This window comes from Martes martes, assembly GCF_963455335.1.
Source record: "Martes martes genome assembly, chromosome: 6".
NCBI lineage: Eukaryota > Metazoa > Chordata > Mammalia > Carnivora > Mustelidae > Martes > Martes martes.
Window position 1 is genome coordinate 99,837,413 of NC_137893.1, and position 144,179 is coordinate 99,981,591.

General features: G+C 37.3%; 1 protein-coding gene and 1 pseudogene across 2 annotated transcripts; one reads left to right on the forward strand and one right to left on the reverse strand.

The window, feature by feature from the left end:
* Positions 1-28,525: 28,525 nt before the first annotated feature.
* Positions 28,526-108,496, forward strand: FAM83B (family with sequence similarity 83 member B). Its single transcript, XM_080806395.1, has 5 exons — positions 28,526-28,596; positions 45,183-45,694; positions 93,830-93,994; positions 94,751-94,875; positions 102,162-108,496. The coding sequence occupies exons 2-5, from the start codon at positions 45,251-45,253 to the stop codon at positions 104,461-104,463; spliced, it is 3,036 nt and encodes a 1,011-aa protein (XP_080662521.1). The 5' UTR covers positions 28,526-28,596; positions 45,183-45,250; the 3' UTR covers positions 104,464-108,496.
* An 18,450-nt stretch (positions 108,497-126,946) lies between these two features.
* LOC308344360 (H/ACA ribonucleoprotein complex subunit 3-like) lies at positions 126,947-127,146 on the reverse strand (annotated as a pseudogene). The gene has a single exon. The product of its transcript is annotated as an H/ACA ribonucleoprotein complex subunit 3-like (transcript).
* Positions 127,147-144,179: the final 17,033 nt, after the last annotated feature.

Here is a 144,179-nt window from a genome sequence, read left to right on the forward strand (position 1 = left end):
ATAATAGGCCTTCAGAAAAGTCTCACCTGAAGTGATAGTCATATCTGGTTTAATTCCCTTTCCCAGATGTCTCTTAGAATTCTTGCTTTATGCCACTTGGTCTTTTCAAAGTATGTCACTTTTTTCCAGACCTGTACATCTATAATTTTAAATGGATTTATTCAAAGTATCAGTGCTCATTAGCAAGTTTCTTCAGAAATCTTTCCATCTCTCCAAAGTGATCTGACATATACTGGGTGTGGTGGTAGGTTCTGTGGCTCTCTGTATCTTTGAGAAGAGGGCTCTTGAGTTGTATTCCACAAAGAAGAGGAAGGGGTAGCAATATTTAAAAAATAAATAAATAAATAAATAAAAAGTTTAATCCCTTTGCCTGAGAAATTTGCTTCATGATAGAAGTGATATCTGAAAATAAGTGTGCCATTATACAATACCAGGAAGCCACACACACTTTATAGGACTATTAGGGTATAGTGATTTATGAAGAATTTTATAGCAAGTTCATGTAATAAACCACCAAAAAAAAGCTTGATTTTGCCTTTCATTGCTATGGGCCCCTTAAGAAGAATAATAGTTATTCTGGTTTAACTTCTAATGAGGGCAGCCGGTTTTATTTGTGTAGATATTCCTTCACATGAAAATGTCAGGGGAGAAAAAGAATAAAGAGACTTTGTGTTCCACAATTGGAAATTGAAATCCTGATGGTAATTCTTTATGACCTTTGGAACAAGTATCCAGAAGGAGAAAGTTATGGCAGCTTTGTATTTAGAGATAAGGTATGTATATAAGGACAGGCCTAAGAAGGGACACCTGCCTAGGGACAGGAAAGAGTGCCAGGACTAAAAGTTCTGTAAGGGATACAGTGACCAGAGACAGTTTATTTTCAGTCTCTTTCTTAGGTATCAAGCGCTCAATTAAAAAAAACCCATAGCTTTTGGAATATCTGTGAGCCCTGTGGGGGTGGGGGGTGGAGGGAGTTAAAGAAGCAGCTGAGAGCCCAAGTGAGGGGCCCCCATGGTACAGTTTAGACCTGGACGGTAAGAGTCACAGGTGGAGCTGTCCAACTGAATGGGTTCCACTAGTTTGGGCAGGAAGCTGGGAAAGAACCCACATTAGATACAACTTCAGCATTGAACAAAGGTAACAGACTCACCAAGATATTCTGCACTCACTAGGAATAGAGGTTGCTATGGAAACCATGAAACTCTTTTCTGAACTAAAAAAAACCACTTGAAACTGCATGGTTGTACCAACTCAGGGATGAGAAGGAGCTCCTGAAAAAATATTGATAGAGGTAGTGCCTGCTGCATTAAACTTGAATTTGGGCAAACAAGAAACATGTGACACCACTTTTATTATTATTGTTACTGTTATTGTTATTATTATTTGTGGTAAGAGATCTTAACATAAGATCTACCCTTTTAACAAACTTCCAAGTGTACAATACAGTATTATTAACTATAGATGTAATTTTGTACAGAAGATCTCTAGAACTTTTTTTGCTCTTTTAGTGTTATTAGTGTTTTTATCCATCAGATTGGCAAGAACAATAAAGACATAATATTTAATACTGATAATGATGAGAAGAAATTAGTATTATTACACACTTTTGGTGAAAGTGGTATTTTTTGAAACGTAATTTTAAGTTCTAGGCTGCTAAGGTGGAACTATCACAGTAACTCTAATTAGGGCCCCCTCATTTTTCACAGCTGGCCTTGGACCTCTCCTATGAATATTTTTAAATCTTGGAAACAGGAATTATTCACATAGATTACTCCTTGACAGAGACTCAGTGTTTTAGAGAGCATGGTTTCAAAAAATGTATATCACTGGCTCTTTTTCCTCCAGACTCATACTCCTCATGTGTCTATAAGAAATGTGGTAAGAGCTGGTGGGGATATCAGCTCTATCTTATTTAATGTGGTGCTCTTATAATGTCATTTTTTAAATTTTCTTTACATTTTTCCATTTACCTAAAATTATACTCATAGAAATGAAACTGGATTGACACTGATTTTACCTTCTCTGAATTCAATAGGTTATTTTTTCTATTAATTTGTCTTTATATATTAAGCAAGAGCTAAAGCACGAGAGTCCACATTACCCATATCCCCACTGATCCAACCCAACTAAGGCTCTCTAAGAGTCAATTGACTCTAAGAGTCAATTTAACTTTCCACATTCTTTGAATTTCCACTATTACCAATACATCCAATTATAGTATGGTTTATTAATATTAGAGGAGATGTTAACAATCTGATGGTAATATGAAAAATCAGCATATTCTTGTATGGTTTATAAAATTTAATTTTATCTAAAAATATACCAGGCACAGTGCAAAGTGTTATATAAACATCATAATATTCAAACCTCTCTTTATTAGTTACTATTTGCATGGGATAGTTTTTTCCTATCCTTTCACTTTCAGCCTATTTGTACCTTTTTGTCTAAGGTTAATCTTTTGGAGGCAGCATAAAAATGAATCATGAGAGTTTTTTGTTTTGTTTTGTTTGTTTGCATTTTTTTGTAAACCATTCTTCCAATCTGTACCTTTTTATTGAGGTGTTTAATCCATTTATATTTAAAGTAAACATTGATAAGGAAGGATTTACATTTGTAAGAAAATACTTTAGTTGGGCTTTATTTACATATTCATTTTCAATCTTTGAAGTTTGCCTAGTTAATGTCAACATTTTCTGATGAGATGACTTACTCTTTCTTTTTAAAAATATTTGTGTTTACTTTTGACAAATATTAAAGATTTCTAAAGGGTAATTACCGTATGGAATGGAAACATACTTATTGAATAGCAATTCCCCATTTTCCCCTCTCATCCACCCTTGGTAACCACTACTTTACTCTGTTTCTATGTTTTTTGATTATTTTGTATATCTCATAAAAGTGGTATCATGCAGTATTTGTCCTTCTGTGACTGGTTTATTTCACTTAGCATAATGTCCTCAGGGGTCAGCCATTTTGTCACATATGGCAGGATTATCTTCCTTTTTAAGGCTAGATGATGTTCCATTGTATATCTATGCCACATTTTCTTTATCCATTCATCTGTTGATGGAAATTTGGATTGCTTCCACATTATTGCTATTATAAATAATGCTGCAATGAATATGGAAGTATAAATATCTTTTCAAAATCCTTATTATAACTCTTCTGTATTAATGCCCAGAAGTGGGATTGCTGGATCATATTTTTTATTTTTTTGAGGAACCTCTATATTGTTTTCCATAGTGACTGTACCATTTTACATTTGCAAAAATAGTATACAAGAAAAAAAAAGTATACAAGAGCTCCAATTCCTCCACATCCTCATCAACACTGTCACCTTTTGCTTTTTCGACAATAACTATACTAACAAATGTGAGGTGATCTCTCATTATAATTTTAACTTGCATTTCCCTGATGATTAGTGATGTTTGTATGTTTTGTATATAGTGATGTTTGGTATGTTTTCATATATGTGCTGGCCATTTGTGTGTGTGTATGTGTGTGTATATATGTATATATATGTACCTATGTGTATATATATATATACACACACACACATACACACACAAATGTATATATTTGTGTGTGTGTGTGTATATATATATACACACATATATATACACACACATACATACACATACACACACACAAATGGCCAGCACATATTTTTTTTTTGGCAGAAATGTCTATTTAAGTCCTGTGCCTCTGTGTGTGTGTGTGTGTGTGCGCGCGCGTGTGCACTATTGCATTGAAGAAATTTCTTTGGATATTAACCCTTTGTATGGTTAATATACTAAGTAATATACCATATATACCTTATTTATGGTTTGCAAATGTTTTATCCCATTCCTTAAGTTGTCTTTTTACTTTGTTGTTTCCTTTGCTATAGAGAAGTTTTTAGTTTGATGTAATCCCAATTACCTATCTTTGTTTTTATTTCCTGTTTTTGATGTTAGATCTAATAAATCATTGTCAAGACCAATGTCATGAAGGTTTTCCCATCTGTTTCTCTAGAAATTTTACAATTTCAAGTATTATGTTTAAGTCTTTAATCCTCTTTGAGTTGATTTTTGTGTGCCAGTTAAGATAAAGATTCAAGTAATTCTTTTGCATGTGAATATTCAGTTTTCCTAACACCATTTTTTGAAGAGGTTGTTCTTTCTCCATTGTCTATTATTGGTACCTATGTCAAAAATTAAGTCTTTCCATATGATGTTAAATAAAGGCTTGGATCTCTAAAATATTTTCCATTAGTTTTATGGCTTATGATATAATAGATTTTATTGATAATGCCTAGTGGTATAAAATAAAGATCAAATACTGGTAAGCAGATAGAAGCACAGCATCTACAACCCTAACAATCTACTACCACCAGTGGGTAATTTATGACATTTTCTGATCTAGTTAATCCTTCTGCCTTTTTTCCCCTCAGATAATTGAGATAAGACTCACTAACACTTATAGACTGTGCTTTGGGATATCCAGATAAAAGATGTTATTAGATGTATAGAATATTTTACAGATATAGTCTAATTAACTATCACTTCACTCCTTGGGTTAAGTGTCTCTATTTTTTTGTAAATTTGTAATCTAGAAATGATCAGTTTAAGTGATGTGCTAAAAGTAATACGGTAAATTAGGCACAGTGTTAGAAATACAGCCTAATGGTTGTAAAACTTACTGGTATAAATCTGAATTTTAGGGGCGCCTGGGTGGCTCAGTGGGTTAAGCCTCTGCCTTCGGCTCAGGGTCCTGGGATTGAGCCCCGCATCTGGCTCTCTGTTCAGCAGGGAGCCTGCTTCCCTCTCTCTCTCTGCCTGCTTCTCTGCCTCCTTGTGATCTGTCAAATAAATAAATAAAATCTTTACAAAAAAATCTGAATTTTATAATTTATAAAAAATTCCTTGACTGTTTTAGATTTTTCTGACTGGTTTGGGTTGAAAAGAATGCCATTCTAATGTATTAAACAAGAGTATTTTAAGACATTTTTTCTTTTAAGGTTCTTATATTTGATATTTACTGCTTTTGTAGTTGTGCCAAATCTGTAAAAATTCTACAGACAGAATGAGATAGTAATCCAGGAATAGAGTTAAAATGAAAATGCTTATGGGGAACCTAGACGTCTCAGTTGGAAGACTATGCAACTCTTGATCTAGGGGTCATGAGTTCAACCCCCCTGCTGGGTGTAGAGATTACATAAATGAATAAATAAATAAAATGAAAATGCTCTAGGTGCTCATTTGAATAGTGAGTTTAACATCTAACTTTGATTCCTTTGGTCAAAGACATCATGGATTTTATAAATCTTGAATTTAAACATTTGTTCTTCATCCTTTTTATCTGTTGAACTATTAAACTACTCTGTACAAGTTTTGGTATGTCTCTTATATAATCTATTAGTTTCCTATTGATGCTGTAACAAATTACTGCAAATTTACTCACTTAAAACACAGATTTATCATCTTACAGCTCTGGAGTTCAGGAGTCCAAAATGGGTTTCACTGGACTAAAAGCAAAGTGTTGACAGGGCTGTACTCCCTCTGGAGTCTCTAGGGGGGAATCTGTTTTCTTACCTTTTCCAGCTTCTAGAGGCTGCCCATATTTCTTGGCTTATTGTCTACTTCCGTCTTCAAGTCCAACAATGGCTAGTTTAATCTTTTCCATATTGCTATCTTTCTGGTTATCCCCCTTTTGTTTTCCTCTCATTACCTATAGTATGATTACATAGCAACCCCCACCCAAATAACTTGCATAATTTCCCCACCTCAAGGCGAAGTGATTAGCAACTTTAATTCTATCTAATACCTTCATACTTCTTTGCTGTGTAAGGGAACATATTCCCAAATTTGGGGACTAGAACATAGACATCTTTGGAGGGCCATTATTCTGCTCACCACAGATACAAAAAAATAAAGACCCTCAAATGAGTAGTAGGTATAGGAAATTGTTGCCATAACTAACCTTATTAATCTCAAAAGTTCTAACTTCCTTTTAGTATGCCTAAATATAATTTTAATCACTTAGAAAATATTTCTTAAATATCAAAGCTTTTGTATCTTAAATATTTTTTATCATTAAAGAAGATGAAAATATTTCTAGCTGCAAATTATCTAAAAACATGCAACAAATTAAATCATGTAATTATATGTGACTGGTAACAATATCACATAGTCAGCATATATGCATAGAATCTCCATGGTAATAAGAATAAAATTTTAATCCAGGAGAAAAGTGTTTGGGAATTTTAAAACAGAAAACATAGCCTTATAATAATGGCGAATAGTTCCTTTCTTACAAGATTGTGTTTGAAAGTGATCACACACACTTTATACACCTTGAGGACTTTGTTCTTTTTTTTCTAATCAATAAAAATCTTCACTGAAGCTAGGGAGAAATTTTGTTACAGGCAATTATAGAATTATTTTAAATTGTAAATATTACATATTATATGGTCATCAAAAAGTATTGATCGAAATAAATACATTTCTAAAGAAGTTTGCCAAATTCCCCTTTTAAAAATGTGGGTTCAGGCATCCTGGCCTGGCTCAGTCCATTGAGCATGTGACTCTTGATCTGAGGGTTGTGAGTTCAAGCCCCATACTGGGTGTACACCTTATTTTTAAAAATAAATAAATAAAATAAAATAACACATGTTAAGCTGTAAAGCATTTGACATTAAAAAAAATTAAAAATGTGGGTTTTTTCCAAACTTCCTCATTGTTTGTTGAGGACACCACTCTTCTAGTCACTCAACATCATCATGCACACTTCTCTTTCCTTTATCCAGATATCAAATTGTTATTGTTTTTTTTTAAATGATGATGCCACCGGTACCCTCTACAAACCCTAATCAATCTATACCAAGATTACTGTTAGAACACATCTAATGGATTAGTCTACATTGAAATTTTTATTTGAAGGTTAAGGGGAAAAATAAATTGATTAAACATTTTACCATGTCCTAGGCAGCATTCCAAATGCATTAAAATGTAAAACTCATTTAATTCTCACCTTGGGCCTATGAGTTAAGTATTGTTTTAACCTCGTTTCACAGATGAGAAAACCAAGACATAGGGAAGTTAAATAATTTGCCCAAATTTGGGCAAATATAAGTAGTAAAACCAAAGTTCAAAATCAGATAGTCTGGGCTGTTTCCACCAATCTGCTCACTATGCTGTCTGGAAAGTTCTATGAGAGGCAAGTAAACTCTGTTTGTGTCTTGGGGCCTGGGGGGTTTGTGTTCATACTAATTCTAATATGTTCTCACTCCAACAGATTCCACAGGGAACTGGAAGGCATATTTAATACAGACAAGGACCCATTGGTTGAGAGGGCCTCCATTATCAAAGGAGGAAAGAGGAGGAACAAGTCTTACCACCATTAGACACAAACCAGCAGAGTCCTGTTTTCTTTGTCCCGCCTCATCATCCTTCTTCCAGCCTAGCTAGATAATGCTGCCAGGTGCTCTCATAGCACCTCTTACATCATGTTACTCTCCTACCCAGTAATCCAAACTGACTTCGTAATGCTTACAGGAGCAAGTCCAAACTACTCATCTGGCACTAAAGATTCTTATTATTCGTCTTCATTGTATTTATCTAATCTTCCATTTCTTCCAAACACAGATTTTGTAATTCCAAAACCTGAGTCGTCCTTGACTCCTCTCTTTCTCTTATACCTTATAGCATCTATCAGCAAAACCCACTGACTCTAACTTAAAAACATATCCCAAATCCAATCATTTTTCAACACCCTCACTGCCACCACCCTAGACCATGAAACTATCATATCTTATTTGAACCATTGACATAGCTGCCTAACTGGTCCAGCTGCTTCTGCCCTTACTTTTCTACAGCATCTTCTGAAGACTACAGTGGAAAGATTGTTTTAAATTACTCCTCTGTTAGATTTCCTCTGGTATCTCCCTATGTCAACTGTATAAAAATCTGAAGGCCTTATCAGAGACTGCAAGGCCTTGCATAATCCGGCCCCAGTAATCTTTCTGACTTGGCCTTTTTCCACTCTTGGGCTTGATCACTTTGTACTAGTCATATTAGTAAATAGTATTGTTAGTAGATTTGTATTTAGGAGCAATTCCTGAAAATTTATAGTATAACTCCCTTATACTAGTGTTAAGAGAAAATAAGATGGAAACCTTGGGTTTTTATATAAAAATACTGGTTGAAATTGCTGGGGGTAAAAACAATCATCATTATAGCTGAAGATGTAGTTTTTGAAGAAATATGGTCTTTTATATGCTTCTATATTTGAAAAAAATGGACTAAGGTCATCCTTAAATTCTCATCAAATTTTGAAAAAGAATATTTTAGCTAGATATAATGTATTAAGAAAGAATATAACACAATAAATATTAATAAGTTGACATTTTCTGAAGGGAGAGAAACTTATAAGAAGAAAAACCTTACCTTAACATATTTTTTTAAGACTTTATTTATTTATTTGAGAGAGAGAGAGAGAGAGAGAGCATGAGTGGGGGAAGGGATTGGGGAGGGGCAGAAGCAGACTCCCCACCAAGCAGGGAACCTGATGAGGGGCTTGATCCCAGGATGCCAAGATCATGACCTGAGGCAAAGGCAGATACTTAACTGACTGAGCTACCCAGACACTCCAATCTTGAATTATCTTTTAACATGATTATCCACTTTGATTTTTGGTAATACCTAAGTATTACAAAATAATACAAAGTGAGCCTTAGGGGTAGCCTCTTCTTTTCCCTTTCTCAAATAAAACCACTATTAAAACTAAAAAAAGGTGATTTTGCTTTATCTTCTATTAAAATACACATTTCAGAAAAGTCCCCATAGTGGGTTCTTTTTGAACATTCAAAAAATAAATTCCATTTTAATACTAAATTAGCAAGTATAAAACTGAATAAATAAGTGTCGTTCTATAAACTTTTCTTACTTAAATTGGCCTGCCTTATGCAACTGAACAATGGATCCAATTTGAAATCTACAAAATGAAACTGCAAAAAGTATTAAATGACATAATGGAGTAACTCTTCTTTTTTAATTGTGGTAAAATATACATAATATAAATTTTACCATTTTAATCATTTTAAGTGTATAAGTCAGTGGAATTAAGAGCATTCATATAGTTGTGCAACCAATGCCACTATCCATTTTCAGAACTTTTTAATTTTTTTTTTTTTAAGAGAAAGAAAGAGAATCCCAAGCAGGCTTCACACCCAGTGCATGAGCCTGACATGGAGCTTGACCTCAAAACTCTGAAATCACGACCTAAGCTGAAATCAAGAGTTGGACGCTCAACAGAAGTGAACTTGCTGAATTACATGGTAATTCTCTGCTTAATTTTTTGAGGAACTAACATACTGTTTTCTATAGTAGTTGTACCACTTTACATTCCCATGTGCAAATGCATAGTGGTTCCAGTTATTCCATATCATCTCCAACACTTACTGTCTTCTATTTTTTTTAATATCATCTTAAGTGGTGTGTGGATAATTCTTTCTTATCCAGTTTTATTGAGAAATAATTGACATATATTACTATAAGGTGTACAATATTATGGTTTGATTTACATATATTGTGAAATGATTATCACAGTAGGTCCAGCTAACATCCATCTTTTCATAAAGATAGAGTCAAAAAACAAACAAAACAGAAAAGGTATTCTTGCTTTGAAAGCTCAAAATTAACTCTCTTAATGCTATGAATCATACAGCAGCATCACTTGTAGGCATTATGTTGTACAGTACATCTCTACTACTTATTTATCTTATACCTGGAAGTTAATACCTTTTGGACACCTTCTTCCAACTCCCCCCGTCCTCCATCTCTATCTCTATCTCTAGTAGCCACAAGTCTGATCTCTTTTTCTATCATTTTGTTCGTCCTTCTTTTTCTTTTTTTAGATTCCACATCTAAATGAGGGCATAAAGAATTTGTCTTTCTCTGTCTCACTTATTTCACTCAATGCTTACTTCATCCAAGTCCTTAAGGTCCAACCATGTTGTCACAAATGGTAGGATTTCCTCATTGTTTAGTGCTTAAATAATATTCAATTGTGTGTGTGTGTGTATATATATATATATATATATATACAACTTCTTTATCTGTTTATGCATTGAGGGACACTTAGGTTGTTTCCTAGTCTTGACTATCGTAGACAATGCTACTATGGACATGGGGGTGCAAATATCTTTTTGAGTTAGTGTTTTCATTTCCTTTGGATATATTCCCAGAAGTTGAATTGCTGGATCATATGGTAGTTCTATTTTTAATTTTTTGAGGACACCTCATACTGTTTTCCATAGTGGCTGTAGCAGTTTTAATCCCACCAGCAGTGCACAGGGTTCTCTTTTTCCACATCCATGCCAGCATTTGTTATCTCCTGTCTTTTTGTTTATGGCCATTCTAACAGGTGTGGGGTGATATCTCATTGTGGTTTCAGGATAATTCTTTTTTAATCTCAGAATGTAGAAGATTTTTCCAAATATAATACAAAAAAATCCATGAAATAACATATTGATGAATTTTGTTAATTGAAAATAAAATTTAAGTAATGACTACATGGCTAAAATCTTCATAAGAAAAATCATTATAAAGACAAACTAAAAATATTGTAACTTTTAGAGAAAGAGTTAATTTCCCTAATTTACAAAAAAAAAAAGAAAAATCAACTCCTCCAAACAATTAAGTAAATAATCATCAGCTAATTGAAAAGTGGACAATGTTAGCAATACAAAGTTAACAGAATAGAAAATTCAAATAGATCTTAAATATATGAAAAGATAGTATGTGTGTAAGGTGACCTAGTTTAAGGTGGGCTAATGATATTATATACATTAGGCTAATATATAGATTCAATGGTAAGACTCAATTAATAAATTTCATACATTTTAATTAACAGTCTAGAGTCTGCAGGAAACAGAGCAACACAATCTACTTAGGAGTAGGACACAAGAAAAAAAAATAGCTCTTAACTTGACACTCAGCTAAAAAAAATTTAATTTCTTCAGAAGCAAGGTAAGAGACAACCAACAAACAGGATGATGGAATTCAATGAGGTCAAATTAGTTTCAGTATAGTCATTAATTACAGAACAGAAAGACGATAGGGAAACTTTTCAACCAAACATCTATTTCTAGAAAAAATCTTGAACCTTTTTCATATTAATAATATTAAATTATTGGAAGAAGAACTATAAAAATTTCATTCAAAACTCTCTTCATCAGAGGTTGAAATACCTAATCCCATCATTCATATAAACGAAGATCTCTAGAAGTCTTTGATCACGTTAAAATGTGGCTTTAGGGAGTCTTTGACTGTTTAAGTGTAATTCTAAGAGGCCTCATTAACTTTGAGAATAATTTCACATTGAGCAAAACTTCTTGGTGAGGAAAATCTATTTAAATTTCATAAACATTTGAAATGGGAGGAGGTATGTGTTTAATTGTCATGTTCCACACCAGGGGATCAGAATGATCAAAAACATTCACATAGCAACACTTCTAATCTCACCCATGAAGCCATTATTAAATGAGTAATTAATATTCTTCTTGATGTATACAGAAAAGCAAAGTTAATGAACTCAAAAAATTATTTTCTATAATAGGTACTAACTTTTTCCACCTCCCATTAATAAATTTAATTACTACTTCATTATATCCTGAATGCCTTCTATGTGTCAAGTGCTATTCATCACAAATGTGGTGAAATCCCTGCCCTTGAAAAGACTACATGGTAATAGGAAGAGATCATAAAAATCATAAAACAGCAAGAAAAAAGTCATATAAGTATAAATTTATAGAGAAAAATAAAGAAGGGTAAAAGGACTAGTAAATGACTGGGGATGGTTCTCTTATGTAGAGTGGTTGGGAAAGACCTCACAAATGAAGTCATCCTTAGGAAGCCATGTGAATATTTGAGGGCAACGTATTCTGGCCAGAAGGAATGGTGAGTGCAAAGGCACTGCGGTGAGACTCTGTTGTGGGATATATGAGTATAACCAAGGAGGACAATGCATACATAGAAGAGTGAGTACGGGGGTGGGGAGGGGGGTAGTTAATGGCAATGAAAACAGAGAGGTATCCAGAGGAAAATTTGTGTATGACCTTTTAGGCTATTGTGAGAACATTGGCTGTTACTCTGAGTGTGAAGAGATGCCATTAGAGAGTCTTATAAAGAAGAATGAAATGACCAGATGTATTTTTAAAATGTCACTCTGGCTGCTCTGTGAGAATAGCCCTGATGGGGCAAGAGTAGGGAGATGGGCTAAGAAGCTTTTCCAGTAATTAAGGTGATAGTCTCTTTCCAGTCATATAGTGATGAGGTATCTAGATATTTGTTGTTGCCTAAAATAGCTACAAGCTCTGAAGAATACACTATAGGAAAGTGTGGCAGAAAGTGCTAGATGCCTCTCAATATTTACTTTCCCCTTATTATTTGGTAATAGTTCATTAGCTCAACACACTGACTGGAGAATTCACATACTCCCCCACATCTCTAATAGTAGGCATGGCCAAGTAAAAAAGTTCTGGCAAATAATAAGTGAAATTTTATGTAAAGACTCCTTAGCAGTGGGAGTAGCCTCTTTTTTGTGCTTTCCTCCCTCCTGGCTCCTCAGAATACAGACAGGTGCTCAGGCTGGAGCAGATGTCTTAGATTCGGGGGCTATTTTCTTAATACAGTAGAACAGTGTAATAGAGGTCCCTGATGACTATGGCACTCCTGGAAGTTTCTATCTTGTTCATACCACTACTTGTGTACTCCCATTAAATATAGCAGAATCTAAGCTTAACGATCATAGGAGCAAAAGTAAATGCAGGTTGACAAATGTGGAATCTTCTACAATAGCCCAGGTAAAGATGACCAGAAGTTAAGAGGCAGTGGAATAATAATAAGTGACGAGATTCAAGACACATTTCAAAGAACAATTCAATTTTTGTTGGTGGATTGAATGCAGATTATATTGTAAAAGGAGCAATCATCATGCATCCATATTTTTAGCTGAAATGAAAAGAAATGGAGTTACTATTTACTGTTTCAGGGAAGATTACAAGTAGGGCAGAATTTTGTTTTGTTTTATTTTTGAAGTCTTAAAATAAGCAAGACTTTATTTTGGATATGTTAGTTTTAGGATGCTATTATATTTCCAAATTGAAATATGATAGGGGCATCTGATAAATAATTCCACAGTTCAAGGGAGAACACTGGGCTAGAGATAAAATTATGGACTCATCAGAAATCACTAGGCAATAAGTATAAAGAAATGATCAAAGGATGGACTGAGGAGAAATATCCATGTATATAAATTCAAAAGATGAAGACGAATTAAGGGATTGTGTTCCAAGAATAGAGTGACCAACTGTGACAAATGCTGTTGATAGTTGGAGTTAAATGTAAACCAAGAATTGACCATTGGAACTGGCAACATGAATGACATGGACACGGATGATTTTGTCAAGAGCTGTTTTTATTAAGTTGACTAGGTAGATGGGGGGTCAGAGGGTTGTTCATTGGTATGAATTCCAGAAAGAAGACAGACATTAGAGACTCCTGTATAGATAACTCTTTTTAGAACCTTTGTTGTAAAGAGAAACAGAAGGATGAGAAAGTAACTTTTAAGTTTTTTTCATTATCTTTTAGGTGGGAAATACTATATGTGTTTGTATGTTCACAGAAAAGATTCAGTAGAAAGAATCAGTAGAAAGAATGAAGCAGGAGAGAGAGGAAGCATGTTCTGCCTTTGAGAGGGTGCCAGGAGTTGGACATCTAGTGTACATGTGGTAGAATTGGCTTTTCTCAGGAGTCAAAAATAGTTCATCCAAAGGTCAGAGCAGGATTTTATTTTCAAGTTTTTATATTTGGTTGCTGGAATGTTGGGATATTTTCTTCCGATTTCTTCAGTTTTCTCAGTAAAGTAAGAGACAAAGTCATTAGCCAAGAGTGGAAAGGTGAAGATATTTGAGATTCGGGGACAGAAGAGAAGTTAGGAAATAGGAAGTACAGTGTGGAGTGAATTAAACAAGAGTAACGGGGGGTACGGGAGGGGGAGTTATTCTAAGTGTTGCTGGAAGTTAGTAATCATAATTGTAGACTGGGACCAGTCAGCATGGTGATGGTATTTTCTCCAGCTGTCGTCTCTCCTTGGGTGTAAGTGTAGATGGAGGGTTATAAGCACTCAGGATCAGGCCAGGATAATACAACAGAGGGAAAAAGGGAAAAGGAGTTAAGAGTATGTATAAGGAATGACTGTAATGATGGACTGTGGAATCTAAGCCAAGGAGGAGAAATGTAAGGGATGAGGAGGGGAAAAAAAAAAAAGGAAAGGTGTTTGGAGTTGAGGAACTGAAGGTCTATGAAGAGTTAGAGGCTTAGATATCAGAGGTGTAGTGGGAACAAACAGAAGAATGTAGATAAAGGTCAGAGTGTATAATGTTTGACACCAGTTTTATGGAGGGGGCACTACTGAGGGTAATGGTAAAGTCCAAGTTATGACCATGAAAATGTTATTTGAGGTAAATTGAAGGCTAAAATTGTGGGAGAAGAGATTAAAAACTTAAGTCACCCGCATGTATTAGAAAGATGATCTCTGTGGATCCTTATTCACCAAGAATAAGACACCAAACCAGGTTCTAGAGTCTTCAAGGAAGTAGAGAGGGTGATTAAGAAATCTGTAGATGGCAGAGATGGAAGTAACAAAAAGAGGACAGGTAGCCAAACAACTCCTGTACTCCTCAAGTTAAGCTGTCCGAGGTATATGAATACACTGGAACTGTGAGATAATCTTGTGTTTGATATAGTAATGATTCATTTTACCTGTTTTTATCAAGTGTTCACAGTGCACTAGGCACCACAGAAAGAAAGGCAACTAAGGGTGGCACAGTTTGTGATATTAAGGAAATCATTCTGATAGGGGAAATTAACACGAAAATACACTGTAAGACAGTGAAAATACCACCCAGCAGTCTGTGGAACATTAACAGGATATTGTGATCATGGTGAATTGCTGAAATGAAAGCCTTCTGGATCATATACAAGTCATCCCTGGATGCAGTTCAAATTTGGATCTACCTTACATTGATTTTCTCAAAAATATCTAGTAAGTACTACATAAAAGCACACAAAGTGTGGTAGAAGATACAATGACATATTAGATTCAAATTCTGTCTTTATATTGAATTATTTTATGATGAGTCATGTCAGAGTTAAGGCTTCCCATTGTTAACTTTTTTCCAGATAATTTTATTTAGGCAGTCACGTGACTTCTGTTCAGCAAGGGCAAAATTGTCTTTTCATGTTACATCAAATTGTCTGAGTCATGTTTAAAATTTAAAACCAGAACTTCAGCTAAGAAAAATTTCAGGGGAAAACAAAATTGGATACTGAAGACAGAATGCACTAAGTGCTATCTTTCTGAACAGATTCCCAAGATTTTTACTGAGAACTTAAAAGAGTAGGATATCATTTTGTTGTGTTTTGTTTTGTTTTGTTTTGTTTTGGGGGATTTTTTTTAGCTCAAATAATAGTATCTGTCAAAGTGAGTCATAATGCTACCTGATGGCTGATATTTACCTCTTAGTGATTATCATACCATGCCAGTGAATAATAAATACAAAGAAAGAACCTGTTCTCTTCCTGCGATAATTCCTTACATCTTCTGTAGGAAGTCCATATCATAGTTTATTTAAAGAAATTCAATAGTTATTGATTCTTTAATTTGTAATAACAACTTTCTTGAATAGTTTTTCAATTAAACATATAACAATATATGTTAACATTCATTTCATCGTTAAATTGGGGATAATAACATCTATCTCATGAGGTTATAGTGAAGAATAAATGTTACATGTGAAGTTATGAAAAAGGCTGAATAAATTTTAGTTAGCATTATAATTATCATTACCATCAAAATTATTATTAAAACTCCACAACCATTTTATTTTGAAACATCCAGTTACAAGAGAACCCATCTAGGAGTAGGGCAAGAACACAATGACGCTGAATGGAATTTGCAGAGATCAAAGAGTGACATAAGGGTGGGACTGGCATTGAGCCTCAGAAGACAATAGGATTAGGCCCAGGAGAGCCATCAAAATTCTCCCTCCATCTCTGTAGCATTTCATCTCTGCATAATGGCTTTCCTGCTTTTCTCTGAAAAAGGAGTTTACGTGTTACTACAACATGTGAACTCAGAGGCATTGCCATAGCCTCTGAGTTCACATGTTGTAGTTCAAATCGCACGCAGGGACTAACTACCTAGCTCTCAAAGCCATTTCCCTCCAAAAATAGGAGAGAAAATGAGATCAGTCCAACTGGATTCACTAATCTCCTCCTGACTCTGTTAGGATCAAAGAGATGGTATAATTGAAGGATTATTGTTAGCACTGCCAAAAAAGACCTACTATGTCCTGCTCTTGATTTCTTAGCTCATATATATCTTTCTTTCCATCTATCCAAAAGATATTCTATCCACGCTTCAACTGCTTGAAGCATAACAACAAACACCCTGTAACTGTGTAACAAACAACTCTGTAACTGGAGGAAACCTGAAGTAAAATCCGTTACTGAATCCATAGACATATCCAGGGCATGTATCAGGACCTTTTAGGAGAGAAACAACTCAGTTTAACTTAAAACTAAAATAGAAATTTATTAATTTTGGTCAGAGGCCCATCCTGGATCATTGTTCTATTTAAGAAAATGGAGTTCTTTCTATGGCCAGGACTGCATCATGTGTGTACTTCTGAAGCTGAATATATATTTGGGGTTTAGGGACACACCGTATGAAAGTCCCACAGGACCTCGTGATTGGGGAAAGAATGGATCCACGAAGATAGAAGTACTGATAAAATACTTCCCAGACCATTCATATATTCCAACCATGGTTGTCCATCACTGGCATTATAACCACTTATTAAATGTCTTCACCTAACATGCTATACTAATTATAAATGTCACCAAATATATACTCAGTCCCTCTCCAAAGAGAAACAAATCAATATCACCTTGAGATAGCATGGCCACTGATGTGTACTCCTCCTGGATCAGGCCCAGATGTGGGTCTCTAGCGTTAACCACGCTAACACTTACAATCCAGAATGGGGGTGAATGGGGGAAAAAATAACTCTAGTAAGCCTCCTATTTGTGAAAAGGGGGAGAAAAAATAATAGATAGCTGTCATTGAACCTTAGCATAAATTATATTCCATAGGAAGGGAGAGTCAGAAATCGCTCTTTGCCCATAGAGTGAATTGTATGTCTGGAGTAAATTCTGATCTGCCTCCCTTTGTTCTCACTGTGGCGAGTATTGTGAGGGACCATTTTCCTCAGTGGCCATGTCTGAAAGGAGCATATGAAAGGATTCCTTCAGTAGGACTGTAATTGCTTAATCCACCCACTGTAGACACAGTTATAATGACCTGAGTGTTGAATCAGTGGTTGAGCAATAGAGTAGATCCCTGTTTTCCAGGCTTGAGGATTCTCTGAAAAATTACATTTTCTGAAGTGCCCACTCTTCCGCTTGTTCATTTATTTCTGAAATTTCCGCAGGATGGTAATTAGCAGTATAAATCCTGGATAAGGGGCACCTGGGTGGTTCAGTCAGTCAAGCATCTGCCTTCAGCTCAGGTAATGATCCCAGGGTCTTGGGATGGAGCACTGGCAATGGGATCCCTGATCAGAGGGGAGTCTGCTTCTCCCTCTCCTGCTGCCCCCGCCCCCCATGCTCATGCTATCTCTATAGCTTGCTCTCTCTCTTAAGTGAATAAATAAAATCTTAAAAAAAAAAAAAAAATCCCGGATCAAGAGCATTGAATCTTCAACCCACAGCTTTTCTCCCAATAATTGTTACTGCAATAAGTGCTGATCTCTCAAAGTCACTGATACAGGACTTCCACCTGGCCCAAGCTAATAGTAGGATGTGGGAGCCCACCTCTGCCCTGTTCTGCTTCATTCCAGAAGATAGTGCTTTCCATTATTTATCTCCTAGAGAAAAAGTATTAACTGTTAGTTTAGATACAAACATTAGGAGATGTTTGGAAGATGATCTATGACTTAAACCACTCCGAGGACCTGGCTTTCTGACTCTTAGCTGTCTCAGATTCCTGTGTTGTGCTATATAAACAAATCTAAATGTTGCTCTTCTCTTTGTGCTTGCAGATTTCTGACTTGGGAATCTAAGTGTGTCCCATTTTTGCCAGATCTCACTGGAGGCTGCTAAAAAAGACCAACATTTGGTAACATTTTCATATATTTGCTAGGTCCCCAAAGGGGAAGGCATGGAGCCTGAATTCTAGGATACATCAGAGACATATCAAATACTTCCAACTTTTTGTGCAGAGACAGAGACCATTTCTGCTCACAATGACATGTGGTCTCAGACAATTTCCCGTTTCAGGGTTTTGTTACCTGCAGTATTCCTTTTCAAGATACCACTTTATATATGAGAATTCTTTGAGGTTCAAGTGTCAAAACACAACTCAGATTAAATCTGAAACAGAACTGCATTGATGGTTTTATACTTGACTGTATCTGGGACTCAATCATCATGTAAACCTTCTCCCCCCACCCCCTCCTGTTTATGGTTTATTTTTCCTTCACAAATTGGCTTACTTTCCTTCTCCAACATTCCTTCATGCAGCTAGGAAAGAAGGAAGCCGGTTCTCCAGGCTCCTTTACTTTGGCGTAACAATCTCAGCAGAAAGCTTCTAATTTTCTAATTGCATTGTGATGTGTTGATATTGTTTTAAACTTTACAGCATAATCCTATATGTCACTTAAGGATGCAAACATATGTGAAGAAAACAAGTGTTAGGGTAGAAATCAGAGTCATAAACACCAAACTGGGGAGTGTGATTACTTCTGTGAGATCAGAAGGGAATGAATTGTGGTGAGGTATTTTAGGGACTTTAGCTGTCTGTATTGGTTTACATGAGTCCTTGTTACATTATTCCTTATACATTTTAGTATGTCCAAGATATTTTATAATTTAAAAAAGAAAATATTATTAATGTTGGGAGTTTGATTTCAGAGACAATCTCAGACTGGCCTTATCTGGATGATTTGAGCAGCCTGTCCCCTCATTTTTTTTTTCTTTTTTCCCCCATAAAATGTGGAAGCCAAGTCATATGCTGACATGGTGGCTATGGATAGAATGAAGAGGTACTGAGGTTTTCAGCCCATCAGATACAGATGGAATAGGGAAAATATGGTTTTCCAAAAGAGGGGGTTATTGGTTAGACAAAAGCAATTCAGGGACTTTTTAATGGGTTAGTTTTCCCTAAGTGAAACTCACTCCTTCTCTAGTTCATTTGAAATCTGTCCAGGTATGGATTCTTAGCACCTTATATACCATGACCCAAAAGTATAACATTAACTATGGTCAACATACCTGATAAACAATGATGGGAGTAAAAAAAAAAAAAAAAAAAAAAGAGGAGTCTTCAATGTAGTAAATCTTAATCTTTTCCTTGTGCAGTGCCCTTCAGAACCACCCCCATGAGGAGCATGAGGAAGGCTCCCCTGTGTGTGGGTGTGTGTGTAAGTGCACACACATAGGTATGCAAATACCTCGTACTTCCTGGCGGTGCTGGATCCGGATCTGAGGGTGACCCAAGTGGATATTGCTCCCCACACTATTTGTGGGTCAAACTCTGTTCCTCAGAGTTTCATACTGCCTTGAAACTTCTTGGACTGTCTTTTGACTTCAATTTGGGGAACTGTATCTGTTTAAAAAACATTTCCTCAAGATACTCTTTGTCAGGACACTCTCCAAACCCTATTTCACCATAAAAGCTCTCTGCCTGTGCTCATGAGCTGTCCTCAATGCTCAACCATCCCCATTATCCTCTGCTCATGGACCTCAGCCACAGACCACAGGTGGGTAACAATGACATAAGCAAGAAGCCTTTTTTACCAGGGCCCCATCCTGGTGCTTTTTCCTAACCACGTAGTGATAGACTGAGCTTTATGATGAAATGCAGACATCTTTACTATCAGGAACAAATGTTGGACGACTGCTTTAAAGACTTAAGAAAGGGAGAGGGTGGTCAGGTTTGATATATGTACACCTAATGCTTCGATTCTGGAGTTTCTTAATCCATACTAGTACCTTGAAAATCTACCTACTGCAGTTCATGTGATTCGCAATTGTTTTTTTTTTTTTTTTTTTTTTTGTCTAAACCTCTAGTGTTTTAAATAAGTAACCCAGGTTTTTGTTATATGTTTGCTGCTGAAGGCAGAACTGTAGCATATCTTGGACTAAAACTAAAAATTTCAAGGTGCAAACAACACACTCACACTCCTACATATTGGGTTATCTGCTACTATTTCCCCTGATGTTCATCATTGGTGAGTACTCAGACTAAGTCTCAAGAGCCAACAGATAATAACACAATCAAATTTTTCATTGTGGTATGGTATGGACTATCAGTTTCTTCTTCTGGGGTGAGAAAACCCTCCCTGGACCTGACCTTTTATTGACTTAGCCATTTTCACATTCTCTGAAGGTCTATTATACTCAGCCTTTCACCTCATACTGAAATGAGTCATTAGATAGAATTTTTAGATCACAAGCAACAGAAACCAGCTTGTATTTACTAATACAGGAATGGAAAGTATGTTATGAGGCTGGATGCCTACTCCCCCGAGTCTCAGGGCAGGATTGCATTCAAGCCCACAACAGAATCTGGATTTAGGAAGTGGAAAACAATTAGGACTCAGTGTTATCTTTTGTCTCTACTTTGCCCTATACCTTTGCGTGTCCCCATTCTCTTTGCAAACCAGTTTTACTTATTTTTTTGTCTACGTAGCTAAATATGGTTACTCCACAGACTGATTTGATAGTTCCAGATACATCCTCAAGTTATTTCTAAATTCCAGGAGGAAATCTGATTGGCTTAATTTAGGACAAATACCTTCCCCTATTCCATAGGTTGTGCAAGATGAAAATTTCATTTTGGGGAGTTGTTTTGAAACATCAGGTAATCTCTTTAGAACATGATCATTGTAGATAAAGCATCAGAATGGAATTCTATCACATAGAGACTAAGACTGTGTTTCTGTTCTAATTCATCCTAGAGCTCACCTTGGCTTTGATGTTTGTTGTTGGTGGGGATTGTCTGTAATGATAACCATAGTAATATTGGACTTTTGTATGATAATTGCAGGTTTTCCAAGCAATGCAACATCAATTTGAGGTATGTCAGTATTATTATAATTACATCAGATCTGGGGATATGGAGACACAGGAATTTAAGATGACACGGGAATTTAAGATGCCATGTTAAAGAGTCATGACTCAGCCAAGATTTGAATGAAAATCAAGTTGCTCTAAAACTTGGGCTCAGTAAATTTAGGTAATGGTATTGGATTTCAATCTCTGGTCCATCTGAATTTCTGTTTTCTTCTTAAGCAATTTTTTTTTTCATTCCAGTTGCTCTAAAATCCCATATGCTTTTCACAATAGATTTTTTAAAAAATAAAGAACTATATTCTTCATATAATAACAAATAGCAGTGTAGTCTATGACAATAGTATTTTGTTTTATTTTATTTTTTTAAAGATTTTATTTATTTATTTGAGAGAGAGAAGCAGACTCCATGCTGAGCAGAAAGCCCAATGCCGGGCTCCATCACAGGATTGGGATATCATGACCTGAGCCAAAGGCTGACTCTTAACTGACTGAGCCATCCAGGCACCACAACCATAGTATTTTATGTTTTGGCAATTTTTTTTTCCTTTGGTTAAACATTCTCTGTCAATTCCTTTTTTCCAACCAGCAATCACAATAATGGTGGATTTTATTTTGCCAATGTGTGTAAAGCAGAATTGGAGCCTTAGGGAACATCTGGTTAAATGAAGTTTGGTGTATTTAAATTAAATTCTAGTTTAATCTCCACTAGGGAAATATACTTTTGGTTGTTAAATAGGGAGTGGTGAAAGCAGAAAAGGGCACTGTTCAAAAGTGTGTCTGCTTGTGTTTACACATGAATAACCTCACTCTAATGCTTATAGCAATGATGAAGAGATTAATTTTTATATTGGAAGTTTGATATTGAAGAATTTGGAAGTCAAATCCTTGAAGCTCACCATCTCTTCCATTTATCCTTTTCACCCCATACCAGTTTTCAATTCTCAGAAGGAAAGAGGAAATATGAGCTACAAGATTTGTTAAGAGATAAAAGAGAGAGTATGCCAGCATTATTTGGAAGAGTTAAAGCCAAGCCGTACTGTTATAATACTTTATGAATTCATTTACTTCATTCATTACCCATTCATTCTTCATATATGTGTTGAGCCCCTACTAAGCACTAGAGGTACAATGATGGACAGAAACAAATGGACACTTGTTCTCTGCAAACTAGCGGGACTTCTCTGGGAATGAGAAGAATTGGGTTTCGCATAAATAAATGGTTTTGAAGAAAAAGCACATGACATTTTATAAACCTAGAATTCATCTGGTCTGAGAAGCTAGGAAGGCTTTCCTGAGAACGGAAACATTGCATTTAACTCTGAAGGAACAGTTCATAGATTTTTTTAAAAAAACACAAGGATAATGCAACATTGTAAATAGTAGAAAAAAAACATCAACATAGAATTCTAATGAATAGGGGAATGCCACATATATAATAGATACCCTCACAAAAGGATATTATGCACTTATTAAAAATTAATTTTAAAAAATTAGAGCTTTACTTTTTGAAATAGAGAGATTTCCATGAAGTAGTACTACATAAGAAAGGGAACATGTATAGGGGCGCCTGGGTGGCTTAGTAGGTTAGGCGTCTCCCTTCTACTCAGGTCATGATCCCAGGGTCTTGGGATCGAGTCTCACATTGGGCTCCTTACTCAAGTGGGGAGCCTGCTTCTCTCTCTGCCTGCCACTTCCCTGGTTGTGCTCTCTTTCTCTGTTAAAAATAAATAAAGTTTAAAAGAAGAGAAAAGCAACATTTATTAAAACAAACAAAACAAGCAGGAATAACTCTACAGAGTAGTTTCCTCAAGGGAAAAATAGGGGAAGCAGGGTGAAGGCAGCTTTCCAAACAAAAGGAAGAGCATTTGCAAATGCCCCGATGAAGAAGAGAATCTGCAGAAAGAGAAGCAGATTAACTGAAGGGGGGATGATAGGGCTAGAGCTCAAAAATGATGGGGGCTGTAGGCAGGGAGATGTGAGGGAAAGAGGAGATGCCAGGTGACACAGAGAAGCCAGCCCATACAAGAATAACCCATATGAAGGACTTTGCTGTTATAATTCAGTGAATGCTTTATACTTTTGAACTATTTATTCTTTCATCACTTAGCAGTGGCCTGCCATCACTGTGCTGGTCCTACAGAGTATGGACTATATATTAGAATCTAAGGCACTATGCCTGATACAAAAGGACCACTCAAAAAATCCTAGTTTTCAACTTTGCTTACCCCTCCTTTCAGTCCTGCTTCTCCCATGAAAGGGTATAGTGTGACTCTGTAGTTCTCACCACTCAGACACAATGGTCCTCTATGTTTCTGAACAAATGAGGTTAATAAGGTTAAAATCCCTGTATTATAGTAAAATAAAATGAAATTTCTTGAAAAAATGACCTATTCACATATTTTTAAAAAGTAACATCATGGCTAACAATAAGTATATGCAATTTACAAAGAATGCTATTTGTGTATAAATAATCAACTCTGTAGACCAGAAAATACGAAGTTGTCAGATGCTTGACCTATATATATTTAAGGAGGCTCATGAGTTTTATTGGTAACTCTGATGTAGTTCTGTTAGTGCTATGACTTAAAAATAAGGAACGGGGGTGTCTAGTCAGTTGAATGTCCAACTCTTAGTTTCTGCTTGGGTAATGATCTCAAGGTTGTGAGATCTAGCTCCACATTGGGCTCTGCAGGGACTCAGTGGGCAGTCTGCTTGAGATTCGCTCTCTCCATCTCCCTCTGCCCTTTCCCTGGTCTCTCTCTCTAAAAGAAAAAAATAAACCTTAAAAAATAAAATAAAAAATATAATGAATAATTCTTAACAGATGTCTAAATTAAAAAAAAATGTTGTAATTGGATTCCTGGAATTTGGTATATATTCAGACTGTGCAAAAACATTCCTCTGTTGTGTGTAAAACAGAGAAATTCTAGACTTAGGTAATTGTTAATGGCCTTTTCACCTTCACTATATCTGGCAAACTGTTGTTACTTGTACAAGACAGGGGGTAATTTTCTATTGTGAAGGACATATTATAGGACATATATCATTCTGGATCCTCGCCCACTAAGTTCCTGTAGAGCCCTCAGTCATTATAGCATCTTCCACAAGTACCCTATGGGTTGGGAGCCCTTGTACTGAGAATTACTGATCTGAATGGAAGATGAGACAAGACACCGAGGAGATTAAATTATACCTAAAGACTTCAACCACAGCCCAGGAGAAAAAACAAACAGGCAAAACAAACAAAAAACAAAATCCACACAGATACAAACAATAATGGGGGTGTTATAAAGTCACATATCTTTGGTAGAGAAGTAGAAAGGGGATTAAGGCTTATGCATTTTTAAGAAGCCCATGCAAGCCAAAGCTAAAATTAGACAATGAAGGAATAGAGTTGAGTCTTGAAGGATGGCGATCCTATGGAGAGGCAGGAAGAAGCAAGAAAGGCATCACAGGCTGGACATCTACTGAGCAGAGATGGGCAAAGGCATGAAGTGTAAATAAACATTCTACGTCTGGGAGACAGTGATACAGAATGGCTGACATCTGAAAACCAGATCTTCCAGAAAAGGCCCATGGAGTTGGCAGTTTATCAATTTTTCCTCTCCTCTCTCTCTCTCGCTCCCTCTTTCTTTTTTCCTTTTAACTACAGAACTATAATTTATATCGCAGACCTCAGTTGACCTCTGTGAAATCTGGTCCAGGTAATGATTGCCTCTGAGGGCACCTAGAAAGATCACAACTGATGTATTTCTACATAATTTATACAACATAGGATAGCAATGGATGTCTGTGATTGTGTTAATAATGTTGGTGATGACGACTGTTACATATTGCCATGATAAAATACCTTGGAAGATGGCACTCATATTCATCCATAACGATGACAAAGAGCTCACGACTTTTCAGGAGAAGTAATTTAAAAGATATTTAACTTGGACAATTTTCATATCTCTTAGCAAATATTGGCAACAAAAGACTAATAATGAATATTTAAGACATTGAATCATTACAATAATCAGTACTTTATATCAAATATCTTCTATTAGCATCACTTCATGTTCTGTCCATCCACTTAATTACATGATTATTCATCTTACCAGTAAATACTGACAAGGGTTTAAAAATTACTTATGTGTGTTATGAAAAATGTGAACGACCTTATATTTTCATGTATTTGATCTGCTGAAAAGAAACAGAAGAGGGAATGTATTCATGAGAGGGTACGATCTAATGAGTTTAGCTATTTAAAAAGAAAGGACCATGGTTTTCTCTTGTTTTGTCATTTTATTTCTCTAGCTCATTCCCTGAAATAATATTAAAATTATCTAAACTTTTAGATACTTACAGATTAAAAAAAAAACTTCAGAGTACTACATAATAATTTTGAAAATGAAGCAATCACGAAGTATAATTATTTTTCATTCCTTCTAAAGGAATTTTGTGATGGAAAATAAAATAATTATTAATCTATGTATCTATCTGATTTTATTTAATTATATTTGTTTCTACACATCTTCTTCACAAATACTCTAACATTGTTGCAGACTTTAAATTGTGTTTAAGTTGTTCCATCTTGGCACACATATAAACACACACATAAGCACACACAGACAAGTCAAGAATTCAGATAAACATGGATGATTCCTAGCTGTATCTACTATGCTTTATTCATCTTTCCATCCTCTGCCCAGGTCCTGGCACAATTCCTTTCCTATAGAAAACTCTAAATACCTATGTGTTGAACCAGTGACACTTACATAATATTTTATGTAACAATTTAAATGTGGCAGATATATGAAATGATTATGAAGCTTATTTCAATAATTTTCACAGTAGTCTTAACATGAAATGTCTTAAGACTATTAAACTAATGTTCTGATTCAGCCAGTAGTAGGTTTTGCCAACACTATGAGTAGTTTTGTTTCTTAACTTCCCTCAGCATACTGGGGAAAAAAGTTTTAGATAAACATGTCTAGTTTTTTATTGTTACACGTGACATTCTTTCTGTATCAATGCGTTTATCTGCCTGGACGCTATTGTCTTAAACTGCGTTAAAATATGTATATTTTAGAGCTCTTAAAGGGACACAAACTTAGTCTACTAATGACTTCTGTCATTATTCAATTCAAATTCCTACAGTTCCATCAGCATCCCTTAATGATTTAAGCAGTTAATCATTTCTTATTCTTACCTTTTAAAGACCTGTGTGCTTTCCATTTCTAGTTCCTCATACTGGCTTGTACTATTAGCTTCCTTTCCTTGTTCATGTGTCCTCTGTCTTCACCTGAGTTATTATATGTGCTGCCGAAGCAAGCAGTGTCTTCACCTGAGTTATAAGCTTCTTAAGGGGTCACATCAGTTTTACATATTTCCCATCCTACTGAGGACAGAAGGCCTTTAGCATAGCATGTTTTTTTTTTTTTTTTTTAATTTTATTTATTTATTTGACAGACAGAGATCACAAGTAGGCAGAGAGGCAGGCAGAGGGAGAGGGAGGGAAGCAGGCTCCCTGCTGAGCAGAGAGCCTGAAGCTGGCTGGATCCCAGGACCCTGGGATCATGACCTGAGCTGAAGGCAGAGGCTTTAGCCCACTGAGCCACCTGGACGCCCCTAGCATAGCACCTTTAATGGATTCTCTCTCTCTCTCTACCTACATTTTCCTCTCTTTCATTTGCTTTTAATAATTAACACTCTAGTAAATATCCTTCTTTCTTTGAAATTTCACTTGAGTTATGTATAAATGAATATCTTAACAAAATCAGACTTTCTATGGGCCCATTTTAACTTGCTTAGTTTAAACATTTTTGCTATTTTTAAGTAAGTGTATATTTATGAGTGCAGTCTGAAATGTTCATAAGAAACATCCAGAATTATTTTTGAACATTGTAAAAGCAAATGAATAAATGAGGTATCACACAGATAATACGAATTGAGTGAGTCAGATGTCAAAATGAAGACCTGGATTACAAAAATATTAAAAGGTTAGACATGGAAATTACAGGGACAGAAGAAAAAACGTTATATATATAAAAGAAGATAATTCTCCATATACTGGTGAAGAAAAGAAACTGTAAATCACAGACACCACAATCTGGGAAGCCTACCTTTGTTCTCTCTTGGAACTTGCTTTTACTGACATAGTCCTTTGCTCTGTTTCAGTATCTAGAATATGTAAATCTCATCCTCCTGTCTAAATTTACTCATCAGTCAAGACCTAACTGAAATCCCTATGGCTTAACATTTTCCCCAAGCATTTTATTCAGAGCGAAATATCCATAAAAGTCATTTTTAAGGTCAATTCCATTTATGATAATTTACATATCATGCCAAAAGCTTAAAATATGCTTATTATTACCCTAAGTTTCCCTATTTCCCGTAGTAGGCTGCATTTTTAACGTTTGCTGCAAGTGGCTATATTTTGAAGACTATATGATTATACAATTAGAAACATCCCTAAGAGATTTATTGAGATGTAGACACATTTTTAAAATAAATTTTATTAATTGCTGTAATTATTTTATGTTAAAACCAAATGATAATGCCGGTATTCCCCTTTTAGTTTGTTATACAGTATCCCACCTAGAATGACCTGCTTTTCACGCAGGTATTCCTAGTGTAAACAGTAGTATCTTTCATCTCAAGTCAGCAACCAGGGTCATCCAAAGTCGATACCAAATCTTTGATGATGTTTAGAATTTCTCTTTCACATAAAAAGGTACGTGCACAAGCACTGTTTCTACCACCTTTCCGAAACCCCCTGCTCTTTCCCAAGCCTGGAAACACGCAGGCGGTTGGGTAGGGGTCTGCATTGCTGGCTGCTGAGTGGAATTATCTCCTGCACGCTGAATCCGCCCCACTCTCCCGAGGGTGGTACCACCCCCTCCCCCATGTCCCCCCTCTAACCCCGAGGCCCCTTCTCCCCCCGCCCCACGCATTCCAGAGCCCAGGAAGGACGCCGGTGAGAGCACAGCCCGGTTTCTCAGAGGTCCACCCCCTTCCCAGGTGTGCGCTGTGGTCCTCCTGGATTTCTGCTCGCCCTGGCCCAGGTGTCGGGACTTGTAATCGCCCCGGAGCCTCGAGGGCGGACGGGGAAGGAAGGCTTTATACTTTGCTGGGAGAGGGCTGGGTTGCGAGAGGGTTGGGTTTCTGAGTTCAGACAGGTAGCGAGCTCTTTCTGGTTGCGCGGGGTTTGGTGTGGCACCACTTGGGACTTGTTGCAACTCGTCCCCACACTCGCCCTCACTGGGCTCTGCACCCAGGCCCGGGGAGGCGCGGTCGGGGCGGGAGTCAGCTTCCCTCCGCGACCTGACGCTATGCAGGTAACTCCCCTCCCCTCCCTCCGCCTCGCGGCTTCCTGGGCGGCAAACGTTCGGTGGCGGGCGCGGCGGCGCGCGGCTCGGGGGCGCTCCTGGCCGTAAGTGGGGCTCCGGGCTGCCTTCCCCAGCCTCGGTGGGCGGGAGACTGGCGGGCGCGCGAGCGGGGCGCGATGGGGTCCCGAGGCTGCACCCACCTTGGGTCGGCCGGGTGGTGGGAGGGAGGGATGGGGATCACCTCTGGGGAGCCGGCGCGGGGTCGGCAGTTCGCCAGGGTGCAGAGGTCGGGTTCCTCTGGTCAACTTTCTTTCATTGTCGCGTGGCTGAGAGCGCGTATAGAAGTTTGAAAAGTTAGGTCTCGGGAGGGGGGGTTCGGGCTCCCCCAGGAACGGGCGCCGCCCAGCCTGGACGTGGGATTTGTTTTCTCTGTCCCCAAGGAGTCCGTCGCGCACCCCTGTGGAGGGAGCGGTGGGAAGGGTCTGGGAAGAGCCGTGTGGGAGGAAGTAAAGGCAGCGGGTACTGTGGTCGGGCGGGGGGTGGGGGCCCAAGTAGCGAAGTGGGGGGGGGGCGGGCAGCGAGCCTGCAGAAGGGCACATGTGTTCTTTAGATTTTGAGTGGGGAGTCGAACTGGGAAAGGAAGGCAAAGTTATTCTTAACAAAATCTCTTCTGTTTGTATCCAATGGGCTTCTGTCCACAGATGAGTTGAAACCTGTGCTTTCAAAACTCCAGTTGGCCAGGGTCTGTGTCCTCGGTTCGGTTGCTTGGTGATTCTGGTACATTCCAGATTTTGAGAGCCACTGCTCTAAAGGGACCGTGTGCCTAGAGCAGATAGCTTCTGGAAAGGTACTTGGAGACTTCTTTGTAACACGCTGGGAGACATATTACCTCTAGAAGGTGTGTGAGGAGGCAGAGAATGTCCATGTGTTAGTTGCATTCATGACTATGTAAAGAGACAATGGTGCTTTATAGGGAGGAGGCTGTGGGAACATAAGATACCGTCCTGACTGTGCATGCAGTGATGAGATTCTAGGTTCTAGGGTTTCTGACCCAGAAGTGGAGAACTCCGAGAACTCCGAGAACACAAAGAAAAAGCCATGCTGGCCGCTAACAGTCAAGGGTGTAGACCAAGATGGCCCAGCAACTCATTTCCAGATTCCCACTTGCTACATATTTTGCCGGTTTACTTACTGGCAGGTACCTCCCCTCTTTCCCTTTCTCATCCCCAGCCAGCGCAAGAGCCCCAGGGAAATCCATGACTGAGGCTGAATCAGTCCTGACAAGAAAGAGGACAAGGGAGCAGTGATGAAAGAGCCTTAGAAGAGAAAGCTGGTTTTTTGTTTGTTTGTTTGTCAGGTTGGCTTTTCAAAATAACTAAAGAATGAGAAGGGTGTGAAACAGCATGAAGTGGGGGTTGGGGGTCCGTCTTTGTTTTGTTTGTTTCTCAGGATGATGGCGGTCCCCACACCTTCCAGTTTCAAATTCCACCCCCTGGCTTTTGGGTTTAGGGCACATGTGGTTGTACACACCTATTAAAGAGTGCTGGCTTCACCTTGCAGAGCCTGCCTGAGGGGCTGGGTGGATCCTGCTTTTAAAGCTTGCACATTCTAGACCACAGATGCTCAGAACTTATTGTGGGAAGCTTTACCTATTGAACAGTTGCTGAAAGGGATTGCATAGACGGAGACAAACCACACCTCTGGTGCTGACTCAGTGATGTCTTTGTGATTACTCTCTGGAGATTATTGCTTTAACCATAACTAACCTCTTTTGGGATGGGTTAATTAATTTTATAATTCTTGCTATTAAATCTTCTCCTGCTACCATATCCCCTTATAGTTTACGACGTAGGTTCATACATTGAGTATTTTGTTGACTATGACTTATCCCGCAGCCACTCATCTACCTGTTTCCTGTTCGATTACATTATACAATAATGAGTTTCCAAGATGTAACATTATAGTTTAAGTCTTGAGAATCTTGTGTGTGAAAGTGTGATCCCAGTAAAACAGGCCTCTTCTGTAACATTATCTGGTTGGCGGAGAGCTTTTGAAAAGGTCCCACTTAGCTTAATTTAACTAATTATTTGTAAAATTACAAGCTGTCCTTGTTTAGCTAGTTGGGTAAGTTTGCATATCTGTCCTTCTGTAACTTGTAAAATATGAGTGTTCTAAGGATGTTTCACAATTCAGAGTCTGTTAAACACAATGTTACTGGTAATTTTGAAATATATTTTTGTTTAATTATTTCTAATCTGGAAGTGGAATGTATTTTAGAGTTTTGTTGGTGAGTTTATCATTTAAAAGTCAGAATACAGTCTCCCCACCACCCCAGAAATGTTGTTCGGACTGATGACTATAGATTTTAAGATACTGTGGACTAAAGTTTATGCACATAGCGCCTAAGCTCCACCAAAAATTAAATCCATCAACATTTCTCTGAGAAAATGTGCTGAAGCCTTCAGCTGGTGCTTCCTTCTTACTGAGGCAGACCGTTGGGCATTAGCATTGTTTTGTGGTGTCTATCCAAGCCCCCAAGGGTGAAGTAGGGTTCAGGGGGTTGGGGGGTTAGTACTACTAATCCTTGGAAACTTAAGTACTGTGGGCTGCTGACACAGGAACTGGGGAAGTGGTGGGCTCCAGACGAAAGGGCTCATGTGGAGGTGAAATGGAGTGGGAGCAAGTTGGCTCCAGAATTGGGAAGGAGGGTTTATTCAGGAGTCGGGAGGCTCACATATACAGGAGGTCAGGGTGGGGCCTCAGGGAGACAGATGATGTTTTCAGCAGCTATGGTGCTGTGAGGAAGATGAGACTGGGTTGGAGAGACGATCCAAGCACAAGGAGTATTCACCCATTGGGCACATCTGTCTTGGGAAGTGTTTTAATCATGTGATCATAGCTGATAGGAGGAACCTTTTCCTCTGGGGACATCTAATTATTCCTCAGTTTGTAATTTTGTTTTATTTTCATACTGTCCTTAGGAGTTAGGCCAGATGTCCCCTAAAGGCACATGACTTTTATCTTTTGGGCTTTGTAGCAAGTAGTTTGCAGACTGCACCCATCTCTGGGGAAGGTAAGGTAGTGATGGTTAGCCTCTTGAGAACTGGCATGGACCAGGTATAATCTCCATGATGCTGGCAGTGGCAGATTTTGAAGAGTTTACACAGAAGTTACGCAGTACTGATATCTAAAAGTTATGACTCTTTGCTCTTACACTCTATCCATTCATTAAACCTGCATGTGTTGACTGTTCTGTGCTGAGCAATGTGTTCCACTCTGGGTAGGAAGATAGCAAGCAAGATACTGTTCCTGGATTTCAGGAAGCTTACAGTTAGGGACCTAATGACATTTCTAAGTGCAGACAGAAATTAATGAATCTGGTCCACTTACTTAATATTTCCTTCATATTCTCTGGAAGTCCCAGCAGATATTGTATATGTCCATTGATCATTTGTGAAATTGAACATTAGCAGACCTGACTCAGTCGGGATTTGCGACAAAGTACCTAAACTCTGTTGGCCTTTCTGGTTTTTCAGTGGCATGTCCCATCCTTCTCTGAGATCCTCTGTGATCACTTTGTATGGAGAGTACGGTAAAATAATGTTAACTGATGTCTCCCCGTAGTATCACTGGGCAGTTCATTATTTTCACTTGTTTTGTCAAAGTTTCATTTCAAAGGGTTTTAGTTCTCTATTGATTGCCAAGTTGTCTCTCTGATTGTATAAACATGACTCACTTGGGGAAGAAAAGGCAGTTTCCAGAGCACTAAAAAGTGGCATCTTCCACCTCAGTGGCTGCGGTTAGAGTCACCCAGCGGAGCGTTTGTCCGGACGGTCCTTTTTTCCACACGCAGGCAGCAATGGCTTCGTTCTTAACAGTACATTGCTCCAACTACTTAGTCTCCTCTGACTCATTCAGCAGCTGTTTCCTGATGTTTTAAAAGAATTGTCTTTTTCTCGAATAAATGTGATTTCTGATTATTTGTTAGAGAAGGGCAAAATCAAGCTGAGTTGTTCTTGAGTAAGGAACTGGTGACCACGTCCCCCCCGTGACTCCCTGCTTGCTGCAGGTTCATGCCTGCCTTTCCTCTACCTCTTCTTCTGTCATCTCTTACTGTCCCTCTGATCTTTTGTAGTATCTTGTGGTTTCTGGCTTCTTTGTTCGTTCCCTGTGCTTCTCTTCCTTTTCTTTTCCTGTTTTCCCTTCCCTCCTTTCCATGTCCCTTTTCCTCCTTAGGCTCATCTTCATTTTCTGGCCCACCTCTCATCTTTTTTTTTTTTCCTCCTTTTCGCCCATTCCCTACTTCTGTTTATTTGGCTATTTCTCCATCTGTTCACCTATTTGCCTTTATTTCGATCTGTCATCTCTCAATATCAGTACAGTTTTCTATTTTGGTACATTTTAGGTTTCTAAAAGTCTATACAATTCAAATAATATGAAAATCAACATTGCAGAGGTAATTTTGTTCTGTAAGAGTTAAAATATAAATAAAATTGCCAGTTACACTTTAAATATTAGATACACTATTCAACAATACACTTCTGACATTTTACATGTTTTAAAAAATGTTCTTTAGGGCATCTGAGTGGCACAGGGTTAAGCATCTGCTTTCAGCTCCTGTCATGGTCCTGGAGTCCTGGGATGGAGCCCTATGTTGGTCTCCCTGCTCAGTGGGGAGCCTGCTTCTCTCTCTCTCTACCTCTGCTGCCCTCCTGCTTGTCCTCTCGCTCTTTCTCTCACTCTCCGTCTCTCTGCCAAATAAATAAATAAATAAAATATTTTATAAAACATATTCTTTACCTTCACAATAGAACATGTGTACAGTGATCTTCTGATTAAAACTCAAGATTTGCCTTCTTTGGCATGTTCAATAATTTCTATCTTTACCTCTATTATACTCAACTTATTAGATAATCATTTAACTAACATCAAGATTTTCATTTTTCTGTTTTCCTAAAACTTATAAAATAGATTGAAGTTTCAAGAAGATATTCAAATAAGGGTGCAAATAAGGTAGTAAAAAAGAAGGAGATAATGGTATTATTCAAACTGGATATTGACATGCCCACAGCCTCTGTGCAATAAGTTGAAATATTTTTTGGTGTCAGTGTCTAATGTAGAAAAGTTCAAAGGTCAAAAAAAAACTAAGTAGGGTACTACTAATACATATAATTGAAACTTTGTTTAAAAAAAATCTCAGTAAGAAAATGACACTAAAGAAAATTAAAATCTCTCTAAGACCATTGGACCCAAAATACAGTTATGCAAAAGTTGGGACAGGAGCCTATGAACATCATAATTAAGTGTGTGTTCACATATTATACATAGAATAAATGACTTGATAAAATCATGAATTACTTGAGTTAAAGAAACTAATTATTATGTTTAATTTTCATATCTTAGCATAGTGGTATCCTTATTTGGGGTATCGTCTCCCTTCTCTGTCCCAGTTATACTGACGTGGGCCTTACAAACAAATGGGAATGAAATGGAAGAGCTGCCAGGTGCAGTTTCTGGCCCAGGTCTGGTTTAGGGAACCGTGACTAAAACTTCGGAAGCCTGAGCCTTCACTCAAGTCATTCCAGTTTCCCATGGTAGAACCACTGTCACAGGAATGTAGCACAGGAGTGAGGGAACACTGTTCACGCATGATCCACAAGACCTAGAAATCCATCTTTACAAACCACCAGCATTTTACACATTTAAAAAAAATGTATTTATATCTTTTTGGTTAACTTCTGTGTGTGCAAGTGTTCTATAACCAAGTGAGAGGAGCCAATGAAGAAAACCATACGAGGTCTAAACTAGGATGGGCTAGTTTTCCAATCAGATTTTTGGGGGGAATTTCTGAGGGAAAATAAAAAAGAAGTACTTCATTTCATCTGTGATAGAGCTATCTAAGCAGACTTAATTAAAAGTGAATCCTGAGAGAAATAGACATTGGCATTGCTTTACATGTTCTGTTTACTTATATGGCTCTTTATACAAATCAAATTATACAAATTAAAATCTTTCTGGGCTAGGTATATTGTTAATACTTAATATTTTTGGCATGTTAACTAAATAAACTTGTGTCTCCTTGCACAGTTTCTACAATATTATTTGTTTTAAACCTCTATTTTAATTTTTTTTAAAACGATTTTTGTTTATTTTAGAGAGCTCACACACAAGCGGGAGTGAGGGGAGGAGCAGAGGGAAAGGGTCAGGCAGAATTGGAGCACAGCACAGGGCTCGGTCTCAGGACCCTGAGATCATGATCTGAGCTGAAATCAAGAGTCGGATGCTTAGGTGAGCCACCCAGATGCCCCACTCTTCTACTTTTTAATAGTCCCAAGATTTTTTTTATTGCCTCTAAATACAACACTGACTTTTGATTGACGTTCCCAAGGTACATAAGGAAAACACATTTTCTTCAGACCTTTTGTTTGTAAACTTTCACTTTTTCATAGATGAAGCACACTGTTTTTGTTACCAGTAGTTGGAAAGCCACTTTCATTGTTCATCTGGAGCACGTATTTATGATGTTTTCCTACAGCACCTGTTCCATAAATGTCAGTGTGTGCCCAGATTGGCTTTCTGTTGTCTTAAGTAGACTCAGAAGTTGGGACAAGAGGACATATGAGACACATTCAACATTTTGCTCAGTGGGGCCCTTGTGCTCTCATCTAAATATATCAAGTCCTTGTTTTATATTCTACAGAGGTTTAGAAGCTGAGGTCGAAAGATCCTGAACCCACTTCCTGTGGTAATCAGGGAATCATGGATAGGTGTTATGACTCGGAGAGGGTTGGTCAGGCAAACAAGTAAGGAAATAAGGAGACCCCTAGTTATTTCCCCTTTGTGATGACAAGTGAGGAAGAGTGGAACATAGATCCCAGCATACTTAAGATGTAAGACAATAGGCCTTATCTAAGACAGCAGTGATACTCAAGGAATACCCGATATGACAGTGGCACAGATAAATTAGAATAAACAGCTTGGTGGCCTTTGATCAACTTCTGTTTTAGTGAGGAGGACACAGCCAATGGCAAGTAAGTGTCTTGATTATTGTTACATAATTATAAGTGCTAGAAGTTAAATAAAACCAGGTAATAGAATTAAGCATAGCAGAGAGGGTAGGTTCTTGACCTCCCTACGGAGGTGCCACATAAGTAAGATAGGAATGAACAGAAAGATAATTCCAGGCTTTTGGAATGACTAGTGCAAAGATCCTAAAATGGGAGTTAACTCAGCATGTTCAGTGTAAAGAAAGTAAACCAGGGAAGGTGTTCAGAAACCAGGCCGATAGATCAATCTGGAGCCGAGGGGAGCAGTCGCATCTGAAGATGTTCAAATCATCCGCAGATATAGAGTATTTCCTGTTGTAAGACTGGATGATGTTATCCTGGGAGGAATACTGACAGAGAAGAGTAAAAGTACAGCCGAGTCAAGTTCCCAAGTCCAAGCCCAGATGGCAGAAAAATAAGTAGCTTTGATGGCATTTGAAGGAAATTCTTAGCCTTTTGACCTACAACCCAGTATCCCAAGCAGTGATTTTCAGATACCATTAGCAGTAATAGTAGTCTGTCTTCAAAATCATTTCTCCTAGGACTGTAGGACTCTCAAGGGGTGGGGGAAAAAAAAAAGATTCTGATCTTGTTGCAAGTTTTCCTACCTTTAGGGTAGAGAGATCTCCATACTTCTTGAAACTAGAATCTGTCTGGATTTGCATCTGGATGACGTGATAGATAAACTAAAGCTTCACACTGCTCAGTTATACCACATTGGAAAATATAGACTTTGAAATTTCTCAGTACTCCTCTGGAATATATAGTTTACTCTAATTTCACCTTAATGGCATAGTAAATATCTATAATTATAATCCATTTAAACACCCAGTGAATCCTTTCTTCCTGGTGAAATGAATTCATATAATGACAGAACAAATATCAAAAACAGAGGATAACTAAGTCCTACTTTACAGCTAATTTGTATCACTGTGTTAAAAAATAAGACTTAGAACTTTGTTTCGTGAAGATTAATTTAAATACACAGAAACGATTTTCAGACTGATTTGGACATAATTAAACATTTCAAAATACAATTCTTAGAGAGAATTCCCAAAGGACACTTGATAACAAGTCTATCCTTTTCATAAAGTGCACATTTGAAATTGGTATTTATGTTTATTTTTGATAGAGATCTATGGATTTATCTAATTACTTTTGCAGTGCTCAGTGGTTTTGTAATTAGTCTTTTAAGGCCCTTTTCAATGGGTAATAGTTTGTATTATCAAAAAACTAACCTCCATTTAATAGAAATAGCTATGTGCTTCAGTCTTAAAAAGTTCTGCATGGATATTACCATTTTAAAAAATTTATACTTTAGGATTTGTTGGGCCTATCATATTTAATCAGCTCTCATTCTATTACGCTGTTATTAAACAGTATATTATTAGCTTGTTATGTAACAATTATGTACTAAGCATTAATAATTGTGCTAAACAAAGATAACCTCCACCATCACAGAGTTTATAGTGAAGAAGGTGGGGAATAATGCATTTAAATAGTGCATGGAAACTGATAATATGTGCAGAAATTGCTATGGGCGCTCCTTGCAATGCCTCTGTTCCTAGCCCCGGGGAGTTAGGGAAGGTACTGCACCATCAGTGAACTACTTACTCAGACCTCATTAAGTGTATACAGTTACTTTTATTTTACTTTTTTCCTTCTTGGTCCCTGAATCCATATAGCTTTAGTTTCTCATATTCTGCACTTGTTCATATGTTGCTCTGTTAGAATTATTAAACTCTTTTATATGCAGCGCTTTGAATTATCTGTCAACTTAGTACGTGAATGGAAGAAGAAGAGGATATTCGAAAGTAAAAAATAACTATTGGAATAATTCTCTTAAAAATTCCTTTTTTCCCAAAGCAAAATAGAACATGTGTATTGGTAAACATTTGGTAAACACAGAAAAGTGTAAAGTAGTTTTAAGAAATCACCCATAAAACCACCTCTCCAAGGCAGCCACTTTCATTTTTATGTATATGTTTTTACTTTTGTTTTTGGATGAATTTTCTTTATTATAATTCTGCTGTTATATAGTTTGGTAGCCTGCTTGCTATCCATAGAGTATCATAATATAAGCATTTTTGGGGTACCTGGGTGGCTCAGTGGGATAAAGCCTCTGCCTTCTGCTCAGGTCATGATCCCAGGGTCCTGGGATTGAGCCCCACATCGGGCCCTCTGCTCAGCAGGGATCCTCCTTCCCCCTCTCTCTCTGCCTGCCTCTCTGCCTACTTGTGATCTCTGTCAAATGAATAAATAAAATATTTAAAAAAAAAAAAAAGCATTTTTGCATGCTATCAAAACTACTGGAGGCAGCTTTTGGCTTCTTGGCTTTTTGTTTGTTTTGCATTTGAGAATGAGTGTGTAGAATATTCTTTATGTCACCTCAAAACAATGAAGCTGAGGGACTGGGTCTGAGTGGCTCAGTTGACTGGTTGAGTGTCTGACTCTTAATTTCAGCTCAGGTCATGATCTCAGAGTGGTGAGATCCATGCAGCCTGCTTAAGGTTCCTCTCTCCCTTTCCCTCTGCACCCCCACCTTTAGCTATGCCTGCTTGTGTGCGTGCTCTCTCTCTCTCTCTCTCTCTCACTCAAAAAAAAAAAAAAAAAAAGAAACTTACCATAGGGGAAGGGAGGGAAAACCAATGGGGGCGGGAATCAGAGAAACAGAGGAACCATGAGACTATGGACTCTGGGAGACAAACTGAGGGTTTGAGAGGGGAGGTGCGTGGGATGGGGTAACCTGGTGGTGGGTATTAAGGAGGGCCCGTATTGTGTGGAGCACTGGGTGTTACACGTAAACAACACTACATCAAAAACTAATGATGTACCTTATAGTGGCTAACTGAACATAATAAAAAAAAAAAAATGAAGCTGAATTGTGAAGGCTGACTTAGAAACTGAGAAGGATATGAGGCAGTTCCTTGTCAGATGATAAACATTTTTTTTAACCACCTCCCTCTCTCCAGACAATGTTAGCAAGTTTGTGGGCATCATAGATCTTTTCAGCAGGCAAAATGAATATCACATTAGAATTTTGGCAAGGGTGCCCTGGAGCCCAGCTTATTACACATTATAAGATTCTTTCAGAAATATGCCCTCTGCTTGATTACATACAGAAAGAGGATACTCATTAAGAAAGTAAGAAAAAAATAGAACCATATTATTATCACTATCATTATTTTTAAAGATTTTACTTATTTATTTGACAGAGACAGAGAGAGGGAGGGAACAAAAGCAGGGGGAGTGGGAGACAGAGAAACAGGCTTCCTGCTGAGCAGGGAGCCCAATGCAGGGCTCAGTTCCAGAACCCTGGGATCATGACCTGAGCTGAAGCCAGACGCTTAAGGACTGAGCCCCCTGGTGCTCCAACCATATTATTAAGTAAAATTCTTTTCTATATTACTATAACCAGGGTGTGGGGTGCAAGAGTGCCTGGCTCCGGGGTCCCAAACAGACCAGGCTCAGCCACTCGCTGCTGACAAAATCCAAAGGCAGAGACAGTTGTGGTAGGGAAATGAGAAAGGAGTTTATTTATTTCAGTGAGGCCACCACCAGGGAGACAGTGGACTAGCTCCTCAAGGACTGTCTCCAAAGTGCTGAAAATACCTCCAGGTTTATATAAGGAAAATGTGGGACAAAGGTCAGTGGGTACCTGCAGGTGGGTAGGAAAGGTCAGGCCCATAATTGTCTTGGGGTCAATCATGAGGGGTGTCACTGGCTCAGGGCAGTCTTCACTGCTTGAGGGGTAATTTCAGTTACCATCACGGGATGCTTTGCCTGAAGGGTCTTTTGCTTGAGTTAAAAGATAAGCTGGGAAGAAGAATTTAATCAATTACAAAGTACACACTGAGGTCAGAATGGAAGTATTTGAAGTCATCTTTCATTACTACCTATTTTAGCAGTCTTTATGGCTGATACAGAGTTGAGGGCTTTTATCTCATTTAGTCCCTTTGCAGTCAGTACTGTTATTTTACCCATTTTCCTAGTGAGGGACATGCAGCTTAGAGCCCTGAAATTTTGTGACCAAAATCTGAACACCAGTATGTGGCAGAGCGAAAGGCATAACTTGAGCCATCTCACCCCCTCTGTGTCCCTGAGCTAACCAGCGATTTGTCACTCAACCCTACTTTCTTCCTTCTTGCAGTTAAAAGACTGCTTTTCTGGGGCGCCTGGGTGGCTCAGTGGGTTAAGCCTCTGCCTTCGGCTCAGGTCGTGATCTCAGGGTCCTGGGATCGAGCCCCGCATCAGCCTCTCTGCTCAGCAGGGAGCCTGTTTTCCCCTCTCTCTCTGCCTGCCTCTCTGCCTACTTGTGATCTTTCCCTGTCAAATAAATAAATAAAATCTTAAAAAAAAAAAAAAAAACTGCTCTTCTGTGTCTGTTAGTGTTCCCTTTGGATTAAACCCTCTAATTTTTCAGCTCTTCTTTGTGACATAATCTACCTCCAACTCTGCTCAATCCTGTACTTGTATGGTTAATTTTTAAATATTTATTATTTATTTATTTGAGAGAGAGAATGAGAGCGAGCACAGGCAGGTTGAAGAGCAGAGGGAGAGGGAGAAGCAGGCTCCCCGCTGAGCAGAGAGTCTGATGGGGGCTCAATCCAAGGACCCCAGGACCCTGGGATCATGACCTAAGCTGAAGGCAAACTCTTAACCAACTGAGCCACCCGGGTATCCCTGTATGTTTAATTTTTAATGTAAATTAAAACTTTTACATTTATTGTATTGGATTTAGTTTCATTCATGTTGATATATTATTTCACCAGTTTAAGATCATGTTGCATATTAATTCTGGCACCTAATGCATATGCTGTTTATTTCTGCCAACTGTATCAATGTGTTTCTATTGATTCATCCGGATGATTGTTACGTATATTGATCAGGATCAGGACAAGATGAAACAGTTTACAGCACAAGATTCAACCCCATTAGGATGACCTTATCTCATCCATTGGAGTTTCTGGAATGCTTGCGTCATGATAGAATGCAATTCGGGAGTAGTTTAGGTGTTGGTAAAACAGTAATTTGTTTTAATTCCACTTGCATTTTAAGTCATGCGTAGAGTAGTCCTCTAAAGTTTGACTATCGAGTATATGCTCTCCAAGAAAAGGGTTTATTGTTTTATTTTTCCCTATGAATTTCTCTGCAGGAATTACTCCATGATTCCAAATGACAGTAAATGAGTATGTTTTAATATTGTTAATATATATTGGGGGCCTTTATATTCTTATGTCTAGACTATAATTTACACTGAGGATGGAAAATATATTGGGTAACAGCTAATACAAATAAATCCTGGAATTAAGTACTTTGATAATATGAAATCAGTAATGTCATACCACTGCCCAATTAAAAGAAATTAAAGATTAAAAAATGTTTAGGTATTGAGCAAGTGGAATTTTTATTTGGGATTTATAAAGTGACTTAGAGGCATTTAGTTTCCTTTTCATGACTTGGATGAGATGGGTGATTCTATCTGTGATCTACAAATGGAGATATTTGCTTTCAGAACCCTGTGACTGTGTGTGCTGTGTGTTCATGTATTCCTGGACCTGTAGAAAATCAGACCCTGTGGAAGACTATAATTGGTATTGTTGGGCTGTCTTGTTGTAAGTATTATTATAAAGCCAGCTGAGAATTTTTTTTTTAAAGTTTGGATGACAAAATTTGATATCAAATTGCACTTGGCAGCTTGACAATTATAGTAAAATTTTTAATGTAATATCTTTAATGTTTTAATTGCCATCTTAAATTTTTGGCAATCAAATTCAAAGTCAAACACAATCTTCGTAGCTAAAAATTCAAGGGCAAAAGAGATACATAATTTTCAACTGTTGTGGACCACGGATTAAATATGATCTCATCCTAACCGGATTACATCTGCAAAGAAGACCCTGTTTCTAAATGAGATCACATTCACAGGTACTGAGGGCTTGTACTTGAACATACCTTGTTACAAGACGTTATTTAACCCATAAGAGCATTTAGGAGTAGAATAGAAACAGCCTAAGACAGAGGCTGGAAAAGGTACCCCAGAGATACCAGCAGCTGTGATCCTTTTTGTGTTTCTTTCAGAATCTTGACCTTGGGTCATCTACTTGTACATTTAAGGAAGTTGTAATTTCTCTTTGGAGCATTTTTTTCTGTTGACCTGTTCTTTCAGGAGTCTTTTCAATGAAGCTTCTCAGATCAGAAACCATAAACAAGTATGTCATTTGCATATTTTGTTTTATAATGAAACTGCCAAAATGTTTTTCAGAGTAGCCCATGAGTTGAAATCTAATGTTTAATACCTTTGGAATTTATACTTCCCACAAATGACACCAAAGATTCAATATCAAATAAATTTGTAATGCTTTTGAGGCATGGATTTGAATCCCGTATTTTATAAGCCTATTTTCTTGGAATGAGTCACTTTACAGGCAGATGAGACCAGTGGTCGGTTTAACTTTCATATCAATTAAAATTAAAATTTTATTTTTCTCTACGCATTAACTCTGTTATGTATGCTTGTATACTTTCTAGGAGTTTTTAATGGTTATTAATAAAATAATGCACCTTTACATGTTTAAAGGCATACCCAATTAATTTTGTCCTCAAATTAAGCCCTTCCAATGTTCAGGGATTGAACTCCTGAGAGTGCTATATTAAATCTGTAACTAAATACAAGTGCTGTTTTATTGCAATACGCATTTATGCAAGTGCCGTTACCTTACCGGTCTCCCTTAAAATTTGTAAATGGTTCTTTCACGTTTATCCCTTGTAAACAGCTCTTGTAATAAATGCGTATCTCTAGACAGTGGTTAGAGGGTGTAGCTTCTCTAGCAGGACAGCGTCAAGCTTGTTTATTTTTTGTCTTAGCTCTTTTACATAATATCTCAACTTCCATGCTCATAGCTGTTGCATTTTTTTCCGTGATGTAATTTTCTGCATTGTATCTGGCATTGAGATTTGATGAGTGCTGTGGTGTTTTACTTTTTTTCATCTTCAGTTGTTTTTTTTTCCATTCATAATTAACTATGTGTCTTTGTCTTCATGACTTTATTTTACGTTCATGGTCCTTTTTGATGTCTGTGGTTTCCCAGTTTACGCATAGCTCGAGTGAATTTTTTTATAGTTGCAGTGTACATATTTACCTAGATAAAGCTTGGGAATCAATACAGTTTTTTAAAGCACTTCATGCATTTTAGCTTCTACGTAGATAATAGGTATTTAGCTTCACATGTTACAGGAGTTCAAAAGTTACCTTTTAAAATTTAGGAAATAACTGCTAAGAAAATTAAAGATTTTTGTAAACAACCAGTAATTAACTACTGTCTTAGCAATTACAAATAATAGATGTGATTTTTCATGGGATCACTGGATGCTGTCCCTACATGAACTGGAATTATCAAATGAACACCCCACCTCAGTAAACTTTAGGGAACTATACTATAATCCAATGGATTGATTCTGTCAAGTAAATAAAAACCTTATTTCTTTGTTAAAAATGAGTCCAGTGTAGGTACAAAAAGAACTTTAATGTACATCGAAAAGGTCATTAATTAGTAGTATGATACCATGCATATTAAGTGAACAACTTGATGAAGATTTCTCAACCATGGCACCATAGACATTTTGGGTCAGATAATTTCTTAATGCAGGTGGCTGTCCTGTGTATGGAAGTAGGTTTAACAACATCCCTGGCTTCTACCCAGTACATGCCAGTAGCATAAACATGTGTTGTTTTGTTTTCTTGTATCAATTTAATCGTTAGGTTCTCTATACTTTTGGACTTTGTTGGTAAAAATTTTGAGCCTATGGATGGGGACAGGATTGTCTCCACTAAAAGAGCTAAGGGGTTTCCTTTTATCTTCCTTGTTTGTTAGCTCTGCCTTAGTATGTGTGCTGGACCTTTTCTGCTCTCCCACCCTTTCAACAAAACTTGTGGCCCTGTTTCCCATTTCTTGACAATGTCTCTGTATGATTAGTGACTGGTTACATCTTTTGAGCTGAGGAGTTAATACTGGATAATGGCTTTGTGGGTTACTCTCTCAAATCAGGTTTGAGTTTCGATAGTCCTGAGTCTGAAAAAGCTGGGTTAAGTGGAAAATTTTAAATTAGGGCAGGGCCCTTGCCCTTTAAATTTGGCAGGCCCCCAAATTAGTCTTTTAGTGCTTGTAGCACATCATGGAGCTGAATTTTGTTTGAATCTATACAACGGAGAACATGACTGCAAAAGATTGGAAAGTCCCTTATTTGATCGAGATAAAGTCTGGTGTGGTATCTTACACAGTGAAGGATTGAATGAATGACAGTTTGTGGGCATCTTGAGGGTTGGGGTATGAGCTTGGTTAGGCAGATTTGAATTCCTAAGAGAAATCCCTGAATTATCTTGGCTATGATAAATTTCTTTATCACCTAAATGCTGTCAAACCATCAAATCTCAGGAGTTCTTACTTTGAATCAGCTCTTGAATATTCTTGTCACTACTTGACTGGGTGTTTGAACACTGGAAGATTCAGCTACTTGTCTCCCCTCCATTCCCCTGATACTGCCAGACTAATTGTTTTAAAGACTGGTTTTGTTGAATCACAAAAGTCTCCTGTGTCCCTCCACACCTGGCTCCATTGTGTCTGTTCAAATTTGTGCCCTGTTTGTTCCTAGTGAAAGGAGCCTGCTTTCCAGCAGTTTTGTTTTTGTTTTTGTTTTTTGGTTGTCCTGTAAAATCTGGATTTTTTTTTTTTTCAGCGTCACAGAATTCATTCTTTATGCACCACACCCAGTGCTCCATGCAATACGTGCCCTCCATAATACCCACCACCTGGCTCCCCCAACCTCCCACCCCCCCGCCCCTTCAAAATTCATGAATATATCAAGCTCATACCTGTTCTGTGCTTTTTCTATGTTTTTCACTCTTGTGTGGGGTTAAAACATTCCTTCTTGCTGCCTGATCGCATTCTTACTTATCACCCTAGGTTCAGCTGAAGCCTATGTCCTGCACAGGGATATATGTAAAGAGTTTATTCTGTATTGATTTCTACTTGCTTTAATCTGAAAGCATTGACTAGGCAGTACTCATTTTGGCCCTTAGCAATATATGGCTTTGTTCAAAGTGTTAACAGTTTTATGTGTATGTTTCGGCTCTTCAGCTAATTAATACATTTCTGGAAGGCAACTATTTCATGCTTTCTATATTCCATTAGTGTGTGAGTATATGCATAACAGGTACCTAGTAAAAACTTACATTCATGGATGGCCAGGTACTGATTGTATTCTATTTTAAAATATTGTAAAACCTAAATTAAGAAAATGTATAGAAACTGATAGAACCATGTGTAGTCCCAGATTAAAATGAAGAAAGGTGACCTTTCTGGATGTCAGAGAAAGGAAAGTGTTTTTTCTTAGGTGAGAAACTGTAAGTAGAGGTACCTTGGAAAAGGAAAACCAACGAGTGGCTTGTAAAAGGAAATCTGTTTAGCTTATTTGTAATATGTATGTGAATTATGGTGCAGTTAATGACACTTTGGATGTGAAGTGTATGTCATATTGAGTTACTGCCAGTCGTGGAAATGAATAAATGCAAAACTGTTGGTTGATGTGGATCACAAAAAATATCATTGTAGAATTCTAACTGATCTTCATTTCCTTCCTTTCAGATACCCAGATATCTCTCATCACTGCACAAATGGACATTTGAAAGTGCTGTTGTCAGACACTTGGAATCATGGAAACCTCATCGATGCTGTCCTCATTGAATGATGAGTGTAAATCAGACAATTACATTGAGCCTCACTACAAGGAATGGTATCGAGTAGCCATTGATGCACTCATTGAACATGGGTTAGAAGCATACCAAGAATTTCTTGCCAAGGAACGAGTATCAGACTTTCTAGCTGAGTCAGAAATTAATTATATTCTGAAAAATGTCCAGAAAGTTGCACAAACTACGGCACACGGTACTGATAACTCCTACGATGATACCTCATCTTCAGGGACTTACTGGCCCATTGAGTCTGACGTGGAAGCTCCAAATCTTGACTTGGGCTGGCCGTATGTGATGCCGGGACTCTTAGGGGGCACCCATATAGACCTCCTCTTTCATCCACCGAGAGCACAATTACTTACAATTAAGGAAACTATTCGGAAGATGATCAAAGAAGCAAGAAAGGTAATATTTTTCATTTCTAAATGAAATTTTTCTTTTAAGTGAATTTCTTTTCATCAAAGTAGAGTTGACACACAATGTGACACTAGTTTCAATGTGTATAACGTAGTGATTGAACAAGTCTGCCTTATCTGGTGCTCACCACAAGTGTACTATTTACCACCATACAACCCTCCTATATACTCATACGTGTATTTTCTGAGAATAATAGGCATGGTCCACACATGCAGAGATTCTTTTAACATACCTGCTATATTACTCTGGTGCATTTTCCACATACTTCATGTTTTTCGTTTAGAGTGGAATGAATAAGTCACATTATGATACCATTGACTATATTCCCTATGTTGTACTTTTCATCCCTGTAACTTATTCAGAAAATACACATATGAGTACATAGGAGGGTTGTACTTCCCATATCTTGTGTATATTTAACAGAGTGGTTAGGTCCCTGCTACAGGAGATTTCTGTCTTTTAATGTACCTCCTTCTGCCTGTGAAGGCGAGGGTATATGAACTGGCAACAAGCTGATGTGATACATTCATTGAGTTAAAAGCACTCACATTTTCCTTAATCTCTGAAAGGAAATATGTTATCGGGAAATCTGGTGAAATTTTTTTTGTACTCAAAAGGACTGAACCCTGATTCTTGCTCTGGACATAGTTTACACTATGTAAGCCCTTTTTTAGGGCTTGAATAAAACTGTAGACATTTTCTTTAAATCAATCAAGTAAAAGTTATTGAGTGTTTGCTAGGTAATCAGTACTGTGATAGACAATTTTGAGATGACAACAAAATTCACTAAGCTGTTTATTGAACCCAACCTAGAGTTTTAAAATGAATGGTTAAGGAGTTATGATTTTTCACTATAAAGTGTCTGTTTCTTTCTTTTTTTTCTTTTTTTAAAGATTTTATTTTTTATTTGACAGAGAGAGAAACAGCGAGAGAAGGAACACAAGCAGGGGGGGTTGGGGTCGGGGTGGGGGAAGCAGGCTTCCCGCTGAGCAGGGAGCAGAGCCCAAAGCAGGGCTTAGTCCCAGGACCCTGGGATCATGCCCTGAGCAAACACTTAACAACTGAGCCACCCAGGCATCCCTAAGGTGTCTGTTTCTTACAGATGCCATGCAATATAGAAATGTAGATCTAAAAGGGACCTGAAGATCCACACATACATGACATTGCTTTGTTTCATGTCACTAAGACCCGGAAATGCTCTAAAAGCTTGCTTTTATGAAGTACAGAAGTATAAGACTCTTGAAATTCTCAGTGACATTATCATTTGCAAGATAGGCAACTAAAAGCCTCCCAATCATGTCAGGGAAACGCAGTGTTCTGAGGCTAATGTCAAATGTGGGCTTTGCAAAAGTAAGGTGACTTTTTCCCCCCATGCCTTTTCAACTCAAATAACCTGGCTTTTAGCCATAAATTAGCAGTATTACAAGAAAGAAAGTACTAATCTAGTCCATTTGTTAAAAATTACCTGTAAAATCAGGCACATGGTAGGTGTCCAAACTTACTGAATGAATTAAACTGTTAGTTCAAATTTTCTGAATTGAACCATGAGTATTTTTATCTTTTTTTTTATGTTTATTTATTTTTAAAAATTCTATTTTATTTATTTGACAGAGAGAGAGCAAGAGAGGAAACACAAGTATGGGGAGTGGGAGCGGGAGAAGCAGGCCCCAGGACCCTGGGATCCAGGCCCTTAAGCATCCCAGACAGATGCTTAAGGACTGAGCCACCCAGGCGCCCCACACTTTAGTATTTTATTTTATTTTATTTTTTTAATTTTTTTATTTTAATAAACATATAATGTATTTTTATCCCCAGGGGGCCAGGTTTATACATTTCACAGCATTCATCATAGCACATACCCTCCCCAATGTCCATTTCCCCACCACCCTCTCCCGTCCCCCCTCCCCCCAGCAACCCTCAGTCTGTTTTTGAGATTGAGTCTTTTATGGTTTGTCTCCCTCCCAATCCCATCTTTTCATTTCTTCTTTTCCTACCTCCCCCCAACCCCCCCCGCCTTGCATCTCCACTTCCTCATATCAAAGAGATCATATGATAGTTGTCTTTCTCCAATTGACTTATTTCGCTAAGCATGATACCCTCTAGTTCCATCCACGTCATCGCAAATGGCAAGATTTCATGTCTTTTGATGGCTATCTTTTTTTTTTTATTTAATTAATTTATTTATTTAATTTTATTTATTTACTTAAGAGAGAGAGAGAGCACAAGCAGGGTGAGCAGCAGAGGGAGAGAGAAACAGCAGGGAGCCCAATGTAGGACTCAATCCCAGGACTCTGGGATCATGACTTGAGCCCAAGGCAGACACTTAACCATTTGAGCCACCCAGGCACCCTGAGTATTTTTAACACTACCATCCTATGCTCTGTGGACACATTATATAACTGTATTTTGTAAAACAATAGAACAAAAGTCAAGAATATATATGAATTCTTGTAAAGGTAGAATAATAGATATCAAGTACTGTAACATTTGCTAATTTCTGTTTCAAGAGACAGTATGTTTTTGGACTATAATAAAAACTGAAAATTTGAAACATCACTGAAGACTAAGATTATTATTATGGTAAACTTAGTTATGAATTCATGAGCCTACACCACAGCTAGTTTTCTTTGGAGCATTGTATTTCTATGGTAGAAAATGAAATTCAGGAGATATCCTAAGTTCGTGGGCTAGCACTCACTAGAAACTGAACATCAGTCATGACCGTTTGATGTGTTTTTCTTTCTTTCTAATGTGGCAGCTATTTACTTAGTGAGCCTCTAAAAGTAATATCCTCTGCCTGGTCATTGTCTGCTGGGAGCTCCCACTTGCATTGGCAAGATGAGAAACGTGAAGTCCATACTGTAAAACAGTGATCTCATGTTCTGCTTCTCTTCCACAAAATCGAAGCAGCATGAAATTAGAAGGAGAATTTTACCTTTATTGGATTTTATGTGAATTCCAAGAAAGAATTATTTGAACCCTATGCATTTGAATATAAATCACACTAGATAACATAGTGTTTTGTTTTGTTTTCCGAAAGTGTTGGAGAACATTTTGATTTCTGCCAAGATGCATTAATATTGAGGTCAAGTGGTCTATATATGTATGTAACATGTATTTCTCCAGTCTTTTGGAAATATCTTTGTGTGTCACTATGTCTATTTAATGATTTTTGAAGGATCCAATACTCCAGAAAAGAAAAAGTTATTGAACTAATTTTTACAAAATGTTACACTATTTAGCCCATAACTGGACAAAGTCTTGTGAAAAAAATTTAAAATAAGAAGAGCAAATATTATTTTGAAGTAAAATTTCATCAGAACACATTGCTTTGTAGATTAAGTGTGGTTTTCATGACTGTTATTTACTTAGCAGATAAGTCAGGTTCTTATAATCTTTGGAATCAAAGAAGGCTTATTATCAGTGTCAACTTTCTGTTTTCAAATTATTTTCAGAAGGCAAATTCTCTTTATTGGATAACTCTCAGTGAATTGTCATGGCATTATGAAGAAGATGGTATTTTTTCCACAAAGTGTTTGAGTAATATATATTTTAATGAATAGAACAAATTTTCTTGCCTTTAGATTTCTTAGGGAGATTCTTTAATCAACATTATGAAACTATTGAGATATGAAGCCAAACAAGTAGGGCAAGGAACCGGCAAAGCAGAACCCAAGGAAAGTGACCTCAGAGAATAATTTAAGTGCATTTTCACTGTCCTGTTTGCAATTGACAGAAAGTACTTACCAAAAAAAATTTTTTTTAAATAAATAAATAAATAAATAAATCATGGAAAAATCTTAAAATAATGAAAAGAATCCAAAAAGCACTTCTCTTAGAGGTCCAAGCATTGGAAGTCTGACTACCAAATTAACCTTCTAGTCCCTTGAAAAAGGAAATAAAAATGAAACTATATCATATCTATCTTTATTGGAAATACTTTGTTTTTAAATTTCACTGATTTATATGCTATTGTTTCTATCTCAAGTGAGACAGTCTCTGAATCACTCTTTTACAAGCAAAATATAATCTTTATAGTATTTCAAAGATCCATAGATTTTCTTTTAATTTACTCATTTTATTTTTGCCAGTTGTCACTCAGAAATTTTATAAAGGTGGGCACTTGGGTGGTTCAGTCAGTTAAGGGTCTGCCTTCAGCTCAGGTCATGGTCCCTGAGTCCTGGGATCGAGTCCCACATTGGGCTCCTTACTCAGTGGGGAGTCTGCTTCTCTCTCTCCCTCTGCTGCTCTTTCTCTCTCTGTCAAATTAAAAAAAAAAATAAATAAATCTTGAAAAAAAGTTGTATAGAGGTTTTTTGTTTTATTTTCTTGCTTTTTCCTTTTGTATGCTTTTTCTTTGTATGTCTGCTTATTTTGTCATTAGAGAATTTTCCTTTGGGAAAATCCAATTAGGAATAACTTCTTACTTGTGCCCTAAATGCGCCATATTTTTATTGACTGGCTCTTTTTTCTAACTCCTTCCTATTTTTCTCTATGTGGTTGCCATAATTATATTCAGGTCAACTTTATATCATCTGATAGCATCTAGCAAGACTTTTCCCAGGTAATTACTGTCTCTCAAGAGGTGTTCCCAAGATGATACATGCATGTATTCCTAATTACTGTGAATACCTCTTATGAAAGTATCCTCTCTAATTACTTTAAAAAGTAATCTTTCATTAAAGTAATTTTTCTTCTAGTCTCTCTGTGGATATCCCAAAAGTTACGATTTCTGATAGTCTTCAATATGGGAATGCTTAATCAGAATGCTCTTTTCATCTGGTTCCTTATTCTAGGCTAGCTATCTTCTGTGAGGTATGAATCTTTCTCTTGTGAAACAGGGACTCAAGACACATAAGCATGAATCTAGTGAGAATTAGGGCAGAGTAGATCCTGAGGTGTTCAGTACTGTCTCTCCTGAGTCACTGCTGTTGGGTGTGGCTGTTATGGCCTGGGGAGCTATTAGTAATACAGAGAAACATTAACCAACAATTGGCCCATGGCCACAAATGGGAAGGTGAACAGTCCATGGGGCTTTTCCTGGGATTTGCCTAGCATTATAAAGGTAGTGCTAGACTAGAAGCTCTGTTGTCAGGAGTCTACCACTAACTAGTCAGAGACTGAACAGGTCATGGTACCTCCCCAGGTACCATTTCATTTATGTAGTGAAACATATGAAGCAGAGCCTTTCGGTGTTTTTTAAAATCTAGTGTTTCTGTCCAGATCTCTAACAGTGCTTACCAATTCAAGATTATTTCAATATATATGTTTTACTCTTTGCTGAATTAGTCCATTATTTGAATATTTTTTTTGTGTCCTAGTGTGTCACTTCCATCTGCATGACTTTGTGGTCATATCCTGCCTGCTAAGTGATATTAATATTTTTATCAGGGCTTTTATTAGGCTAGGATCATCACTGCCCTGATGCTCCCGATTTTTATTAAGAATTTCCTCTCTGCCCTCCCTATTGCAGCTCTCACTGTGAATCTTTTCATTCTTTGAACTTGAGTCAAAATTTGTTTTCTGTTTTTTTGTTTTTTTTTTTCCCCCAGGAAGTATTTGTGTTGTCAGATTTAATGACATTTTTTATCCTGTGACATTTGTGTGTATGATTGGGAGAGGGCGAGATCTTGTTACAAGTGCACTGGCTTTGCTGTGCGAACTGTTGCTGTGTCTGTTTGGGAGTCTGCTCTCTGCCCTGAGCTCCTGTGCTATACAGGGAGAGAACACTTTCCACATTCTCCCCAGTTCATTTACCTACTCCCTTCCTATACTATTAGCAGTAAGTCTGATGATACAGTATACAATTTTTAACACAATTGCTTAAGGGAGGGGAGAGGTGAGAAGACACCATCTAGGGACTCTGACCTTATTGCAAGATCAAGTTTTGGGCTTCCTTAGTTGACTTGAAAACTTATATGGACAAAACACTGTAGCTTCTTTGCTCTTTCTTTTTCTTTTTAGATTACCCAAATTTCGAATAATGCTTTTTTTTTTTTTTTTTTTTAAGAGGCTTCAGGGTATGAAGGTTCTGAATCTTGGGGTCAGTTAGAGCTGGGTTAATCCCAGCTCAAACAGCTGTTTGTATTAGCTATTATACTACAACCTCTCTGAGCTTTATTTTTCCCACCTGTAAAATGGAGTTGCTAATATTCCATAGGCTCCCTGTGAGGACGGAGTTGAGGTAGTTGACATGTCAAACATGACACAGAACACATTCATCCATTTGTTCATTCATTCATTCATTTTAAAGATTTTATTTACTTATTTGTCAGAGCACAAGGAGGGGGAGCAGCAGGCAGAGGGAGAAGCAGGCTTCCCCGCTGAGCCAGAGGCCAGATGTGAGACTCCATCCCAGGACCCTGGGATTGTGACCAGAATGGAAGACAGACATTTAACAGACTGAGCCACCCAGGCGCCCAAACGCAGATTCGCACCCAACCTAGAAAAATAACTGCAGAGGAGAAGAAGGCATGTGGTATTCCATTCCAGCAGGGGGTGAAAAGAACATGGGCAGAGGGAAGATAACTTGACTTTGTAGGCATTCTTGTTTAAAATGTAATAAATGAAACATACCTTGAGGCTAAATGAGATAAGGTTAAGACCTCAAGTGCACATTGAGGCCTCTTATCAAAAGTTCACTTTCATGAGAATAAGAGGATATAACCGTCTTTTACTTATCTGTCCCTCTAATGAGATGTAAAATGTAATGGCGGTTTGCTGTGGGAGCCTTTTTGAGATGATGATGGCTGTAACACCAGACTGACATTTTGTATTTAAAGGATTCTGCCTGCCCTTCTATAGTTGCCACAGATTCATCCTGTGGTGTATACTTTTATATTAATTATTCTTTTTTAAACTAGTCACTCTTGAAATTATCTTGAAAAAAATTGTTGGTTTTTATCATCAGGACTAAAGGTGGAATCTGGTTTTGAGTAATGGATTTCTGTTATGTAATCTAGTAACAGTATCTGGTAATATATACCGAGCATCTATGTGTCAGGCACTGTGCTAAGCACTTTATCTGCATTACCTTAAAGTGACCTTCACAACCACCCTGTCAATTATATACTTTTATCATCCATATTTTACTGGTGGATAATCTGCTTTTTTGTGATAGGTATGACTCCAAAATGATCGTAGTTGGAAAGCAGTGATGACATCCTATTCCTAAATGGAGGTATTAGAAGATATGGTGGAGAGGCTCTAGGATTAACACTAGATGGTGGAGATGTAGAAGCACTGGTTTCTAAGTGAACCACATGCAAAGCCATTATGGGCTTGCTATTAGAAGTCACAGTAACGTGGGACGCTTGGGTGGCTCAGCTGGTTAAGCATCTGCCTTCAGCTCAGGTCATGATCCCAGGGTCCTGGGATGGAGTCCTGCATTGGGCTCCTTGCACAATAGGGAGCCTACTTCTCCTTCTGCCTATTCTGCCTGCAGCTCTCCATGTTTCTACTCTCTCTCTCTCTCTGACAAATAAATAAAAAATCTTAAAAAAAAAAAAAAAAAGTCACAGTAATGTGCCAGCCACTGACAGAAGGTTATGATTAAGTTGATGAGATGTAGGATCTAGGATGCAGACTACATCAGGAGGCACTAAAAAGAAATGGGTTCTCTTGAGTTTAAATGCAGGGGAAATTTGAAGAAGTAAGAGAAGGGACAGTCACATAATGATGTTGTCCTTTGGCCTCTTCAGGCTTCAGCTGTGAGGGGGATCAGTCAGTCTTTGCCCAACCTTATAGGTAAAAAAAATATGACAGTGAGTTCATTCATTCAAGCAAATATTTAATGCCTACTGTATGTCAAGTACTGTTCTAAATTCTATGGATACAGAAGAGGATAAAGTATATAAGAAACATTGCCTATGAATGGAGCTTACATACAAATGAGGTAGATAATGAGCATAATAAATGCTTATGGAGAAAAAGAAATGAGCACATATGAGCACAAATATGGTTGGGTCAGGAGGACTAAGAGTGGTAATGGTGTTAGTCTGCATTTTAAATAGAGTGCTCAAGGGGGTACCTCAAGAAAGCAGCAGTTGAAGAAAGAGGAAATGAGCCCTGCATATCTCTGCAGCAGAGCTGGCTAGACATAGGGTAAGCTATAGGGCAGGGACAGGGCTTCCTGTTTGTTAAAGGATGCCATTAAGGATGCCAGTTGGTGGACTCAGGAAAACGGGGACATGAGTAGGTGGGTTCAGAGAAGTAACCGGGAGGCCCGCATGAACTGTTACACTCTATGTAAAATTGGGAGCCACTGGAGAATTTTGAGCAGCAAAAGAAAGACACAATCAATTTCAAATATGCTATATTAAAGGATTCATCTGGCTTCAATATTGAAAATGACTGTTGGCCTCAAGAGTAAGCACATCAGAGGCTCTGCAAATAATTCAAATGTGAGATGATGATATGTTAGATGGTCAGGATGGTAGCAGTGATGGTTAGTTTTTGGATATATTTTGAAGACAGTAAATGTAAGTGTGAAATAAGTTACAGAATATCAAATTACTCCACAGTTTTTGGCCTGAGCAATTGGAATGATGGCATTGTCATTTGAAGGTGGCGTCAGTCATCAGAGATTTGGAATCAGGAAGCACAGAGACCAGGTTACAGAGGCCTGGAAGTTCCTATTTTCACCACTTCCCCAGGATGGTTGATCAGTAATCTAGCCACCAACACCTACAGACCTGTCTGAAAAGCTATTTGGGAATCACATCTGAATCCAAACACAGAGAGACTGGATTTGGAGATCAGTCCTGATCCTGAAGACCGTGTAGGTGAGGGATGAAAAGTAACTTACATAAGATTCAGATACAAAGTAATGGGCAGATACAGAGTGAGAGATAAGAAGACTGGCTGGCTGGATGCTGACACAGGACCTGATAAAGCAGGAGCTTACATAACCTGCTGAGACGTGGAGGCTCCCAAAGGCAATTATTTTGCAACTCTCATATGCTGGGTCAGGTGAGTGAAAGATAGAATAAGATACTGGAAAGTTGTCACTTGGGAGGTCACTTTTTTCACAGGTCATTTGGGTGGATAAATTTGGCATTTTCAGATAGTAGGGAATGTGGTGTGGTTTTGAAAAAAAGGCATGGGTTGGTGGGAGGGGTAGATTGGGATCAAATTATAGAGGTCTTTCAAAACAAGTTCAGTGGTTGTGGCCAGTAGGAAGTCATGAGACAGGGAAAAACAGGGAACAGAGATAAGGAAATAAAATCTAGATGTTTTCTTCCTTGTAAGAGAGGTGGATGGATCAGGAAGTGTATGCACATAAGTGTGTGTATACATTGTAACACCTTCTGTAGATCTCTGAAATTGAATGTTGATATGTAATATACTTGAGATCATACTTGAAATTATGTAAAAAATTTGCCTCCCACTTTTTTCACTTAGGATTTTTCCCATAATAAAATAATTGATTTCCTGTACTGATAAGCAGTGGCATCACAAAGCAGGAACAGTGAGAGCTGCCTGGCCTGGATGCAGGTAATAAGGAAGTTCATTATCTCTAGGGAATTTAAAAATAGCAAGAAGATTCACTAAAAGGCAGTCTGCTTTTTAGTACACCATATGCTGGCAATTGTAAATAATGTCAGTGATGATATGCTGCTCCTCACCAGGGCAGATCCCTGCTCCCCACACTCATCCTTACCCCTCCTATCGTTCCTTGGTTCAGCAGTGCTGATATAATGAGAGTCTCATGGTAATATTCCTTTAGATAGGTACAAAGCTTCATAACTGTTTTTGTGTAATCATCGAACACTCCATAATTAGTTGACTCGCAAAGCTTTAAAAGCAGAAAAACATTAGTCAGTACACATTTTTTTTCCCCCCACAAACTTACACTTTCCTTTGGGCTGTATTTTCTTATTAATAATCACCTTTCAATTTCCCCCTTAAGAATTCAAACAGATATTATAAACAAGTAAATAAATGTAAAAAGCAAAAACATTGCCATTTGGCTAAATATCAATCCAATATGTGCTACTGGAAAATCCATAATCATGAACAAAAATCAGTACCTGTTTCATAGTAGTCATATTGAAGCCTGCTGAAATCCTGGAGCAGTGACCGGAAAAAAAAATTAAAAAAATAAAGAGTCGTGAACCATGTAGTCTTTTTACAAATGGGCAGTTGGAAATTGAGAAAATCCAAAAGTCTGAAATCACCCAACTGATTAGTAGCTATTAGGGCAGATAGTATTCAGGCTTCTCAATTTCCATTACCAGACTTTTTTTTTTTTTTAAGATTTTATTTATTTATTCATTTATTAAAGAGCATGCGTACACGAGGCGGGGAGCAGAGGGAGAGGGTCAGATAGACTCAGCACTGAACAAGAAGCCTAATGTGGAGCTCTATCCCAGGACCCTGAGATCATGACCTGAGCCAAAATCAAGAGTCAGACACTCAACCGACAGAGCCACCCAGGCAACCCTACATTAATCAGGCTTTATGTTATGTTACTTCTCTACTGGGAAGGAGAAATAAATTTCTCAACAACATTAATAATATCTAATGTTCATTGTCGTGTGCCAGGCAGTGTTTTAGTCTCTTTATTTGTAGTAACATATTCATAACCACTCTAGAAGATAGATGGCTCTATTGCTTCCTCTCAGAGGTGAGAACAAAGAGATCAAAGAACTTATACTAGGATTTCGAAGTAGGAAATTGCAGTGCTGGTATTTGAGCCCCAGCGGGGAGTCCAAACAGAACACATAACCATCAGTATTACCTCTGATAGACCATTCCATGCTGGTACCATGTAGACCAGCTGAGTTCTCACCAGGCTTTTGGGCAGGTCCTGTCACATTTGATTCCTGATTGTCTACCAGATAAAGTCCCACTCAGTAAGTGTGGCATATATGAGGCTCTTGATGCGTCCTTACCTTTGTGCTTTATCTTCTTTCCTCCTTCCATCAATCACCTTAAACTCCAGTTTTATTGAATTGCCATTTTCTGGACGTGTCATGGTAGCTTATTCCTTCTTAATTTTGTAATGGTTATTCCCCCATTTGCAGCTTCTTTTCCTGTATTGTCTCCTGTTCAGTTTTTAAAAATCCATGTTAATGATGAGTCATCTCCTATGATATTGCCACCTTTGTACTTGTCCTTTGATTTTAATTCTAATTCTAATTCGAGGCATGGTATACATCATTGTTTCTTTATCTAAAACATCCCATATAACTTTCATGTTCATTTTTGTAATTTTCATAGTTTTCTCTCTACTTAATTTTTGGATATTTTCTATATAGTTATCTTTAAGTCACTAATCCTTCATTTGAGTACTATTTACTATTAAACTCATCCATTGAGTTCTCAATTTTGGTATTGATATTTTTCAATCCTGTAATTCTTGACTGCCTAAATAACAGTTACTTTAAAGTCTGTTCATGAAAATACCAATATTTGGATTACCTATAGGTCTGTTTCTGTTTTTTGTTTTTTCTCTTGGTGTTTGCTCATTTGGTTCTGTCTTTGCATTTACTTGGGATTTTTTGATTGAATGCTGGATATTTAGTATAAAAAATTTGTAGAAGTGATCTCCATTAGATAGGATTTAGTTTTCTTTGATTTGACAGCTAAAGTAAGATTAGATACCCTTACTCCAGATAGGGATTGGGATATAATGAGGCTAGATTTAGTCTTTCAGAATAGTGATTTATTTCCAGTTTTCCCTTATCCTTAGGGTAACACTTCTGGGATCTCCTTAAACGCTGAAGTTGTTTACAGGGGCCTCTTCTCTTAGAAGAACCTGAAATGCAGTGTGATTCTCAAAATCATTCTTAAGCATTTTCCCCTCTTACCGACTTCCTTCTGTTTGGTTTCTTATCCTTTTACTCAGACAGAAATTTTGGATTTGGCAAGTGTCTCAAGGGCATTACCACAAGGAACCTTGAGTTCACTTTATTGTGACTCCCTTTGCTCTGTGATTACGGGTTATCAAGTTCTTTTCCCTTTGTGGTACTGGCCTCCAGTTTTGTTTGTTTGTTTTCTCTATCCCCCTGAGATTGCTGAAAGGTTTTCACCATAACTTACTGTTTAGTATCAGTGCCTTGCTCTGAATTGGCAAGCATGTGAAAGTGTTGGGTGAAAAAGTGGCAAGAAACATTTGTCTTACATTGTTATTTCTCTTCTATCTAGGATCTTGGCTCCATAAACACTGGCTGCGTCTGTTATTTTTTTTTCTGAACCTTGTTATTTCCCGTAGGAGAGTTGGTCTAATAAAAATATCATTGTCTTGTATTAGAGAAGTCCCTTTTATTTTATTTTGAATGCATTAGTATGATTAAGTATCACAAAATCTGTAGGTGAATTTAAGAAAAAAAAGACACATATCAGATATATATTAAGGAATTTAAAATAAAAACCAATGATAGTGTTCATTTCAGCAGCACATATACTAAAATAGGAACGAAACAGAGATTAGCATGGCCCCTATGCAAGAATGACATGTAAATTCATGAAGCATTCCATAATTTTGCTGGGTGGGGGACGGACCTTAAGGAGGACATTTGTTGTGATGAGCACTGGGTATTGTATGTAAGTGATGAATCACTGATTTCTACTAATTAATTAATTAAAATTTAAATAAAAATTTAGAAAAATGATAACTATCACTATTTAAATGTTTAGGAAAAAATTATTTAAAATTTTATGTCTAGTATAAAAATAAATGTATTTCTTCTCATTCAGTGAATCAGTTAATGGCTAGTTTTATTTTATTCTTATTTGAGTATTTCCAACATGTTTATGAATGGAAACCATCCTGTATATTATTTTAACTTCTCATGCCTTTGTCAACATTTCTCTGTATAATGCATGTCATGAAACATATTATTTTAACCATTATTCCAATGAAATTTTGTCTGCATAAGTTACAAATGATAAATTCTTGTGTTTAGAGTATTAGTCAAATAGTATACATGTGAGAATATGTTTAGGTATAGATATGCTACCTACGTAAGGATGGACAATCTGGTATATATATGAGGGTATAGGTACAGACTTTTAGTTCTACATGTTTAAAATACTAGAAAGAGAACTGCAAGTCCTTGAAAAATGCAAATATTTAACTGGGAAATTTAATAGAGCTTAAGTGCTCTCAAGTTTAGGGTCTTAAAAAATTAACTCTTTGTGTCAAAAATATCGTATACAGCCATATTTAATTTAATAATAGTTTATTTATAAACTTTATTTATATAACTTTTGTATTTTTTGCATTTTTTAAAGATTTTATTTATTTATTTTACAGAGCTCACAAGTAGGCAGAGAGGCAGGGAGAGAGAGAGGGGGGAGCAGGTTCCCTGCTGAGCAGAGAGCCCGATGTGGGGCTCGATCCCAGGGTCCTGGGATCATGACCCGAGCTGAAGGCAGAGGCTTTAACCCATTGAGCCACCCAGGTGCCCCATAACTTTTGTATTTTAACACTTTCAGGTAAACTTATTTTTTTAAACAAAACTGTATATGCCATAATCTATTCAAAACATGAAGATGAAAACAACCCTGAATGAAACCAAGAGCAAGAATTTTGTAGCATTATGTTCTTCACAGTTGTGTTCTATAAAACGCAAGTTTGGAAAAGTGTAATATTAATTTTTTTCAAGTGTCTGTTTACCTTATCTTTTTCAAAGCATTTGCCACATTCAAACAGTAAATGTATCCATTGAGCCAAATACGCTAACCTTTTTCTCTTTGGAAGTTACATTACAAATAGTGTATTTCAGTTAACAGTCCAATGTGAAAAAACCATGTGGCTCATTCCTAAAATAAAAGATTGCTCTGTCAGCTGCCATTTTATGTTTTGTTATGTTTAGACCAATTCTGATTCAATCAACATAGCTTTTAGGATTTATTTACATAGTTTCACAGTAGCAAAATCCCTAGAGCTCAAAGCCACAGATTTCCCAGAGCTTAGTTTCACATAACTATGTGTGTCCACACTGTTTTATTTTATTTTTTTTCACACTGTTTTATTTTTAAGGGTGATATCAAAGAAATTGAGAAGCCAAACAGTTATTTTAAAATAATACTTAAGGAAATGTGACCCAAAGAATGCACTTATTTGTTAATTCTCCCTTCAACACCAGAAATAAAGTCCATTTTCTGTTTTTCCTGGTTACTGCTGAAGAAACTTGTGCAGATTGCTATAATTCAACTCATGTGGTCATATTAACTGAGAAGAAACAGTGATAAGAACAATTTTTTTTTTAATTACACACTTAACATGGGGCTTAACATTTTAAACTGGACTGAACATCTTTGTTCTCAAATGCCAAGGGCTGCTTTCATAAAATCCCCAAAGCTTCCTTCCCAACTGGGGACTGTCCAAGCGAATACCTTGAAATTTTCAACTTTTCCACCTCAAATGCTACCCTCTCTTCTAATCAGTTTTCTTCAGAGGAAAAAAACATCTGTGAGCTTGACCCACACCCCTGCGATTCTATTACTTTGATTTTTGTTTTTGTTTTTTACTGTAGTTGACACATGATGTTAGATTAGTTTCAGGTGTATAGCCTAGTGATTCAAGGACTATATATGTCATGCCATGTTCACCACAACAAGTGTGGCTACCACCTGTCACAATACAGATTACAACATCACTGTCTTTTATTTCCATGACCCTTATTCATTACATAACTGGAAACCTGTATCTCCCACTCCCCTTCACCCATTTTGCACCCCCCAACACCAACTACCAGTTTGTTCTCTGTATTTATAGGTCTGATTTCTGCTTTGTGTTTGTATATTCATTCGTCTTATTTTTTAGATTCCACATATAGGTAACATCATATGGTATTTATCCTTCTCTGATTTATTTTACTTTGCATAATATCCTGTAGATCCATCCACGTTGTCACAAATGGAAACATCTCATCCTTCTTTATGGCTGAATGATATTTTGTTATATATATACCACATCTTCTTTATCCATTTATCTAATTGACAACATTTGAGCTGATTCTATGTCTTGGCTATTGTAAATAATGGAACAACAAATATGGGGATGCATGTATCTTTTCAAATTAGCATTTTCATTTTCTTTGGATAAATACCCAGTAGTGGAATGATTGGGTCATATGGTAGTTCTATTTTTAATTTTTTGAAGAACCTCCTTACTGTTTTCCACAGTGGTTATACTAATTTTCATCCCTACCAAGAGTGTAGAAAGGTTTCTTTTTCTCCACATCCTTGCCAACACTAGCTATTTCTTGTCTTTTTGACTCTAACCATTCTGATAGACGTGAAGTGATCTCATTGTGGTTTTGATTTGCATTTCCGTGATGATGAGTGATGTTGAGCATCTCCTTGGATAGTATTTATATGCAAAGAAATGTAAAAGGAATCTCAAAGAGGACTTTATAATGGACATTTATATGTGTGATGGGCATTAACTGTTGTTTCTTAATGTTTCCTGAAAGTGAATGTTTAAAAGATTTTTCTCCGTGGGTCTGTTCTCTCTGTGCATTTTATTCCTTAGTGCTGCTTTCCACTCCACACCTTCAGCTACCAGTGCTATTCATGACTGTGGGGTGGCCTGTCTTCTGAACACTGGCCTTGGATTCTAGCTGATCGTCCGGTGGCATCTTTACTTGTTTGGCCCACAAGACGTTTAATGCAGTGTGTCCCAAGTAACAGCTACAAGTTTATGAACTTCACAGTACTTCCCCTCCTGTCATCTCCCTGTGAAAGGCATCACCACTTTCTTAGCTACTGAGGCCATCATACTTTGGAATCACATATGATTCATCTCTCATCTTACGCCTCCAGTTCTGTGTGGACTGGACTTAGTGACTCTCTTCTAATGAAAACAATATGGCTGAAGTGATGGTGTCACCAGGTTACAAAAGATATGATGCCTATTCCTTGCTCCCTTTCAACTACTTTCTGTGGGGAAGCCAGCTTCTGTGACTTGAGGTCACTCAGCAGTTTACAGGGAAGCCCGTGGGCTGAGGAAATAGGACCTCTTACCAACAGACATGAAAGCGAAGCATCTTGGAAGCAGATAGGCCCTCCCAGCCAATTCCAGATGACTGCGACCTTGACTCTGAGTCAGAACCACTCAGTTAAGCCGCTCTCGAATTTTTCACCCACATAAACTGTGAGATAATAAACATATGCTACTTCAAGCTGCAAAATTTGGGGAGTGATTTGCTATGCAATGATAGATCACCAACACAGGAGGCCTCATCTCTGCGAGTGATATGAGATTCCTCCTTAGAATTCTCTTCATTTATACCACTGACCTGTTCCTGGACACTGTCTATTTGTATTATAGTTACTCATCAATAAATTTTATACTTTGGTGAATTCAGGCAAATTTATACAAGTCTGAACTGTTTAATAACTATGAAAATACATCAGAGCCTTAAATATGAACCGGTTCAATTCAGTAACAATGTATCAATTCAGTAACCACACTTTATGTCTTAGGAGATTCTAGATGTGATCATTTACCATCACCTCGGGGTTCTTAAAAGACATTCTTAGCATCTTACGTTTCATATTTCCAATTATGTCATATGTCAACATCCATGAACCAATTAAAATATTGTAATTCTACTAAATCAGGTTACAAGTTGCAGCCGATTTCTAAATTAAATCTATGGTTGAATACTTGAACAAAAGGATATAGGTGGGAAGTGATTCTTTTTTATAAAAACCTAAAGTTTAGCACCAAGGATTCTCCTCTGGTAATATTTATATGCAAAGAAATATAAAAAGGAATCTTAAAAAGTATCTTACAATAGCCATTTATATGTGTGAGGCCTCAATATTTATGACTGTAGCCATCCTACTTCTCCATTTTGGGAGTGATTTGACAGTCTAATCACTTTAAGTGTTACAAGTGCTAAAAGATAATTGGTTTTTTTGTCATCTTATTTTAACCTGAATCAGTATGTTTTATGGTGGTCAGAGAACAGTCCTCTTTAATTATGCCACCAAGGAAACTCTTCTTTTCCATTTGGACATTTATATTTGTAGAGGGTTAGTTTAAGGGTGAGAGAGAAGAGTTCTTTCTAGGCTCATATTTAACAGTGTGTGATTTGCTCTTTAATCAGTTAATTCTGAGGTATATGCAGCCGGTGGCCTTCGATGATGGTGGTTTCCATTGCGCTCAGTGGCTCTCCCAGGTGCTCCATATCTAAATTCAGGAAGCAATGGATCTACCAAGAATTTATAACTCTCAAGGCCTAGAAGCATTTTTTTCTTTAATTTCCTGATAAACAGTGGTCAGATGGTATAAGTAGTCTATTGGGTTATGATGAATGTCTTGATTTTAAGGTGACAGTCTCGTAGGTAAATTAGGGGACTATAACCTACTTTCTATAACTTAACATATGTGTTTGATGTCTGCCAATAAAAAACACATATGCCAAAAAAAAGGACAGATATAATCTGTTTTATGCAGGTTTCTAATATTTGAGAGAACATACTTGAAGAGATTTTAATTAAGAATATGTGTCATCTTAGGGACCTAAGAAACAGAACTCTACAGGGGTTTGTCCTCAGCCATCTGGTGTTTGAATTGACATTTTTATTTTTGACTGGAATAGAATACAAAGCTCTTCCTTAAGGTTTCAGTAGATGACATGCTAGAAATGTACAGGTCCTTGGAATTTAGGCTTCTAGTGGAGAATGGCTTTGTTTGGTGAGAAAAGTATTAGAGATGAGCAAGGACAAATCTGACATTATACCTTTCAGAGAGAAATTTCAGAATATACAAGTGTACGTGGCAGCTTGGGGCAGTGGTTTTGAACATGGACTCTGGATCCCGACTGGCTTTGAATCCCAGCTCTACCAACTTAGTTTTCTATTATGTGCTAGGTATGGTGCCCTGTGCCTAAAAGAATATTTCATTTGATCCTCGAAAACACTGTAGGTATGTTTTATTTTTCCATTTTTTCAGGTAAATTGAGATTTCAAGAAAGTAATTTGACCAAGATTAACAGCTGATGTACATGGTAGATGGAAGACTGGAACCGGTGTCTGACTTACTGCCAAGGGTTTCCAAATACTTTATTGTTGTAGACTTGGTAACTCAGAAGGGATGTGGGAAAACAGTAACAACAATAATTTCCAAATACTGGAGGGAGGGGTGAAAATGAGCATGACAAAGAGCTATTGAAACAATGATCATTCCTGAGCTGGGAGAGAACAAGTTTTGGTTTGACTGGAGCAAGCGTATTCTTGGGAAGGTGAAAGGGAGGGTTAAAGGCCCCCTCTTCAGTCCTTATCATTTTAGCCTTGCATTAAGTGCTTTTATATGTCTTTTTACTTCCTTGAGACTTCCTTTATTGTATGTGGGTACCTTTTCTGTTCTCAGGTAGATGTGCGAGTTTGTGGTTCTTTTACTTTGACAAGCTGACAAGCAGGATGTGTTCAAACAAGGTTGTTTCATCAGAGAATGTTAATATACACTCACATAACCAAGGTGATGCCTGTTTTTTTTTTCTTTTTTTAAGATTTTATTTATTTATTTGACAGAGAGAGACAGCGAGAGAAGGAGAACACAAGCAGGGGAAGTGGGAGAGGGAGAAGCAGTTTCCCCACTGAGTGGGGAGCCCTATGCAGGGCTCGATCCCAGGACCCTGGGATCATGACCTGAGTCAAAGGCAGATGCTTTACAACTGAGCCACCCAGGCGCCCCGAGGTGATGCCTGTTCTACCATTGAGCATGTGAAGTTCACGTTCGTAGTTTTAACTTTGTATGGGTTGTATGTATTACATATAATGGTTGTTTCTGTTGAGAGACACTTAAACTAAATTAAGGAAAATGGGTTTTAAAGCCAGTAACCAACAACATGGCATAATTATTTTTTTTAAATCATTGGTTAAAATACTTTACCAACTGCTTAAAGCAAAAGTGTATGCCTAATGTGTTACCTTTCAAGATTCAGTTGCCTGTTTATAGCATCTATCTAGAATTATGGAAAGAACAAAGAAATTGATGAATCAGCCCTAAAACAGCCAATATAGACACGACCAGAAACTATAGCTTTTTGGTGAGGCATGCTGCCTGGTCCTGCTGCAGAGCCTATTTACCTATTTTCCTATTTAGCCTATTTACCTTTATTTTACACACAATTAAAATGAACTCCCTAATCTTTCCCAACCCAGATTACAACTATCACATTAGAATACAGGGAGCCATACTGACAAGAGGAAAGATCAGTTTGATATCTTGATAACAAGAGAAACACTGGGAAGCTGACAAAAGAACACTCTGAGCTTTCACAGTTGCGACTTAGAATGCAGTGATTGGCACTGTCGGCAACCTTCTAAATTGCCATTATCAGTAAATATGATTTTCACTATTTTTTTAATCCTGTACCATTGCTGAATTCATTTATTAGCACTAATAGTATTTTTGATTGCTTTAAGGTTATACATATATATCATCATGTATATTTATTGACATTAAAAATATTTATACTAAGTTATGATAGGTAAACAATGAATCCCTTCGCATGGATTCTGCAACTTCCTGATAACGCATCCAAGAGACAGAAGATTAAAAAATAGAAAAAGAGGGAAGGAAAGTAGGAAGGAAGGGAAGGAGGGATGGAGGCAAGTGGCAGACAGGCAGGCAGTCCTGAGATTTCTTCCCAGTTGTTTTTGGCTCAAGAACATTTATTATCTCCCTGTGAAAAGAGAGACTAGTGATCCAAACTAAATTGTTTTTTTCTGCAATATTCTTATGATTATGTTACATTTAACTGTTTATTAAATCAAAAGCATTTTATGCATTGAAAAAATTAAATAATTTGCCATTGTCTTAGAAATCTTTCAATAATTCCAGATTTAAATTAAATTTGGTATACTATGCTTGAAAAGTCAAGGAAGATTGTTCTTTACGTAAGAATGTTTTCCATTTAAAATCGATTAGACATGGGATGCCTGGGTGGCTCAGTTGGTTAAGCAGCTGCCTTCGGCTCAGGTCATGATCCCAGCGTCCTGGGATCGAGTCCCACATCGGGCTCCTTGCTCGGCGGGGAGCCTGCTTCTCTGTCTGCCTCTGCCTACCACTCTCTGCCTGTGCTCGCTCGCTCTCTCTCTCTAACAAATAAATAAATTAAAAAAAATTAAAATCGATTAGACAAAAACAACAAAAATATTTTGGTACTTAAAGTCACATTTCTACAACTATCAGGAAAACTCACTGTGTATGTTAGCCAGAACAAGAACAAGGACCTTCTTTAATAAAAATCAAGCATATTTGTTAAAAATTAAACATAATTGAATATTGCAGTCAAGCCTAGATTCTTAGAGGTCAGTTGGAAAAGAATAGGAATGAAAAATAATATAAAAATAGATTTGACGCCATCTTGACTGGTAGTATTTAGTTAAGTTGTATCTGTATTTTCTTCACTTGAGGTCTTCTCTGTTGTTATTAATATCTCATTTAATTTTTTATTCAACACTGCATCATTCCTTCCCATGTCCTCTCCCTGAGACCCTTTGGGCAACTTACTACCTTCTAACAGGGCGGGGACAGCTTTACCTGCTAATTCTACTGCTACACTGGTGTGGCAGTGACTAACCATGTGACCTAGTGAAAAACCAAAACAGTGACATCTGGATAGTAGGGAAACCACAGATGGGACGCAGCTATGGGTACCATCATTAATCTAAAATAATGTTTATAATCTTGCTGATAAGGGAAGCCTTGATTGCATTATTGTGTATTCTGGGTAGTTTAAATCTTATAAATAGAAGGCTCCTAAATAAAGTCAAAATTTCTGGCATTTACTTACATAATATTGTGTTCTCTATGAATAGAATAGAGGGGCAGAGGGTTAAGGAAATTGTCTTAGAATTTTTGACAGAAATCGTAATAATTTCCATCTGAAAAATTCGGCAGATTTCTGGAAAAATACAAAAGAACATAAAAAGCTAACTGTTAAGTTAGCTGTCAAATTCAGGTCAAAGAGTTTAAGCTTTTGTTTGGTCGATTTATATTCTGGAACTTCTTAGTAACTTTTTTATTCTGGACGAGTAGGATAATATGACAGTAATAAAGACATGGAAGCAACACTGAGATATCTCACCGAGGAAGAACTGAGCAGCTCAGTTCACAGTCAGTAATGCTTTGGCAAGCAGGGAGGGATTAGGCATGTACCAAAGAAAAATAATGCCTGTCCTGTTTTCCTAATCAGCCACCTTATAGTTTAAGGAATTTCAGTGTTCTAGCGCAGTCAAGTCAAACATTCAATTATCTGTGCCAAAGAGAAGACCTTTGAATAAGGAAAATATCTGAATTAGTATACATTTTTACCAGCATTTTCAGGCATGCTCAAAATCATGATATCACTTACATACTTTGCTTTTTCTGTTCAGGTTGGCCTTTCTTAGAGTCGTAGAGTGGCTGATGTTATCTTCTCCCTACCTCTTTGGACGGTTAGCTACTTGAACTTTTTCTTTTCTTTTTTCTTTTCTTTCTTTCTTTTTTGTTTTTTCTTTGCTTAAGTAGCGTTTCCAAGGAACCAGCATAGCTTACTTCATACATCCCCTGGGAATTAATGCTGGAGATGAACAAGAAGGTTCTGGCATACTCAAACTGGCCTTTTGCTGTCCCTTGCTGTTCTCCTCCCAAGCTGCTTATAGCTCAGAAAAGAATTTTTAGCCAACCCCAGGACTCTGCAGGAATAATATGATTCCTTGGGAGAGTCATCACTACCTGTTTGCAGGTGGGAAGCAGGCCCAAGTATTCACTGTGCTTTGTGCAGAAACTCAGACCTGGAGATGGCTGGGCTTGTAGGTCATTTGTTACTTATTGGGAATTGGGACAAAAGCAGAAAGAATGAATTGCTGCCTATCATTAGTTCACAATCACTGTCTTCTGGACATCTCCGTCCGAGTTCCTCCTATACCCCAAACTTAGTACTTGCCCAACTGAACTCTTTATCTCTACCCTTCTTACAAATTGGATATTACATTTATATTTTCTCACTAGGATGATGGTATCACCATCTTACCATGCATTGAAAACAGTAACCTTGAAATAAGATTTTGTTTAACTCTCCTTCTCCCATATACCTTCTTTTATCCCCATTTAATTTTTTTTTTTTTTTTTTAATCAAGACCTGTTGATTGTCTCACCAACATATGCCAAACTGGCTTTATCTGTTCCGTCCCCAGTGCCATCTGCTCTACTTCAGGCTTGCATGATCTCTTGCCCATACTGTTGTGGGAAACTCTTATCTGTCTGTTCTCCTGCAGTGTTCCTTCCTGTTAATTTCTTCTTAACCTTCAAGTTTTAATTAACACATTGTCTTTGCTAAGTGTTTCTTGAACTTCCCACGTTAGTTCAGTATGGCCTTCCATGCTCCCATGCACATCGTTGTAGCATTTACTCATGCTGTGATCCACATCTTTGTTTATGCCCCCGTTTCTCCAACTAGACTTGGAAGCCCTCGAGAAAGGACCTTTGTCTGGTATACTTTGAAATTCTGAGCACAGAGTAAATGCCCAGCATCTTTCTTAAATCAAAATGATGAATAGAAAATGTTCTGATGGGTTATGAAATCCAAAATTAGTGGTATAAATGGATAAAGTAGAAATCAGGAAGGTCTTATTATTATATTTTAAACACACATTATGTACAGCATTTATGTGAATAGGAGAATAGGTTCCAGGTTTTCCCAAACATTTCTCTCTTAAGCATTTTAAGAATCACAAGCAAATATGATTTTACACTGTGAATTTAGGATGCAGTAGTAAATGTGGCAAGTCTGTGCCTGCATCAAAATGCACAATATTCCAGCACTCTACCTGGTTCTGTCAGTATTTGATTCAAAAGCTAGTGAAAATTACCAAATTGAATGCTTTTCAAGGGTTCATTGTTGACTGAAGATAAGTTGAGCTCCAGGGGCCAGATGACCCAGAGCACAGTTTTTAAAATGAAATGATTCATAATGAAATGATTCAGGTAAAAACAGACAAAAATAAAACCTATACATGAAAGAGGTTAAAATAGTTTATTCCATGATATATAGTTTATGAATGGTTACAAAATGCGGTATCACATTTGAAATTGACTAGAATTTTGTGAAAATGTGCATTTATGTGTAAAATGTAATTATGTACATGAAGTTATTAATGTAATAATTATTATAGCATACTTCAGCTTAATGGTGGGGTTTTGCAGCTTTTAGTATCCTCATGTAAATTACAAGGCACAACTTGAAAGCAAGAACATAGAATGTATTTATCTTTAGATCATTGCCTTTCAGTGGGGTTGGGTGATTGGAAGAGAGTGAGGCACTCCCAGCCTCATCCCACCATGGCAGCATATCAGAATCTCTGGGGGCCTTTTCAAACTGCTCACTGTTCTTGGACACAGTAGGAGTCACCATGTAAAGCTAGCTTTTCCTTGATGAGAGTGTGGTATTCTTGAAGAATATTAAGGCAGAAAAAACGAGAGTACTACTGAAAAAGGAGTCAGTGGTTGAGAACACTTTTGTTTCATATTTCAAAGATACCAAAAGTAAAATGCCATTTATATTTTCCCATACTCGAAAAGAAGCATTTACAAAATAATAATTTTGGTTTTACAGTTTCTGTCTTTTCTCTTAATCAAGTAAATATGGGTGACTGAAGGGAGAAAAAGGGATATATCAGTGACAATATATACATAGATACCAATAACACATATACATCGTAAATAAAATGCATGACATAGGAAGGCTGAACCAACTCTGCTTCTATTAAATGGTGGTAAGCCTCAAATACGTCCCTTTAACAAGAAAGTGAGAGATGCCAAAACTGAAGAGCGTGATAGACCGCCCATTCTACTTAATAAGAATGGCTGGGAAATATGGATGCAAGAGCCCAAGAAATCTTTTTAGGTGTGTAACTGCTAAGTAACAGCAGGCACTGGTATACTCACCATTCAAAGCAATGTTAATTGTGTATTCAGACATTAAAGGGCAGTCATAGGTCAGAATTTAAATTTCTTCAATAGAACATGACTGTTCTTTGACACAAGTCAACTTTGCTGAGTTGCTGGCAACAAAAGCTATTATTGACACATATGTAGAAGAACTGGGAATCTATCTAGCCAAATCAGGATTCTTGAGTAGTCTAAAAAGAACAAGCCTGAAGGTTAAAAATGATAAATGTCTCAGAATATAATTTATATTGATCCTGCTTTTTTTTTTTTTAAAGGTTATTATCCTTGAAATCTGTTGCCCTCCTCTTAATACATTAGCCGTGTTTTCCTAGAATGGAAACACCACAGGGACTAGGGAATTTGGTAAACACCGAGCTCAACATAGTATCTCAGTAAGCAAAATTGCATCAGGTTTACAATGTGACTCACTTTTATAAAAAATTGTGTATTATTATCCACGTGAAACAAACATGGTAAAAGCCTGTTATAATAAGGCCAACAGGTGATGTTCTTATCCCCTGAAACCGTTACGTTTAAAGACTTTTCTGTCCTATGAAAGAATATGTAACACATCACATACTCACTGAAAGAAGCTTTTAAAAGTTCTGTGGTGGGGCACCTGGGTGGCTCAGTGGGTTAAGGCCGCTGCCTTCGGCTCAGGTCATGATCCCAGCGTCCTGGGATCGAGCCCCACATTGGGCTCTCTGCTCGGCGGGGGGCCTGCTTCCTCCCTTCTCTCTCTGCCTGCCTCTTTGCCTACTTGTGATCTGTCTGTCAAATAAATAAATAAAATCTTAAAAAAAAAAAAAAAAAAAGAGAGAGAAAAAAAAAAAAAAAGTTCTGTGGTGACACAGTGTTGCCATGATAGAGGTAGTTAATAAAATGACATGTAGGTTCTTATAAAAATAGCCGTGCTCCTTTTATCCATTCCTTTAATATTGAAACAAAAGAACAGTGGCTGGCTGAAGTTGTACTGTTGAGGTAATACTAAGTTCTACCTTGGAATGACTTTGAAGAGAAGTCAGTATTTTACATGCAGATCATTTGTATTAACCAGCTTGATAAAGAAGTAATTTAAGATAATTAAGCACTTTAACTCTGACAGGTCGATGTTGTTTAGTGACAGGTGTGTCATTTGTATGGCAAGTAGCTAATTTGACAGATTATATCTTCTTTCAGGAGCCCCTCTCCTGCCTTCTATTCCAGCCTTTAGATGTTAGCTGTTTTCCCATCCTTGGGTCTGTCTTATTTAGGGAGGCTAAGACTGACTTTATTGGGGTGCCTGGGTGGCTCAGTCATTAAGCGTCTGCCTTCAGCTCAGGTCATGATCCCAGAGTCCTGGGATCAAGTCCCCAGTGGGGCTCCTTGCTCTGCGGGAAGCCTGCTTCTCCTTCTCCCACTCCTCCTGCTTATGTTGCCTCTCTTGCTTCTCTCTCTCTCTGTCAAATAAATAAATAAAATCTTAAAAAAAAAAAAAAAAGAAGACTGTCTTTATGTGCATTCATCATATGTGATTGTGCCACCGTTTGCCTGAATCGCTTTCAGGACAGTTGTTTATTTCATCTAACTCATGGTAAAAGGATTGCTTTTTGGGATTGAGCATTGTTTCCTATATCTCTTTGTTTTGCTTCTGACACTGAAATCAAACAGCATGTTGTGAGATAACAGAGTATTTGTGTTTTGTGATGTTGACTCTGAAATTGGAAGACCGTGTCCCCAAATGCCTCTACGTTTCTATTTCAGACGCCTATGTGAGTCTATAAATCATGAATTCACTTTTAGTAATTTTGGATCCTATTTCCATTTTTTTGACTCTACCAACTACCAGAAGTAGAAATTTTGGAAGTCTGATCCCTAGATAGAATTTTGTCTTACCTAGGGACACATTAGTAGGGATTGTCCAGGCATCTCATGCGAGTCTTCAACTCTCTTGTGATAATAGTCTTTCTGAGAATTATAATCAGTTTGTCTTGGTTATCAGAGAGGCTACACATGGCCTTCTTAATTACAATCATCTTGTTTTTGACAATGTCCAATACTTTTGTCTTAAAAGGACTGTAGAATTCTAGGCAGACCTCCCTTATATTGTATAAGAGTAAGATTTAAGAGTGTTCTCTTCATTTGACTTCTATTACTCTACTAGTGATGTCTAAAATCTTTTATACGCATAACCCATCATTCACTCGGGCAGAAATAAGTCTCATGACAGAATTTTTTAGAGTGCTGTTTACTGTATTTTCTCTCTCTATGCACGAGAATCTTGAGGGGCTCTTTAACTTTAGCTTTTAGGATAAAACAGAATGATTTGTTCAGAATGACTGACTCCCAATTATCTAAGGTAAAATCTATATAATTTAATTCCATAAACATTTAAATACATTTTGATAGTCCAAAAAATGGAACTATCCCTACTTATCATAATGGTAATACAGCACAAGAGGTACATAGAAGAAAATAAAAATAACCTGAAATAATTTGGTGAGTATAGTGGTAGATTTTTTCTATGTATATTTCTCTGTATTTCAATAAATGGGTTTCTATCCTACATACTCTTTGAATCTGGCGTCTTCATCACTTTTTTACTGCTATGTGGATGTACCGTAACTAATGCCCTTTTATTTCCCAGACATTTACGTTGCTTTTAAAATTTTAGAGAATGGGGTGTTGAACATGCATGTACTTACATCTCTACATTTGAGTAATGTTTCCCCTTAGAATAAGTCCAGAGAATTGGTCTGGTGTGGTAAAAGGTATAGTCGCCTTTTAACTGTAAAGAACATTGCCAGGTTGTCATCTAGGAAATTATTTCAATTTATACTCCCTCTGAGATTTCATATGAGTACTTGTTTTCTCTCATTACCTGACAACACTGACTGTTGCTAATCATTTTGGTTTTTTGACATGATGATAGGTAAAACCTGCTAACTCGTTTAATTTGCAATCCTGTCTGTTATTGAGGTTGTATACATCTTCTCATACATTTATTGAATATGTATATTGGTTTTAATCGTTTTTCTATAGAAGTATTAGTCTTTATTTTCTTATTTCCTAACTCCATTTATGTAATACATTGTTTTTTTCTCAACTATTCTAAAATCATCTGTATCAAAAAGGATCTTGAATATATTTTTTACTCATTCTTCTTTCCTTTATTATTTTTTTCTATTCCTTTCAACTGGTCTATTTTTTATGTATTAGTACCGTACTATTTAACTCTAGCAAAATATTATACTTTTTACTTACTCAGATTTTTATGAATTTTTCTATATATTCATGTGTTATTTTCCAGGAAAATATTAGAATCACGACTCCATATGTTTACACATCATGCACATATAGAGTAGGTTCTGCTAGCACTGCCCAGCTCTTCCTCATTAAGGAATTAGTGTCAACCCTTATCCAGTAGGACTAAAGGAAGAATTATTCGTTAGAGTGAAAATTATGTCATGCACCCTCGATTGTTACTGCCCCACCCCATTTGGCCAAGATATTTGCTTTTTATTTTAAGGCTCCCATGACTAATCACAAATAGTTTAAAGTCTTTGTTTACATATTGTTCAATGTTTGATTAAGTATTGAGTCAATGTTTTAAAAAATTATAAATGAAAGGCTATTTCTCTTTATTCTAAAATGCAAAGTAGTTCTCAGATATTTAACAATGTTAGGGAGTAATGATAAGTAATTATGTTGATATGTAGGCAGTTAACAACAAGTTCACCTAAACAAAATTTATTCAAAAGTAGTGAGTAGCATTATCTTCCGAAAGTCCTAAGGCACCCTGTCAAGTGGATGTACACATATTACCATGTCTGTCTAGAAGTACTATTGCCCAAAGATTGAATATTGTTGTAACCTAGATGTTGCCTCACACGCTTTTCTAAGGTAATTTAAGATAAACAGTCATCTATGGTACCCTGACCCCTCTCCATCCGACCATAATTTAGTACCTCTCACAGTGTCTGGCAGAGAATGAGAACTCAGTATACTGTTTGTTTGTTTGTTTTAAATAAAAAATATACAGATGGACATGACTGTCCTCTCCCCATTTCATTTGTTAGTGTTTGTTTCATGGATGGGCTTAAGAGGTTCTGAGCATTAAGATATTAGACTAAGAGATTCAAAACCTGAGACTGTAGATGACATTAGCACTAGAGCTGTGAGGCCAGCAATAGACCCAGAGCTTAGCTCAGGCTACGTGAACCTCACACACGCCAAAGTTGGCCAAGTGGCTGTAGGAGGCAAAAACTAACTCTGTGGAGAAGCCAAGGGGTCAAGAGAAGCAAAGCAAAACAAAATACATCTAGAGGGACAGCAAAACAGGGGAAAAGAGAGACAGAGAAATAAAATGAGAGAGGAGAAAGTGCTGAGAGGAGAAAGTAGGGGATGGGAGGGAGGACTGATTACCTGTAAGAAAAAGGGATGTTCTGGCAGGGAGTGGAGAGGAATCCCAGAGGCAGTAGTCAGGTGGAAGTAGGAATGCAGGAGGCAGAGATGAGGAGGAGCTGCAGGCCACTTGCTAATGTCATGCCTCTTACTCAGTGTGAAGTCTTCTCTGTTTCCACTCAAGGTAAGAGGAAGAGGGTGAGGAAAGCAGAGGGGAAGCAGAACTGCTGCAGAGAAAATGGCAGGCTTTGGAGCAGTTGGAGGTCACTGTGAGCTTCAGCCGTGCCCGTCGGAGCTGCTCTCATACCGACCATGTGGCCAGGTGTCCACTTCTTAGGAAACGGGTCTCCCCATTGCTCCGATGTAAAGGCATCCGTGTGTGTGAGTGTGCTGATGGGACTAAACGTAGAATCCGATCTTGCTTCAGCCGCCCACCCTATTCCATCACTGCGGAGAACCTGAACTCCATTTAAGTGGCACTTTCAAAGGGCCACAATTTACAGAATGTCTGGCCCAGTTTAGAAATAAACTAGGTCATTTATGCTATCAAGTAGATAAAAGCAACCGAACCTGTGACAATGATCCCATATAGGTGACACATGGACTGAATGGAGCTGCTACTTTATCTATTTTATCTGATCGTCTAAGCTGAAATTTTTTAAAAATCCTTATTTTACTAGACTCAGAACTCAATCTAAGTCGCTACTATAGAGTATACTGTCAAAGCAGAAGTTGTTATTGACTATTCCTACAGTTGCTATTGGTGATTTTAAAAACATGGAGATTTGATACATTGTTGGCTAAGAATTATCTTTAAGTCCTGGTAAAATACTCTGACTAAATAACAACATGGTGAAATATCCATCCACAGGTCCAGCAGGTATGTTGCAGTCTCTTTCATTCAATATATATTCATGAACACTTTTGGTTAGACATTCTTGTGTGATTATATTAAAATTCATTGTTCTATGAAGTGCCCATTTCCATTTTATGTTATTATTGGAGTGTATTTAGAGTAAACAGTACCATCAAATATAAATCTCATTACAGTTATATGGAGAAAGCCTACTTTTTAGTATGTGCTTTGCATCCATTTTTACCCTGTGCCCTTTCTTGAATGCTGGTTAACTGTTAAAAAACAAACAAACAAACAAAAAAAGTTAGAAACATATTCCAGCCTCTCTTGTTGTTGATGTTGTTTCTGTAGTGTACAGCTATTTTTGAGATAAGTCTTAGTATATTTTTAATTAAACTAAAGAAGATTGTTCCTATCATTATTTTATTCAATTAAATAGTATTTAAGAATGCATTATTTTTCTTAGACAGTGTAATTGTATTTACTGATCTCAGTTGTTTAGAAATGTTACAGTGGAAAACCATCAAACTCCAAAGCATTGTTAAAATGTTGCTAAAATATAAAAGTAAAATGTTTCATTCTGTGGCTAATATTTTTGAGTACTGTTAGCCATTCTCATAAAAGGAGTGCTGTGTCTCTTCAGTTCCCTATTCTCTTTGCTCTCATGTGATCTTTACTTTCAACTTCTATACCTAACATCTCTTTAGCTTATAACATAAGGAGTCTATTGATGGCATGAGACCAAGAAAATAGAAATCTTGGTAACATTTTCATAGGGTATATGTTTTGTGAAGTTGTTGTTTGTGTTTGTTTTAGTTTTTTTTAAAAGGAGCATAGAATCTCAGAGTTTGAAAGAATTTCAGAGGTTGGAATTGACCGAATATATGCCTTTGATAAATGAATGAATTTCTTCTTCTCTGTGCAGGGTTCGAGTTAAACATTGTAGTGTTGACCAAATTTCAGAGAATATAAAAAATGGAAGGAACCTCAATTTCTAAAGCTAACATTTTTTTATTATGGCTTGGAAACGGACCAAATATCGTAAATGTTATGGTAACACATTTAACTTGAGTCACCATATGATTTTTATCAAAGGAAGGGCATTAAACAGATGTGATATAGAACTCATTATGAAAGAAAATCCACTCAAGGGATTAAAAAAATTACCACTATTTATTTAAGGCTTTCCTTTATCAGAATTTAGAGGAGAAAAAAAATTAAGTGAACTTGATATTTGTGTAATAAAAGGCAGCTGTTGCTACCTCATTTGTTGACCTAATGGAGAGAGTTGCTTTCTTGGGATTCCCTGGAGGGAAAAAAAATGCCTAGCAAATGCTGGCAGAGATGCTGGGAAGATATTCCACTAATAGAAGTTGTAGTCAGTAATTTCATTCACTCTCAAATTCCTTATTCTCTCATTCCACTTTTTCCCCCTTTGTTTCTTTATTAGAAACTAAGCAGTTTCTTTCATGAGCCATTCTGTTTATACTTTTACAGTTTTGACTCCTTTAAATTCTTCCATTCTGAAAAATATTTCTAAGATATAGTTCTACCACCAAAGAGAAGAGCTCCTTTAAACATTCTGAAACCTGTCTTATATGAATATTCTATGAATTTTAGCATGGATGAACATATGATTCACTTTGATTACTTGATTTTTAATTTTTGAATTAGTGAGATTTTTCAACCAGCCACTTTTCAGCTATACTTTTTAAGAAAAAATCTAGTAATTTTCATGTCTCATATAACTTATGCATATATTGGAAATCACCCATAATGAGTTTATATACATTTGGAACAGACTCTTCAGACTAAGGCTCTGTCCATGATGGCTTTAGATAATGTCTCTACATAGACTAAATAGAGAGAAAGTAGAATTCAATACTAGTTTAATCCAAAGACAATAATATGGAGATTGTCAGAATTTTTTAGACAACATTCAGAACGTAGCATACAGCTTTATTTCAAGAATGCAACTCTGCATCAAACTATTCTTTGCCTCTTATTATCAGTGAAGCATTAACTGTACATCTGGGATCAAGTTGAACTCTACCACAAGACATGACCACCATGTTCTGGAACCTCCTCCAGTAAACACATTTTCCACAGATACAGACGGGCTCATATGATATCATCTTAGACTGCTGAACTAGAAGAAAATTAGTTCTAGTCATAACTTCATCGCTTACTGTATGATATTAAATAAATACCTTGGTTTCTGTGATCCATAGCTTTTTGTCATGGATGTCATTGGTGTGTAATACTCCTTGTCCAGCCCAACTCATAGGGCTGTATTGAGAAATATGATTCTTGTTAATACCTTTCACAGTGCAAATGTTTGTATTCCCAATTTACTGAGACCCACATTTTTAACATATATTATCTGTGGCAATCACAGTGCATTTCAGCACCTGCTTTATTTGAATAGCAGGCAGATAACCTTTTGGAATCTTACGGCTTTTTCATACAGGTGCACATACATAAAATATTGCCTACAAACACAAGACGGTAAACATAGTAATAACAGTCCATGTGCTTCCTTCTACCTCCTTCCTGAAACTCTGTCAGATTGATTGATTGATTTAAATTCTGTCAGTTTTAAATGACAACCACCATGAGAGGTTTCCGAGACAGTGCTTTATTTAGAAAATCACAAAAATCTTGAGGAGTTCAAAAGAAGAAATGTAAATATTCATTTAAAATATTTGCTTGTTTACTATTTGAAAATAACTATACTTGATGCTTTGGAGAAATATCAGTCATATTATTGTTTTGTTGGTAAATTGATAGGGACACAAAAATGACTGGTAAAACTCCCACCCTCTGATAGCTTATTTCTTCCTTGAATAAGTAAGCAGTGGAGCTGAGTGAAATAAATGGCTACGCTAAAAGTATAAATAACCTACATATGGACTATAAATAAAATCCAATATAAATTAATATAAACTGAATATAAGTAAAATATGAATACAAGTTAAAATGCAGTTAATCTAGGCTCAGGGAATTGGCAAAGGCTTTGTGAAAGGGACCTACAGGTAAGCTAGGGCCTAAAAGGTAAGCTGGATTCTCATAGAGGAAGGGGAAGATGGGGATTTTAAACAAAAGGAACTTAAAGTACAGTATGAAAGATGGTGAAAGAACACAGCCATCAGAATGGGATGCATGGAATACGCAGTGATGTGTGAAACTAAGAAGAAAAGTTGGATTGGTGAATCCCATTATAAAAAATTCTCATTTGAAAAAAAAAAAATCCCGCTTGATTCCATAGATTTTTTTGAATAGTCTGAAATATAGAATAGAATATGTGAAATTGGAAGCCAGAAGCTTTCTTCTGAGCCCCAGCCCCAGAGGCCAGCAGCCTATATGCGTTTCCACATACTGTGTCATAGATGGCTGAAACTCAGCAGACCCAAAGCCAAGTTCATTCTTTCCAACCTTCCATCTGCCTGTATCTGTCACTGATGATATCAACTTAGCAGTCACACAATCCAGAAATCTGGACATTTTCCAGAAGTACACTCTCCTCGTGTACCCTACCATCCAGTTGACTGTCACATGTTTTTGTTATCTGCCTCCTAAATATTGCTGAAATCTGGCTTGTGTTCTACATCTGTGAGTGTTTTATCCTCCTGCCCCATGTTTGTCAGATCTGTGTTCCACCTTTCTCTGCCCTTTGGATTTCAGAGGCTGTTACAGTGGCCTGCGTCACCTGGGTCCCCCCTGCCTGCTTTCCTCTTGGGGAGTAAGGGGTGCCCAGTGGGAGGCATCAGTAGGAGAGTGAAGACAGGACAGAGAATAGTTTATTTTCTTTTTGGTTCTTTTCCTGGCACACTCCCTGCTTGAGTACCAGGCTTCCATCTCCCTTCTTGGTACCCATAACTATGCCCACATTTCTGTAAATAGTCTTTTCACAAATTTGTCAACATTAAAACCCTGCAGGAAATTTGTTTTCCTACCAGAACTCTACAAGATAGAATCCCCTTTTCCAGTTAGGGTTCTGGGCTTTTGTAGCAGAATTCTAACTGGTCTTTCTCTTTCCAGACTGCATTCTTCACACTGCTTTGGAGAACTATGTTTTTTGAACATGTGATGTTATGACAGTTTGAATAATAGGTGAATATTCTGTAATGACCAATGTTTGGCATTACTTAAATAATATAATCTCAGTTTTGTTAAAAAAAAAAACAAAAACAAAAACGAAAACAAAACGCATACTCCAGTATGAAAGGGAGATGCCATTGTTCCTGGCATAAGTATGAAAATATTGCTGTTTTTCTTTACTTAGTGTGAGTTTGTTTGTTTTTGTAATTTTTACTCTGGGGGTGGAGAGAATTAGACAAACTCTGTATTTGTATAATAGACAAATGTTTTATAACTTTTTTGTTACAAGAATGTTGCTAACTGCTGGTTTGTTTACTTTCTGACCCAGATGCTAGAATTGAAAGAAATGCCCCTAAATTTTACTTAGAAAATTTGAGTTCAATATAGAAAAGGGCAAATCTAACATTAAGTCTAAAAAAAAGTGAGATAATCTTTTAACTGGTTATATGAAGTAGGGTTGGGAGTCTTTTCTAGATGCTCATGAATTATAATTTAACTTAAAACTAAATATGTTATTTAAAATGCTACATTCTATCAGTTATTCAAATTCCCAAGAGTATTTTGCATAACCCTTTTCTACATCCTCTCAGAGGACAAATTACTTTGGACCCCTTATCAGTTGGCAGGTTTACTGCTGCATATGATTAGCTCAATAATAAAAGCTATGGTTGGATTTCTTATTGAGTTGCTCCACATTTTAATCATTAGGATAATTTTATTCTTCTGCTGTGATTATCTGAATGTTTTAATGCCTATCTGGTATAAGTTTCTTTTGCCATTTGATCTGCTTCCAAAAATTAAGTCTCAAGAAACCCAAATTATAAGCATATTTAGTTTTTTAAAAAAAATCTTACTCGCCCAAATTGAAACTCCAGTCTGAATTTTGTTAGAATGAAAGTACAAATTTAATGTATTATTCTAGGAGAATTTTTGTATAGTTTTTCTTCTTTTTGTCCTCCTCTCATTCTGTTCCTCTTTAATCATTAACTTCCATTTTACCTATATTTACAGCTTGACTGGATGCTTGAGGATATATTATATGGAACACATTTTATTTTTCAAATGACATATTTATGTAGAATTAATCAAGGGTGATATATGAGGACATGGGACTTTCTTAATTTTATAGATGAAACAGTTGGGTTTAATGAAATGGAAATGGTTGGAATAAATGTGATTATTTCAGCTCTTGATGGCAGTCTCATTTTGATAAAACCTCAGCTTTCAGATAAAAATTTGTGATAAACAGAAACAGACTTTAAGTAGACATCTGACCCATCCCTTGCTATGAACCTGCTTTGGAAAAACAAATAAATTATACTTCATCATTTTCTCAGTAGAGAAAATGAATATTTTCACAATGGGATTATAATAATATTACTGAAAACTTGACAATGAAATATCTGCTAATAAAACAAAAAATCTGTATCTTCTTACTAGAGCCCCACTGAAAAACATTTATTGTTTTGTGTCTGTATATCGTTTATTTGTCTAGAATGACTGCTATTAGGTGTTCAAAATGCTTAAGAAACCTGAAGTGCGTGGGAGAGGGATTATTTAGGAAATAGTCTAAGTATTGTGGCCAAAGTTTTTCAATTTAGCTTGATGGTCTCCTGAAAATTATTGCTCTTATCTCCTAGCTGTTAGAAACATTGCTCCCTATACCAAAGGAATGCTGTCTTGCAATTTTCAAGCACCAAAGTGAAAAATAATACACAGCTCACAGAAGTTAGTAGTGTAAAAATTACCCAAGAGAGAAAAGAGGAGTATTTGAGTTAAATGAGCAAGGGATTAAGTACATATGATTTGACTCTAAGGAGGACCTGGCAATGTGTTGAATTAAATACAAAAGCCACTGCAATTATTTCAAGACTTTAACTCCTTGATATTTAAGTTCCTTATTCAAATAGAAATTACTAGAATAAATAGGATTTGTGGTATTTTTGTCATGCAGTATGTTTGTTTTTTTAAATGTCATGTTAATTATTTATGGTTGGCATTAAAGTAAAACAATTATTGCCCAAGTAAAGAATGCAGTTTCTTAAAGCAGGAATAGAAAATTTTGTTCTGTTTTGTAGTAGTTGTTGTTTTAATGATTCAAGAATATTTCTTTTAGACCAGCATTATAAAAGAAGAGGATAATGAAGTGAGAAATGTGAAATACTTCACTCGTCTTCTCGTTAAATTAGGGACTATAAAGTTCTGCTCAATATAACAAAAATGGCTATTCTTAATGTATATTATCACCAACATTTTTTTAATAATAGCAACTATTTAATGATCCTTTGCCATGTGCTTATAATACTTATTATTCTTTATCATGGGCCACTTACCAGCAACGTGATACACATCATCTTAATTTCTCTAACAATCCTACAGAATAGGAGTTATTTACTTGATTTTATAGATGAGAAATTTGAGGCTTAAAGAGATTAATTTTCCTTTCACGATTTCACTCAGTTAGAAAGTGGCTGATCCCAGATTCAAATAGATACATAAGGACAGACATTTGTAGAAGAAAAGGAAACCTCGAAAAGTAACTTAGGAAGAATGAGTACAAAAATAAATGGAAAATTTAGCATGGATGGCATGAGTTAAAAAGATAAAAATAGGAAAAGAAAAGAGAATAAGATGGGTTGAGTCAAAGTCTAGTTTCTTGAGTACTTCTCTTGTTAGGGAAGTTTTCAAACATATGTAAAAGAGAAAATAATATAATGAAACCTCATGCACCCACCACTCATTTCAGTAATGACCAACTTGTGGTCAGTTTTGTTTCCTCCATACTCTCCATTGCTGCTGTATTAAATCAAAGAAAATTATATACATCAGGTCATTTCATTTCATCTGTAATTGTTTCAGTTTCATTCTCTAAAAAATAAGGGCTTTTAAAAAAGCATCAAACCTAAAAAAATCATTAATATTATTAAATATCCAGTCAATATTAAGATTTTCCTATTTGCTACATAAATGTCTTTGATAGCTCTTGAACATTGCTGGAATTTCTCAAAAATTTGCTTAAAAGTCAACGACAAGTTCACATTTTTTTTTATCGCAATTGGTCTCACTTTACACCACAAACTCTTTTAATTTCTGCCTAACTTTTTACTGTATTCCTGAAAGCAGCTCTTTTTCATTCCTGTACAAGCCCACAATCTGAACTCTTACTGACCACACACCCAGAGGACCACTTTAACTCCAGCCATGAATTGTATGGTATTTCTGTCACTTATCACTGGTTCTCTTCTTCCCTGTGGTCTTAGCACTTTTCTGTAACCTAATTTGAAGACAAACTCTTCTTCCTGTGCTCACTCCACCCCCTTTTAACACCACTGAGATCTTATGCCATCAACCTAATTACACTCTTTCCCATTTTATTCTTTTGGTGTTCACCTAGCTTTTCCCTTATACATAAAAATGCTGAAGTTTCAGTGGTTAAAAAAAGAAGAAGAATGCATGGATGGCTGGGTGGGTGGGTGGGTAAATGATTGGGTCGGTGGATGGATGGACGGATAGGTAGGCAGATAGAAAAATCAATGAATACAACATTTTTTGGACATTGTTCATCACATTGTTTTGGCTTTCCTACATAAAAAAGTGAAATGCTACTTTTGAATTTTAAGTTTTCTTATAATGGTGCTGTAATTATCCATTTAATTTGGGTCTGTGATCCCTAATGATCCCAGACTAGCTGCTCTGTGTTGTCTTCCTCAAGCACTCAGCCATGGAGTGTTGTCAATTTTTTTTTTTTCTTTTGCAAATTTTTTTTTTTTTTGCAAATTTACCTCCACCCTTCTTTTTCTTTCTGCTACCACTATCCGCATCGGAATCCTGTACATTTACTGTGCATTTGGATTGAAACCGGCTAACTCCTCTACTGCTGATAGATCTTCCAATTTCTAACTCATCCCATATTACTAACATATTAATCTTCTCAAGTATTGTTTTTGATCACATCATTCTTTGACCATAAAGCTTTAAATGTTTCCCCATTGTGCCTTATGGAATCTGATTATACCGGCGTTCAAGGACTTCTCCCTCCAATCAGGGCCAAATTGACCATCCTAGGCTTTCCAGCCTTATGGCTAACTCCTCCTCAGCAGATTTCCATGTTCCAACACAACTGGGTCACTAGCTGTTCCTACTCTAGTGCTTCCATGCCTCTGAGCCTCCCTTACGATTCAGCTCCTGTTACCCAAACCCCTCCTCAGGCAGTATTCTACAATGTTCCTAACACACCAGGGTTTCCACTCTTCTCTTTCTGACTCCAGTACCTTTCACTCCTCTTTTCATGACAGATCCCCTTTGTATTGCAGAAAGTCACATAACAAGGTATTTCAACCCCATGGATGATTATGTTTCAGAATAAAAACATCTCCCAGGAATCTCAGGAAAAACAAAAAAAGTTTAGTCAGCTTATCAAGATCTAAATCTTGGACCTTAGACTTCAAAGCCTCATCCATTTCTTTAAAGTAAACTTATTTTGACTAAGTTTTGAAAAACTGATGTCTGACATTAGAATGCCATTTTAACAATGCCCATTGTAAGGGCTCACAGTCCTGACAGACCTCAGTTACCTACCTGTCTCGTTCTCTCCCTGTTGGCAATACGCATAGTAAACCCCAGTATACTTAAAGGCCACAAAATTAGAATAAGAGGAACTTGTTACATGAGGTTTAAAATGTGTCTGGCTCAGTTGCTGTTACTAAACCAAGTCTACTTGGCCAATATTATGGAAGCGTCAAATTCATGCCTTTGGTCACCCATCTGTCCCTCTGGACACTATTAAATGAAAGTGGGCAGTATTTGTCTCTGTGACTCTATTTCCACAGTTAACCTACTGCCCTATTCTTCTGCTGAAGCCTCTACTTTTATTTATGCTGCTGTCACTCATGTGGACTCAGTTGGCTATCCTCATATTGTGCAGACCTCTCTTTCTCTGCTAAGGGATTCTCTGTACCAGTGCTTTGATCCACTCTTCAATGGCATTTAATTCTTAGAAGGTAGTCTCCTTCCCTTATTTCACGAGATCTAAGGAGACACTTCACTCAGCTAGGCTCCCGGTACTGATGGCATACAGTTCTTAGTTAGAAGAAATGTTTCCCTTATAGTAGTTTGGTTATAATTTTATTATGACAGGTATCACATTGATTTATAGTTCTACAAGTGAATCTCTCAGAAAACTATGTGCTCCTTGAGACCAGGCACCATGTAGCTACTGGCCCCCAACAAAAATTAAACACCTGATCTATTTCAGGTATACTTGTCCATGGAGGCTGGGTAACAATGTCAATATATTCAAGCTTTGTGGAGTTAATTACAGAAAGGTTTAACTGACCCAATAATTATAGCACACTGACTCAGAACAACTAAGTATGTTTTAGTCTAAACAGGTTTTACTTAAAATTATAGTTTTTATAAGACCATAAAATGATTTTTAAAGAATTTTCCACTCCTAATTATTTCTTTCCCAGTAGCTTCTTCTTAAATTTAAAATATTTTTAAAAAATTGTTTCTCATTTTAATGCCATGCTAATACTCATGGTTGGTAAAAATTAAAAAGGGAAAAAAATATAATGACATACCCTTTGCCATAGTTTTACCTCTTTGGTCAGAATTTTGAGTAGTTTTGTTTTGTTTAAATTAATGATTTAAAATGATAATTACTCTAATAAAGTCATTTTCCCCATGATGCTTTCTTTTAAACATCATCAGTGAAAATAACCAATTACACATACAATTTTAGTGCAAAATTGAAAGGTTAATAGCAAGCTTTTAAGAAACTAAGTAGAGAAATGTTTATTACTATTAATGAGTGGCTGTTGGTCTCAAGTGAATCTTCTGTTCTAGTTAAGTGCCTTATGTTTCATCCCAAGCCATCTCCCACACCCTGGGTAAAAATTACAGCCATAATCAAATTTATCTCTTTTTATTCTGAATTTTGATCCCAAGTCTCTAATACATTTATATAGAATTAAACATGACAGCATTTTAACACTTCTCAAATATTGGTGTCAGTCTTTCAACTTTTCTATATGTTTGACAATTTTGATAATCAAAGTTAAGAATGAAGTTTTTTTTAAAAAGTCACATATAAATATTGTATTTTAATTCATTCCTAGGGAGGTAATACTACTATATTTCTATACTGCTATATATATCTTAAAGTATTAGGGTACTATATAGCATGTACTGTGTCTTTTAGAAATTATGAATGTGTCATAGTTTCCTAGTAATTAGGAATTTTTACTATTAAATAACTATATAAATTTAACTTGCGCCTACTATTTTTTTACAAATGTTGCCAGAATTTGACTAAAATGTGACTGATTTTTCTATAGCAGCAGAATAAACTAGCATTTCTAGTGCTATGACAGAGCACAGGTCTTTATTTTAAAGAGCATCTTTTTGACCTACTGACTTGGGCTTTGCACAAAGTCAGTGGGATGGTAGCTGTTGCCGGTTCAACAGAATTGGCTTCGGTGCTGCCTGCTGTCATTCAGGCTCTCCCTGTCATTCCTGGGCTAGCTCCTGCTTTGGCTGTCAGATGGACGGTTGCTATGATCACAGAGGCTGGGAAGTCCTGAGCTCATTTTTCCCACCGCTGACTGCTCTGTCTAGATGCTCTGACACCTCAGCTCTGAGGGCTCGTGCTAGAGACCCTTGCCAGGCCACATTTCAGGAAAAGTCACTTTAGGGAAAATACTGAACTATGAAATCAGTGAAAGGAGTATGGCTCTTCTTTGTAGTTGCTTTCAGGCTTTTAGGCCTGCTCCCAATTCATTCTTCCCTCCTTTCACCTTCCTTCCCCTCCCATATCTGACTTGCACAGAGCTGATAAAAGGCTTTGATTAAATTAAAAAGATAAAAACATAATGCATTTTCATAGTTGTCTTAGTCCATTCGGGCAACTGTAACAAAAATATCACAGACTGGGTAGCTCGGTAGCTTAAATAGCAAACATTTATTTCTCACAGTTCTGGAGTCCAAGATCAAGATGCTGGCAGATTCAGTGTCTGGCTGGGGACTCCCTTCCTGCTTTATACACAGTCATCTTCTCACTGTCCTGACATGGTGGAAGGTACAGGACAGTTCTCTGGGGTCTTTTTTATAAAGCCACTATTCCTATTCATGAGGGCTCTGTCCTTAGGACCTAACTACTTCCCAGAGTCTTCAACCCCAAACACCATCACACTGGGTGTTAGGATTTCTTTTTTTTTCTTTTTTTAATTTAATTTATTTATTTGACAGAGAGAGAGAGATCATAAGCAGGCAGAGAGGCAGGCAGAGAGAGAGGGGAAGCAGGCTCCCTGCTGAGCAGAGAGCCTGATGCGGGGCTCAATCCCAGGACCCTGAGATCATGACATGAGCTGAAGGCAGAGGCTTTAACCCACTGAGCCACCCAGGTGCCCCGGGTGTTAGGATTTCAACGAATGAATTTTGAAAGGACATAAACATGCAGTCCGTAACAGTGATGTGTAAGTACCTTCTACCATATAGTACAATGTAAAAGATGCAGGAAATAATTTATGCAGTTTCTCTTCTGAGTTGTCAGACATACATACGAGTTCGACAAATTTATGTCGCAGCCATAATAGAGCCCAAACATTTCCCCAGATGTTGGGTAATTGGGAGTAAATCGACAGTTCTTGAAACACAGAATTTTAGAACTTGGTAAAATGCAAGATCTTCTCTGGTTTATTTAATGTATAACGAGACCAGTGAGACTCAGAATTGTTTCAGCGGCTTCCCCAAGGTCACTTGTGATAGACCAAGCAAATGATATATTGGTAACAACTATTAGTACAGGTTGTTAAATGTCTGCAACAATTAAGGTATTCATAATGTAAAGCTGTCGTACTAAATAGTATAGTGCACACAATATAGTGTATGTTACATTTTACACAAAAAGAACACTTTTCCTTAGGCTGCAAAAGGATGAGGACCAAAAAGCACTTATTCTTAACATCACCTTTTTTTTGAAATCCACTTAGCTCATTGCTTTTGACAGATTTTACAGACTCAAAAATATGTATTCCCTAAAGAATCATTTCCCTTGATTTCTATTATTCAATTTGAAGTTTTCTAGCTATGTTGAATTTTATTAAAAATATAGTTATTATAGAACTCCATTTGTTTACTTTTTTTTTTTAATTTGAACTCCTTATTAGCTTTTCTTATGTTGGAAAAAATAAATCCTCCTGTATCTATGCAGGCAATTACGAAGGAAGTCTGAACCCTTTCAAATGGTGCTTAGTGTTTTGAAGCATAAAAGGTATAATATTCAATTTTTCAATTTTGAGGATGATAATGACAGTTCTGTGACTACAGAACATTAACCCAAGGTATACTTACATTTCATGAAGTATCTAGGTCATATAAAAGCATATTGCTAATGGCTTTCTTTCCTAATGGATGACAATGAGAAAAATAAGATAGGGCTCAAAATTAAAAATTCTGAAGATTGTGAAGCGTGTTTCTAAGGCAATGCAGGTATTGAATATTAACATTGTAATAAAAATTTTATATCAAATCTATCTTCAATTTTCAGTTCTTTTCATCTTATCACTGGTTTCTACCTCACCTTTTTTTAAAATTTTAGTGCATTTATAAATATGAACATTACAGTAAGAATAATGAGGCTTCGTAATCTTCAATCAGCATCACTCAGTGGAATTTAGATATTTTCAGTATGAATATTGCTATCCGACTCATTTTCTCAGGACACTGTTTTGGCCAGATCCTTAATTTTTCAGGCTTTATATTGCACTTCCAACTCAAAACTAAACATGTCAGATTTTCAAGATCTTTCATAACCTGTGTAAATCCTGTCTATTCCATATTCATAAGGAATGACCTTTGTGTTTAACTTGAGGTTAATTCAGTAAACATTTTTTATAAAAATATTACTATCTTCATTCTAGTCTTTGCTTCCTTATCTTTGCAATGCTGATCCTCCAGCTTGGATAGCTGAAAGTAATCTTTACTCATTATTTAAGGCTTATCCACGAAGCTCTGTTAGTCTGTTCCCTTCTGCTGTAGACCCACCCCTAATAACCATGCACATACAGAGCATTTTTTTCTTTCTCTGAATTACGATTATATTATATTACTTAACAACTGATTATACAGTCTCCGGAATGGCCTTAGACTGTGTCATGATCATGAATTTATGAGAAATTTATTGTCAGTATTCATATTATTTTAATTTAGTGTGACCTGCAGTGTCTGGGTCACTTTGGGAGAATTTGCCTGCTGTAAGTAGGATAAGAGAAAACCAATGACCTTGAGTCAGGTTCTCTGAAACTACTGAAAGATGTGAAGTTTCACTCAAATCTTAAAAATGACCCAGAATATCTTCTAAAAGTTTTCTAAGTCTCATGTTGCTGATGAATGCATTTATTTGTTTACTTTTTCAATTTACAAAAGCAAGAATAAAACAGGAATTAATGAAGAAGCAAAATAAGAATTTAAACCATATATAACATCATAGTAGTTTAATGAATACCATTTCATGTGACTGGTTTCTTTACTGACTTGTAAAAACCAATTGATGTGCCTTTTGAAAAGCCTTGTGCTAATAAGGTATATAATTTTTTTTCATTATAGATAGTCATTGTGGTGATTTCTACAGCACAGTGTGATTTAGTTAACTACTTGAGATTATAATACTTTCAGATCAGGTTGGCATACCTCCTTAGTAATTATTATTCCTTTCCAGGAATATAACCCACCATAAAAAAAAAAAAAAAAGCTGCATTTTATTTTGCCATTCTTGGCACAGCTGAAATTTTCTGTAGACCTTATTTAATTTTCCATCTCATGAGAATGCAGGAAACCAGAAGTCCTGATAAGCTACCTGACTCGGTTGACATCAGATAAGCTTGTCAAAGATGTGTAATCTAGTCTTTTGGATCCTGATCCAGTGTATTATCTGTCATGCAAGAGAGACTGTAATTTGTTCTACATTTAGTATGCTAGAATCATCCATTGGCTGACTAACTTCAATTACGTTTTTGCAAACAGAAGCCTTTATTTATCCTGGTAATGTATTTTGTTTATTTCCAAAGTCTTAATTAATTTATTACATGAGATTCTAGCAAATAAAAGAAATTTTTCTAGATGTGCTAATTTCCTAAACAATACAAATTTCCTAAACAGTACAATGTTTCCTTATTTTATTTTATTTTTTTAAGATTTTATTTATTTATTTGACAGAGAGAGATCACAAGTAGGCAGATAGGCAGGCAGAGAGAGAGAGAGAGAGAGGAGAAAGCAGGCTCCCTGCTAAGCAGAGAACCTGATGCGGTACTCGATCCCAGGACCCTGAGATCACGACTTGAGCTGAAGGCAGAGGCTTAACCCACTGGGCCACCCAGGCACCCAATGTTTCCTTATTTTAAAAAAACAATTTCCTCTCCAGTTATTCTGTAAAATAGGCTTATACTATGGACATTTTCTTTTCCTTATCTCAATGTTCTACTTCATCATACCACTTGTTATTTCAGTGTAAATACATTAATTAATCATTTTAATGTGACTTGAAGGTTTTTTCCTCATATTTAGTTTTATAAAGAATATGCACAAGACATGGATGAGGTTGTAACCACTGTCTTTTTCCTTCTCTGGCACCTTATACCATTCATAAATAAGAAAAGGGTCATTCAATCACTACTAGAGTGATTGAAATTGTTCTTCCTGGAACAAATCTGATTCAAGTATGTTTCATAGGTAGTTTGAAGAATGTCATCAACTTGTATAATTTGGGTGTTATTATGGTCCAGCATTTTCCTATAACATCCCAATAGAGTAAATACAAAGAAGTTTACATATCATCCATGACTTTTTTTCATCTTTTAACATATTCATAATATGCCCATTACATTTTCCTGGTTATCGTTGCCATGTCTATTCCATCCCCTCATTTCTTGACGGTTTTTTTCCTTGGGCTCCTCCTATCTCAGCTGTCCATTAAGAGATGCTTCTAAAGTTTAGTTCCTTGCCTCCCATGATCTCATCCTATGCAGACCTCAGCCACTGACTCCTGGTCATATCCTTGGTAACAGCATAGCCTATAACTGCAGATCCTCTAGAACCTAATTCAGCCTATCCTCATCTGACTATCACTACTTCCCTCTGGTACTTGATAGTATCCAACATTCCTTTATTTGTTTATTTTTTAAACTTTGTGCTGTGGAAGTATCCAAAAGTAGAAAGTAAGTATATAGAACCCTCATGTTTTGCCAGTTTTGTTTCATTGACTATAATATGAACGAAATACAAGGTAACATATCATTTCATCTGTAGCCATATTAATATGTATATTTAAAAGATAAGACTTTTATTATTACTGTCAACATGAAAAGAATTAACAGTAATTTCTTAATATTTAGTTGTTTTTTAACCTCAGCAAGACCACAAATTCATTGATTCCAGTCTTGTTTCACTGCTTCTCACATCCATGACACCCTCTTTCCTTTCTTTGTCTAGTTTAAATCCCGTGGCAAATCACTTTAGCCTCCCACATTCCTATACCCTCAGTTCTTCTTCCTTATCTCACTCCATTATACTCTCATGGCCATAACTAACTACATCCATGGTTTAATCAAACTTTCTGCCTCCTCTGTGCTGGCATCCCTGCACAAAGGTGGAGAATAACTCACAACCACGTTGACTATTCTTATTTTAAATTTATGATCTACAGAATCCTTAATATGTCCTGTAATTATACTGCATTTCTGTAGTTGATTCTGTTTCCTACCATCCTAGATGATTACCTAATACCCCTGTCATCATCATCTAACACATCTTCCATGATCTAGGGTCTTCTCAGTTGAAACCCTTGCTTCCCGGTTCATGGAAAACATTGAAGCATTCAAAGAGAACGTGCCCAGCACCACTACCACACACTGGGCCTTCTGTCTTGATATTATAGGTGATCTTTTACTGGTCTTTATTCTCTGTGCTCTCATAACTTTATTTTTACACTTGATTTGCTCTTTTATTGCCTACTCAAAGACGTTGCTCCAGAAATTCTTTCCTTCCCCACCCACCTCCCACCATCTCCCACATCATCCAGTTTCACTCATTCCATTAGCGTGCAGACATGCCATTATTTCCCTCACCCTAAAACAGCAAAAAAGTAAAACCCTGCTTGACCCAGCTTTCCCCACGGCTACCTCTTCATGTCACTGCTTCTTCTTATAGCCAGTTTACTCAAGAAGAGTTGCCTATACCTGCTATTTCCAGTATTTGTCTTCCCCATTGCCTCTTAAACATCTTACAGTAAGGCTTTTGTGCTTATCACTCCACTAAAACTATAGTCTCCTTTACTGGTACCTTCTCTTGTCCCAGGGCACAGTCCTTGGTCTCCTTTTCTTTATCCAGTCTCCCTCCGTGACTTGGATTTAATTGTCATCTCCGCACAACTGACACCCAGTTGGCATGTCTGGCCTAGACTTCTCTACTTAGCATTCCACCTGGCCCCTCAAACTTAACTAGCCTTTTTAATCTTCTACCTAAAATTTAACGTAGCTGCATTCTTCCCGATCTTAGTTGATGACAACTTGGTCCTTCACATTGATGAGGCTAAGAATTTTAGAGTCATTCTCTTTCCCCCCTTTTCCTTTCACATCCTGTGTTCAATCCATTCAGAAATCCTTTGGCTCGAAAGTATCTGACATTTGGCCATTTGTCTTCATCATTGATGGCGACTAGGACCAGCAGCCATCACCCCTCACTTAAATTGCTCCAGTAGTTCTAACTGGCGTGCCTGTTTCCACCCTGGTTTCCACCCTTAGAATCAGCACAGTAACCAGAACAAATCCTTTTCAAGCATAAATCATATCATATTGTTGCCTCAACTGAAAAGCTTCTCATAGTTTATAATTGTATTCAGGATAGAAGGCTGAAGGCTTTATAATACCTTCAAGGCCTTGTGATTTCATGTCATTTCTGCTGTCTCCTTACTGTTTCTTGAATATGCCGGGCGAACTCCTGATGGTGGGCCTTTGCACTGCTGGTATCCCCTGCCTGGAACACAATTTGTCAGGATAATCATGTTGATGACTAACTCCATTCCTTTTTATGTCTTTGCTCAAAGGGTGCTTTCTCAAAGAGACCTATCTAGAAAGTCCCAAACCCTACCTTCTCAATTTGGGGGGGGTTATAATCCCCTTATTCTTTTATATTTTTTCCCCGGTAAGCTTCTCATTTTACAGAGGTGCTTGGTGGCTCAGTCGGTTAAGCATCCAGCTAGCCCTGCATCAGGGCTTAGTAAGGAATCCCTTTATCCCTCTCCCCATGCCCTTCCCCAACTCATGCATGCACACAGGCACTCCTTCTCTGTCCCTCTCTTTCTTTCTAAAATAAATAAATAAATCTAAAAAAAACAAAAAACAAAAAAACACCTTATAACTTATTACCGAATTTATCTATTTATATTTATTGCTTATGGTTTCTTCCCTGGCCTAATATGTAATCTTCACCAAGGACAGGGATTTTGTGTTCTTCTCCAACAAATAGTAGATGGACAGTTGAGTCATTTTGCCCTTTTTTCAGCATTATTTCCCTCCACTGCTTCTCAGAGTCAATAATGGTTCTGTTGACGATAGTTAACTTGCACTCTCTCCATTTTAGGGGTCTGTTCTTTAGAAAATTTCTGTGTTTATCTTCTTTTTTTTTTTTTTAATTTCTTTTCAGCATAACAGTATTCATTGTTTTTGCACCACACCAGTGCTCCATGCAATACGTGCCCTCCTTAATACCCACCACATGGCTCCCCCAACCTCTCACCACCCCCCCCGCCCCTTCAAAACCCTCAGATTGTTTTTCAGAGTCCGTAGTTTCTCATGGTTTGTCTCCCCTTCCAATTTCCCTCAACTCCCTTCTCCTCTCCATCTCCCTATGTCCTCCATGTTATTCCTTATGCTCCACAAATAAGTGAAACCATATGATAATTGACTCTCTCTGCTTGAGTTATTTCACTCAGCATAATCTCTTCCAGTCCCGTCCATGTTGCTACAAAAGTTGGGTATTCATCCTTTCTGATGGAGGCATAATACTCCATAGTGTATATGGACCTGTGTTTATCTTCTTAATCGTACTGCCTTTTTGCTTATTCTGCTTATTTTGTCTGCTAAGCTTATTTTAGGCATATATATTTAATTTTCTGGTCTTTTAAGTCCTATGCCCTTTATCAGCTTTGGCTGCTTCCTACCTATATTTCTATTTCTTTAAGATTTATTTCTCTTGGGGTGGCTTGGTGGCTCAGTCGGTTAAAGCCCTTGCCTTCTGCTCAGGTCATGATCCCAGGGTCCTGGGCTGGAGCCCCACATTGGGCTCTCTGCTCAGTGGGGAGCCTGCTTCCCCTCCTTCTCTCTCTGCCTGCCTCTCTGCCTACTTGTGATCTCTGTCTGTCAAATAAATAAATAAAAATCTAAAAAAAAAAGAATTATTTCTCTTTCCCAGTATCCCAAAACATTTATTATTAACAGCTAGTTTCAGAGAGTTTGCTTTTCCCCAGAAATATTTCCCACAAAAAATTTTGACACTGGTTTCCACCTTCCATCTACCTGTCCCCTCCCATTACCCTATTCTGATTTGGGTTTGTCCTTTGCTCAGCAAACCTACTGAAATGCAGATTTCCTTTGACTTAAAACCAATATAAAATTACCTAGTTCTGCAAATCTGTATGTAGTCACTTGTTTATTTTCAGTGTACTTTTGCATCTTCTACTTTAGGAAACACACACACATTGTGTATACATTTATAAGTATTATGTATTTGAATATTTTCTATTGTATTCAATTATTATTGAAAGCAAGCAATTTCTAAACCTTTACCTATTGAGTATCTAAAATTGTTTTACATTTTTGTCTTATAGGTCATTGCTTTAGTGATGGATATATTTACAGATGTGGACATTTTCAAAGAAATAGTGGAGGCATCAACTCGAGGGATATCTATATACATTCTGCTTGATGAGTCCAACTTTAATCATTTCCTAAATATGACTGAAAAACAGGGCTGTCAAGTTCAACGACTCAGGGTAAGAATTCCATGTTTATTTGTTTGTTTTTCCTTCACGTATTTTGTGTATCATTTTTATCTTAGTTGAATTTAAGGCAAGTTAAGCTATATCACTCCCAAAATAAATATATATATACATATATGCATAAATGTATTTAAGGTGGTATAATGATTTATCACAGAAGGGTACCTTTGTACTTTTTTGGAATGTGACTGAGAACACACATCTTCATGATGGTTTTAGAAGATGCTTTTCTTGATGGGGCTTAATCTTCTGAGTTAACTTTGCTCAGTCATAATAAATGCTTTAGTTTCTCCATGAATAACCTTGAAACCATTGACTCGAGTAATTCTTTCATTCAGCAGATGTTGCTTATCACAATCATTAGGCATAGTGTTTTCAGTTACATTTGACTTCTTAAAAAGGAGCGTGGAATTTAATTGTAGTTATTGTGGAATCATGCTACTGTTAACCTGGAACGGCTCTCTTGCAATAGGACCCTAGGTGACTTATGAAGTCCTTCTGTATAAATGTAGAATAATGCCTCCTATTTATGTTATGTTAAAATACATAACTTAAGTGACTTTCTTGAGCCTTTTTTTTTTTTTGGTGATGTCTTAAAATTTGCTTTTACCATTTCTTTGTTGTTGCTGATTTAAAAGATTATTTCAAGTATACTTTTTTGGTACTAAGATTTTATATTGACATATATTTCACTTTCAAAATATGTCTTTTCTGGTTATAATTTTACTTTCTGTTTACATGTAATTCTAGAATATTCGAGTGCGGACAGTAAAAGGCCAAGATTATCTTTCCAAAACAGGAGCAAAATTTCATGGAAAATTGGAACAGAAATTTTTGTTAATTGACTGCCAGAAAGTTATGTATGGTTCCTACAGGTAAGATCATTGTGTTTACCTCCAGCATTATCAGTCATTTACAGAATTTGTATTAGTTTCAAATTTTAACATAATCTGTTTAGCTATTTCTTAGAGATAAAAAAAGAAGAACCTTTGCATGGAAGTTTGGAGGCTTCGGTTTCAGTTCTGGTTGAGCCGCTAAAGAACATTAAGACATTGGGCAAGTCATATAACTTCCTTGGGCTCCAAGTTCTCCATCCCCAAAATGAGGGGTGGGGTGTTGAGTTATATTTCAGGTTCCCTAAAGTTCTGTAATTCTAGGAGTGATTTTGCTCCTTATGAAAACAGTCATAGTATGGGCTTAATAATAACAGTTCATAAAAATAGAAGCCCTGGAACACCTGGGTGGCTCAGCCAGTTAAATGTGTGCCCTTGACTCAGGTCATGATCCCAGGGTCTTGGGATCAAGCCCCAAATCGGGCTCCCCCAGTGGGGAGCCTGCTTCTCCCTCCCCCTCTGCTGCTCCCCCTGCTTGTGCTCTCTCACTCTCTCCCTGTCAAATAAATAAATAAAATCTCAAAAAAAAAATAAATAAATAGAGGCACTTTATCACTTTGAGCAGCCTGATCTCTGGATTGTTCTTATTTTAGTATTATTAAGAATCTGATAGTTATCATCATATAGTCACTATATATAGTACTACCCAAAAAAGCATTTCAGAGTCAGGCTATTAAAAATGCCATGGTAGACACTGGACAGGGTTTACTTGGGTTACTGTTATCTGACCTCTTTCAAGAGACCGCTGGTGGAATGCCTACTCTGTTCCACCTTGGCTCTGCCACATATGTGATCCCCAGTCCTTACCACTTTTTGGATACAGGGCATTTGTTCTCATCTACATTTATAAATGATGAAACTGAAGTTCCAACTGACTTGTCTGAAAACTCTCCAGCCAAAGATCAGAAGTAGTCCCAGATGGACAGCCCAGTCACAGTTCTGCTGGCTCCAGAATTCAAGCGCTACCCTAATACTCTCTGATATATTCCAGGCATTGGTCCTGAATGGGCTACACAATAAGGTCAGATCAACAGGCAGATAAAAATACCAACCAGCACATGCGAACTGCTGGGTCATCAGGCAGCACAGACTCATTCCTAAAGACTGTGAAAACGAGCCAGGAGAGCTGTGGATGTAAGCAGGACAGTGAGGGAAAACTTTTGCCTCTTCTCTTGGAACTTAGAATGTCCGCAAGGAGACAACATGTTGAACTCATTGGCCAGGAGCAAGTTACTCAACTGGTTGCACTCAAGTTTATTCCTCTATAAAGTTAATGATAATCCTAGAGCCTACCTTGTGTCCTTGTAAGAATTAAAAGAGTCAGTGCAGCATGTCCCCTAAAGTCAGCTATTATTTTAGGCGTGTTTTAGCTGTTACTATCTGCTAACTTTCCCTTTAGGCTCAGGGACCATTTTTTGAAAGTGCCTTTTGGAGTTCTAAAGGAAAACTTGTTAAGAGCAGAAATTACAACCAGTGCTTGAAATTAATGAGTCCTTTAAAGACTCATTATGCATGTATGTATTTGGTCAGACCCACTTGGTTTTACAGGGTTTTTAATTGAAATTTTAATTAAAATTAGGCATTCACTCGACTTCCAGAATGGTATTTATTAGTTAACTTCATCCTAATGAATGCTTTCTGTTTTTATTACTTAAATTGACTTTTAAGATTACCTGAAACAATAATTTCACCTTAACTTTGTTTTGCTAGTGCTAGACGTTAATAGGAGCTGTCTGTTGAGATGACTGTGGCTAAACTACTTTAAAGTGATGTTGGGAAAAACAAACAACAGCAACAGAAACTCGTTATCTTTCTATGTATATCATAAGCCAAGGCAGAATTTAAGTTACTATTTAGGGAAGTGAATATATAGAATACCTAGGACCACAGATGATAAAAATTAACCAAAACTCTTACGTAACAACTCTGTTTTCCTTATTATTCCATGTTAATTTTAAATATACTTCTTTTAAAAAATGACCATCCCAACCCTTGTTTCCCCCTACCCCTGCATTATCATGGACCTTTCCTGTAACAGTATTGTAACAGGATCTGGTGGAATAGTTATGAACCAGTCTTCATGGAAACTGGCTAAAAATTGACTTATTTTTGGTTAAAAACAGCCTTTGTCTCTAATTCCAGTATTGCCATTGTCTTCATCACAGCCCAAATCAAAATGCCACCTTCTTTAACTCAAAATTCTTTGCCATAAAATGTCTCCATATTCTATTTCTTTAAAGGTATTGTTTATTTATATGTCAGAGAGAGAGAGAAAGCGCACAAGCAGGGAGAGCAGCAGGCAGAGGGAGAAGCAGGCTCCCCGAGGAGCAGGGAGCCCGATGTGGGACTCGATCCCAGGACCCTGGGGTCATAGCCTGAGCCGAAGGCAGATGCTTAACTGACTGAGCCACACAGGTGTCTCAAAATGTCTTCATATTCTAAACTCCAAGCATTTCCAGAGAGGCCTAACGCCTAGTCATACATTGTGTGACAATTCACTCATCGTGGTGACAGTTTTATCAGAATGCAACAGATGCTTTGTCCTATCATGATACTAACAGTGATGAGATAAAACAAATATACTTTTTATTGATGTGTACAAATCAAATTGTGAATTGGATGCCCTCTTTGAAATTGTATAAAATCTAAAACATATTATCAGTAAATATTGTCCACAAATTTGACTGGGAGAGAATTTTATAAACTTTTTTTTTTTTTAATCTTATGGTCTCTATAAAAGCTACTTTCAAAAGACACGTTTCACTGAAGTTGTTGGCTTCCAGGTGCCATCTTTGATTAGACTTAAAGACTGTCGCATTTAGAGACCCATGATACAACTGGTGTACTGTCACAACTTTCTCTGTGGATTTCACTCTCGATAACCTCCAACCAGAAAGTCAGAGTTTCCCTTTTGTGCTTGCTTTCCCAGATTTTCCCAATGTCATGAATATGACAGTGTGTCTGGAGGGAGTGGGAGTAGTAAGTTAATTTTATTTTTTATCCAGAAAAATATGTACACGTTTAAAAAATTATTTATTTATTTATTTGACAGACAGATCACAAATAGGCAGAGAGGCAGGCAGAGAGAGAGAGAGGGAAGCAGGCTGCCCGCTGAGCAGAGAGCCCAATGAGGGGCTCGATCCCAGGACCCTGGGATCATGACCTGAGCGGAAGGCAGAGGCTTTAACCGACTGAGCCACCCAGGTGCCCCTGGACATTTTTAAAAATAGCAAATATTACCAAGGGATAAGAATACAGGGGCACCTGGGTGTCTCACTCGGTTAAGCTTCTGACTCTTGATCTCAGCTCAGGCCTTGATCTTGGGGTTGTAAATTCAAGCACTGTAGTGGAGCTGCATGAGTTCAAGCCCTGCCTTGCATGGAGCCTACTAGAAAAGGAGCGGGGGAAGGAGGAGGAAGGAAGGATATGCATGCAATACAGGCCAGTTTTTGTTCTCCATCTGTATCCACTCCTGGATCCTGATCTCCAGATGCAGTATTTACTTCTTTCAGCTGGTTCTTCTGATGGTTATTACATTCTCTTACATAACATGATTATACTGTGAATACTCAGTTTATCACTTTTAGATATTATCTCTTCATTCTATAGTATAGTAATTGAAGGGTTACATTTGCTATTCACCCCAATCCACTTGCCCTCCTGGTTGCCATTCACCCAGTACAGTTTTATCACAATTGTTTCTTAAGTGAGAAGTCTCTGTTTACATTTCTTAAATTGTGTCAGAATTGGTCATTGATGAGCCTTGGAGTCATTTGTGGTATGCTTCCTTTCTTATAACAAAGTTAATAATGACCATTTGGATTTTGGTTTTATTTGCTGTCTTTTTTTTCTGTTTATTACTATTTTTTTTTCCAGTTGATTCTACAGATTTTTTAGCACATGAACAACTTTTCCAAATGCTAAATTACTACCAACAATCTGTCATGTCCCATCTGGCTTAACAGGTCTTTAACCTGGAGTGCTGCTGGGGTCCTGTGATATCCCATATTCCTGGGTAGTTTGAGCCACAGTTTCTTAAACCCCATGTTAATCCCATTTTTACATCTTTTTTTGTTTCCAAATAATTGTTTTTCTCTCATGTTTGCTCAAGAACAATTTCCATCAGGATGGAACTTTTTTAAAGTCCAGAAATTCGGGACACCTGGGTAGCTCAGTGGGTTAAAACCTCTGCCTTCGGCTCAGGTCATGATCCCAGAGTACTGGGATCAAGCCCCGCATCAGGCTCTCTGCTCAGAAGGGAGCCTGCTTCCGCCCCTCTCTCTGCCTGCTTCTCTGGCTACTTGTGATCTCTGTCTGTCAAATAAATAAATAAAATCTTAAAAAAAAAAAAAAGTCCAGAAATTCGTAATTTTAAGTGATTGATGGATTAACTGGGGATGGAACTCTAAGCCAAATCATTTTTCCTCCAAATTTGAAAGACACTGCCTGGCAATCGAAGTTACTGTTGAGAAGTCTCAAACAATTGTTATTCCCATTCTTCTTGTGTAACTTTTTTTTTTTTTTTTTTTTTTTTTCTGGAAACGTCTAAGGTTTCTCTCTATCCCCTGCTGTTCTCAAATTTATTATGCTTCTAGGTCTAGGCTTTTTTTAAATTTATTGTTCTAGGCAATCCAAAATAGTCCTATCCTCCAATTCTGGGACATTTTCTTACTTATTCTTTGATCATCTCTTTTCCTTGGTTGTCTCTATTCTCTCTCTCTTTCTCTCTGGAATTCTTATTAACTAGATTTCTGCTCCCATTGTATTTTTCCCCCTCTGATTTTCTGTTTTGGGGTGGGTACTGCCTGAGGAATTTTCTCGGTTGTTTATTCTAACATATCTATTACAACTTTCTTTTAAAATTTTGCTATCAAATATTTTTAATATCTCCTGCTTGGACCATTTTCAAAGCATCCTGTTTGTGTTTTATAGATGCATCATTTTCTCTGTTTCTTTGGGGATATTAATTGTAGTTTTTTGTAGCTCTGTTTTTATACATATTCTTATCCATGCAATTTCTGTTTCCTCCAGGTGCCAGTTTCCTGCTTGTTTTGGTCTCTGTTTTGCATCTAAACTTTTAAGCTTTATAAACCATCTTCTAAACATTCTTCAAATGTCTGCTGATCTTTTGCTGTGTATTGATGTTAAAGAATGAGGGACTCTAAGTTTATTGGAAATTGCGTGGGTAATGTTTGTCAACAGCTGAGTTTACATGAGAACGATTGGCTGGAATCTTGACAGTTTTATTGAAAGTTGCCTGGATGTCAGTAAACTAACTCTTTCATTTGAGGCTGTTCAGTGTTTCCAGAGAATAATCTCTACACTGAATATATACAGTGTAATGCCTTCCTTTTAGCTGAAGTAATACCACAATATCATTTTTTGATTTACCAAAGTAGGGAAACTTCTCCAGTTGCAACATATTCACCAGTACCATTATCTTCTCAGTTTCCTGAGCTCAACACCTGGAGGCTATTTTTATTTCATAACCTATACATGTCCTTTATGACGTGCCGGCATTCTGGTTCTCTCTTCTTGTTACTGGCTCAATATTTTTAGTCTTTATTCCAATTTCCACTCTGGTTTGGGCTCTTATCACCTTACTTCAGTTATTTTAGTCATCACAGTAGATTCAGTCCCTCATCTTTCAAATCTGTATTATAAATACCTACTGGAAAAAAGATCACTCCTCAAACATCTTTTTATGATAATTTGTCCGAATTTGGGGGGAAAAAATCCTATACAGTCAAACTTTCTGCTTTACTTTTAAGATTTTCCCCACCCGTTCATCAGTCTCTTATATAACTTTTTTTACTTCAGCTAAATGTAATTTGTTTTCTGTGTTCAACCAAAACATGGCCATTCTTTCCTTCTTATTCCCCTATGTCTCTCCTCCCACACAACCTGTTCCACACCTTCTGTGTTTGAACTTCTGGGTTGTCTAATCTCTGTCCAAATATAGCTAAACTTCCACTTGTCTCTGGAGATTTCCTCATATGTTATAGCTGACTATTCATTCCTCTACTTGCTCCTTCTCACAGATTTTTTATTTGTATCTTCAGTGGGGTTGAAAATTCCTTTAGTGATTCACTTTGTATCATTTATTTTAAGTCAGCCTGGTGGCCCACACATCTGTACAAAAAGAGCACCTAGTGAGTTATTCTTCTCATATATGCATCCAGTAAGCATACTAGATAAAATTCAGTATATCAGATGGGCAGTGTTGTTTGTGTATTTTAAATTCATACTCTGTATATTCTTTTAGTATTCATATGCCTTTGTTACTGTATCCCCTCTTTAAAAACAAGCTCCTCTGTTTCCTTTTTTCCTTTATTAACCCCTATTATGTTATGTACAGTATCTAATATATAGCATATTAGCAATTCCTTTTTCGGCTCAGTGACTCTGTATGTTACATTATCTAAATGTTTACAAATCAGATTTAAAATTTATATGACATTCCAACTGTCACCTCTAAACTGCAGAAGTCCCACATAGTACTATAAAGTAGTTACAAACTTTAATTTCCTAGAAATTGTATTTTATATTAAAAGATCTTAATTGTCATTTTGACTGGCGTGGCTTTTGAGGCTAAATTTACCAGTTCTCTGTTCACTGTGTGCATAAAGTAAGTAGTTAAGTGTCTTTTATGGACTGAGACTGCAGCCCACAAATCCGCTCTCTGTGCACAAGCGCTGGCATTCCAAAGTACACTTCCTGAGTAAGCCACAGAGATAAAATGTATGTATTAGCAAAAACCTATCTTGTATTATAACATGCTAGAACTCTAAGGAATGTAGGCTTACGCTAGCATTTTGGAAACTGAGGCCCAAGCTCATGTGCGTAGATAGCTCAGTAAAAGCCAGATCTCTCAACTTTTCCACTGATACTGGCCTGTTTGCCCTCTGCCAAGATGCTTTATATGAAATATAACATTTTTACACCATAGAATCTTAGTAGGCAGAGATGCAAAATGCACAGCAGGCTTTTCTTTGGACTTCTAGAAAGTAATGTAAGAAATTAGGGGTGGATTCAAAGCCAGGACTTGAGTTGCTTTGTTATTTAAGATACAAATATGGTAGTAGGGGAGATAAGGCAGGTACTGCAATCATTTAATGACTGAAGATGTTCTAAATTATGGTAGGCAGGGGAAATGAACATAAATTCTCTTGTCAATGTTAAACGACACATTTTTTTCTTAGTAGAGTTATATATTGTCATTAATCTAACAGAAAAATTTAAATTTCCCAATTTTGATTCTTTTTCAGCTACATGTGGTCATTTGAAAAAGCTCACCTCAGCATGGTTCAGATAATCACAGGACAACTTGTTGAGTCCTTTGATGAAGAATTTAGAACTCTGTATGCCAGATCCTGTGTCCCCAGTTCATTTGCTCAGGAAGAATCAGCCAGGGTGAAGCATGGCAAAGCACTCTGGGAGAATGGCACCTACCAGCGTTCACTTTCTTCATTAGCTTCTGTTTCCAGCCAAAGAAACCTTTTTGGCAGACAAGACAAGATTCATAAACTAGAGTCCGGTTACTTCAAAAACAGAGGGATATATACTCTCAATGAACATGACAAATATAGCATAAGAAATCATGGATACAAGCCTCATTTTATTCCAAACTTTAATGGTCCAAATACAGTCCGTCAGTATCAATCCAGTCAGATAAATGAAAATTGGAAGAGGCATAGTTATGCTGGAGAACAGCCGGAAACAGCACCATACCTGCTTCTTAACAGGGCTCTGAATCGAAACGTTAATCCGCCAGGTAACTGGAAAAAGCCGTCGGACAGTCTCAGTGTGGCTTCCTCAGCTCGAGGAGGCTACGTGAGCCGCCAGAACACACCTGCCCAGAGTTTTGCGGATCGGCTCACCCAGAGAAAAACAACAAATCTTGCAGAGAGGAACTCAAACGTACGGAGGTCTTTTAACGGGACAGATAATCATATTCGCTTTTTGCAACAACGAATGCCAACTCTTGAACATACCACAAAGTCCTTCTTGCGTAACTGGAGAATTGAATCCTATTTAAATGATCACTCAGAAGCTGCACCTGATTCAAACGGGTCAGCTCTAGGTGACCGGTTTGAGGGCTATGATAGTTCTGAAAACTTGAAAGCCAGTGCCCATTATACTCATTCTCGGCTTCGTTCCTCTTTTGTGTTTAAACCAACATTACCTGAACAGCAGGAGGTGAACAGTTGCACGACTGGCTCCTCAAATTCAACTGTCATCGGTTCCCAGGGAAGTGACACACCTAAGGAGGTCCCGGATACCCCCACGAGCGGACAGCACGGGACAGACAAACCCGTGCCAGAATCAAGCCCCAAGCTCCCACTGCAGTCAGAGGCACCACAAATGCACACTTTGCAGGTTCCTGAAAACCACTCCCCAGTCTTAAATCAAGCTACAAATGGCCACACGGAGGCCAACAACTATTTGTATACATCCTTGTGTGTAAATAAGCAGACAGAAAATCTAAAGAATCAACAAAATGAAAATGTGCTCAAACGGCGCAGTTTCCCATTCTTCGACCACTCAAAAGCCAACTTAGATCATGGACATAGTAAGCATTACGTATATAGCACGCTTACCAGAAATCGAGTTAGACAACCAGAAAAACCCAAAGAAGATTTGCTGAAAAGTTCTAAAAGCATGCACAACGTGACCCAGAGCACAGAAGAGGACAGGGAGGTCATTAAGAGACAGCCTCCCAGCGGCCCCACGACCAAATCAATTTCTGTCGCTGCTTTGCTTGATATGAATAAAGATGAACCTAGCAAAGAACTCACTTCAAAGAAGGAAGTTAAGGGCTCTCCGAGTTTTTTGAAAAAGGGATCTCAGAAGTTAAGGTCATTACTTAGTCTTACCCCAGAGAAGAGAGAAAATCTCTCCAAAAATAAAGCACCTGCCTTCTACAGAATGTGTAGTAGTTCTGACACTTTAGTTTCTGAGGCTGAAGAGAATCAGAAACCAAAAAAATCAGAACCAAAATTTGATTCATCTCCGAGAAGAAAGCGTTCTTCCTCATCAAACTCTCAAGGCAGTGTTCACAAGAGTAAGGAAGATGTAACCATTAACTCATCTCAGGGGATAAGTTCTCCATCAGATGAAGGTAGCAAACTCATACCTGCTCCGGGTCCAGTTGAAAACAAGTTCTTGGAAAGAGCAGGAGATGCCTCCGCCCCGAGATTTAACACTGAACAGATCCAATATCGAGATTCGAAGGAGATTAATACAGCTCTTGCTCCTGAAAGAAAACCAGCTGCTTCTCCAAGGCCAAAGCCCAATGAGCTTCTAAGATCTCATTCAACCGACAGGCGCATTTACAGTCGTTTTGAGCCATTTTATAAGATTGAAAGCTCTATTCAGCCAGCAAGCAACATACCAAATACTGGTGTCCACCGCCCAGAAATAAAATCCACAACTGTGGGCAAGAGTTATGGCAGGCCCAGCCCAATGCTTAATTACAACCCTGGTGTGTATCACTCATACCAGCCAAATGAAAATAAGTTCCGAGGATTTATGCAGAAGTTTGGAAACTTTATACACAAAAATAAATGAAATACTGTAATTTCAAATAGTTTTTAAAACACAAATGACTACAGCTATAAACATTTGTCCAAAGAACTTTGGGGGCAGTTTTTGTAATGTGCCAATAGATTTCTGTAGGGAGAGAGTTTGGGGCATGATGTGTATGTTTACCAGTATACTAATATACGGTAAAGTTCTTCTGTGTGATAGAGTTAGTTGTGCTTAATTACAGTGTAGATGGAATGTCTCTATACACACAACTTTTAAATGGTAATGGTAAATAGAATGTAATTAAATTGTTTTCTGCAGACTGAAGATCTTCTTAAGTCTCAAATAGAAACTTTAGTGGAGAGATGGTGTATGGATTTGAAGCATTTGGTCCAAAGTCTTCCCTTTTAAAAAAGGATCCTAATACTATCAGTGGCCCTTTATAATATATCTTTATGGGTTTTCTTATCTCCAAATTATGAGAAGAATAGGACAAAGCCTTTTTGGGTTTTAATTACCTTTAAACTCTACAGGACAACTTGCTGTATTTTCTTAATTTCCCTGTGGAGCATATACAACCGTACAATTTGAACTCTGTAGCTCAGCATATCTTTCATTTTGACTGAGGTCTTTGCAAAATATCATCAACCTCATGTGGTACACGGTAGGAATTTCTTTTCCTCATTTTGTGAAAACCATCCAGATTGTGCTGCTTTCCACTCTGGACCAGAGGAGCCCACGCTGCACTCACCAGTCAGATGCTGAAATTTTATAGTCATTCCTTCCTTCAAACTTAGAGCAAGTAGCAGATATTTGGGAAACCTGAATTATACCTCTCCCCTAAGAGAAAAAAACATTGAGAAATGTAAACTTTTGCAAAAATTTTATCTTAGATCATTATGACAGTGCTTAGGTGTTTTGCTTGCAAAAGTCCGTGCTCTTTTTTACGCTGTGCCAAATAATAGTGGGAGCGCATAGTGTTTTCACGAAAGTACCGTGATAGACATAAGAAGTGGAATCTGGGCTAATTCTTTCATGACCAGAGAACCTGGTTGAAAGTTTTAAATCTTTCCCTATCTTAACTGGATCATCATCGATCATTTAGATCATATGAAACCCTTTGCCTTTCTTAGAATACTGAAATTAAAGCCTCACATCCATTAAAGAGACTTTAACTTGACTTCACTTCATCCACAAAGGACAAAATTCAAGAAACAATGTATCATTTGAGACGTGTGAGATATTTCTGTAACACTTTAAATGTATCAACACCTTCTAAGTGGTCATGTGGGGCAGTATGTTTTAAAAATTCAAGATTCAGTCAGATAATATCATTAAAACAAGGGGCATAGAAGTATCACTCATTAAGATAGCTTTCCACAGTATTTAAAAACCACAATGAGAACATGACAAGAGAAAACATGACAGTAGGGAAAAAGAAAATCTGACATTTAGTGAGCACTTGTATGAACCAGGTCTTGAGCTAGAACCTATAGTTCCCACAACAATTATTTTAGGGCCACTCTTGATCTCATTATTTGTGGATGATGACTGAGGTGATAAATGAGACTTTGAGACTCAGAGAAGTAATGCTCCATGTCAGATAACTTGTAAGTCATGGTACTAAAAGTGCCTGTGACATTTTCTCATATCCTGTTATCTCCCAAATGTGTTCAATATCTGCCTCGCCCAAAATGTTGAGAATTAAATGAGAGAATGTTTATATTTTCTGACTCAATGGTAAGCAGCCAAGAAAGCTTTAGTTGAATTCCACCAGACAACGGGACATATAGGGCTCAAAATAATGAAATTGAAATTAATTTCTGATTGTAACTTAGCAAGCCAGTTTTAATTGGCAGACCACCATTTTGAGCTTGGGCTGGTTGACCTGTGACAATGAAAAGGGAAAGGGAACTACAAGTTGAACTTGTGTCTGTGCTAGGCAAAGTAGTCCTTTAGGAAGCTAGGCAGGGATTGGAACTCAATGTTAAATATATTATCTTGTGAAGTATTCACAATAGCACTGTGAGGTAAATAGTTCCTTTTTGCAAATGAGAAAACTAATCCTTTGTGAAGTTACATAACTTTCCAAGAGTCACATGGCTCTGTATGGGTAGAACTGGGTTTGAACACAGAATTGGGTTTGAATGCAAACGCCTGTATTTTTAATACTATACCACACCATACATTGCCGGCTTCTACTCCATTATGATTGAGGCAACTTTTCTGAATGGTGTCTCTCTCTTTTGCTCTGTGTCTATACATTGCAGGAATATATCGGAAATACTGCGGTAACATAACCCATTTACAGCATTTTGTAAACACAAATCCAGAATATAAACTCAGTGTAACATTATTCATAAAAGCAGGTTTCATGACTCCCATTATAACCTAGGGAATTCCCAACTACTGCAACATGGGATTTTATTGTTTTGGAAAGCTGCATGTAATCGATTGGAAAATTTGCAGACTTTCTAATAAGGTAATAACATGCAAATAAAAGTGAGAAAAGTTTATTTTTCATAGGCATAGTAGCCAATTGATCTACAAAAGTTTTGCAATTAAAAATAATTGTTGGAATGTGCATTTGCTTGTAATCTGATTTCAGTTGCAGTGAAACAATCTAATTGTTAGTGGGTTTGTTTTTAGAGTTCTGGAAATTGTATAATCTTTAGATGTTAGTATCAAATTATTAAAAAGCATTAGAATTGGAGTCGAGTGAATGAAAAAGATTTTTCATTTTGCTCTTGGAAAAATTCATTTTTGTAATTCTGGACCATTGTCCTTTACCCACTTACCAAAGACAGAACGCACAATTACCCAAACCATACTGACTTTAATATTACCCATTCGTTGTTAGATGGGACATTTTTCAGGCCTATGGGGAAAATGGGCTAATTGTCTTAGGCAGCTCTGAAATTGGAAGTCCAAAAATGTAGAGCAAGATAACTTTGAAACTGAAATTACATAGACTGGTTTTCATCCCTTTTAATTACAAGCAAAAGCCTGTTGCCTTTTTGTGCGGCAACCACCACCATTTCTGGAAACAGACAGCTTGTAAATAGTTCCTGAATTCTTCCTCTCCCTCGTGGCATTGAGAAGTGCAGAAGGCTTTGTTTCATCTCCCCGTAACCTGTAGCTTCCGCTTTTGTACAGATTTATTCTCCTCTGCCATTTGTCTTTATTTTCCTTTTATTTATTTATTTTTCCCTCCAGAAACATCTGTATGTCAGAATCTATGTGTAGTAACTTTCCAAAGTTTCTGTGGCTGAGAAATTCCTAAGGGTGAAGGCTGAGCAAACACATAATACTTCAAATAATTTGCTCAGAGTTTAAGTTCTCAACAGACACTTCCAAACTTCATGTATGTAACCCTGTCAAGCAAAATACTTTCTTTTTCTCCCCATATTAATATTGGTGCGAAGATAATGGTACGTAGATGTACTTTCATAGTAAATGTTGGTAAGGTGGTTTTACTCTCTACATAGTACATTAGTTTGTAAGCAGAAACTCAAGAAAACAGGTGTGGATTCAAAGCAGTTCTTGGCAGATACCTTCAGAATAGTTTAAGTGCCTGTATCCTGAACACGCTACTGTCTCTCTATCATGATTGGGATTAGCCATATTTCTAACATGGCATATTGAGTAATGGGTATATGTTGGCGGTCTACTTTTAGGGAAACAAATATCTTGTTTAATTAAGATGACATCTAGTGGGATCCAGTAAGCAAGGAAGAAGTTGAACTCTGGCTACATTCAACTTTAACTTTACTCAAATTTATCCAGTTATTCACCTATTATTCCAAAGATATTTGTCACGAAAGACAAATATGACTCAATGTGACTACGGCTGAGGAATATAAAGTAGAATCATTGTTTCACATTAACCATGTGTGATATTGCTTTAAAAAAGTTTATTTTAATACTTAGTTTGGTTCTAGAATATTTAAAATGAAAAGGATGGAATTATAAACCAAAGAGTCCATTTTTATGTACATAAATGTTATCAAAGAAATATTCTTCCTAAGTAGCTTGTTTTTAGATCTAATAAATGGATATTAAATAATTTTGTACAAACATCAATATATTGTAAGTTGTTTTTTATCTTCATAGCCAACATTTCTCCACTTAAACACATGCTTTTACTTAGTGTTATATCATTTATATTTGTGCACATTTTTAAATATTTATGAATTTGAAATTTCTTAAATACTTCATTTTATTTTGGGTTAGCAGTCATATTTCATTCAAAAATTTAGCCATATTTGATACCCAGTGACAATACTCTTCCTTTAAACAGCTCTCTTCATTTCTAACTCTCTTTAGTTATCACTCTTATTTCTATTGCTACTGTAATATATAGTTATTTTACTTAAGTTGAGACTTTGAAAAATGAGGCAATTTTGCTTAAAAATTGATAGCTGACTTTTTTTTTTAAGATTTTATTTATTTATTTGACACAGAGAGAGAGAGAGATCACAAATAGGCAGAGCAGCAGGCAGGGAGAGAGGGGGAAGCAGGCTTCCTGTTGAGCAGAGAGCCCAATGCGGGGCTCGATCCCAGGACCCTGAGATCATGACCTGAGCTGAAGGCAGAGACTTAACCCGCTGAGCCACCCAGGTGCCCCAGATAGCTGACTTTTGTATAACCTTGTAGCATTTAGTTTGAATAAAATATTCTTAAGGTGCAATTGTAGTATGTCAATTAGTGACATTAAATACCCTAGAGTCTGAAAGTTATTTAAGTTCAAAATGCATTTTTCTTAGGGCGGGAAAAAAAAACAAAAACAAAAACTGTCCCTATATCACAGATTAAGATGCAGTTAAGATACTGGGTATTGAGAATTAAATAGTGTAATTTTAAAGGCAAATGTGATTTTTAAGTAGGTAAGTATAATTTTGGTAAGAACCTTGTTTTTTTTTTTTTCTATTTACTGTAAATACAGATGCTTAAGAAAACCGTGATTCAATGAGCTGTTAAGGAAAATAGGTAAAGTTTTGCTTTTGTGACCATCCTAAAGGAAACCCATAACTAGGCTCTGCTCTTTTAAGGAATCAAAGACCAACCCGAGGTACCTGGGTTTAAGGTGAGAGGGGATTGAAAGGAGTAAGCATGTGGGAAAGAACTACATGAGGTCCCTGATGAATATGGATGCTAAGATTCTCAACAAGATCCTAATAGGATCCAACAATACATTAAAAAGATTATCCACATGACCAGGTGGGATTTATCCATGGGATGCAAGGGTGGTTCAATATTTGCAAATCAATAAATGTGATAGAACAAATGAATAAAAGAAGAGAGAAGAACCACATGGTCCTCTCAACTGATGTAGAAAAAGCATTTGATTAAAACAATTCAAAGTATAGGGATAGAGGAAACATTCCTCAACTTCATAAAATCTATCTACAAAAAACCCACAGTGAATATCATCCTCAATGGGGAAAAGCTGACAGCCTTCCCTTTGAGATCAGGAACATGACAAGGATGCCCGCTCTCGCCACTCTTGTTCAACATAGTATTTAAAGTCCTAGCAACAGCAATCAGACAACAAAGAGAAATAAAAGGTACTCAAATTGGCAAAGAAGAAGTCAAACTCTCTCTTTGCAGATGACATGATACTTTATATGGAAAACCCAAAAGACTCCACCCCCAAACTACTAGAACTCATACAGCAATTCAGTAATGTTGCAGGATACAAAATCAATGTACAGAGATCAGTTGCTTTCTTATACACTAACAATGAAAATACAGAAAGGAAAATGAGAGAATTGATTCCATTTACTATAGCACCAAGAACCATAAGATACCTGGGAATAAACCTAACCAAAGAGGTAAAAGATCTGTATTTGAGGAACTACAGAACACTCGTGAAAGAAATTGAAGACACAAAAAGATGGACGACCATTCCATGCTCATGGATCAGAAAAATAAACATTGTTAAAATGTCTATACTGCCTAGAGCAATCTAGACTTTCAATGCCATTCTGATCAAAATTCCACCGGCATTTTTCAAAGAGCTGGAATAAACAATCCTAAAATTTGTATGGAACCAGAAGAGACCCCGAATTGCTAAGGAAATGTTGAAAAAGAAAAAAACTGGAGACATCACGTTACCTGATTTTAAGCTTTACTACAAAGCTGTGATCACCAAGACAGCATGGTACTGGCACAAAAACAGACACATAGACCAGTGGAACAGAGCAGAGGGCCCAATATGGACCCTCAACTTTATGGTCAAATAATCTTCAACAAAGCAGGAGAAAATATACAGTGGAAAAAAGATAGTCTCTTCAATAAATGGTGCTGGTAAAATTGGACAGCTACGTGTAGAATGAAACTCGACCATTCTCTTACACCATACACAAAGATAAACTTGAAATGGATAAAAAACCTCAATGTGAGGCAGGAATCTATCAAAATCCTAGAGAAGAACATAGGCAGTAACCTCTTCAACATCGGCCACAGCAAATTCTTTTAGATATGTCTCCAAAGACAAAGGAAACAAGAGTGAAAATGAACTTTTGGGACTTCATCAAGATCAAAAGCTTCTGCACAGCAAAGGAAACAGTCAACAAAACAAAAAGGCAATCCATGGGATGGGAGAAGATATTCACAAATGACAGTACAGACAAAGGGCTGATATCCAAGATCTATAAAGAACTCCTCAAACTCAACATGCACAAAACAGAGAATCACGTCAAAAAAAATGGGCAGAAGATATGAACAGACATTTCTCCAAAGAAGACATAAAAATGACTAACAGACACATGAAAAAATGTTCATCATCGTTAGCCATCAGGGAGATTAAAATCAAAACCACACTGAGATACCACCTTACACCAGTTAGAGTGGCCAAAGTTAACAAGACAGTAAACAACATATGTTGGAGAGGATATGGAGAAAGGGGAACCCTCTTACACTGTTGGGAATGCAAGTTGGTGCAGCCACTTTGGGAAACAGTGTGGAGAGTCCTTAAGATTAAAAATAGAGCTTCCCTATGACCCTGCAATTGCACTATTGGGTATTTAACCCAAAGATACAGAAGTGGTGAAAAGAAGGGCCATCTGTACCCCGATATTCATAGTAGCAATGGCCACAGTTGCCAAACAGTGGAAAGAACCAAGATGCCCTTCAACGGATGAATGGATAAAGAAGATGTGGTCCATATATATAATGGAGTATTATGCCTCCATCAGAAAGGATGAATACCCAACTTTTATATCAACATGGACAGGACTAGAAGAGATTATGCTGAGTGAAATAAGTCCACCATTTTCATATGGTTTTGCTTATTTGTGGAGCATAAGGAATAACACGAGGACATGGAGAAATGGAGAGAAGTGAGTTGGTGGAAATTGGAGGGGGAGATGAACCATGAGAGACTGTGGACTCTAAGAAAAAAACTGAGGGATTTGGAGGGGAGGGGGGTGGGGTGATCCTGGTGGTGGGTATTAAGGAGGGCACAGATTGCATGGAGCACTGGTGTGGTGCATAAACAATGAACTCTGGAACACTGAAAATTTAAAAAAAAAAAAAAAATTACATGAGGTGAAATTACCTGAGCTGAAAGCAGTAAGAAACTGAAGCAAGAGGCATATAGATGAAAAATATGTCAAACAGGACAGGGTCACACATCTGCCTTTATTGTGAGCAGCAGGTAGGACCTTCCAACAATGGCAAAACAATTAATTCACAGTGAATTAATGATTCAGTGAAACCACCTGGTTGGAACCCTTGGGAGCTCATACATAGATACCAACCCAGAGCAACAAGAAGAGGATTCCAAAGCCCATGAAGAGTGAGGCCACCAAGGAGATAAGGAGCTCTTCATAGATACCCCAAGTGCACCTGGTGGAGGTAACCTCATGAACAAAGGACTAGGCAGCGAAGAACATGCCAGTGATTAACAGCACCACAGTCTGATTGGGGAAGACAGCCAGTTTCACTGGGTCATCCACAGTGAACTGTGGGGTCATCCACAGCTCTGCCACTGGAATCCAATTTGATTCATTTTTTATCTAACACACATACTGGGACTGGGAACCTACTTTGTTCCAAGTACATAAGTTATAGTAGACTTTTGGTGTAAGAAGAAAAAGAGAATGTCTGGATAATCAGAAGCTGCAGCAAGTTTTCATGAGTGTTTTAAGAATAGCCCAAACTAACAGCAAACATTTGTATGCTACCCACAGACTGTCCAAATTTGTGCTTTGGACCAAAGTGCACAGAAGAAATGCCTGATAAATATTCTGTGTGTGAATCCAGTCATTTTCTTAACTATAGTTAGATAAATATATATTTCACTAATATCAATACATTAAAATGTATGGATATCTAAGTAGTCATTTGTATTAAAAAAGAAAAAAAAATCGATGAGTTAATGCAGCAGGGGTCCCAGTATAAATTTTGTCCACATTTATCAAGAATCTTGGCATCTGTAGCTCCAAAAGGGCTAGTCTTTGAGACCATATGTTTTTTGAAGGAAAGAAAATTCCTGATGAAGAATTCATTTTGAAGAATTCATTCTAAATTCATCTAAAGAGTGAGGTCATTCTTGACATCATTTGGATACAGATGGCAGCTGCGCAATCATCTTTCTTCCACTCTGTGTAAGTGACCACTCTTTGGCCCGTGTCTTCTCTGAGCATGCTTTTCCTATATATGTATCTGTTGCTGCACAAAAAGTAATCCTCTGAAACTGTTTCCCCTTAGAATTCAAAATGAATTCTAAGTTCACTTAATGGAGTAGAGCTGTTCAAAGTCAGTTAAAAGACAGATGGCACAGAAGGGATGGAAGTGGTGACTGTACGTAAGGTCATTCAGATCGTCGATCAAGGTGGGTTGACGATGTGGGACTGTAGCAGAAGAATGGCTTCTCTAAACTCTCCATGGATGGCACATAGAGAGTTGGTACCAAGGGTCACCACCATGGGTGTCTGCCCCATGATCCTCAGCACAGCCTCCTGAGTTCAACAGCAGCCTCTGCTCATATTAAAATGTTACAGCAAAAATTGCAGACTCTGCTGAGCACAAGCAGGTACATCTACCACTTTGGGGGTGAGCAGTCCTTGGCAGCATTACTGCAGAGGGCCAGAGCAGTGAAGACTAGGTGCCATGAGGAAGCCAAGCCAGCAAATGCCTCTGGGGACTCCTAGAACATATGTGGTAGGAAATGAGGAGAGGTGGACACCCCATCAGAACAGGTTTAGATAGGAACTTACTATTTCCTTATTCTTGCTGAACTCTAAAGCTTCGGAAGTACAAGTCACATCTGTAACAGAGCCACAAGGAAACAAAAAATGTGACAAAATTCACAAAATCAGTTTGACAGAATGGTTCCCACTATTTTGCTTGAATTAGGAAGAGATAATTGGGATGAGAAACCAACAACCCCCAAAACAAAACAAAAACAAGAACCTTTAATCAGGGAGTTATTTTTGAGAACAACTTTCAGGGTATATCCTAACATTAACACATTGTGTCTCTAAACTTCGTTTTTCTAGCTATAGGAATAAAGCTTATTCACAATCTCTCTCTGTGTCTCAGTTATCAGGCACATTCAATTAGATTTCATAGACTACATTTTTTAAAGAAGGTTCTTTTGGGGTTTAGGAGGGGGGCATATTTTTGGTCTGTTTGGGTGTTTTACAAACTACCTAAGTTTTATTTGAGTTCACTACTAAGGCTAAACAAGTTGGATATTCATTAATTCAAAATAAGCATTCTGGGTGCCTTGGTGGCTCAGTTGTTAAGTGTCTGTCTTTGGCTTAGGTCATGATCCCAGGGTCCTGGGATCAAGCCCCGTGTTGGGTTCCCTGCTTGGCAGGGAGCCTGCTTCTCCCTCTCCCACTCACCCTGCTTATGTTCCCTCTCTCTGTCCAATAAAATCTTGAAAAATTTAAAAAAAAAATAAGCATGCTAACTAATAAAAGTCTACCAGAAAGCTCAGATTTAGATGTGTTTTTATAATTGGGGTGTTGACTGAAAGAAAGCCAACCTCAAAATGGCAAATTAGTAAATGCTTTATTGTCTTACTGAGGACAAACACCTAGCAAACAGTCTTTCAAACTGCTTTGAAGAACTGCTGCAAAGCTTATTAGCTACAGGTTATATATACAAAAAGGGGGAAGGGGTTGCATATTCTCCAAATACATGTGTGTCACAAGGTATAATTTGTAATAGTTGTAAAAATTAGGGTTTTCTGATTTCCACACAGGCAGGAGAAAGACCCTTAGGTCATCTTAATACCTCATGTTTTAATCATAGCTGATCGTTCAAAAGTACTGCCTGCATGCCTCCGCTTCACTGGTTTTCTGGTTCTTCCTGTTTTTGAGATCTCCTTGAGGTCACTTGAGACAATCCCAGAAGGCTGACATCAGTCGCCTGCTGCAGTTTTCATGCACAGTCCCCCTTTTTGGCAAATTGCAACCTGTGGGAGACAATGGTGACCAAGTATCTCTTTGTCCCAGGGCACTAGGAAGGTTCATTCCTAGTTATTCTGATAGATGAGGCAAACATGGTCTAAAAAGAATAACTAACTGTAAACTTGTAAATTTGCTACAGTTCAGGAATTTTATAGCCTGAGGTATTTTGTTGTGTCTGGGTATAAACTGTCAAACTGTCAAACTTTATACAGAACTGTATATATAATTTATAGTATCTAGACATTTGACCATCACTAGCTTAGTGCAAGTCTGAGTACACCAATTCACACAAGAAGTTCATTTGTAGAGTACATCTATTAACAGTAAAAAGGCTAATATCTTAGCTAGAAACATTAGAATCAATTTAAACCAAGAATTACAGAACCCAAGCCATTGAGCTAACATTTCCCTGAGACTGGGCGTTGGGTCACATAAGGCTGATATTTGGTTTGATTAACTTGTTCCAGCAGAGTGGAGTTACCCCAACTGAGAGTCATCTTCATGAATCCATCCCATATCTGGAATAAATTTCCACCCAAGTCCTTGTGGTATGGTTACAAAGTAGCATTCTCCTCTTTTGACAAGATTTTTTCCCCCCTTAGAATAATATCACCTGTCAACGCTGTTCCCTCTTAGCCGGAGTTTAACTGTTCTGTTCTGGACCTTAGGTAAGAAGTCTGTTTCCTATCTCATGAACCTTTCCTGCTGTTGAGAACAGGTCCGGTCAGTTAAATGCAGTCGTCTCATTTCAGGAGCGGTCCTGCAGGCGGCCTCTCAGAGTTAGGCCTACATTGTGCAAGCAATGTGAGTAATGAAGAGAGACATTTCTTATGGAAAGAAAAGAAAAACACAGGTTAATGGAGCAAATTATCAACTCAGTGTCTGGGTCCTGACTGCTATCAGTGAGATGATTTCTAGATGTCGGGCTCAAAGCATCTTCAGATAGAGTGAGGACGGGCAGTGCAGTCTGACAGATTTTCCTAGTTCAGTTTGAATGTCTCCAGCGATCTTTCTGAGCAGCCCATTTAGCAACAAGCATGAAGATTGTCTAAATATGGCCATTGTGGCAATTTCTCTGAAGTTTACCTCAAGTTGTCTAGCTTCAGTCTGCAGGCCTTCGGGGAAAAGGGCAGTTTAAGTTCTCAATGATTCTAAGTCAAAAGAACAGAAGAAAATTGGAAATTTTAGTTTGGAGAGTCATAGCCAGAGGTTTGAGGAAACCAGAGGAATTCAGGATCCAGCCCAATTTTATAGGCAAACAACAAGCATTCAAAGACAAGTAATCAGAACTATAATCTAACATCCACAAAGTTATTTTACTAAAACAGTTTTTCTCTCTGAAATCACCCTTCTTTTCTCCCAAAGATAGACAAATTAAGATTAATTTGTTTGTAAAACAAGTCCAATTTTAACAACTTCGTCCTAATTATTTACACAATGCCAGCGAGAATAGAGATTGGCCACTTAGGTCCTTTCAAATCTGCTTTGCTGAAACTTTCTATCAAGAACTTTAAAGTGAACTTTTTTTTTTAAAATATTTTATTTATTTTTTTCAACAGAGATCACAGGTAGGCAGAGAGGCAGACAGAGAGAGAGAGAGGAGGAAGCAGGCTCCCTGCCAAGGAGAGAGCCCGATGCGAGGCTTGATCCTAGGACCTTGGGATCATGACCTGAGCCGAAGGCAGAGGCTTTAACCCTCTGAGCCACCCAGGGGCCCTTAAATTGAACTTTTAACAGCCCTTTGAGGCTAAGAAACCAAGCCCAATACTGGCCATCAGACTCACCTATATAGCTATAGATTTGGGCTACTTCCCTTCTTCTTAAGGCCCACAAAATATTCTGAGATTTCAAAGCCTGCCAGGAAGTGACCTTCCTTACTCACCTGCTAAAGTTCCCAAGAACCCTGAAAGCAGTAACAGGCTCATCTTCCAAGGGCCTTCATTGGCTGCATAAAATCAACCTCAGTTGCTTCAAGCTGTCAGGTCATCTCTGAGTCTATGCATATCTCTCTCAAATATGACATTCCAGTCAAAGCCTTGGTAAAAGAAGTGTTGTTTCCAATGATGTCCTGTTACAAGGAGAACAGATTCTTACTGAACTTATGAAAATAACTATAACTGCCCTGGAAGTAAGAATACTTACTGAGAGTTTCCAAATTCTAGAGAGATCAGGTAGGGAGAAAGAGAAAGCTTTCATATTTGTTTGCAAAGGAATATTTTACCAAATGTCTCTTAGTCAAAGATCGCTTAAGAGGAAAAGGTTTCCTTAAATCTGGAAGAGCAAACATTATAGAACCAGTATGTGTTTCAAACAAAAGTCATAAAAAATATAATCACTTTCCTCAGTCCATTCACTACCATGCTACTAATTCCTGTTCTGTGTGAATCCAGTATTCCCATTAGTTCTGGCAATCTTTGACCCGGTTTAGTTTTATGACCTTAAGGGTATCAGATACCTATATTTGTCATTAAGTCCTTTCCATGAATTTTCTTGAAACTGAAACACGTTTGCAAGAACATCAGAGTAAAAACAATAATGGTAAATGAAAAAAGTTTCAAAAATGGCCATGGTTAAAGATCTGATGAGAGTTTATTATAAGGCAATTGACAAGGAAATCTGGTTATTTCTGAAATACACACCATTTCAATAATTAGATTTACAAGTGATAATGTTATACCAAACCAAACCAAAACTTGAGAAATTCCATACCATAAGAGCCTCTTAATCTCAAGAAACAAATTGAAGGTTGCTGAGGAGTGAGGGGGTGGAGGAGGGATAGGGTGGCTGGATTATGGACATTGGGGAGGGTATGTGCTATGGTGAGTGCCATGAATTGTGTAAGACTAATGGTTCACAGACCTGTACTCCTGAAGCAAATAATACATTGTATGTTAGTTGAAAAAAATTTCTAGGGGCACCTGGGTGGCTCAGTGGGTTAAAGCCTCTGCCTTCGGCTCGGGTCATGATCCCAGGGTCCTGGGATCGAGCCCCACATCGGGCTCTCTACTCAGCGGGGAGACTGCTTCCCCCTCTTTCTGTCTCTCTACCTGCTTGTGATCTCTCTCTCTCTCTCTCTCTGTCAAATAAATAAATAAAATATTTTTAAAAAATTCTAGAACAATTATGTTAATAGCATTCACCCATACAATAAAATCTAAGAAGGTTTTTCATAATTTATCTGCCAATGCTTTCCATGTAGTTTAATGTGTTTTTTTTAAAGATTTTATTGATTGATTGATTGATTTGACAGAGAGAGAGAGCGCACAAGCAGGCAGAGCAGCAGGCAGAGGCAAAGGGAGAAGCAGACTCCCGACTGAGCAGGGATCCCAAAGCGGAACTGCATCCCAGGTCCCTTGGATCACCACCTGAGCCGAAGCAGATGCTTAATTGGCACCAGTGTTTCTTTCAGAAGCTTCTAAATCCAATCAAAATATGCTTCCCACTCTGGTTGTTTAATTTAACAGCTGGCTTTCTTGAGTAAATTCACGATATTTCAAAGGATCCCCATTTAGGCCATTTGAATGTCAAAATCATTGTTAGAATTATCTTTAGTATAATTTTCTCATTTATTTAGAAGCTTGCAAATATATGATCCATGTATGTTAAACATGAATCCCCCTGGAGTGTTGGAAGTGTTACCCATCCTGTTTATCCATTGATGGTTTATCTCAGTTCTAGTGGGTATAAATACTTGGCACTACCTAAGGGGGTTTAGTTGTGGACCAATGTGTTGATCACAGTGAGCTTGCACCTCCAGGTCTCCCCCTGGAGGTGGTTGATGATGTTTGTGTCTCAGTGTTTCTCTCCATTAAGCCTGGCAAAAACAAAAGTGCTCAGAATGCTGAGCATAAGATTCACATGCATCCCTTGGTTAAGCAACTGGATTATCTGTATTGTACATGGGAATCTCTATGAGACCAGTGTAGGGTGTAATGTTAACCCCTGCGTTCTTCAATGAGAGGAGCTCCTGGCCCTTGTCTTCAGATTTCTTCAGAACCTCATTTATGTCATTGTAACATCAAGTATTCAAATTGGCAAAGTTCTTAAGGATTTTTAATTTCTGGGATGAAAATCTATCCCTCCAAGAGACCTGAAACCTGTGCTCTATACAGTATGGTGCCCTTTCTGACTTATGCAGGAGGAACAAGACAACAGATAAGACCTGGAACCTGCGTTAAACATAAAAGTGGCACTCTTTCCTGACCGCAAGAGAAAGAAAGAAAGAAAGGTTAAGAGGTGAAACCTGGGTCATACACAGAACGGCACCTTTTCCTGACTTTGGAGAAGAAAAACAACAATGAATAAAGCTCTGGACCATCTACTAAATGGGGAGGTCCTGGTCCCAGGAAGAACCCACTGAGTCTATTGTACTCCAAGGACAATGTACTTTGTACTCCAAGTACAACTTGGCACAAGAGCCAGTGCCAAGGCTCCATCTCCTGGTGGAGTCCAAAGGAGAGAGTGGTATCTCTTCTGGGGTCCTTTCGTGGTCACCAAATTGTCAACTGGAAGAAAGCCAACCTCAAAATAGGTTAGTAAATGTTTTATTAATTGTCTTACTGAGGATGATCCTCTAGGAAACAATTTTTCAGATTGCTTTGAGGAATTGTTCCAAAGCTTGTTAGCTACGGGGGGTTAAATATACAAAAGCGGGACATGGGGATACATGCTTACAAGCAATTCTCCAAATACCTGTGTGCCATAAGGTATAATTTGTTTCAGTTATAAAACTTAGGGTTTTCTAATTTCCACATAGACAGGAGAAAAATCTTAATACATTATGTTTTTGCCATACCTGATTATTCAAAAATATTGCCTACATGCCTCTGCTTTGCTGGTTTTCTGGTTCTTCCTGTTTTTGAGATCTCCTTGAGGTCACTTGAGACATTCACAGAAGGCTGACATCAGTCACCTGCTACAGTTCTCATGCACAGGGGAGTCTAAACTTGGCTTGATGTTTTATGGTTCTCCCCCAAGCAGAATATAACGCTATTTTTTTAAAGAGAAAAGGAAATTCTGTTATGTATTTTGCTAATTCAAGTATGAAACAATATGTATTGCACTTTGTAAAGAATTTTTTTTAAAGATTTTATTTATTTATTTGACAGACAGAGATTACAAGTAGGCAGAGAGGCAGGCAGAGAGAGGGGAAGGGAAACAGGCTCCCCGCCAAGCAGAGAGCCCGATGAGGGGCTCGATCCCAGGACCTTGAGATCATGACCTGAGCCAAAGGCAGAGGCTTTAACCCACTGAGCCACCCAGGCACCCTGTAAAGAATTTTTTTAAATGTGTTTTATATGATTCAAAGTTAAACAACATTTGTTCTATCAAGTGCTTTCACGGTGCTTGGCACAGGGAAGGGACTTTAAGTGCTGATCTCATTTGATTTCCAGAGGAAAAACTTGAAAATATTTTGCATTATAATCATGATAAGATGAAAGACATTGCTTTAAAATAAAATTAGATAAAAATAGAATGGAGAACAGAGGGAAAGTGAAAAGCTCCATGTACAATCTTCTGACAAACCACTTACTGACAGTGAACTTTGTGCTTGATAATACATGAAAATAATAATATTTGGTAATATTTGAATATTTAAGAAATTTACCTTTAACAGAAATATTTGGATATTTAAGAAATTTACCTTGTGATTTGAATCCCCTTGAAAAAAGGGCACAAGGTAAATATTAACAAAGGAAGACCAGCATTTCTTTCTTTTTTTTTTTTTAAAGATTTTATTTATTTATTTGACAGATGGAGATCACAAGTAGGCAGAGAGGCAGGCAGAGAGAGAGAAGGAAGCAGGCTCCCCGCCGAGCAGAGAACCCGATGTGGGGCTCGATCCCAGGACCCTGAGATCATGACCTGAGCCGAAGGCAGAGGCTTTAACCCACTGAGCCACCCAGGCGCCCCAAGACCAGCATTTCTTAATGTGTTTTCTTGGATAAAGGCAGTAAAAACTTTTAAACTCTCAGCAGTTTTCTCCAATGAACTCAAAGTTAGACAAAGGTTGATTTCCAGATGTTGGGAATTAAAACTTTAAACATGTGAAGATGAAGTATATATTCAAATGCCATCCACCCTTTAAAATGTTTCTGAGTGCATTGGGAGAAATAGAAGGCCAGAGGTTACAGATTGGCTAGAGCAGAATGACTGGGAGGCAGGGCAGGCTGGTGGGCAGCAGGTGCTTTTCCAGCGTCATCTTGCTGCACAGTGTTCCAGCCCAGCCTCTCCATGACTTGCATGGAGTAACAGCAATTCCAGTTGTCAAGGTGACAGAAGCCCACTTACTTTTATTGGATTCCTAAATGCAATGGTTTTAGAGATTGTGAGATTTCTTAATGTATAGTGAACATGATAAGTCAGTTTTAAGCTATCTTTATCTCATGTCAGGGAATCCTAAGAATGTTTGGGATTCTCATAGACCATCTACTACAACAACAATGCACCTTAGTTTTGTTAGTGGCAAAATGTGTGTTTAAAATGCAGTGTCCAGGAGCCCCCTAGGTGGGTCCGTGGGTTAAGCAGCTGCCTTCAGTTCAGATGGTGATACCAGGGTCCTGAGATTGAGCCCCACACCAGGGAGTCTGATTCTCTCTCTCTCTCTCCCTCTGCCCCTCCCCACCACTCATCCCCTCTCTCTCAAATAATTAAATAAAGTCTTTAAAAAAAAATAAAAAAATAAAGTGTGGTTAATGGCCATAATCCTTATCCCCACTAAAGTTACAGATTTGAGATTAGTTACATACTTTACTACATCAGGCTCCATATTGACTTATCCAAATTCAAGGTTTTGTTTTCTTTTTCCTTTCAAATCCTTTTACTTTATTTTATTTTATTATTTTTTATTAATACATAATGTATTATTTGCTTCAGGGGTACAGGCCTGTGAATCATCAGTCTTACACAATTCACAACACTCACCATAGCAATACCCTCCCCAATGTCCATAATGCAGCCACCCTATCCTCCCCCCAATGCCCCAGCAACCCTCAGTTTGTTTCCTGAGATTAAGAGTCTCCTATGATTTGTCTCCCTCCCGGGTCCCATCTTGTTCATTTTCTCCCTCCCTACCCCTACAAACCCCTGCCCTACCTTTCAAATTCCTCATATCAAAGATATCATATGATACTTGTCTTTCTCTGATTGACTTATTTCACTTAGCATAACACCCGCTAGTTCCATCCACGTCATTGTAAATGGCAGGATTTTGTGGGGTTTTTGATGGCTGCATAGTATTCCATTTATATATATATACCACTTCTTCTTTAACCATTCATCTATTGATGGACATCCAGGTTCTCTCCATAGTTTGGCTATTGTGGACATTGCTGCTATAAACATTCAGGTGCACGTGCCCCTTTGGATCACTACCTTTGTATCTTAAGGGCAAATACCCAATAGTGCGATTGCTGGGTCATAGGGTAGCTCTATGTTCAACTTTTTGAGGAGCCTCCATGCTGTTTTCCAGAGTGGCTGCACCAGCTTGCATTCCCACCAACAGTGTAGGAGGGTTCCCCTTTCTCCACCACCCTTGCCAACATCTGTCGTTTCCTGACTTGTTAATTTTAGCCATTCTGACTGGTGTGAGGTGGTGTGAGGTTTGGAATTTTTCCTGCCATTTCTATTTTTTTGGAACAGTTTCAGGACAATCGGTGTCAATTCTTCTTTAAATGTTTGGTAGAATTGCCCTGGGAAGCCGTTTGGCCCTAGGCTCTTATTTGTTGTGAGATTTTGATGACTGCTTCAATCTCCTTACTGGTTATGGGTCTGTTCAGGTTTTCTATTTCTTCCTGGTTCAGTTTTGGTAGTTTATATGTCTCTGGGAATGCATCCATTTCTTCCAGATTGTCAAATTGGCTGGTGTATAGTTGCTCAGAATATGTTCATCTAATTGTACTTCTTTGTTGGTTGGGACCTCTCCTCTTTCATTCATGATTTTCTAATTTGGGTCCTTTCTCTTTTCTTTCTGATAAGTCTGACCAGGGGTTTATCAATCTTATTAATTCTTTCAAAGCACCAGCTCCTAGTTTCGTCGATTTGTTCTACTGTTCTTTTGGTTTCTATTTCATTGATTTCTACTTTTATCTTTATTATTTGTCTTCTCCTGCTGGAGAAGGAGCTGGAGAAAGAATAGCAAAGAAATGTCCTTTAAGTGTAGGGTTAGGTTGTATATTTGAGACCTTTCTTGTTTCTTGAGAAAGGCTTGTGTTGCTATATACTTTTCTCTCAGGACTGAACCTTTCATTCTTTAGTAGCATGCTCTTTAGTCTCCATGTATTTGAGTTCTTTCCAACTTTCCTCTTGTGGTTGAGTTCTAGTTTCAGAGCATTGTGATCTGAAAATATGCAGGGAATGATCCCAATCTTTTGGTACCAGTTGAGACCTGATTTGTGACCCAGGATGTGATCTATTCTGGAGAATGTACCATGTGCACTATAGAAGAATGTGTATTCTGTTGCCTTGGGATGGAATGTTCTAAATATATCTGTGATGTCCATCTAATCCAGTGTGTCATTTAAAGCCTTTATTTCCTTGTTGATCTTTTGCTTAGATGACCTGTCAGTTTTAGTGAGGGCAGTGTTAACATCCCCTGCTATTTCTGTATTACTGTCAATGTGTTTCTTTGATTTTATTAATTGGCTTATATAATTGGCTGCTCCCATGTTAGGGGCATAGATATTTAAATTTTTAGATCTTTCTTGTTGGACAGACTCTTTAAGTATGGTATGATATAGTCTCCTTCCTCATCTCCTATTATATTCTTTGGCTCAAAATCTAATTTATCTGATATAAGGATTGCCACCCCAGCTTCTTTTTAATGTCCATTAGCATGGTAAATTGTTTCCACCCCCTCACTTTAAATCTGGAGGTGTCTGTGGGTCTAAAATGAGTTTCTTGCAGACAGAATACTGATAGGTGGTGGTTGTTTTTTTTTTAATCCATTCTGATACCCTTTGTCTTTTGATTGGGGCATATAGTGCATTTTCATTCAGGATAACTATTGAAAGATACGAATTTAGTGCCATTGTATTGCCTGGAAAGTGACTGTTACTGTGTATTGTCCTGTTCCTTTCTGGTCTACTACTTTTAGGCTCTCTCTTTGCCTAGAGGACCCCTTTCAATATTTCCTGTATGGCTGGTTTGGTGTTTGCAAATTCTTTTAATTTTTTTTTGTCCTGGAAGCTTTTTATCTCTCCTTCTATTTTCAATGGTAGCCTAGCTCGATATAATATTCTTGGCTGCATATTTTTTCTCATTTAGTGCTCTGAATATATCATCCCAGTCCTTTCTTGCCTGCCAGGTCTCTGTGGATAGGTCTGCTGCCAATCTAATATTTCTATCTTGTATGTTACAGACCTCTTGTCCTGAGCTGCTTTCAGAATTTTCTCTTTGTCACTGAGACTTGTAAGTTTTACTCTTAGATGACACGGTGTAGACCTATTTTTATTGATTCTGAGGGGGTTCTCTGTGCCTCCTGGATTTTGATGCTTGTTCCCTTTGCCAAAATAGGGAAATTCTCTACTACAATTTGCTCCAATATACCTTCTGCCCCCCTTTCTTCTTCTTCTTGGATCCCAGTTATTCTAATTTTGTTTTGTCTTATGGTATCACTTATGTCTCAAATCTCACCTCATGGTCCAGTAGTTGTTTATCTCTCTTTTGCTCAGCTTCTTTATTCTCCATCATTTGGTCTTCTATATTACTAATTCTCTCTTCTGCCTCATTTATCCTAGCAGTGAGAGTCTCAATTTTTTTATTGCACCTCATTGATAGCTTTTTAAATTTCAACTTTGTTAGATTTTAGTTCCTTTATTTCTCCAGAAAGGGCCTTTATTTCTCCAGAAATGGATTCTCTAGTATCTTCCATGCTTTTTTCGAGCCCAGCTAGCATCTTGCTAATCATTGTTCTGAACACTTGTTCTGACATATTACCAACATCCTTATTGATTAGGTCCTTAGCCATCAGTACTGCCTCTTGTTTTTTTTGTGTGTGTGTGTGTTTGTTTTGTTTTGTTTTGTTTTGAGTGAGTTTTTCTGCCTTGTCATTTTATCTAGATAAGAATAGATGAATGAGAGAACAAAATACTAAAAAGGTAGCAACAACCCAGAAAAATATACACTAACCAAATCAGAAGAGACCTGAAACTGTGGGGAAAAGAAAGAAAGAAAGAATGAAAGAAAGAAAGAAAGAGGAACAAAGAAAGAAAGGAAGAAGATAAATATATATATTAGACTGGTGAAAAGAACAGAGCCACATACTTGATTTTTTATTTTAGGTGTATTTTGGTTAGAGGAAACTGCCTCCCAAAATTTTAAAAAATGAAAAACTTATATATATATATATAAGGGTAAAGACGATGAAAGGAATATAACTGTAAAGACATAAATTAAAAGAAGATTCTAAAAAAGGAATTGATTATATAAGAAGTTGATTGAAAACAGAAAAAAAAAAGAGAGAGAGAAAAGAATGTGATCAGGCTAGAGACTAGAACAAAGCCATTCACTAGAGTTAGGGTATATTTTTATATATTATAAGAAACTGTATCCTCAAAATTAAAGAAAGAAAAACCGATATGTACACAAAAAATAAGGTCAAGTAAGATGAAGGGAGAGAATATGACTATAACAATGAAAATTTTAAAAGATTTTTTAAAAAGGTGTTTATAAAATAGTTTAAAAACATTAAAATAGGGAAAAGGAAAAATTGTAAAAAATAAAAAATAGAATAAGAAAAAAATAAAATTTAAAAAATTTAACTTTGAAAGACTAATGAATCATAGAAAAAAAAACAAAACAAACAAACAAACAAACAAACAAAAAACATGAATTCCCGTAGCTCTGGGAGTTCTGAAGTTCTCACTGATTGATGACCTTGGTCTTGGCTGGACGTTCTTGTTGATCTTCTAGGGAAGGGGCCTGTTGTACTAATTCTCAAATGTCTTTGCCTGAGGCACAATTGCACCACCCTTTTCAGAGGCCAGGCTATGTAATCTGCTATGGTTTGATCTCGGCAGCTTTTGTTCCCTGAATGCTTTCCATAGAGCTTTGGAGGCAGAGAATGAAAATGGCAGCCTCCCAATCTCCAGCCTGGAGGAGCCAAGAGCTCAAGCCCCATTCCTCAGTGTGCCCTCACAGAGAAACAGTAAATCCCTCCCATCTCCCTGGTCTCCAGCCTCATTCTGAGGTGACCTGGCCTGTAACTGAGCTTTTGTATCTCTGGCATGTGGCCCCATTTGGAGTCTCCAAACCCAGCAGATTCCTGTAACACACTTCTGTGCCACTCCTCCCAGAGAAGGAAGGAGGGGGTCTCTCCGTATCTGCCACCTGTGGGGTCCCTGTTCAAAGAACAGTGGTTTGAGTGTGCCTCACATCACAGCCTAAGGTAACCCTGAGCTGATAGCACACTCCTTGGTTGCATCTCTATAGTCCACCTTCCCACTCCAATACCTGGGAGCTCTGTCATACTCAGGCCATCCCTCATCTTTCTGTGACCCTGCAGGTCCTGAGACCACACTGTCCCCACAAGGTCTCCACTCCCCACTTAGCCTCTGGCGTGATGTCCCTCAGTGGAGCCATCTTCTAAAGTTCCGATTTTGTGCTCCACTGCTCTATGACTGCCAGGAGCTGGCCCCTCCTCCCGCAGTCTATCTTTCCATTTTTCACCTCAGATTCACAGGTCTTACCTTCTAGAAAGTGGGTGCTTTTCTGTTCCTAGAATTGCTGCTCTTCTTCTCTTCGAACTCCTGTTGAGTTTGTAGGTGTTTAGAATGGTTTGGTAACTATCCAGCTGAACTCCTGGGACCCAGTGTTATTTAAGTTTCCTACTCCTCTGCCATCTTGCTCTGGTTATACCTTTCAGATCCTTTTAGTAACCTCAAAGTGGTTTAAAATATGGAAAGAAGATTAAAACTGGCTCCTTAAGGGGGATGCAACCATGATTGCCTCACACAAGTGTGACCAAAAGTGACAACTAAACAGGATTCCAAAGAGCAAGGGTGGTAACAAGGCTTCAGGGCTCACAGACTGAAGAGCTTGGTTTGGAAAAGTCTCTGAGGGGAGCAGGCTGCAGAAGAGATGTGAAATTTAAGGGACCCTCAAAGGACAAGGCTCGGTTGCTGGATGACGAGCACCTTGAAGTGTATCTTGACAGTGATTCAGTGTCAAGAGTATTTGTCATCTGGGGGGATCCCAGCAGGATGAGCAGAGGAGGTCTCTTGTCCCATAGGGTCAGGCTTCTTTGGTGTACAGACCTGGTCTGCCTGCTATTGAGATAATACTGCAGAAACGTGATCATGCTGAAACCAGATGTTGTAATTTCTTCTGCAACTCCTTCTGACTCAAATTTTCCCTCCCACCAAGTTTTCTTTTTTTTTTCCCCATAATGTTATTCAATATATAATCACCAAAAATTATTTGTAGGTATGTTTCTTTAAGTACTTAACAAATTATGTTTTCTATGTCTGGATATTATTTGTTTTTTATCTTCCTATGTCAGAGTAATAATGAAATAGGAAAAGTTGGACTTTAATTCAATATGCTGAATATTAAATTACCTAGCACCCATCAAAGACCATCTTTCACATTATGGAGTACAGATATTGAGGATTATAACATACATTTGTAGAAAGTATGTAAACACATAAGAACAAATATAGAAGGCTAGAGACTATAACACAATGCATAAGTTTATATATTCATTTTATCTACTCTTACAGTTCTTCAATGTAGTGCCATAAATGAATATCTACTAAACAATCTCCAAACTGTTATGTTTGTCACTTTTTAGATAATCTATATAGCCTATTATCAAGAACTTAGTGTTACTCAGTTGTTCCTTATTTATTATGTTTCTTGCATCAGTTATAGTAGGCTTGAGGCTTGAAATAAAACGTCACTGTGTTGAGGTAACAGTAAAAAAGATGGTTCAGGGGGACTGAATAGTATTCAACTTTATCATTCAGCAAAATGCTGCTATATAAAAAGTATTTATTTATTTATTAAATATTTATTTATTTATTTATTTATTTATTTTTGTGGGTGGCACCATCCCAGGAGGCCTACCTTGTGCCACACAAAATAAGATTGAATATCACCTTGGTAAATGGGAAAATATTTACAACCACAGAGTGACATTTAGTTTTTAAAAATCTGAAAAATAGGCTGTACAAACATAAGCTTAGGAATAACTTGGATGCCTGGAGAGTCTATGAATCTGGACATTTATTTGTGGTTGCAAAGCTAACGAATAATCAGAACCTAATGCTAGAAGGACCAGTAAAATGAGAGTACAGAGACGTACATACAGAGTGGAACATAGAGAAGAGTATATAAAGGGAGGACTCTCATTTTATATGAGGGTCAAATTTGAATAAAGGATACAATTTCATCACTTGGAACAAAACTGTTTTAGTCAAAGTAAAGTTTCTGTTTGAATATATAGTCAGGAACATAACTTTAATAGGTCACTTTTTTTTTTTTTAAGATGCCATGTGACAAAATTAGAGCAACATCAGGGGTATGAGACGCTTAAAGTTTGTGAATCTTATGAGAAGATTGATATTTAATATGAAATGTGGAAAACTCATAGAGTGTGCATTGGACGGGGGGAAAATTAACATATGAAGAATTATTCCACTGTATAAAACAGTGTTTTCCATGGCTCAGTAGCAAAAACAAATAAATTTAGGGGTCATCATTATTTTTTAAATAAAATAGAAGGGAAAGAATAAAATAGAAAGTACCAGAGTGTCTCAGAAGTAACAATAACAAGTATTTGTGTCACTTTATTTGTTCACAACTATGTAGCCTTGGTCATGATGGAAAACGTTTTTTTAAAATACATTGAGAGAATTTCAAGCACATCCAAAAGTGGACAGATACTTTAATGAATTCCCATTTTCATCACCTGTCCTAAACACCCATCAACACTCAGTAAAGCTGCTATATCCACGCTTTTACTGTCTCACGATTTCATATTATGTTTGAAGCCATCTTTGATGTCACACCAGTGTTTTCACTATATACCACTAAAATTTAAGGATAATTTTCTAATTTAAGTATAATACAGTTATCAATTATTCCTTAATATCATCAAAAACCTGAAAATGTGTTTGTGTCATTCATGGTCCTTATCTCTGCTTCACATAGAAGAAGTGTGCCTGACGTTACAGGTGGGGGGTTGAGTAGATGTTATATGTTAGAAATTTGTGACATAATTTCTGAATTAGTCTTTGATGGGAATGTAAAGTAGCATTCTTTGGACTGCTTTTGATGTAGAATCAAGTTTTTCCTCGTTCTGCAAGTAACAAAGAAGAAAAAAGTGGTGTCTTTCTGGATTTTTCATCCTTTCTTATATGAGTATCTCTTAAAGAATATACTACTCACTGATTTATCAACCTTATTCTAACATCACAGAGATCCTTATTTATAGATGTAATTACTATGCATGTTGCCTTTGGTTCATTTATTATTCAGTCACTGAAATTAAATGTCTATTGTTCACTTGATACCTCTACGGTTGACTTATATTCCCTTCCCTCCAGGAGCATAGTCCAGTGAGCCAAGAGTCACAAATAAACAGTATTGCATGTGAGGTGCCGTAGTGGAAATACTGAATGTCAGTAAAATAGAGGATATGCTCTAGACGGTGGGAAGCATATACAAAGAAAGAAATGTATAAAAGGCATGCCATTTTTCTAAAACAATGAAGAGGTTTGATCCTAGTGTTTATGGGGGGGGGTGCAAAGAAGGAACAGTAAATGTCAGAAAAGAAAGTGTAGAGCTGAATTAGATATTATATGTGTCAAGCTAAAGTTTTGACTGAATTTTGGAAGCAGTGAGAAATCTTTTCAGTCTTTTAAGTATGGAACAACTGTTATTATTACTGTTGTTGTGATAATGGGGGTGAGGATGATGATTTTGTAAAAAGAAGTCCAAGGAAGTGAGAATTGGTTGGGAGGAAATGTGGAGACATGGGGTTTGACAAGGAGGCTATTGCAGTGAATCCAAGAAACTGTTGGTGGATGACAAACTAATGAATGAGAATGAAAAAAATGCTAAATAATTTGGAATTAGAATAAATACTTGATAACCAGATATGTGATTTTTTTGGAAGAAAGACTAATTGTTAATTTTTTTTTAGGTTTTTAGCTGCATAGTTTTAGTTTTAGTTTAGTTTAGTTTAGTTTAGTTTTAGACTGCATAGTTTCCTTACCAGAGATAAGTCGTACAGAAGAAGGAGCGGGCTTGGTGTGTGTGTTGAGGTGGGGGCAGTGAGGATAAGCCATGTGCAATCGTACTATGTTTCAGATGCCCACGAGATGCTCAGTTGTAGGTAGACATTAATGGTGTGTATCTGGAGCTCAAGAGGGAAGAATGAGATAGATATGAAAGCAATCTGCATTGAACTGGATGACTATGCTATGCAAGATTGTCCAGGCAGAGGTAAAAAGAGAAAAGAAAAAGAAGAGAGAGAGGAGAGAAGAGAAAATGACAGTTTTTATTCTTTTTTTTCTCCACAAAAAAGTGATCACAAAATAAATGTGTCTCTCCTGCTGAAAATATGTTTATTTTGCCATTTTTTGTATATTTTAAAAAGTCACTGAGACTTTTCCTGATATCTTTCCTTGGAAACCTCTGATTTAAATTCAAGATGCTGGCTGTTTCTTTCTTTCTTCTCTTTCTCCTCTTCCTCCTTTCCCTCCCCCTCCCCCTCCTTCTTCTTCTTCTCCTCCTCCTTCTTCTTCTTCTCCTCCTCCTCCTCCCCTCCCCCTCCTCCTCCTCCCCTCCCTCTCCCCCTCCTCCCCCTCCCCCTCCTCCCTCTCCCCCTCCTCCCCCTCCCCCTCCCCCTCCTCCTCCTGCTTCTTCTTCTCTAAAGATTTTATTTTTTTAAGTAATCACCACATCCAATGTGGGGCTCGAACTCACAGTCCTGAAATGAAGAGTTGCATGCTTCACCAATTCGGCCAATCAGGTACCTCCCTGAGGGATGCTGGCCAATTTTCGTAAACACTTCTTTCACATTCATGATGAGGATAAAAATGTGTATAATACATACCCAAATTTCTCAAGATGGTAGCAACCACAAAACTGTCTTAGGCTAAAAGTAACAAAGAAAGAAGCTTTTGATGACTCTTCAAGTGTTTTATCTATTGAGCTCTTCCTTATCCAGATGGCCTTTCATGATGGAAACCTATCTTCAATGGTGAAGCATTTTCACCAAGTATCTCTTTGTCCTGACATTATTTGCCAGGTAAAGTTACCAAATTTCAAAATATGATCAGACAGGGATCAAGTAACCACAGCACAATTGTAAAGAAAAATCTAAGCCTAGAGCTTACAATTACAATTACAATAATTTCTAATGAGGCATGGGGATAGTTTGACTATTTCAGTTGGGAGGATGAGAGGAAGGAAAAACTTAGAATGTTGGAAATAGAACAAGAGACCAGAACAGATAGTCCAAAGCAGAATCCAACATTTGGAAGTACTAGCAAGATGAGGCCCCAAAGGTAGGTAAGTGGAGCATATAAACTGCTAGTTTATCTGAGAGTAGTTGGCATGAGGAGTTATGGCTGGCCACAGGAACCTGCTCCTGACAGGGTTTCTAGCATATATTCTAGTTAATTTGGGGACTTGTCGGAGAACTAAATTCCTCTGAGACTGGAAATCTTTGGTAATCCAGGCAGAAATCTGGACTGAGAGAACAAAACATGGATACAGAGACTAGATCTGAGAAATTACTTTCATGGAGTGAATGTTAGTGTTTCAATTCTGTACCTTATTCTTTCTGCCTTCTCTAATAAGGAAGCACCTGATACCCCAGCAGTCAGTCTTCACTACACTCAGGATTTGGCTGAAAAGTAGTGCTAAGGCTTATATCTAGGAATATGCTGATTCTTTCTGCAATACTTCTACTCCTTTCCACATATCCTTCCTGCCAACCCCCTTGTTTCATCCTCATATAAACACACACACACTGTTTTTGCATACTAGTGAAAAGTGGCCTATTTAATGACTTCCTTTCTGATTAATCTACAAATCAATCCATCCTCTCAGAGGAGCTAGGAAAGGTGGTGGACAGAAGCACATGCTTGTCTGGACATTCTGTCCTCTGTGGGAAGGGGTGGAAATATGAGAAGAACATCAGTATTTTACTCTTTTTCTAGAAATAAGGACTTGATCTGATAACTAGACAGAGTAGAAGTAGCCCATATATGCAAGTCAGATTGGCCATGAGCTTCATGATACTGAACCTCAAATTGTTATTCTAGAGTTTACTTGAATATCCCTGACTATGATCAAGATCCATCTTCTATACCAAATGAGGTTGATCTTGAGCCTGTTACACAAAATGGAGAAGGTATGGCACTGTGTCAATTGTTCTTTAATTCAGTCAAAGAAGTAAAATAGCCAGACAGGACCCGAAAGGATCTGGAAAGTCATCCATGGCAAACATGCAACTTAAGTTAATGATTTCATGAGTTTGGTCCTAGACTTCTTGGCACATGTATTGAATTTTCTCCTTTTTGTGAGGAATTAAATTAGACCAGAGGTCCTCAAATTTTAGTGTGCATCTAAATCTCTTGGAGAGCTCATGAAGATACAGGTTTCTGGATCTTACTCCAACAGATTCTGAGTCACTAGTTCTGGGTTGGGGACTACAAATTTGTATTTTTAACTTCTCAGGTGATATGCATACTGCTAGTTTAGAGGTCATATTTGAGAGTCACTGAATGCTTCATTTCTTAGTGCTTCTAAGAAAATTCCTAAGCCTTAATAATTTCAGGAAAGATGACACTAAAAAATTCAGTGTTGAAATCACAATGTTTAACTATAATACTATAATATATTCTACCAAAATAAAACACTAAAACTTATTTCTTTAGGAATGATTTATCTCCTTCATTATCTCCTACCAAACCACACACACACACACACACACACACACACACACGTACTTCCTAAGATCAATATTTAATAAATGGCATTATATTAGAGAGAAATCATGCTTCCTCCATCTTCAAGCTTAGAATAGTTTCCCACTAAAAGGGTTCACTCTTCAACTTGCGCAAAGATAGTTAATTTATCCACCCAATCCAGATCTGTAAATTTGCTTACTCAGATGTGAAAGATGTGTATATCACAAGTAGAGAGAGATCATATGTACATGAGTTTGCCTTATTGGGACAAATGTTATTTGCTTCTGGGCTCACATATTTTATTTTTAATAAATGAAATGTGAAATTGGATTGAAATTATATATTCTATATCATTTATAGATCATCAAAATATAATTTAATTTGCCACATGAGAATGGAATCTCTCTCTTTCTTTTTTTTTTCTAAATGTTTTGCTATATTCATGACAAGGAAGTTCATTTGCTGTTGCTCCAGAGTTCTGTGTTTGCAGATCATTTTGATCTGGCTAATGTGCAGGACGAAGGACATTGTTAAGTAAACTGGACATCAAATATGAATTCTGAACTTTTTTTAGATACTCCCCAAAAATGATAATTTTAATAAACATGAATAGAAGCCAATAAGGTACTCCTCAAAAAAATTTCATTTCTAGACATAGTAGTAAAATTAACCATTTTAACCAATTAAACTAGCCCACCCCTCATTTCTTGAATCAGTATCCTATATTCACAGTAAAAGCATATTGAGTAACTGCGTTGACATCCTTATCAGACTTGACTCACTAGAACTAGATGTTTCAAAAAACGTATTGTTGGTCTATATATTCTATTCAGAGTAAACAACTAATGAACTATAAGATATACTTGACTACATCATACGATTTAAAACTAGCTAAAAAATTAAAATAAAAATTGACAGATCATCAAGAGGGTGATTCTGTGCTTTGTTAAGTATAGAGAGAAAATACCAAGGACCTGGGGCTTGAGACAATTAGTTCTCTTTATATAAAGCATTCTGAATGGACAAATAACAGCTCATTAAAGTCCAGTTATTGAATTCAAGCTTTATCAGCATTAACTATCCACTCAAAAATGCCTGTCCTAGAAATCAAGAGATCCATAACAGGGACAGCTATAGAATAGATGAACACTAATTACAATATTATTAATATTTATCAGCATTTATTGAGTGCCAATAATGTGCAGAGTATTTTTAATGCATTATTTCAATTGGTCTTCACAGAAATGTTATTGGCTAAACTCTGCTAACACCCCCGTATTTCCAACAAGGAAACTGAACCCTTATAGAACTTCCTTAACTATCTCAAAGTACAAAGAGCTAGTACATGGTAGAATCAGAATTTGAACTGAGACAATTAGCTTTCAAAGCCTATTAAAGAAAAAATATTATGTTTTAGAATGGACTCATCTTTCACTGAATTGACTATGGTTCAAAACACATGGCTTGACTGCTAGTGTCTTAACCACAAAATCTGTTCAGATCAGATTTATTATCATAAATAAGAATAACCAATTGTATTTACCTACCCACCTCAGCAAAATTAACTTGACGTACTTAAAATACAAAAATATTAAGGCTCCTAAAGCAGTTTTGTGCATATACTACATGTTTAATAAATATTAGAAACAGGGAGAAAAGGCAAACATGCTTGGACATTATGCTTGTACCTGGAAGGAAGATCCTACTGAAAACTAGGTTTGGATTGGGCAGTCCAGTGCTTCCAATATGACATCTTGTGCCTTCTTTACCTTTTGGATGGCATGTTCTTTTCAGGTCTAACCCTCTAACTTCCCCCTGAAGTTCCCCTTCCCCTTCTCTACTTTCTCCCAAAAAACAAGTTCTCCTCTCCACTTCATATTTATCTATTCTTTCTCTTTGCAAAAGATCAAAGCAAATGGACAGGTATTTATTTGTTTAACACAGAAACTGGGTAGCACATAATCGTTTCCCTGTGCCTGTCAAACAAAACCACACATCTTTCCTTATCATGTATGTTTCCACAATTAAATGTCTCATCTAATTGATTTTTCATTAATTTTTCATTAACCCCCTATATCTGGAGATGAAAATAATTTTTTAAGATTCAGTACCTACCCTCAAAATGTTTACAGTATATGCAACCTGGAAGAATGACTCAAAGAAATAAACAGCAATAGTAAGAAATGAAACTACAACAAGAAGCATGCAAAATCCTTAGAGGACTGGGGGGAAGGAAGAAATATAATCAGGCAAAGATTTACATGTATGAAGTAGCTTAAATTTGAAACAGGTTTTGTCCAGAAAATTAGAAAAAGACACTACAAGTCAGAAGACAGTTTAGGGCTATTTCATTTGCTTTAGTTTTTCTTATTTAAAAACTTTAAGGTCAGTTATAGGTTTATGACAAAATGGAGTGGAGAGTACAGAGTACAGGCAAGTACAGAGATTTATCATATACTTCTCCCCCTCACATGTCTGTCCTCCCCTATTAGCAACAGCCCTGATCAGGAAGGTGCATTTCTTACCAAGGATGAATCTACAGTGACACCTCACATTCACCCACAGTCCACAGTTTACCTGAGGGCTCTCTCTGTGTCTTACACTCTATGAGTTTGGAGAAAAGTACAATGATGTATATCAACTATTATAATAGCATATGGAGTATTTTACTGCCATAAATATCCTCTGTGTCCTGCCTATTCATCTCTACTCCTCCACACCCACCCTCTGCAAACACAGATCTTTTTACTCTTTCCATAGTTTTACCTTTCCTAAAATGCCAGATAGTTGGGATCGTATAGTATGGAACATTTTCAGACTGGTTTCTTTCACATAATAATAAGCATTTAAGTTTCCTCTATATCTTTAAAAGAATATATTTATTTATTTGGGGGGGGTGAGAGAGCACGAGCAGTGGGGAGAGGGACAAGCAGGCTCTCTGCTAAGCCAGGAGCCTAATATGGGGCCTGACGAGGGGACCCATCCCAGGATCCTGGGATCATGACCAGAGCTGGAGCCAGATGCTTAAATGACTGAGCCACCCAGGTGCCCCTCCTCTATATCTTTTAATGACTTGATAACTCATTTCTTTTTAGTGCTAAATAATATTCCATTGTTCGGATGTACCACAATTTATTTATCCATTCACCTACTGAAGGACATCTTGGTTGCCTCCAAGTTTTGGTGATTATGAATAAAGCTGCTGGGAACATTCATGTACATGTTTTTCTATGAATGTGAGTTTTCAGCTCCTTTTAGTAAATACTAAGAAGTGCAAAGGGTGGATTGTATGGAAAGAATGTGTTTAGTTTTGTAAGAAAATGACAAACTGTCTTCCAAGTGACTGTGCCATTTGGCATTTTATCCAACAATGAATGAGGGCTCCTGTTGCCCTACATCTTCCCCTGTATTTGGTTTATCAGTGTTCTAGATTCTGCCCATTGTAGTAGGAGTATAGTGGTATCTCATTGTTGTTTTAATTTCCATATCAATTTATTGGTCTTTTCAAAGACCTGGCTTTTGCTTTGGTTGATTTTATCTATTGATTTCTTATTTTCTCTGCTGATTTTCCTATTGATTTCTTCTCTAATTCTTACTATTTCTTGTCTTCTACTTACTTGGAGTTAATTTGTTCTTCCTTTCCTAGTTTCCTAAGGTGAAAAATTAGATGATTGATTTGGGATCTTTCTTCTTTTCTAATCTGTGCATTTCAATGCTGTAACCTTTCCTCTAAGCACTGCTTTCTCTACATCTTAGAAATTTTGATAAGTTGTGATTTCATTTTCATTTCGTTCAAAATATTTTTGAATTTTTTAATTTCTCTTGAGATTTCCCATGTGTTATTAAGAACTGTGTTGTTTAATATTGAACTATTTGGGGATTTTCCAGTTATCTTTCTGTTAATGACTTCTAGTTTAGATCCACTGTGGTCTGAGAGCAGACATTGTATAATTTCTTCTCCTTAAATTTGTAAAGGGGTGTCTTATGGACCAGAATGTGGTCTCTCTTGGTGAATGTTCCATGTTTGCTTCAGAAAAAAAATTTGTATTATTGCTGGATGAAATGGCTTATAGCTGTTCATCATATCCAGTTGATAGATGATATTGTTGAATTTACCTATGTCCTTACTGATTTTCTGCTTGCTGGATCTCTATCTCTGAGAGAGGGGTGGTAAAGTCTCAAACTATGGTAGTGGATTTGTCTATTTTTCCTTGAAGTTCTATAGTTTTTGCCTCATGGATTATGATGCTCTCTTGTTAGGCACATGCATATTAAGAAAATGTGTTTTTGGAGAACAGATCCCTTTATCACTATGTAATGCCCTTCTTTATCTCTGATGACTTTCCTTACTTTGACATCTGTTCTGTCTAAAATTAACATAACTACTCATGCTATCTTTGAGTTAGTGTTAGCATGATATATTTTTTCCATGAATTTATGTTTAATCTATGTGTGTCCTTATATTTAAAGGAGATTTCATATAAGTAACATAAAATTATGTCATGTTTTTGGTCCACTCTGACAATCTGTCTTTAATTGGTGCATTTAGACCATTTATATTTCTAGTGGTTATTGATATAATTGGATTAAGATCTGCTATATTACTGTTTTTTGCTTGTTCCCCTTATTCTTTGTTTCTGCTTTTGTCTTCCACTCTTTTCCTCACTTTTGTGAATTTAATTTAGTATTTTTATGTGATTCCATTTTCTCATTTCTTAGCGTATCCATTATGCTTTTTGTGGTTCTAGAGTTTGCAAAATATTTATGACTTCTCCAAGTCTGCTTTCAACTAACACTATATTACTGCACATGTAGTGTGAATACCTTATAATAAAATAACTCTAGTTCTTTCCTCCTGTCCTTTGTATCATTGCTGTAATTCATTTAACTTATATATAAAAATATATATGCATATGTAATTGAATATATAGTTGCTCTTATTATTTTGAACAAATTATTATGTGTTAAATCAATTAAGAATAAAATAAAAGTTTTTATTGTATCTTTACTTATTCCTTCTTTGATGTTCTTCCTTTATTTATATAGATTCAGATTTTTAATTATATTACATTCTTTCTCTGTAAAGAACTTCCTTTAACACTTCTTTCAAGTCAGGGAATAGGTCTCCTGGCAACAAATTCCCTCCAGTTTTGTTTGTCTGATAAAGTATTTATCCTTCACTTTTGAAGAATAATTTCACAGGGTATAGAATTCTAAGTTCATAGGTGGTTTTCTCTCCACTTTCTTCTTGTTTGCATAGTTTCTGAGTTGAAATCAGATATAATTCTTATCTTTGTTCCTCTATAGATTTTTCCCCCCTTTCTGACTCTTCCCCTCTCCCCCCACCTGGCCAGGATTTTTTTTTTTCTTTATCTTTGACTTTCTCTAATTTGAAGATGTTATTCTGAGGTATAGTTTTTTTTTTTTTTTAATTTAAGCTCAATTAGCCAACATATAGTACATGATTAGTTTCAGATGAAAATGAGCACTGGGTATTTTATGTAACTGAAGAATTACTGAACTCTACATCTGAGGTATAGTTCTCTTGTTATTTATCCTGCTTGGTCTTTTTCTGAGCTTCCTTGATCTATGGTGTAGTTTCTGATGTTAATTTGGGCAAATTTCCAGTGATTATTGTTTCAAATATTTTTTCTCTTCCTTTCTCTTTCTTCTCCTTCTGGTAGTCCCATGAGGTGTATGTAATACCTTTTAAAATTGTCCCACAGCCTTCAGATATTCTGTTCTGGTATTCTTCCTTGTTTTCTTCAATTTACAGTTTTCTGGGATTCTATTGTTATACCTTCTAATAGCCGAGATTCCATTCTCAGCCATATCCAGTCTGCTAACCATCCCGTCCACCAAAGGCATCCTTTACTTCCATTGCAGTGGCTTGTACCTACAGCATTTCTTTTTGGTTCTTTCTTAGGATTTCCATCTTCTGTTTATACCACCCATCTGTTCTTGCATGCCGTGTACTTTATCCATTAAAGCCCTTAGCATATTTATTAGAGTTGTTTTAAATGCTCAGTCTGTTAATTCCAACATCCCTGCCATGTCTGGTTATGATGCCTGCCCAGTCCTTTCAAACTCTGTCCTTTGCCTTTGGCTGTGTCTTGCAAACTGGCCTTGGAAAATAACAGCAATGGGCTGGGTAAAAGCAACTGTTACAAACTGGCTTTTAGTAATGTGGTACTGAGATGTGGGGGAGAGAAACCATTCTTAGCATTCTAATCATAGTCCAATGATTAGGTGTCAGTCTTTTAGTGAGCTGCTGCCTCTGGGCTGTGAACTATACGAGTATGTCTAAGTGTTTTCCTTACCTCTCAGGTAGGACAGGATGGCTACAATGGGCTGGATTTGGGCATTTCTCTTACCCAAGTATTTGAGGCTACAATGGGCTGGATTTGGGTATTTCTCTTACCCAAGTATTTTAGGCTCTGATAATAACCCCAGTGGGTTAGACTCTGGTTAACCAGTTTCACCAGAGAGCAGGCCCTATTAAAAACAGAGTGTTATAGAGTATTCAAAAATAGTTATTTTTCCACTCTCCCCATGGGAATCTGACTGAGCTCTGCTAGGTAAATCTCCTAATACTGTGGTGGCCCCACTATAACTGGCCCCCCCCCTGGAGTTTTTAACTCTCAGAGATGTTCACACCAAAACCTCAGAAGTTCTTCAATTTCAGTTCAGGATCTCATGTGCTGGCCCTGGATCCCGTGACAATTTCTGATCTTTGGTCTCTGCTCTGGTGAGCCATGACCTGTGTGTCTTTTCAGTTTAGGGGGGAGTGGTTTTTCCAGTATCTTCCCCTCTCTTATGGATCCAAGGAGTTGTTGATTTTTTAGTCTTTATAGTTTTTAAGTTGTTGTTAGGATGAAATGGCAACTTCTAAGCACCTCATGAATGGAACTGGAGATAGGAAGTCCAACTTTAATTTTTAGCAAGTTACTTTACCTTTTACAATGTTCTAATATGAATGTCCTCTCTTCTTACCTATAGTTGTGTTGTTTTTGGTTTTATTCTATTTATTTATTTATTTATTTATTTATTTATTTATTTAAAGATTTTATTTATTCATTTGATAGATCACAAGTAGGCAGAGAGGCAGACAGAGAGAGAGGAGGAAGCAGGCTCCCCGCCAAACGGAGATCCCGATGTGGGGCTCAATCCCAGGACCCTGGGACCACAACCTGAGCTGAAGGCAGAGGCTTTAACCCACTGAGCCACCCAGGTGCCCCTATTTATTCAGTTTTTTAAGACCTATGTCTTTTACTCATTTACTGAAGGTAAACACTGGTCTAGCTAAACCAGGGCTCATCTAAGATGTGCCATTTACCTTTATTGCCAAGTCACAAAAACAAATACCCTAAGGTCCAACATAGCAATAATTGAGGCAATAGTTGAAGGATGAAGCCTTTCAGAGTGGGCAGCCATGACACAAAAAAAGTAGGTTGTTTTTCAGTCCAAAGATTTTAATGCTATTGGCAATGAGGATAGCATGTGATACCAACTATGAATTTGTTAACTCATAAGTCAGTGTATCATCACAATGCTAATTATTAGTTTGTCGTTGTGCTGAGTCTCTGCAGAGATGTAGTCTACAGTGTCCCTTAATCCATCATGTCCCTGGTTGTGTGCTCTAACGTATGCAAATGGGATTCTTGAAAATCAGCATGATGTGCCACTATGGTGAAAAAGAACATAAGCAGACTGTACAGTTATTTTCAATCATTATCTCTAAAATTGAACAGTTGTTAAGGTGCAAATGAAATATTATAAATGTATTTAAAAGTTAATCTTAAGATGAATGTTGGATATTAAGATGTTGCTCTGAGATAATCATTATGACAATGTCACTTTTTTCACTTATTTAATGGGTCAAATCCTTTGCCACTATTTCTGGCTTCTGAAATGAGGAAGGGATTACTTTTTCCTCTTTACTGGCAATTAACTGAATGTATAATTTTGAATAATCATTTGTAATTATTTCTTGGGCATAGTCCCATACCTTTCATCCAATTCCAAAAGCCTAACATATGTGCTGAGCTTTTGAAGTTAGCTGAGAAGTAGAAGGGTTATAATATGGGGGCTGGCAATCATTCCACTTGAAATAGGACCAAAACGTCACTGTGCTGTGCAGATGTCAGCAAAGCAAAATGCTGTCCTTATAAATTCACCAGCACACAGTTTTATAGAAGTGGTAGCAGTCACCTTCTGCCAAACCTATCTGCCATGGTCAAAATAGAAAATATGACTACAGAGCAGTTAAATGTGATTTGCTTTCTGTGTGTGAAATTCACTAAATTTTATAACCACCAGAACTATCATAACAGTATATAGTTGTTAAGGTATTATCTCTTGGGTCAAGGGGATCTAGATTTTATCTTAGTTTCTTATTTTTTAGGGTAAGCTTGGGTAAGTTACTGGATTCTCTGGTCTTAGCTTCATTATCTGTAAATGGGGTCAGCAAAGATTTCTATAAAGGATCAGATAGAAATATTTTAGGCCTTGCTAGCTATCAGGTCTCTTTTGCAACTACTTAGCTCTGCCTGGTAGAGCAAAAGCACCCATAGACAATCTGTAAACAAATGGATGTAGCTGTGTTATATTCCAATGAAACTTTATTTATAGGTATAGAATTTGAATTTCAGGTAATTTTCATATGTCACAAAATATTCTTCCTTTGATTATGTTTCAAGCACTTAAAAAGTTAAAAGGCATCCTTGGTTTATTGGGCCAAAAACAGATAGCAGGCCAGTCACAAAGGCCATATTTTGTCCAATTCTGATCTATAAAATGGGCATAATATTAGTAGCACCCTTATGGAGTTCTGATGAAGCATAAGAGAGATAGTGAAGGTAAAGTTCTTAGCATTACTTTGGCCTTTACAATTTTTATTCAAGTATGTGTGATTTTTATAGACTAGTCATCCTGGGAGTTAATATATATTTTCAGCCATGTTATTTGGCATGGTTTTGTGTACCTCTTTGGGAAGTAGTTTAAAAGACTGCATTAGACCCTCCTACTTGCTGAGTACTTGGCAGCATAAGCCAGCAGGGAAGAGAAGCATGAATGTACCAGATGAAATCAAATGATTTAGCTTGTAGCCAGCTCCTCAGTGCCACAGGGCTTGAGTAATTCCAAGTTCCAAACAAGCCAGCGATGACACTGAAGGAAATGCAATTTAGTGGGTTGAACAAGGAGGCAGGAGTCATTCACATCAAGAAGTGTTGAAGTCAGTAAGCCGTTAATACAAAGTATCCTCATTAAGAATACCTTTAGAATTAGTCAAGTGAGCAGAAATTTATGACAAGGATGGAGACATGACATGCCAAACTCAAAAATGTGATATTAGAAAAAGAGTACAGAGATTGACATCTCCTGTGACTTGATGCATATTTGAGTTGTCAGTGCTCAGCAAGGCTCCCTGCCTGCCAAGTTTACAGCAGTAAAACTTATTTCACTGGTGAAGCATATTGGTCTTGATTGGCTCAGGGGAGATGGTTGGGATTTAACAGTAAACACATATAAACCAAGCAGTGAACTGTCCTTCACACTTAGAATATCTCATTTAATCTCTACTCCGCAGTACACAATATGTATTGCTCTCATTTAATAGAAAAACTTAGTGGACATAGTTTTTCTGGATCCAAAGCCCATTCTCTTTTCTAGCATTGAGGGGTGTATACTTTTCCTCCTAAATGCCTCAGTTGTCTCTCTCTCTCTCTCTCTTAAAGTTTTGATAAAGAAAGTTGGCTAGCAGGACTGAGCTTGTTCAATGAAAAGACCCCAAGTTCTCTAGGATAAAGATAGTGCTGACACTGAGACTCACATGGATTTTCTTTTTGTAACAAGACATTTCCCTAGTTATGAAACTTCCATTATTGCATACTCCATGACTTGCCATCTCCCACTTCTTTACAAACACATAAAATATTGCAATCAGAGATAGCTTATCAAGAATCTAACAAAGCATAATTTGAAGCCCTCTTCACAGTGGATGTGGAGAGGTGCTGGGAGCATAGTGGGCTGCCCAGCTTGGGTATGACTTTCTATCCCATGATGGTGGCTTGGGCTGAGAACAAACCAATAGACTAACATTTTTACCTTCAACTGTTAGATCTGTGACTGGTAGACCTCATTATGTATGTAGGCCCCATCTTTGACTTCAAGCAGAAAGAATTCATTCAGAATCTGCTCCCTACTCAGAGGTTACCATGACCAGGCACCATGGCTGCATCATGCCTGGTGCACCAATGGCCTGGTGAGGGCTGGCCTTGGAAGAGGTGAGGTTACAGGAAGGATGCAGACAAAGTGGGCCAGCAGCATTCATTGCAGTTCTTTGATGACTCACCTCTCTATAGGAAGCACTTTCTGAGCAAATGTGACATTATCAATAAAGAAATGTGACATAAGAGAAAGCTTTGAATCAATGATTTTTAAAAATATACCCAACTTTCCATCAATCATGCCAGAAGAACAATTGAATATTACCTATTTTCCTTTTATAAAATTATAACATTGCTGTCATGTGAAGAGGCAGAGAATATGTGCCACAAATTGTTGGAAATGAAGTTTTAGATAGGTATATCCGATTTTTAATTAATCATACCAACATGTTATTTTTCTGCATTGTGCGATATTTGTGGCACTTGGCTGATTAGTTTTTTATTTGTTCGGATTTCTCATTCCTCATAAATGTACACCCTCATCCCTTACTTTTATTCATACTTTTATAACCTATCCTTAAAGAAAGGGTCATATAATTGAATGTGTTTCAGGCACCATCAAATCTGAATCAACCTGAGTCCAAGGGTAAAGTTTCTCCTTTGGCATGCAGTGGTGCCAGTTCAAGACTGCTTTCTTGATAAATAGAGGTCTTGTCTCCTCTATTGCAAATACTGCAAATTCTTTATAGTATGAATCCTTCTTTGCTAGTGGTGTGTTTTTCAGTTGCCTGTGTATTTTTTGCTTTGGTCATAATTGACTTGGAAATGGACAATGTTGAACTTGCATATGGAGAGGATTTTACTATTTTACTATTTTACTATTTATGGCCTTATGCAAATTACATGAACTCTCAATATCTCATTAAAAAATCTGCTATATGAGTTGTGCTGAGCATTAAATGAAATTATGCAGATAAAGGACCTAGAGTAGTTTCTGGCTTTCAGGAAATTTTCAGTAAGTGTCGGGTAATATTGTGCTTATCAACATCATTTTTATTGTGCAGATCTATGAAAGACAAGGATGAGTTTTGGTATCTTATTCTTTGAATATTTACATTGGTTAATAAATCTTCAGCACAGGGGTAATTTGATGATGTGAACAGTAAGAAAAATAAAAATAAATTAAAACTGTGTTTGATGAAAATGGATGTGCTTGTAGAGAGATGTGTGGCACAAAA

Bases quoted from the DNA above. Each gene is read 5' to 3' on its own strand.
- FAM83B (XM_080806395.1), top strand. From the start codon at position 45,251: ATGGAAACCTCATCGATGCTGTCCTCATTGAATGATGAGTGTAAATCA. The intron at 45,695-93,829 runs GTAATATTTTTC...TTTGTCTTATAG, and splicing joins TGATCAAAGAAGCAAGAAAG to GTCATTGCTTTAGTGATGGA. The intron at 93,995-94,750 runs GTAAGAATTCCA...ATGTAATTCTAG, and splicing joins GTCAAGTTCAACGACTCAGG to AATATTCGAGTGCGGACAGT.